Source organism: Diadema antillarum, unplaced genomic scaffold (genome assembly GCF_040938485.1).
Source record: "Diadema antillarum isolate AM-2024a unplaced genomic scaffold, OU_Dant_1.0 scf00000024, whole genome shotgun sequence".
In the NCBI taxonomy this organism is placed as follows: Eukaryota; Metazoa; Echinodermata; class Echinoidea; order Diadematoida; family Diadematidae; genus Diadema; species Diadema antillarum.
In genome coordinates this window covers 1,178,480-1,322,658 of record NW_027270913.1, presented here as the reverse complement: position 1 = coordinate 1,322,658, position 144,179 = coordinate 1,178,480, and the positions used below count along the sequence as shown (strand labels likewise).

The window sequence follows — 144,179 nt, the reverse complement described above, 5'->3', positions numbered from 1 at the left end:
GTACCTGAAGAAATTCTTGAGAATTGCACAATTTAAAAAGGTAATTTGCTAACTTACATAGGAAATTATATAATATGCTTCATATAGCCTGAAGTGCAACCTTTTTTCCCATGCTTTTTGACATAAAATACGTTTTTTTCACACCAATAATAACATCTGGTGGCAATGATATGCCATTCATGTTATGAGTAATGAAATTCCCTATCCATTACCGTTTGAATTATGAAAATCCGTAAAATACTTTTTGAGATACATCCAAAAATGTTAGGGGGGAACTTACTTTTTTTGCTGAGTGTATATATACAATATATATATATATATATATATATATATATATATATATATATACATATATCATATTTTCCACGTGTTGGACTTCGAATGCTATAAGAAGAATGAGTCTCAAATACGCCATCTGTAGATCGTAGATCCAACAAAAAAGTTTTTATTCACAAAATTCAGTGAATAAAAAAACCTTCTTGTTGGATCTACAGACGGCGTCGGAGACTCATTGTTCATATAATATATCTTACGAAGCCGTGGAGAATACAATGGATATGCCATCAATGCTGTATGGAATCTACATTGCATATGTGATGTGGAGGAATGTCACACTTGGTGGAAACTTTAGACACTCAATATTTCTAAATGTCCCCACGTCAATTCTATGCTGTCTAAGATTTTTCTTTTATTTTCAAATTCTTGAGTAAAATGATTATGACTCTGCGAGTAATGTACAAAGATGTTTTTCTTTTCACATTTTGTCCAACTGAGTCGTCTATGCTCCCAACGATGGTGAGAAATGTTTTGTTCTCTTTAATGCACTGGGACAGCAGCTGAAGGAAATTAATGCAATACTTTGATTCAAATTGTGATTTTACGTCTTTTTTTTTAATTTGCCTAATTTGCCTGATTTTTCACCAGCTGTGTGTCATTGCGCCTTCACCGCATCTAATGATTAAGTCAGGGGAACTTAGCTTTGAATCTGTACATCATGTCATGATCTGATATCACAGAAAGCTCATTCGAGATTTCCGTAATACACATGTATAATCATAATATCATGCCATCGATTGTTGTTCTTTCCTTTGCCTAACAAAACACAGGAAACGGTTCGTACTGACTTTGTTAGCAGACACGTTGCAGAAGAACCTAAGAGCTATAATTTGACACCACGTGAATGACTCTTCTTCTCTTTCAAAGTTTCAAAATACATTTCACTCACCCCGCGCAATAACCAGTCGTGGCTTCCTTCCGCGTTTGAGAACATGGCGTGCGTATACTCTTTTTCCTCCTTTCCTGGAGCGTTTCGTGGATAGAAATTGCACATCCTTATGACATTCATCAGTATTGTATTCATCAATATTGTATTTTTGATTGGTATATGTTGTATTCTTTATTTGGTATATATTTGTTTTTGTTTACCATTTTCTTCTTTGTTGAAATGTTTGAATATGTATATGCATGTAAATATAAAATATCTTTTCATTTTCTGAAAAGTGGACCTGTGCGCTATACAAGTAGCCACTATTATTGTTATTAGTATTATTTCTATTGCAAATGGATAATGGCAATACATTTATGCAAGTATAGAATTATGCATGCTTGCGGGTTTGTTTGTTTGTTTGATCCATTGTTTGTTCACCTATCTGAGGGAGAGATGCGAGAGAGGGGGAGAAGAGGTATTAGAGGTCAGTCCTTCGAGACATTTCGTTCAGTTCGAAAGCACTCTCGTATTCGTAATCAAGGACTAAAAGTTATCATAATCGCACTACAGTATAACTATTAATAAGATGTCTTGTCTGGGCATACATACTTTAAGCTACTCACACAACCACATATTTCATTTCGTGCATGCTACCTGGGGCTCATTATTGCGTCTCTATCTCAGACATACTAGATGCTCGCGTTACTTGTAGTAATCGCAGGGTCTTTTGTTGCTATTTTTTATTTCATTTAAGATGAGAATGCATACAAAGAAAGCAGTAGGGCCTACACATGTATCAGCTTGGCAAGAAGTAGCCTTCAGTCGTTGTCTGAAGCTGTGGTTGATGAAGGTGAATGTCGCTATAAATTGTACCTCATTTAGAGGCTGAATACAATTGACTTAGATTCAGAGGTATATGACATATAATATATTTCGGCGAAGATATGCCCCCCCCCCCCCCCCCCAAAAAAAAAAAAAAAATGTATGAGTAAGAAGGAAATCTTCATTAAGGACTTCTATGGGCGGGCTTCGAGCAGAAAATAAAATCTGGAACATTTTTTTTTTTTTTGTGGTAACACTGACGTACACATAATCACAAACAATGCATCAGAATGTGAAAACTCTAAACATTTTTAAATCACTGCGCCCAATGTAAAAAATAGCTTTGATAAATAAATTAAAAAAATCTTAGCAATGCTTATAGCGCCCTCTTGCCACCACTATGAGAAGAGGACATTTCTCAATACCGTTCTGAGCTGTTGTCAATAACATCCGATGTATTAAATCAATGTTCCAAACCTTAGTTGTTACTATAGTATACATTTAGTTTTAAACGTCCATATCATTGAATTTAGAAACAGTTTCCATGGACCTTGCAGATTTTCATATTTTCTATGTAGATAACAGTACATGCATAGCTCACCGTTAATGCTATATACACTTTTTATGGCGCTTTGAGAAAGAAAGTCCGCATTGATAACTGGCCATTAGCTGAAAGGCATTTTTTCTTTAATTGCGGCAGTAAAGGAGTATACAGTATTTGATTTTGCAACCTGCAAATATCATTGATAGCAGCCTGAGGACTATTGGAGTTCCTATCTTAATATGACTCTCTCATTGCTTAAAATGTAATTCATCAACTCTCGATATCGATACTGTTGTAGATTTGCTGAACTCTTTCTTTGACGATTTGAGCTAAGAGTTAGTTGCGCGTGTAAACGAATACAATTTATGTACAAAGCTTATTTGTAACTGGAACTTGTCCTTTCAATTTAGTACAGTGTATGATTAAACACTGGGTAGCTGTTTCAATTCTTTAAATTGTTTTGCAAAAAAAAACCCATCAAATTAACTAAATCTTATTCGTAAAGGAATTCTGTTGGCACTTTATGACCCTCAGAATCAGACTCAGACAAATACAGTATTCTCCGATTAAACTATGTATGACTTGTGATGTTTAACTGTGACAGAATTTAATCCGAGTCTCATCGTGCGTATTTCGTTACATGAGCTATGATAATCAAGTATATGATGTCTGTATTTAGCACTTTTCATCTAAAATTAATGGCCGCAGCCCCTCCAGGGAAATGATTGCGTCCCTATATCGTCCTTTATTCTGGACAAGCAACAGCGTCATGCATACTCTATAAGCGTGTAGAGATGAAGTAAATTTGGCCTTCATAATAGATCACTGGATGACTAATATACGAAGAATTGAGACTAGAAACAGAAAAAAATAACACTTGGAAACGTGTGCAAAACAATGCAAACAATGATGCAATACTGAACTACAAGGTCCTCGGCCCGGCTTTGATGAATTGTATTCACCCGTTACGTCATCTCCCAACGCTGTAAAGGATAAGTGCATCCTCCAAAACAGATTTCCTCTCAGATACGTTTCACAGGCGTAATATTCCCTGTCTCAGATATGATAAACCTGACCTTGGTTTAAAAAAAGAAAGTCATAGATTCAATCCGTTTTGATAGAAACGTTTATTGCAAAAGTCGGTATATTTGTTATTCATATAATGCGTCATAACACATAGATTCATTTTTTTAAATCATTATTTTTATGAGATACCGTTCTTTTCGTGAGAAAAGCAATAGCATTCTCTCTGCATTTCCTCTTTTTAATCTGCATAAACTCTCTACACGTTTGCACCGTGCTGCACCATTCGGCGTTCGTCTCCCCACTCGGAATCTGCTCGATGAGTGGCGGCTGGATTGTCTTTGATTGTAAAGTGTATACTCGAGGCCATTAGCCTCGTCGAGCATTTGATCATGATAATGATCTCCTGCATCTTATCACATATCACATAGTTTCATTTGTCTTTTGAACACCAGGTACGTCAAATATTATTTTCATTTAATGCGGAAAAGACACCTGCTCGTAATGATGTTGCAAAATAAAGAAAAATAGTGATATACATTAAAGTCAAGCACTAACTTTTTTCCATACTATTCAAGGTTAAAATGATTTACTCATTATTATCTTTGTTTAATTGACTTCTTGTTATTTTCTTGTATGAAAAGAGAATACAGAAATAGAATAAAATCAAATGAAATAAAAATTGACATATCAAAGGCCAATATCACAAAGAATACTAAATCACATGTATTTGTAAAATATTCCTTCACTTCAGAGACTAAAATTGTTCATGAGAATTTGGACACCCATTGAAATATTGACAGCTAATCCTGTAGCGAAGCAGAGCGCCCTCGACGGTTGAGGAATGGCGTTTAGGTAGACGATGGTGTGTAGCAGACGAGATACGGTGAAGATCCTGTAGTGCCACAACAGGGTGCTGATGGAGGCGCCTGAAAAGAGCGCGTAGAGGAGTCCCAGCCCGAAGAAGGGTACGATGTTCTCAAGGTCGTTCAGATGACACCTGTACACAGTGAATGAAGACATCAGCAGTAGTTGAGGCTGACAGATTTCAGAAACCTTAAGTTGGTCGGCTGTACTATTTGTGATTTGATCTAAAGGCACTTGTTATATTATTATTATTATTATTATTATTATTATTATTATTATCATTGTTTTTATCATCATTATTATTATTATTATTATCATTATTATAATTATTATTATTAGCATCATCATCATCATCATTATCATTACTAATAACCTCTTAGAAATGGGATGTACCCCTTGCAAGCAAACTAGACAGAGTCAAACAATATTAAAGGTATTGTTTACCCATTCTGAGCAGTGATTTTAGAATGTACGAGTTATTGCATTTAGTTTGATGCATATTGTGTATAAGTCAGCTGTATATTACGAAGGCATCCTACCCGTACGAAAATTTTGCAATAAAACATACAATCTGAGGAGATATTGCTAATTATCTCAGTAAACCATAACTGATTTGTAGACGGTTTATTCTAGAAACAATTTTATTATAAGTATTGTTCACATTTTGTATATCAAATGCTTAACATGCTTAACATTGGCTGTAGCTGATTAACATTTTTACATTTAAGAACTACTTTGAAACACTAAAGCTGGGTTTTTGTTTCATCTGCAAATGGTAAAAAAAATGCCTTTAACGAAAGGCCAGAATCAGAGCTCGAGATCTCTTGGGGATGACAACAGTGTATGGCTCTTTAAAGATAATAGCGAGCTTTAAATGTCATCTTCCAATTATTGAATCAGTGTGTTGTGTAACTTCCCCGTAACGATCAATTATGCCCTCGATCCTTATTAGATTAGTATTGTTTCCCAGTGGATGTACCACGTAAATGAACTCCTGTATTTTGCTTGATCCCATTGGGAAATATATACATCTTGAATATAAGTGTAATTCTTGCACATTTGCTTTTATCGTTAATGTAGGCTCCCTGCACTATAGTCCTACAGTATTAAAGAAAGCATAAGACCTGATTTAATCTGACGAAGTTGGGTGACTGCATCTTCAGGTTAACTATTAACGCTCTATTTTATGACCACGGATAATCGTGTAGTTAGTCACCTTGAAGGATACAAGCATACTTGTCCGCCGTGTATGAAGTTAATGTACCGATCAGATTTGCCACATGAGGGTAATAGTATACCGCTCCCGTATGAAGACTGTATGACCTTTAACCTACCTCCTAGCCCTCTCAACGTCGGGGTCATTCCTTATGACCTTCACATTTTGTCCCACGGTGTCCTCAGGGTTTGCGAAGACCTGCAGATAGGTAGGGGTCAAGTAAGGTCATGGATATGATAAAGAGCAAAAATGAAAAATGTACGTAATGAGCAAATTCTAAATGAAATGAATTGTTCTTTTTTACTCGTAAACGTCGAATCCATATGGGTAAGGGAGCAGCGGGATCTGCAGGGACATGTAGCAACCCATGTATAGAGAGGATGCCTTATAGCTGCATGAGTTCTAAACGGCCATCTTACGTATATAAGTACCCTTCTCTGTAAGTCAGGCGTATGTATAAATATGCCTCAAAAGACGGGTGTTGCTGGCGTAACGCGAAATAATGCGGGTACACACCAATGTGTGCCTTCGCATTGCTAGAGCCTGAACACTATATGGGCGTGATTGTCAATGTGCGTATATTGTTTAAATTTATGGGTACAATGTATCTACTCATCTACTTCCCATAAATTCCAATATCTTTACAAACAGAGTTTCAGCGCATACTTTGGCATAATTCTTTTGCAGAATTGATTCCAATTGCTATCAATGGAATACACTGACAAATTCAATGCAGATAGAGACCTGAAAGAATTGGCAGGAAGTGGTCACGAAAATAGCGAGTCTGCATGAAAATGCAAAGGATGAGGATACAGTAAACCGTGATTCAAAATGTTAAATAATAAGTTTTCAATTTGGGGAAAAAAGTAAAGGTAGGTATATCACGCACGCAGTCAAAATCTGATCGATGGCAGTCTGCCAAAAATCTCGTCTAGAAGTATGTTCGAACTTTACACATATTAATTATGTTAATAGCTTTTAATTATAATCCGTTTGCCTCTGGAGAAACAATTAAATGAAGCAAACGTCAGTTATTTTCAGATTTCGAGTTGACTCTATTTGAGGGCACTTTATAACATCAGGCATCAAACGTCTCCGGACAATTCTTATACTTTTGGAATTGTGTAAAAGGGTGCACTGTTGATTTGAATAGGTGGATACTCAGCTTTACCACTGGCGGACTATAATAGGAGGGAGACTTACCTTTCTGGTCACCCGCAAGAATCCAGTGATGGGAGACATTATGACCATTTTCAGGAGTACGATGCTGCCATAGGTCACAAAATAAGACAGCTCCTTACTTGCAAGGATATCAGACATGTTCGATTTTTGTCCGACCCCGTATATTGACGACGTGTTAACGTTGAAACTGGATCTGAAGCACCTGTACGGATTCTACCTGGTATGTTGGCTGCTGTATGAAATTCGCGACGTGCTCAGATGGTATAGGCTCACACTCTACAGGTACTATATAAGGCCTATTATGTGCAGCGTGATCCTGGGTCAGCCATACAAACAAAAACGGGTAAAGATCAATTACTTAAGCAAAGCTGGGAGCGAGAACCCGAAACGGGATGTGCTATACAATACACACTTTACTTGCCACTAACTTTAGGAGCTTCCGGACGCAGCAAAAACGATGGACAAACCTGGGCCATGCAGTTGACCACGCCCCTTCCCTCCCCCCCCCCCCCCCACTTTTCAGACAAACAAATTTGTAAACACATACACAAACACACACACACACATGCACGTACATCGTAAACAAACAACAAATCAAGCAAACAAAGGACAACAAAATAAAAGACGACCACAATAATCTACAAGAGTGCAATAATCCAGTAGAAGCTCAATTTTGTCTTTCGGTTCCTACACATTTTGTTTGACAAAGAAACAAAGTCCTCGTCAGTTTGTACAATTCAAACAAGTAAAGGCAAACAAAGTGTATGGTAGACTATCTTGGCAGTTGCTCTAGATGGGTGCATTATATTTGTATGCCACGGTGCATGAGACATATAGTATAACTGTCATAGACACGGTAATGCCGTATATTAAAGGACCGCTTATCATAAACTCCACACGTTCTCGATGATCACTTCCATTCTTCCTTCCGATGAATGGGAATGGGGAGTGAAGTAAATGAAAAATGAATGAAATGAAGTACTATGAGTTCAAGGTTGCGTGGGTATTTAGCGAGACAATCAAAGTGCAAATAGTTCAGGGGGCTCGAACCAGCCCCCCCCCCCCCCCACTTGAATAATAATAATAAAAAACTTCGTTATACAACATCACTTTGTCCTAATCTAAAAATGCGACGGATAATTCTTTTTTTTTTCCATTTTTGAAAGAAAAAACAACAACAAAAAAGAAACTCCGTACAAATAATTTTGATAGATTAAACCTACCTCCCCCCATCAAAAAAACAGAGAAAATTTCATAAACAAACTCCCGCTAGGTTGAGATTTAAAGCTGATCGCGACTCCGCGTGAATGGCGGAACTTGATATTTCGAGAGCAATTTTGACCATGTTATACAATGGCCGTACGCAAGGGGGAGGGGACCGCAGTGCAATAACAATTTGTTTGATGTGTTTGATTTGTTGATTTGATTAATTTCTGCAATCAATCAAATCCAAATTGAATACACATTTAAAAAATAAAAAAACAACCCAAAGGTTTAGCAAGTGCAGTGATTTCAAAATCATAATATAGCACTGCACAAATAGCTGCACATATACTGTAAGTATAATTGTGCTGTGCAGTACATAAACAGAAAATGCAATAGAATAATACAAGCAGTATTTTCCAGTATGATAAAGATAATTGAATGCCAGAGATCGCGATCGTATAAGCGATTAAGCTTGAAATTGATGCAGGGGCCTCATACTAACGCTGTCTTGAAATTGACCCAACATGGTAATTTGAATATGGACTCTTCAAGTCCATGTGAACTTGACCCAAACATGGTCAAAAGTCAATCAACAACGAGAGCAAGACAGAAAGTCACGCGATATGGCCAGGCTACACGAAGATATCAATATTCGTTACGAAGTTTACCCGAAGGACACACGAAGGAAACACAAAGAATACACGAAGAATTTTGCCACCACTCACGAAGTTGCTGCTGGAGCCTGAGAAACTCCTCAACCGCTGGTCATACAACTGCTCAAGATGATCTCACGTAGGCGACCCGATGTTTATACGATCAGAGCCGAATTCAAACATTTGTCTTTGCTCGATGACCACACCAGTTTAAAACATGGGTTACACTGTCCAGAAATCGAGCAAAGATAGACACCATTACCTATTCAGTCAGAGGGTGCTGGCTGGCAAGCATCTATTACTTCCTCAGTAGCAAAAATAACAAAACAAAACACAACTAATTAAACAAAACAAACAAGCGAACGAACGAACGAACGAACAAACAAACAAACAAACAAAACTAGCAAACAAATAGAAAGGGAAACAAGGAAAAGTAGAAATTACGCGGTGCGTAATATATGTCCCCGCCGGAAGTAGCATTTTGTAGTAATTTTGTAGAAATGTACGATATAGGTCAAAAAACAAGGTCAAAGGTCAAAGAAGTCAAAGGTCAAAATTCTGTGAAGAAGTTTTGAAGCCCTCACCTAGTGCCATCACATAAAGCAAACGGAATCAAAATCGGGTTAGAAATGGCGAAGGAGTAGCATTTTGTAGCAAAATGTACAATATAGGTCAGAAATCAAGGTCAAAGGTCAAAGAAGTCAAAAGGTCAAAATTCTGTGTAGAAGTTTTGAAGCCCTCACCTAGAGCCATCACATAAAGCAAATGGAATCGAAATCGGGTTAGAAATGGCGAAGGAGTAGCATTTTGTAGCCAATGTACAATATAGGTCAAAAATCAAGGTCAAAGGTCAAAGAAGTCAAAGGTCAAAATTCTGTGTAGAAGTTTTGAAGCCCTCACCTAGTGCCATCACATAAAGCAAACGGAATCAAAATCGGGTTAGAAATGGCGAAGGAGTAGCATTTTGTAGCAAAATGTACAATATAGGTCAGAAATCAAGGTCAAAGGTCAAAGAAGTCAAAAGGTCAAAATTCTGTGTAGAAGTTTTGAAGCCCTCACCTAGAGCCATCACATAAAGCAAACAGAATCGAAATCAGGTTAGAAATGGCGAAGGAGTAGCATTTTGTAGCAAAATGTACAATATAGGTCAAAAATCAAGGTCAAAGGTTAAAGAAGTCAAAGGTCAAAATTCTGTGTAGAAGTTTTGAAGCCCTCACCTAGTGCCATCACATAAAGCAAACGGAATCGAAATCGGGTTAGAAATGGCGAAGAAGTAGCATTTTGTAGCAAAATATACAATATAGGTCAAAAATTAAGGTCAATGGTCAAAGAAGTCAAAGGTCAAAATTCTGTGTAGAAGTTTTGAAGCCCTCACCTAGTGCTATCACATAAAGCAAACGGAATCGAAATCGGGTAAGAAATGGCGAAGGAGTAGCATTTTGTAGCAAAATGTACAAGATAGGTCAAAGGTCAAGGTCAAAGGTCACAACTGAAATTCTGTGGAGAAGTTTCAAAGCTCCCATGTAGTGCTATCATATAAAGCAAACAGAATCAAAATTGGCTCATAAATGACAGAGAAGTAGCAAATTGAAGATTTTGATCACACACGGACGCACAGACAGACACACAGACACACACACGTACGGAGCCCGTTTCATAGTCCCCTGCTCGAACTCGTTCGGCGGGGACAACAAACTGTAATTCGAAAATTATCGAAAAGCTACCATTAATCTCTCGTTTTATTACCTTCTTCTCCTGCATATACATCTTTCTTTTTCATACTCCGTTGCAGCATTAAGTCTTAAGTTTGAACTAATTTAACAATAATAATCACACTGATAATAACATTGCAGTATCAAACATTAGTGCAAGAATATTATGATATTGATATCAGCAAGTTAGTGATATAACACTTAACAATGAACATATTTTGCTCATGTATCATAAAATGTGTATCATATACATCACTATTATTTTTGCTGGGTAGATTTCATTAATTTCATGGTGTTTCTTTAATCTTTCATTATTTTATTGATATATTATATTTCACAGGGAACACCTTTTTAGAGTCATGTTTTTCTTTGAGATCCCTTCGTTGGGTGTAAACATGTAACAATTCCAGCATTTAAGCAGGCGATCATATTTTAACAATAAACATACCCAGCGATTGTTGATGCTTTTCACCAAAGCATCAGAGGATTTAGAGTGGATCTTCAGCCTTATCAAAACACGTTTTTTTTTCAGGAGTCCTATAGGTGGTTTCTAAAGCCGCCTGTCTACATTTTTATTAAACTAGTGATTATGTAATATTGATTATGATTCATAAGATTCAATAGGATCAGGCGCCTTTAGAGATTTAAAGCGTTGTTCATCAGCAGTTGATCAGTATATCTGCACCCTAGGATCAGGCGCCTTTAGAGGTAAAAGTTGTTCATCAGTATCTGTACGCCCATGGAGACATTAACTGCAAAGCCGGTAAAGAAACAGAGCGCACGAGCGGGCTGACGAATGGCGTTGAGGTAAACGATGGTGTGTAGCAGACGAGACACGGTGAAGATCCTGTAGTGCCACAACAGGGTGCTGGTGGAGGCGCCTGAAAAGAGTGCGTAGAGGAGTCCCAGCCCGAAGAAGGGCACGATGTTCTCAAGGTCGTTAAGATGACACCTGTGCAGATAACGGAGGAATCGGAAAAAGAAACAGATCGTCTATACGAGAATACATTGATTTGGTGAAGAGTCAGTGCTGCTCCAAGTAAGGCCCACGATTTTTATCACACTCATTGAGCATTGTAGTTTTGATACAGGCCGTACTGCCGTAACCACACAGCTACACTGGGGATGTCCCCCAAAAAAATTACAACGGGGCCCTCCGCAATGATATCTTTAAAGATAGTGAATCAATCTAAATACAAATTCAGGGTATGAAACTATAACTCATTGCCCACATCTTACAGAAAACCCCACTCGATTTGCTTCAGTGGTCAAAGAGAAATAAGGAATTTTGTAGAGGATGTCGGGAATCTCTTCTGTCCAAGTTCTGTCTATTATTCACACACAAGATCATCGAAATGCTAAACTCGGAAGAATCCGATTCATGACATGCTTTACAACAATCAACATTTCTCTGTGACCGCTTGACTGAATCGAATGGGGATTTCTGCAAAATAGAGCTAAAATGTTATATTTTAAGACCCTGAAGTATAGCATTTAAGAAATTTAATCTTATTGGGCGTTATAATGCGAAAATCTGATTGTAATTTTGGGAGGAAATACCGCAGTAAGTCGCCCCAAAAATTACAATCAGATTTTCGAATTGATAGCACCCAATGATCAACCTGTCAATGTGCTACTTCAGGGTTTTAAAATGTAACATCTTAGCTCTATTTTGCAGAAAACCCCATTCAATTTGGCTAAGCGGTCACAGAGAAATGTGGATTGTTGTAAAGCATGTCATGAGTCCCATTCTTCCAATTTTAGCAATTCAATGCTCATGTGTGTATACGATAGAGTAGACAGAACTTGGACAGAAGAGATTCCCGACATCCTCTAGAAAATGCCTCATTTCTCCTTGACCACTAAGCAAATCGAAAGGGGTTTTCTGTATGATGTGGGCAATGAGTTATAGTTTCATACCCTGAATTTGTCTTTAGATTGATTCACTATTTTTTGAAGATATCATTGCGGAGGGCCCCGTTGTATTTTTGGGGGGACATACTGTATATATTGATGTTTGACACTTTTTATACCATCTATATGGATTTAACATGTTCGCGTCTGAGATGAAAATATGCTTCTATGGGTTTTTAGGAGTCTAAGTTGTAACTCTAGTCACGAGGTCATCTCTTGTAACCTGTATCCCTTTGATATGTGGTGAACCGATTCAGACAGAATCATGAATACCAACGTATTTCATGAACTCGAAATCTTATACGGACAATATGGACTATCTAACGCAGATGTTGAATGATATACTTCTTTAAAGGGAATGGCTAGTAACTGATCAATGGGAATCAGTGAGAATGCTGGGGGATGATTGTTCCAATCCTTGTTTTATTTTATTCATTTATTCCACATCTTTGAAAAGGGTGGCCCAAGTCAGCACTGGCTGGTTTTCATCGGGGCCCTTTAAAACACAACACATAAAACATTCCAGAATTACAGTTACTAACAAACAATGAAAAAAGAAAAAAAATGTATATATACGTTCATTACAATAAAAAATCAGACACATAACGCTTATAGAACAATTTCAAAGACATGTAAATACTACAACGTTTCTAAATGAACAAAAATGAATTGGGAAAAACTATGAACAATGGCATTTACTGCACACTTTAAACAACCGATAAAACTGTGAAAGTATTATCTCCTGAACTTCCTTTGTACACATTTGGTATCTCTGCTATTGTGCACTGCATCTGACTTGCACCTCGCTCGGGTGATCACGCAACACTCAAGAAGTCTGTGCCGCGGACATTGTTTTCTTTGTTTTCTTTTTTCTTTTTCTTTTTACTTTTTGGCGTTTATATTTCTCCAATTCAGAAATTGTCATTCCTTTAATTACATACCCAAGTAAGAAATAATCTCACATCCGCATCTTGGAATCTACACCCTACAAGCAATGCTTCTATGTAGATTCCTCATATTTCACATGTTTTATTGTCTTATAAGCTGTACGTGACAATTCATCCAGGCTTTTGTATTGTGATGTTTATGTTTTATGTATTTGTTGAAATGTGGAATATGGAACAATAAAAAACAAAACAAAACAAAGTATTAGTCATTTAATAAAAAAAAAATCTCGATATTAAAACACACATATCATAATCTTCTTTTGAACAAAACTAAGTTGGGGGAACGTCGTGTCTCTACAGACTGACACATATCATAATCTGCTTTTGAACAAACCTAAGTTGGGGGAACATGTCTCCATTGGCAAATTATTCCAGTGAGATACCGCTGTGCACACTCAATGATCTCTTGTAAAATTCGGTATTACATCTCGGGATCTCAAGTTTGCACTGGTGCGAGTTGCGTGTAACGCGTTGGGCTACTGTATCATGCATAACAGACTAATTTACTAGTAAAGAGGGTGCAAGATGGTGCACACATTTAAATGTCATGCATGCCATTGCTTTTGAATACAATGCTTGTAACGTTGGCTAGTTGATTGAGCACTTGCTCGGATGGGGTTTCCCATTAGCAGCCAGCTATAATGTAAGCGGCTCGTTTGTGTAGTGCCAACCTGTTAATGGCTTCATAATTTTGTTGTGACCTGTTGGTCCATACATTGCAACAATACAAGGCATATGGGAGGATATAACCCCAGTATAATAGGCTGAGATAATGAGTGTTGAACGCTCCCTTGAGCCTTCTAAGAATACCTAATTTTTGCTTTACTTGCAGGGCGACTCTATCAACATGCTTAGTGAACTGTAAATTATCGTCTATCATGATTCCAAGACATTTATACTGAGAAACACATTTGATTGGAGTTGATCTTATCTGTACATAATCTGCTGACATTTAAGGTTTGGACTTTTTGTCTAGACCCAATTACCACTACTTTAGTTTTATTAATATTCAGAAGCAATTTGTTGTTGTTTTTTTGGTCCATGTGTAAACCTCCTCAGGAGGATGATTCAGTTTTGACTGAACTTCATCCATGCTTCTACCTTGCACAGATAAAGTCGCGTCGTCTGCGAAAAGAAACATTTCTCCATTGTGGATACTCATGGGTAAATCATTAATGAATATGGAGAAAAGTAATGGCGGTAACACTGAACCCTGTGGAACTCCATGTTGTATTGCTCTAATGGATGATTTTCCCTTTTAAAGATACAAATTGACTGCTACCTTTCAAACAAGAGGTAAACCATTGTACACATCTATTTGTGCAACCTACACACTTCAATTTCAGGAACAATATTTCGTGGTTCACTGCATCAAAGGCTTTTCTCATGTCAATAAATGCAACACCATTTGCGTATCCGTGATCTACATTCTGAGACCATTGATCAACCATACAAAGAGAGGCGGTTTCGCACGAATGATTAGGTCGGAAACCGAACTGTCTATCTGATAATACCTTGTTTTCGATTAAATAATCTTGGAATGATACATTAACCATTTTTTTTCTAATATCTTAGACAATATTGATAGTAATGAGACAGGTCGATAATTTTCAACACTTGATTTACTTCCGGCTTTGCGTATGGGTTGAACTCGTGCGGTTTTCTAATCTTCCAAAAATTCACCTCGGTCCAATGATAAATTAAGTATATGCGTTAAGCTTTGAATTACATTCGGGGAATTGCAAGCATATTTCAATAATTTTATAGAAACATCTTCAGGACCAGCGGCTTTTTTTAACTGGAATACGGATGATTTCATTAACAACAAATTCATCTGTCACATTAGGGAGATCAAATGAGATGTCAGGGGGAACATAACCAAACCATGTGGGATTTATTTGAGAGTACATTATATATCTATTGTTGTGTGAAAGTTATTTGCTTCAGAATGGTCTCATATTCAAGTAATGTGCAGTTCAATGTTTACAGGTTAGCATGCCTGGCTACAGTGTCGGGGCGGCCCGTTAATTGAGACTCTCTGACTCAATCAAGGGGGGAATTCACCTTAAACTCGTGCCGAAGTCACGGAAACACGATTAGTACCTACCTCCGAACTCTCTCGACAACGGGGTCATTTAGAGTGACCTTTTTATCCGGGACTTTCATGTGTGCTGCTGCATCCTCGGCATTGGCAAAGACCTGTTAAGAAGACGAGGGGTATTGTATCATACTCATATTTCCATACGGATCTGTGCGTCGGTGTGTTCCTCCAAAGATCAGTCGTGTACACAATCGCTCTCATGTCGTTTCAATGCCTTTAGACTGTACAGGACTCCGTTTTACAACGTAGACCTTACTATCAAGGAACTTCATTCTTTTTTTTTTGCATCTCCCTATGTAGTATCATTCACTGAGTTAGTGAGTACTTGGCAGGTATATTATAGTTAGCGACCCCCACTCACCACATTTTTTTTTTCATGGATTCACTTTTTTTTTTAATTCTTTATTCGAACTTCGTTCAATTTCATATCACAGAAACAGAAACGTTCACAGAAACAAAAAAAAACAACAAAACATTATACAAAGACAAACTGCATTATACCCACACATTGTACAAAATAACGTCAATCTTACACTATATAAAGACGAAATGCAGCAACCCAAACATTGTGCAAACTAATGTCAAACTTACATTGTAACTCTTTTAACCCAGAAACGAAATCCGCTTTTTGTTTTTTTAAACACATATTCTAGCAAAAAGCCCGCAAACGGGGACATAATAGATAATTTGCTGAAAGCAAACGGGGCATATTCCATTACTTCTCTAATGGAAAAAAAAGAAGAAAGAAATTGAGGCCATTTGCGAGAAAACACATACACATGCACACACACACACCAACACAAACGCCAACATGCACCCCCACCCCACATACCCCTATGTCTTCAGCCCTCAGGTTTCAGGTTTTATTCACACTTGAATAACTCTGACGTGTAAATTGCCATTTTTTTTTTTTTTACACAAGAAAATACATCCTAATTATGACGTGGAAATGGTATAAGCAATAGAGAGGAAAAAATGACAACGATGTGACAATAACTCGCAAATACGGCAAAATCAAGACAGAAAAAGAAAATCACATATCATCCTCGGTATACATCATAATATTCCCACTTTAACAAATGCATTCCAACTGTTCCTCTTTTAATCGCTATCTTATTTCTTCTTCTTTACACATCTTAAAATACTTCATAACATCATTAAACTTTGGTACCTCCCCTTCTGATCTCGCTAGATATAAAATACATTTAATCATCAATATAAGTGTATTCCACCCTTTGACTTTAAATGAGTTTCCAGATATACCTGTATACACAACTTCCCAATTCATATTTCCCAGTTCTTCTTTATTCAATTTCTGAATAATAATTTGACACAATTCCTGCACTTTAATACACTTCCAAAATAAATGTGAATACGTCTCAGTGCTCTTTTTGCAGAAAGAACAGAGATCATCCGAAACAAACCCAAATCTCAACAGATTAACTTTTGTATAAAATACACCATGAAGAAGTTTGAAATGAAATTCCCTAAGCTTTGGGATAAGAGTTGTGACTCTGGGTCGGAGAAAAATATCTTGGGTTACTTTTGGTGAGAAGGCGAAATTACTCTGTCGATCTCGTACTTCCAATGTATATAACTGCTGTAAATCAGTTTAAAAATACTTGTAAATCTTTCTCGAAGGTATGTCACCAATCCTGATTTCTTTTCCATATAATTTTAATCAAATATCATAAACCTGAAAAGGTTTAGTACTGACCCACGAAAAACTAAACCGTCTACTTTTCAAAATTACATCACAAATCCTCCAAACATATTCAATTTCCATAACCCTGCTTTTTGAAAATAAGTAATCGGCCGTATACCTTTTCCATCGAAATAATGACATAATCTATAAATATTTTTTTCTCAAAAGATTTTCATTATGTATAATTTCACCTTTAAATAAAAAAAAAAATATATTATCAAATACTATTTGATTCATAAGCCCCTCTTCTGAATTTCTCAAACTTCCCAAACCTTGCCACGCTTGTAAAATGTCTTTATAAAATTTCGGAACTTTCAAAAAAAGTTTATTTGTTTCAAAATTACACTGAAAAATTAAAACACCACCAACTGACCTAAAACATATTGAAAATACTTTTTCCAGGTCATACTCTTTTCCCCACAAAAAAAGTCTTTTCACCCACATTACTCTTTGAACTTTAACAAACAACTCTTTCACACACACGGCACATGCGCACACACACTCACGCACGCACACACACATACTTATGTATGTATGTAGGCACCAGAGTCCTTATAGATAATAAAAACGAAAGAACAATACGTTTCGAGTCATTCGGTTGTATCCAGTGATGGGCGACATCACAACCATCTTCAGCAGAACAATGGCAGCATACGTGACGAAGTATGCCAGCTCTTTAGTCTCCATGAACTCAGACATTTTGCGAGGATAACGTGCCTCTTGTGAGCCTCAAAAGAAATCCACTTTGAGAAGTATAGAGTTACGCGAGGCTGAGCAATATAGGGTTATAATACCTCTTCACTGAGCTAGTCCTATGACCTGTAGATATTCATATGGAAGCAGCAATATGGCAGCACAAGTTACCAGGTACGTGTTCGCGTTATGCACACTATACAGTGACACCTGCGAAGAACATCAAGGAAACCTTTCGAATAAGTCTAGGCCGGTTTACCCTCACCCGACGATGTTGCTAGAGAAATAAAAAGTACAGACTACCTTTGACCCCTGTACACTTGAATAGACTACACATTAAAAAAAAAAGAAAGTCATTGTTTGATTTCAGAGACAAGAGTACTGGAGTTAAGTTTGGATTTGCCTCGCTTTGTTCGCTCGAATGTCCTTTTGTGCTGTTTGTAGAACAAAGTCCATATTTTGCCTACGCGAGGATCAGTCTATACTGTGTTGCTTTTCATCGTGCAAAGTTCACTTCCGTCGATCTGCTCAAATCATATAATTATCCTTCGACATCGAGTATATATATTAAACAGCAAACTTAGATTACGACTTCCATCTGAAGATACTAATAGTCACTCAAGATAGAAAGCTTCCTGAACCCTCCCTCCTTTAAATGACATTGGAAATGCAATTTAAGTTCAGAGGAAGAATTCAGAATGTATGATAATAATATAATTGCATGATGTCATATCGAGTTCGCATGAATCGATTTCCATGTTACCCTGTAAATAATGTCATGTGGGCCTACTGGCAGACAAATTCAATTTAAAATCGGCAACTGGAAAGATCACATCGAATGTAAACCGACCTCAGAGGAACTGCTCAAAGAAATTGATGATGAAGTTCTTGGTAACATTTGCATTGTATTTTATGTGCGACTACTTTCCTTTTACAGATCTGAGTGTAAGTACGGGAGCCTCAGCCTCCTCTCTTTCCACCATTGTCTCTGCCATTAGGGGAAAAAACCCCGCACAAACCTATGAATTTCCGAGTATTCTACCACGTCATTGTTCCCATCGAAGGGGGAGGGGAGACCCTGACCAAATCATGAGTTCTATCCTTGCCCCCACCCCCACCCCTCTCCCACACACAAACAAACAAACAAACAAACAAACAAACAAATAAACAAACAAACAAATACACTAAAATGAGTAATATACCCAGTTCGAAAATATTAAGCAAACAAGACGCATTGCATTCACGGTACACGATTGACCTTTATTTTGAGGAAGGTAGCATGACTAGTGGGAGAGATGTGCAAGCGACCTTAACAGCTTCAGGGCCCTCTTGGGAATCTTATGACATGTTTTTGAATTCATAATCATGTACTATACAGCTGTGGGTCACAGAATTATTGTACCTTTAAAACCTGTTAAATGCAACGAAATTCATTTGCAGACGGAGAATACTTAGTATGACAAACTTGCTTTACATAGGGAGGGGACAGCCCTTCCCCTCTCCCCTCACACATAGTCTGCATGGCGTCTACGTAATAATGCTTGCGTTCCAGATAAAATTCTTCTTGCTTTTCTGGTGTATTAAATGAATCTTCCTTTGCCTTAAAGTAAGAAACTTTTTTCTCAGTTGTTATGATGGTTGATCACATGAAATGTTTACGTGTTCATGTAAACGAAAAAAAAAATCCCAGCAAAAGCTGAGCTTACTGCAGAACGCAGAACGTACGTATAAGCTGAAAAGAACAAGCAAAAATAATGGAATTCTGACACCGAAAACGTAACGTCACATAATAATTATGTTACTGGAAAAAGTGGTCAGGAATCAATCATAATAAAAAAAGAGAGTTTACCTTTGTTAATTGTCGATATAATTGTGATATATTCCTCTTTATACAAGTTTGTAAAACATGAAAAGAAAAGTGAGTTTTGTCATTTTCTAGTACATGTATTTTCAGCAACCATATACTTAAGTGTATGAAATATATTGATAAAACTTTCTTTAGTTAATCTATAAAGTCTTAGTCATCAGATTATATTACATGGGTTCGTCAAATACCGGTTAGTGATTGGCTAAACACAGTCACGTGATGGGGGCACATTCGTTATGTTCGCCCATGGGCGAACATTTTTGTAATGTTCTACCATGGGAAAACATTTTCACGTAACAAATGACAGAAGGCCTGTGACCACGCGCGCAGTGAATTTGGCTCGCGAGAGAGGGATCGAGTATGCTGGTGGTTGATGTTGACGTATTTGACGTATTTGACTAACTCATATAATATAAAAGATGATGACTTTTGTTGTCGGGAACATGTACCAAACGTTCCACCCTCAGGGTTTGAAATGCTATTGGAACATTCGGTATGTCCCTCCCCCGCCAGTCATCATCTATATAATGTTGTGTCATTTTCTACTGAATGATGTCGACGACAAAATACACGGTTTGGTAAGCTATGAACAATTTGCATGATTTTCCCTCCACATAGCATCCCCACAAAAAGAAAAGCAACAGCTACCCTGCATATCATTCCAAAGAGATTGCTTATCATCTTAAAGATTAAAGTTGTTCATCAAAATCTGAACGCCCATGGAAACATTAACACCGAATCCCGCCAAAAAACAAAGAAACCTCGCTGGCTGGGGAACTGCATAGAGATAGACGACGGTGTGTAGCAGACGAGACACGGTGAAGATTCTGTAGTGCCACAACAGGGTGCTGGTGGAGGCGCCTGAAAAGAGCGCGTAGAGGAGTCCCAGCCCGAAGAAGGGCACGATGTTCTCAAGGTCGTTCAGATGACACCTGTTAAGAAGGGCGGAGGAAGTTCAAATGAGACCTTTGAATGTTATCGGAGCGTGCGTTGAAAAAGAAATAAATAAATAAAACAAAGAAGAAGAAACATAAGAACAGAAACCTATTCCAGCAGTCTTAGAGTATGTTATTTCCAAAAGGTCCATTCGGTACCATGAATATATTTATATAGGACTGATACAACTCTGCGTCTCTTGATAGTAATAATGAAAAAAAAAAACCCTGATAGTGACAAATGAGAAGGTTTATTGAATTTTTCCATTGAGTGATCACGTACGTGGCTGTCATAATCCGTAATGAAGAATCAATTTTATTCTCAAGAAATGGCAACGAACGGTCCATTAATGCAGCTCAAACTCGTCAAGATGGTTTGCTCGGGACAAAAGGTTATAATCGCTTTATCTCTTGTTATCATTATTTTTTATCATAATTACCACGACTATATACCGCATCTGCTACAGCAGCTGTTCCTGCTACTACTACTGATGCTGCTGATGCTCCTGCGTAAGCTGCTGTTGCTATGCTGCCTATACTTCTTCCTCTTCATCATCATCTTCTTCATCTTCTTCTCCTCCTCCTCCTTTTCCTCCTCTTTTTCTTTCTTCTTCTTTTTCTTATATACCTGCCAGTACTTTTTCTTCCTGTTAAGTGAACTAAACGCCTTCGTGAACTTGGAGAAATAACCTGTGTTTTTTTCTCCATCTCGTCACCCCCCCCCAAAAAAAAAAATATATATATATATAATTATGAAGAGCTTGCTTCCAAAAGGCGCTATATCCATCCTTTTTAAATGGATTTAGCGCCTTCTGGTAGCTAGCTCTTCATATATATATATATATATATATATATATATATATATAGATATATATATATATATATGTATAAATAATCACGTAGGCAGGTTCAATATTAAAAGCTTCCTTCTCCAACATCATTGCGTCGACACCTCTCCATCTTGAACAAGGCACCCAAACGAATTTCACCAAATCGCTAATAAGCCTTTTACGGTCATACACTTATTAATGTAAGACAGCAAACTATTGAAGCAAGTGTGTGTTATTATATCAGAGATGAATATATCGCATCTCACCTTCTTACACGTTCGACCACCGAGTCGTTGGTGACGACTTTGTTGTCTTTCACGGTCGCCAGTGGCAAGTCTTCAGGATTGCTGAACACCTGCAGGATCGAGAGACATCATACACAATCTGAAATACATCCCGAGGAGACGTATAATCACGCCTAGGCTTATCATAGAGGCAAAGGCGCACACAAAAGATAAGAATTATTTTTAGTTTTATGCATCATTTTTTTATTGATACCACTAACATACACATTCTATTTCATGAAGTTGGTATCTAGTTGTCGGGTTGATATAACACATGTGACACCCTATTCTCAATAAACGTAACTCTGATAGAAACTCATCACCAGACTATTATAGGTGTGGGCAAATTTTGTTTACCTTTCCCCATACAAATGTACTTACTAAATGCGTTTTCTCACTGGTTGAACTTTTACAAGACTTCAAGTTTCCGATGTATTCACAATCGGTCTCAAGACATGACACATGTAACGGCATTCGTGAAATTTTAAACTCGCATCGAATCATGTCTAGGTATAATTTCATAGTGAATGATTTAATGCACAGTACTACAACGAAAATGAATTGCCCAGGTGTGTTGTCACTTTTTTTTCTTTGTTTCACAGAGACCGAATGCTACTAAGGCGTATAACAGTGCAGTCTAGAATCTTGCGTGAGAAAACATAATCATTTACTGTCTGCAGTAAAATGTACCGTATTTGTAGGACGGACTCCAAGTGTACGAATTTTGTAATAGTCATTTTATAGTCATATTACACGGATCAGTATGCACTTTACCAAAAACGTCATTGTCGTGAGGTGTCAATTCAAGTAAGGACAAGTCATATTGTTGATATATATATATTATGTATTACCATGCAGCTAGAAACTTATTCTTCATTTCACCTTACCCCTCTCCTGAGTCGAAAGAATGACGTAATTGGTGACATATCAACCATCTTCAGCAGGACGATACTTGAATACGTCACGAAATACGACATCTCTTTACTTGCAAGGACGTCCGACATTATGCTGGATTTAATCCGTTTTCCTCACTGTTCAACGTTCCTTGTCCAAGGTGTGAGAATGGGTATCATGCAGATCTCTATAACGTGTAACAGTGTCAGTTGTGTACGAGATGGTTGTACTCGCGTGCAGGAAGAGTTTTAAAAAGCTCCCTATATGTGCACGCATGCGATCCCCTCGGTGCAAATAGTCCTTCACAAACTGAATAATGAATTCAAATATTGCTGTGCACACCCAACCACCCTACAATAGGTCCATCGGAATTTTCGTTTCGTGCTCGACATTTCATAGTGGGAGCAAAGTTCAAACAAATATGAGATTTCGCCTGGAGTTTGAATATATGCAAGTACCTAGATATAGTTAGGGACCATAGGCCTTTATAGTACTGACCTTAAACTGCTGTGACATTGTGATTATCTGACAAATCAGTGTTTCAACAACGGAAGGATAAAATTGTGCTCTATGCTGCTAAAATGAACACAGATTATTGACACATGGGTGTCCAGCGTAAAAGCGAGACAATGTGAGCACATGCACTGCAGGCCTACGTCTGTAGCTGTGAGTTTATTTTGCACTTTATTGAGAAAGGATTTTCAATAATGCTGTGTCATCGTCAGTTCTATTAGAAAGAATCACAGTGAACACACCTCACATCACACCATCATGCACATTGCACGCACAGATTAATTGGAAAGCCTAATTGTAGTATAATAAGAGCAATGTATTGAACTACTATAAAGTACCTCGTGTGCAACCTTGAATGAGGTCGTTGTCACGGTTATAACAATATCGCTGTATAAAGGTCATTCTCTGTGCTGTAACACAAATGCCTGTGTCAGGTTGTGTTGTGACATTTTATATGAAATTTACTATCATACGATCAATCTCCTTTACAAATGAAGTGAATGGTGAGGGTAACGTTATCAATGGTTTCTGTTGATTGTGTTATACCAAAAACACGTGCGGTATGATAATATAAAACTAAGGATGTGGAACATCCCCCCCAAAAAAAAAAAAAAAAATGCTGGTTTTAAAGGGATGGTATAGTTTTGGTTGAGATGGGTCTTCAGGTTTTCAACACTATTTAACGGTATTTTTCTCTTTTTTGAGATATCGAGAAATTTTCATGAAAAATGAGAGAGGATATATTTTCAGGGGGAATTCAAAGTTTATTTTATGAAAATCGGTTTGAAATGGCTGAGATATCAAAAACAAAGCGATCCTTATAAGTGGTTGGACCCACCTTGGGATCGCTTTGATTTTAGTCGTGATTCTTTTTTTTTTTTTTTTTTTGGTCAAATAAACTTTGAATTCCTCTTAGAATTGTATGCTCTTTCACATTTCATAAAGTGAAGTATCTCGTTAAAAAAAAAAGGTTAAAACCTGAATCCTCACCTCAACCAATACTATACCATCCCTTTAATTTTGAGAAAGAAATGTTTCAATAATAATGATAATAATAATAATAACAATAATGATATGAATTTATATTGCGCGAAATCTACTCTATAGAGTGCTCAAAGCGCATACATACTATTATTAACCCGGTGTCTGGATACCTTTATTTCTTGCCAGCTCTGACACTACAATACAAGCACCCTGTTGGAGAAAGAGTAACATGACAGAAAGAGTTCGAGATACATAGACCGAGACAGACAGACAGACAGACAGATAGACAGACAGACAGACAAGCAGGCAGACAGACAGACAGACATAGCGATGAGACAGAGGGAGAGAGAGAATGAAAGAAAGGAAATGACAGATTCACTGGCACCAAATAATAAATTAAAAGATGACCGATCCTATTACAGCCCAAATTTATCAAAAGAAGTTGACATACCAGTTCACCTCACGTATCGCATAACCTAATGGCCAACGTAAGATGCATTGTTTTAAGCATAATAAGAGTTTGAATTCATGATGAGGCCTCTCATTTTGCCGTCAGATAGAAAAAAAAATGATTAGTTTTCTTCTGTTTGAACGCCAGATCCAATATACGCATTGAAAACTCATATAATTCAGGGAACCAGGATTGACAAAAATGAGATTTTCACAGTTCGTTGAAAAGACTGCCGCGGTATTTCGAGAAGCTTATTCTTGGACCAAAATTCACACTCTTGTACTAACAGACACTTTGACAGCTAACCAAGCATATTATCATACTGATTGGAAGAATATATACAGATGTTTATACTTATGTTTACGATGTGTATACGTATATACATATATATATATATATATATATATATATATATATATATATATATATATATATACATCTATACAGTTAAACTCGCATAAGTCAATCTTCTAGGGACTGAGCAAAACATCGACTTAGGCGAGTTTCGACTTGTGCGTAAGTCGAAAAAAAAAGTTACAGTTACACCACGCGTACATATGTATAATGTACATGTATGTTGTGTACTCTGGAGCCGAGAGCTGGAGCGGTGTGCCCGATATTTGCCCTTCAGCAAGACACTTTATCCACATTGATGCAGGCCAGGGCTCCACACCAAATTTTATTTTGGCGGCCCGATCGGGCCACCAAAATGATTGATTTTTATTTTTTGGTGGCCCGAAAAAAAAAAACAAGCAAAACTAAATAGGTCCTACTAAACATAGAAAAATGAATATGAAGTATTACTGAAGTGATACAGGACGGTATCCATGTCTAAAATAAATAAATAGAAAATTTAATCATCTTATACAGTGAAACCCCGTTATAACGAGGTCCGTGGGACCGGCGATATTACCTCGTTATAACTGGTACCTCGTTATATCCGTACGCATCAAAAACAAAGAAAAACATAAGCACGACATCATATACCCATTAATGAAACTTAAGAACATTCTTTGCGTTATTATTACACAATTATGGATCATTATGATTCAGAGAATGAAGGGAAATTATTTGTGAAATAGACGTAAAAGTAAGGGCTGAAATGAGTTAAATCTTTATTGTAATAATTCTTGTTTGTGAAGTTTTTCTAAACACCAGCGCAAATAGAGTAACATACAGGCCTTGTTTACCATAGCTTGCGAGGTATTTTTACGCTGTTGGTGCCCAGCGTGAATGCGATGATTTCATGAATCATTTCGGCTGTAACAAAGTTGTACAATGTATGATCGTTGCGCCCGAAGGGATTAAAAATGCGTTCTTTATTTTCTTACGAAACTCTCTTCGCGTTTCGTACATCCGTTCTAGAAGAATATGCGACAGGATTGAATGTGGAAGGCCGAGATCCTTTTTACGCAAAAATGTACCTGGTAGACCATTCTGAAAGAAAGAAAAATCTTCATTGTGAAATGCAGTGTTAAAATTGTTATAATGAACATACCCAGATCTATTCAAACTAAGAAGATGCATTGGTTTCTTTTTCTGATTTAGGTTAACATGCGTCATTCAACTTTTTTACGCTACTGTCACATGGCGACATCGCGATGATTTCAGAGTAACATGCATGCGTTGTTTACTGTTAACTTCGAGGTATTTTTACGCTGTTGGTGCCCAGCGGGAATTAGATAATTTCATGAATCATTTCGGCTGTAATTTTATACAATGTATGATCGTTGCGCCCGAAGGGATTAAAATGCGTTCTTTATTTTCTTCCGAAAATCTCTTCGCGTTTTGTACATCGATTCCGCTCTTGAACTGTTAAATGCGTTTGTTTCTATTTCCGAACACCGATTAAGTAGGTTAATATGCGTTATTCAACTATCTTTTACGCTACGGTCACCCGGCGAGATCGCAATGATTTCACTAATTATTATTTCGGCTTCAATCATACACACTCATTTAAATTATCATTTTGTTAAACGATAATGAACAAATCTGGATCTATTCAAACTAATAAATGCGTTTGTTTCTTTTTCTAAACACCGATTTAGGCTAACATGCGTTATTAAACTATTTTTACGCTACCGTCACCCGGCGGGATCGCGATGATTTCACTGATTATTTCGGCTTAAATCATACACACTCATATGAGTCAAATTATCATTTGTTAAATGATAATGAACAAATCCAGATCTATTCAAAGTAAATAAATACGAATGTTTCTTTTTCTGAACACCGATTAAGTAGGTAACATGCGTTATTCAACAATTTTTACACTACTGTCAACCGGCGGGATCGCGATGATTTCATTAATTCTTCGGCTTTAATCATCCACACTCATATTTGCTATTATAACCAGCAAAAGAACTGAAAGTCGGAACTAAAAATGGAAATGATATAATGATGAGTTGCACACGCATTCCAATTGTCTATTTTTGGCCACAAGTGTCGCTGCATGAAAAGTTTTTTAATGCGTTATCCTTTTTTTTTCCTCGTTGCGCTGTGGTCTGACCTAATATCACGCACACCTATCTTGTGAAAAAGAAAATTAAATGATTATGTTTAATAATTCAGAAGGAACATCGGAAGGCATTCCTGTGTCTTATCGCGTGGTTTAGAAGAAAATATGGACGGAACGGTTCTCTGCAAAACGGGAAAAAGACGCGGATAGCGTGAATTCTGTTTTCAATGTTTCGTTTGTCGCCTGTTTGAGAGTGACAATTTAGTAAGAAATGGAACCTCGTTATATCCGATCAAATTGCTTATGTTTTTCTTTATCATGATGCACCGAAATTGTCCTCGTTATAACCGGAATCTCGTTATAACCGAACTCGTTATAACCGATTCGTTCTGCCATAGGTTTACACGCAACGGAAAACGGGACCGACGCGATCACCTCGTTATAAGCGGTTCCTCGTTATAACCGAACTCGTTATAACGGGGTTTCACTGTACCGTTATTCTGAGTTCTAAGATTTAGCAAACAGGCTTATGGATTATTATAAAAGTTGATGCCTATTTAGGTGGTCAAAATTTACGTTTGAAATGAGAAAGTGGGAGCATTTGCAGACATTTTGTAAACATCCGACATTTGTTTTAGCATCGTAAAGAGCCGAATGTTGCCGTTAATTATTTTCAAATGTAAAAACAAGCAACCGACATTCATTCTAGGATCTTACGGAGCTGAATATCATTCTTATTCATTTCCGAACGTGAAAGCAAACATCCGCTTTTTATTTTATCATCTGAGCCGATTGATACCGTTAATCATTTCCAAATGTAAAAGAAACAATCTGTTAGCATCGTACGGAGCAGAATATTATCGTTATTCGATCTCCAAATTCAAAAGCAAACACCCGACATTTATTTTATGATCGTAAGGAGCTGAATGTTACTGCTGTCCACTTCCGAAAGTGAAATGAATCATCTGACAATTATTTCAGCATCGTAAGGAGCCGAATGTTATACTGTTTTTCATATTCGAACGTCAAGGCAGACTTCCGACATTTACTTTACCATCAAACGCAGCTGAATGTTATTGTTATTCATTTCGAAATGTTAAATAGCAAATGTCTGATATTTATTTTAGCATCTTAATTATGGAGCAGAATGTTACTGCTATTCACTTCCGAACGTAAAAGCAATCATCTGACATTTATTTTGGCATCTTTCGCAGCCGATTACATAATATGTCTAACATGCTATATTTACTTTCGAATGTAAAAAAAAGCCAACATTCGGCATTTATTTCATCATCGTACGGAGTTGAATGTTATTGTTATTCATTTCAGAACGTCAAAGGGATAATTCGACATATATTTTAGCATCTTCCGGAGCTGAATGTTATTGTTATTTACTTACGAACGTAAAAGTAAACATCCGGCATTTATTTTATCATCGTACGAAGTTGATCATTATTGTTATTCATTTCCGAACGTCAAAGGGATAATTCGACATTTACTTTAGCATCTTCCGGAGATTAATGTTATTGTTATTTACTTTCGAACGTAAAAGTAAACATGCGGCATTTATTTTATCATCGTATGGAGTTGAATATCATTATTATTCATATCCGAACGTCAAAGCAAACATTCGACATTTATTTCAGCATCTTCCGGAGCCGTATTTTATCCGTATTCATTTCCGAACGCAAAATCAAATATCTGACATTAATTTCAGCACCATACGGAACTGAATCTTACCATTATTCATTTCCAAAAGTGTAAGCAAACATCCGACATTTATTTTAGTATTATACGGAGTCGAATATTACCGCTATTCATTTCCAAGAGCAAACATCTGACATTTATTCTAGCATCTTATGGAGCCGATTGTTACCGCTGTTCATTTCCAAAACTGAAGGCAAACATCCGGCTTTTTTGGTGGCCCGGCGTGCGTTTTTGGTGACCCCGGTCGCAAATTAACCATTCGCGAAATCGTGATTGATTCGCGAAAAGACTCCGCTAAATATAAGGCATAGATTGCTACACTCGGCAGGGGCTACGTCGTCCTTTCACCAGGTCTCGGTAACGGAAACCAAAATCTCGCGTGAGTTCTTATTGCGTTACCTATATATCGTTAATGTCAACTAAACATGGTTAATTTGCGCTTGGGATCGTTACTCATCGTTACTACAAACATTCATTTTCCCGATCGTTAGTTTGCGTTACTAACGATTCAGGTGAAACCGCTTGCGTTAATGAAACGTTAATGTTTATCAACGCAAAGTTTCTTTTGGTATATATACTGTATGTAAACAAAAACTGGCGTCTCGTGATTTTGACAGTGATTTATTACACAATAAAATCTTATTCGACTTAGTCACAGTGAATTCAATGTTTTTTTCCGTGAAAGTGTTCATGGAATTTCATCGACTTAGGCGAGTATTCGACTTAAAAAATTCGACTTGTGAGTGAATTAATACACGTAAGTCATTGGGGAAAAATCGGGACTTTTTAAAATCATCGACTTGTGCGATTACTCGACATATGCGACGTCGACTTAGGCGAGTTTAACTGTATATATATATATATATATATATATAATGATAAATGTATATACAATGTTGTTTATAAATGTGTGTGTATGTAGTGAAAGTGAATATTCACTACTTTAGTAGTCCTCGGAGTCTACGATTTCTATATCATCTACTTATAATAGATAATGATGTCGATATTGCTCAATACTCAGTACTACACGGTACTGAGCGTTCACCAGGTAACTATTACACTTTTTGAGAATACTGATCACTGTACATAAAAGGGACGGAAAATGTAATTATTTATCACTAACAACTTTTATTCTGTTTCGAGGTGCATATTTCTTGAACTTTCCTCAACGGTGTAAAAATGAGGCTTCCTTCCTTGTTTATAAAGTCCTTTCAAAAAGAAATTTGCTACGGATATCATAATCACGTCATCACCACATTAGATGAAACTGATTAAATTCATTAAATCTGCACAAAATCAGAAAGGAATGTAAAAAAACATTGCCAAGTTGAGAGAGAAACAGGAACTTGGAGGTCATTCTATTGTGTTGCCAATTGACGAATCGGTTATCATTTTAGCAATCATTACAAGTTTTTAGCTTCTGCAACAGAAAATAAAGTTCATAGAATGTAACTATAATATTGTTCGAAATTTTAATGGATATGATATTTTTTCTTTATCTAATGAAGTATACTAGCAACGAATATCAAAACACAATAATGAAAAGATACAACACCAAACCAAAGAAATTTCGTTTTTGAGCGCTAGTCTGCAATGACCTCTGGAATCACAGGCTGTACAAAACATGGCACAATCTTTTTAGAGGAACAAATGAAAACATCTCAACAGAGGATAGTAATCTGCATGTAAGTGCTGTATGAAAGTTTTTCATTATATTATCAATTTGATTGAAAAGAATGCAAAATATTGACCTGTATATTTCAATGAAGATATGCACCTTGGTCATACATGGATATTTTATAATATCATAGTTTTCATGAAGACCTATCCAGTTACGAAATCAGCTTAAACTTCAGTCTGAAGAGAAGGTTTACAATAACATTTACCTGTACATGCTCAGATGGTAACTGTAAAAATGGTTTGTTAATGGTGGAGAAGGGCAACATTTCAAGTTCGGTTCCTAACTTTGCGCCTTTGGCAGAGAATCTTATCATAATGATGATAAACAGGGCAAACAGAAAAAAAAGAGGAAACAGTAAATCTATGATCAATACCTGTATTTCAGAAGAACTCCGCATTCGCGTATAAACATCTCAAATGAAATAAACGAAATAAACAAGATAAACAAGTAACCAAACTCATTGGTTTCTATTTGAAACCAATGTAAAACGATAAAAAGAAACTACCACAGCAATTTTATTGTGGTAGTTTTGTTTTGTTTTGCTTTGTTTTGTTTTATTTTGTTTTGTTTTGTTTTGTTAGCGAAAGCATTTGATATGCGATATGAAAACAAACATCACGCTATCATACACACCCTAATAGTCTGGTGGGATTTCTGAAAAAGGGCTCTCTAAAATGGTGTTAGAGGCATTTTTGAGTAAAAGTTGGGAACCAGTCTCTTTTACCTAATTTGAGTATGCTGAACCCGAAAAATCCGGTTCCCAAGCGAAATTCACCGATCTTGACCATCTAATTTGCATAAACAAAATGGCTGCCAAGCCACAGAAATGATCAGTTTCAGACACGCATTTTCAAGAAATTCTTTGCAAACGAGCTGGAAAAAAGTGATTTGAAATGTTTGTTCAGAGAATAGAATTACCAATTGAAGGGATAAACGTTTGTCGGGTGGTAAATAGTATATTTTATTCATAATTATGCAAATTAGGACTGAAATATGCAGATAAATACATATATATATATATATATATATATATATATATATATATATACATTAACACTGGAAGAGTATTTTTGACATTTTTTTTGAGAGGCAAATTAAATACGAAGCATGCAGACTTTAAGGCGAAATTTGTGCGAAATTCACCGATCTTGACCATCTAATTTGCATAAACAAAATGGCTGCCAAGCCACAGACATTATCACTTTCAGACACGCATTTTCTATAATTTTTCTTGCAAACGAGCTGGAAAAAAGTGATTTGACATGTTTGTACAGAGAACAGAATTACCAATTTAAGGGATAAACGTTTCTCAGGTGGTAAATAGTATATTTTATTCATAATTATGCAAATTAGTACTGAAATATGCAGACAAATATATATTAACACTGGAAGAGTAATCGTTAAAATCTTTTTCTTGAGAGGCAAGTTAAACACTAATTATGTAGACTTTAAGGTTTTGAGGGTTAGGAAAACTCCGGTTCCCAAGCAAAATTCATGGATCTTGACCATCTAATTTGCATAAACAAAATGGCTGCCAAGCCACAGAAATTGTGAGTTTCAGGCGGTAAGCACTATTTGGGCACCCGTCCCGCTTCATCATGAATATTCATCAGGCAGTAAGATACTGTACTAGTAAATGGCAGAACGCTGGATACGTGCCATAGAATGTAAAAACGTATTGCCGGGAAATATAAAAATCTCGAAAAATTGCATCAACGGGGAATGTGAAAACGTCTCGCCGGGAGATGGAAAAATGTTCGGTTTTGTCGGGAAATGTAAAAACGCTTCCGGGAAATGTAAAAATCCTGCATTTCCAAGGTATTACGGATACATGTAGATGATGAATATTCATGATGAAGCGGGACGGGTGCCCAAATAGTGCTTACCGTTTCAGACATGCATTTTCTAGATTTTTTTTGTTTTTGTTTTGTAAACAAGCTGGGAAAGTGATTTGAAATCTATGTACTTACACTGGTATTACCAACTTGAGGGATAAACGTTTCTCAGGTGGTAAATAGTATATATCTTTCATAATTATGCAAATGAGTACTGAAATATGCAAATAATCATATATTAACACTGGAAGATTTTTCATATTTTTTTTTCTTGAGAGGGAAGTTAAAAACACTAGATATGTAGACTTTAAGGTTTTGAGGGTTAGATAAAAACCAGAATCCCGTCTCAGTGGTATCAAAATAAATGCAAATATTTTAATTGGTATGCAAATTATATTTAGGCTTCATGAGGTTTGTGTGTATGCAGTTCATTCAGCCTCTTAAAAGGTCAAGTTAGGAACCCGATTCTTAACCAAAATTGATTGCGCTAGGAGAAAAAAATGTCTTTTTCAAGCAAATGCACTTTAACATCTAATTTGCATAATACATACAAAATAGCTGCAATATTGCCATGTAATTGTCAATTCCATGAAAAAAAAATTTAGTACATTGATAATCGCAAAACGAATTGATGAAAACTCTCTCTACGCGGATCATGACCCAACTTTTTATGGGATAAAGGAATGTCATCGATCAATGCCATTTTGTTCATATGCAACATCCATTATTGTATTGTTCCCAGTTAACCAGAGCATGGTAATCATATATATATATATATATATATATATATATATATATATATTCATATACAGTATACAGATTTAAATATATGATTACATATGATTTTATATATATAGCAAACATTCGTCTATAGATTGAAATGGGATAGGTGGTTTTATTCTATTTTCTCTTGAAGCGTGTTTTTTTCCTTGCAAATTGACGACAAATACCTTTAATGTCACAACAAACATTACTAATGCCCCAATGAATCATGTTGTAACAATTTGTGTTGTAAAGTCCCCAAAATTATGCTGTAAGTCCGTTATATATATATATATATATATAAAACTGGAGAAGGATCCATTGGAAAGTTATAGAATAGGCGCGATCACACACTGGCAAAAGATCAAGAAGTTTAAAATCGCGATCTCCAAGATCTCAAAAGGCGTGGCCAAATTGGCAAATTATCGGAAAGTTTAAGATCACAATTTATAAGATCTTGAAGTTTTTCAAGTGCGTGTGACTGCAAACTTTCCTCTAAACTTCCCACTACAGCTAGGTATATTTCATTTTATAATGCTGTCCCCGCTAAACTTCCCGATCTCTTGCCATTGTGACCGGACAACAAAAGATCATGAAGACTTCGCGATCTTAAATTTTGCGATCTTTTGCCACTCTGATCGCGCGTAATGATGATAAAATCAAATAACGATGTTAGAATAGCAGTGAGGGAGAAGAAACGGAAAAAAAGTGTGGCAAACATCTACCTATATTTTATCCTTCTACATCTGTATAAGAATGTAACTTAGTCAACTTCCAAGACAGTTCGAACTCTGAAATTGCCTCGGCCAGTGCAATCTGCGAAATAAGGGGCTTACACCTTCCTGTTCCTTTTTGTTTTTGTTTTCAATATGCGTGGATAACATGCCGCCAGTGATAACCACCATGCAGGTACGATGCATTTCAATTTATTCTTAACTGGACGACGCCACGCTCCCTTGTCTGTCTGACTTATGATATATCTCACCTGGTGTGATTCAGATCATAGAAATGACATTATTAGCAAACAGGCCTCTAGCTTTAAGGGCCAGTGGATTGTAAGAACCTAGGAATAATGAATACTCATTAGAAACCATGTTACATACAGAAGATTCCACTTCGTATCAGACGTAAATGGTCGCCATTTTGCCTCTCATTATAGGCTTTATCAAGTATAGGTTTGAATATCCATGTTGTCACTTGAATTTCTGCCCAAGAATTATATAGGAAATGGATCTTTTCATGGAGGCCAGGGTTTTCCACCACCTTGCGAACATGAAGTTACTTTTGTTCCCTTGAGAGATAACATCGATCCGATAGCTACCTTAAAGAGACCTTCTTCCGTAGATATTGGAGTTGTGCAATTTCTGCCAAATTGATACTGACAGTAGCAAGTGATCAATGACTCACAATCATCAAGGATGTTGCTTGTACGAGAAGAAAACTAAAGGGTTCCAAGAACATGGTTGTTATCAGTCGTTTTTATAAGAATAAACTTATATTCTATTCAAAAGATGCATCACACAAGCTCGTTTGATACAAAATATGTTCTGCCATTTTACCGACAGAAGTATACTGAACGCTCGCGGAAGCAGCTCAACGACAATACTCCTGTATCAAAAAGAAGAAGAAGAAGAAGAAGAATAAAAAAGAAAATCCTGCTCACTGTGCCAGACCTGATCTTTCTTCCCCATTCGACAATGAGTAGGGACGTTTTGATCTGGTCTACAGCTTGTACGTCTGATATATCTAGCTCCAATCCTGCAAAGTTGCATTGAGATGATTTCATGTGCATGCGAAAGCAATGCAGAACATTTCGATGCAAATGTCACAAATCAGGCCTACGATGTACAGCAGAGTGTGCATGTTAGCAACAATGTGATGGTGCAAACCTTGCAGGAACGTAGATCAATTTAACTCGATTGAGAAATAAACTTTTCGACTCAAACTCTGTTTCTTTTCAGCCAAAATATAAAAGCGTTGATGACTAGAATTACAAAGTTCATCTTTCGTTTCTGCTTCCGACACTGTCCGAGATACCAGGATTTTTCTTACAATTCTTTTTTTTTTTTTTTGCTTGAGCCTGCAGAGTGGGTAAAGAGATAGATAAAAAACCCACATAAATTGTGTTTGCAGATGAGATTTATGAAAGTTGCCACTTGATTTTAAATCTAATGTATATTGATGTGATTGCCCGATAACTTTGATGGCAAGGCCTTGTTTTGGTGGTAAATATGCATAGAAAATGGTGAATATTTGCATAATCTATTATGCAAATGAGATAATAGATGTGTGTTTGTTTAGTAGTTGCAGTTAATTTTTGCATTAATCACACCTGAAATCATTAACAGGTCATGATGTTATAACTGTTAAAATAAAATAAAAAAAACATTTTCATATATTGCTGCAGTGCGTTGTAGAATCTAGAAACCTGCCTGGTCCACGGCCTCTTGAATATCAATTTGCAAACATATTTCCTTTCAGTGTCATTCAGTTCTCCTTTAATGATTGATTCCAGTACTTGATTTACTTCGGACTCTGACGACATCATAATGTGCAACTTGTTTGCCCAATAACTTAGCTGTATTTTAGTACGTCAAGGTACATTTTGATAGCAAGACTTTGTTTTAGGGAATATATCCATAGAAATGGCCAACTATTTATAATAATAATAATAATAATAATAATACATACAATTTCTATAGCGCCGTTCTCCACTTTGATTAAATGCTCAAGGCGCTTTACAATTGTACATCAAAGCAGACAGATTGAAAATACAAGTACATCACAGTAATAGAAGGAAGGATGAAGAAGCAGAAAAAAAAGACATGAAAGTCTGTCTTCAAAAGACACTGGTCTTCAAAATGCACTGCTAAACAGGATTTTAAATTACTCCTGAAAGATGTTATAGAGCTCGAGTCTTTCAGCTCACGAGGAAGTGAATTCCACAGTGTTGGTCCAGCGTGAGCGAAAGCTCGTTCCCCCCAAGATTTCCTAGAAAACGGAATATGTAAGAGACCTGAAGTTGAGGATCGAAGAGTTCGTGAAGGTTGGTATTGACGAAACAAACAAACATTGTAATCAGGAGCTGTTCCCTCAATAACATGATAAACCAAAAGAAGTATCTTAAACCGAATACGCTCCTGTACAGGCAACCAATGAAGACTCTTCAGGATAGGTGTGATATGACTGCGTTTACTTGACAAAGAAACAATACGTGCAGCGGCATTTTGTAGCTTTTGTAATTGGGCAATTTGCGAGTTTGGTAGATTGAAAAACAAACCATTACCGAAATCAAGGCGTGAAGAAATAAGTGCATGAACAAGTTTTTCCGTGGCAGAGCGAGTCAAATACTTGCGAATAAAACCAATATTGCGCAATTGATAACGGACTGATTTAGAAATGTTGGTGATTTGATCGGACATAGCCATGTGAGAGTCAAGCATAACACCCAGATTGCGACATGACTTTGACAGAGGAATATCATTACCTACAATCGAAATACAATTAATATCCAACTTATTCAAGTGAGATTTAGAACGAAAAAGGATAAATTCACACTTGCTGTGGTTTAGAAACAATGAGTTAGACCTCATCCAAGCATCAATATCAATGATGCAATTTTCTAGACAGCGCAGTGCATGAGATGCTTGGATTTGATGTGGTGGAAAAGATACAAAAACTTGTATGTCGTCTGCATATAGATGATACCGAACAGAATGCCTTTGAAATATTTTCCGCAGACCGATCAAATAGATAGAAAAAAGGGTGGGCCCGCCAACAGAGCCTTGAGGTACACCACAGCCTAATGGCTTTGAAGACGATGTGACACCATTCAAAAGAACAGACTGTGAATGGTGTGATAGGTATGATTTAAACCATTCGAGAGCTTGTCCCTGGATACCCAAACTTCTAAGTGTATTGACAAGAATTCTGTGATCTACAGTGTCGAAGGCCGAAGACAGATCCAACAAAACCATTGCTGTGACGGATCCGGAATCCATTTCCCTTAAAATATAACTAGAAACATTTATCAAAAGGGTCTCCACACTATGGTGAGGGCGATAAGCCGACTGTAAAGGATCGAATAGACCATGTTCCAGCATATAGTCTGAGAGTCTCGAGAACACAACTCTCTCTAAAATCTTGAACAAAAATGAAAGATTGCATACAGGACGATAACTTGTCAATGATTCCTTATCCAATGAAGGTTTTTTCAGCAAAGGACGGATCAGAGCTTTCTTTAAAGATAAGGGTACGGTAGCTTGCTCGATACTGAGGTTAACAATTTGAGAAATAATCGGGGCAAACGTGGGTGCGCAGTCCTTTAAGAGAATGGTTGGAACCGGATCCAATGGACAGGATTTAGGAGGCAATTTACGAAGAAGGAGAAGTATTTCATCAGTAGTTGTATGTTGGAAGGTTTCCAGTGTGGAAGAGGTAACAGGTTCAGACTCAGATAGTACAACATTACAATTGAAATTATCTCGGATTTTTTCAACTTTCGAATGAAAAAACTGACTAAAAGTTTCAGCCATGGCACAGCCATCGACATGTTTAGGCAATGGAGATGACTGTTTGCGGTTCAAAAGTCGATTGGCGACGTTGAAAAGCTTCTTATGATCATCTCCGCAGTTTTCGATGAGTCTGGTGTGATAGATGCGTTTGGCTCTGGACACAAGGTAGTTTACTCGGTCTCTCTGATCACAGAACAACTTTCTGTCTGTCTGCAGCTTTCCATTGTTGCGCCATCTCCTCTCAAGTCGCCGCCGCTCTTTCTTTGCTTCAGAGATACCAGAGTCATACCAGGGACTGTACTGATGAGACTTCACTTTCCGAGTCTTGGCTGGTGCGTGAATGTCCAGTAACCTGCTAAGTTCTGAATTGTAGCGGTTCACAGCATCATCAACGTCGGCTGTTGACAAGGACGAAATGTTACTGTCAGACACGTCGTTGGCGAAATCAGTCCTGTCGATGCCTTTTATGTTGCGAGATGAGAACGTAGCATCATTCCTCTCTGGCTTGTTAAAACGAAACAAGCAGGTTACGGCGGAATGGTCGGAGATGCCGGGAATAACTCGTGTGTTGGAAAATAGCAGTCTGTCAGATTGCCGTATCAAGATGACGTCGAGAATATGGCCATGATCATGTGTAGGTGTAGTCACCAACTGGCGGAGTCCATGGCCATCGACGAGGTCGTTGAACTTCTGCGTGTACTGGGATGAGAGCTTATCTAAGTGTATATTAAGATCTCCTGTGATTACGAGAGAAGATAACTTATACAACTTTTCATCTAACAAATCCGAGAACTCATCAATAAAAGATGAAAAAGAACGATATCCTGGTGGTCTGTACATAACTACAATCTCAAGACTAGTAGTGCTGTTAGAGACCACGGCTGACATAGATTCAAAACTTAAATGGTGATCTGATGGATTGAGAACTACAGAGAGATTGTCCCTGTACAAGAACCCAACACCTCCACCACGCCTGGAGGCTCGGGGCTGGTGCAGAAATACAAAACCGGGTGGAGTGAGATCTGTGATGGCTGCATCATCTAATGGAGTCAGCCAAGTCTCAGTCACTGCAACTACATCAAACTTGTTATCAACAACAAAATCTTGAAAAATTGTTGACTTATTACAAAGGGATCGGGCATTGATTGTACAGAATCTAAGATGATCACTAAATTTGTCATAACCTCCTCTTTTCCCTCGATGTGTCTTCGACCTCCGACCGATACCCAGGGACAGAATACTCCTCCATACTTCCTTGTTTTCTTCACGCCATTTTGGGGATTTACTGCTACAGTTGTATGAGTGAAGAAGCTCACTAGAATATCGAACCCTAGAATTGCGTGTGCCAAAAGTTATAGAATCAGACACATCTTCAGAAGGGCCTGGATTCGGGTTAATGTCCCCACACATAAGCAACTTTACACGATAAGTTGATACAGTATTGGAGTAGTACAGTATGGGGCTCCCAATGTACTTGCCCTTTGGTTGTACAGCAGAGCCATGGGACATACCAGGCTGGGTAGCACACATACGACAATAGGTCTGTGATAGCTGAGTGCTATTACACAAAAGAAGGGCAACAAATACAAAAGAATGCAATGCCAATGGTAACATTGTGTCAGTGAGAGTGAACCACACAGAATCAAGTGCAGTGAAGCCTATGCTATAACAGGTATAAAATGGCTGTGGTTGTCTGCACTGTATACACTGTAGCTGTACTGAAAAATCAATCCACTGTAAATGCGCAAAAACAGTACAGAAATCACTACAATTTGTCCAGCAAGTGCTTGAAGACAAACATTCAAAGATAGAATACAATACACACTCAATGAAAAACTTACAACAGGAGAAATAAGCGAAGAATTAAGAGCTCTGCTGGCGGGCAGCCACCGGGCGCGCGCAACCACCACAAAAAAAAAAAAAAAAAATATATATATATATATATATATAATTCATTATGGAAATTAGATTATTAGGGTATGTCTAATAGCTGTTTTTTGTATCTCTTTATCACAAAAGAATCATCAACTTGATATTATAACTGTAATGATTCAGATTCATATATCGCGGCAATGTGTTGTAGAATCTCGAAGCCTGTCGTAGTATTACCAATTTGCATACGTTATTGCAAATATTGTTATTCTTTTTTTTCTGAATTGGTTGATGCCAGTACTTTTCTCGGACTCAGATGACACTATGTACACTTCATTTGACCGATAGCATATATATTTTTCAGTACGCCAATGTACATTTTGATAGCAAAACTTTGTTTTAGGGGAAAATAGCGATGTTGAGAAAATTGAAAAATATTTGTATAATTCATTATGCAAATGAGATGCATGTTTCATTTTAATACTAAAAATTGGTTCTTGTATCTCTTTATTACACTAGGAATCGTGAACAGGTCTTGATACAATGATATCTATCATCATATATTGCGGCAATGCATCGCAGAATCCAGAATCCTGCCAGTTATGTATCCTCTTGTATACCAATTTGCATAGATATTTGCATAAGTGTAATTCAATCATTTTGTATTGATTAATTTTTTATTCCACTCTTCCTACACCAAGTACTTTTTGATTGCCCGATAACTTGTTAAAATGATTAAAAACAGAAGTGAACACGTAGGTACTACATGTGCATACAGTGTACACTGTATATGCCTTAATGCATTGCTGTATCAGCGGCAACTGCTAATTTGCATATTTCACATCTTAATTTGCATATATATATATGAAAGTTATGAACAACTGATGACCTAGCTATTGTCTTTGCACCTTAATTTCTGAAATTATTACTATTTCTGCATGTCTAAGGAGATTTTATGAAAATTAGATCGTCGAAACACCTTTAAAAGCAATGAATTGGCAGCCATTTTGTTTATGCAAATTAGATGCTCTTAGACTCAAAATTCCGCTTGGGAACCGGAATTTTTGGATTCAGCGTACTTGAATTATACAAAATAGACCGGTTCCCAACTTTTACTAAAAAATGCCTCTAACAGTCATATTTTCCCCAAATCCCACTAGACTATAATAGTTACGTGTAAAGACACTAAAATCAACGACTAGAAATAATACCAAGGAATGACAGTTTATAATAACATCGATAATCACATGTAACCGTCACTGCAGTCGTCAAATGATGCAAACATGATTTATCTGCTGTTTCACTCTAAAGTGGTAACACATTATAGATTAAAATTGTTCATCAATATCTGAACACCCATTGAAATATTGACTGCTAATCCTGCAGCGAAGCACAGCGCCCTCGACGGTTGGGGAATGGCGTTGAGGTAGACGACGGTGTGTAGCAGACGAGAAACGGTGAAGATCCTGTAGTGCCACAACAGGGTGCTGATGGAGGCGCCTGAAAAGAGTGCGTAGAGGAGTCCCAGCCCGAAGAAAGGCACGATGTTCTCAAGGTCGTTCAGATGACACCTGTATGATAAAGGCATTCCACAAAAGAAAGTGTACAGTCATCCTGATAAAACATGTGACAGTCTTGTATGTTGCGAAGATTTCTTGATAGCAACAGATTGCCTCCAAAAGCTGTTGTATCCCAGAAGGCCCTACCTGATGCAGTTTGCGATTCAAGAAGCACTGAGTTCACGAGTGAGAAAGTTTAGTTTGTTTGTGTGTGTGTGTGCGTTTGTGTGTGTGTGTGTTTGTGTGTGTGTGTGTGTGTGTGTGTGTGTGTGTGTTTAGATGAGGTTTACAGTATGGATACCTTTACTACTGTATCATAATATCGCTTGATTTCTTTTGGACACCATTTCAAAATAGCGATTTTGTACTGGACCAGATGGACCACAATAAATCGGCTGCTTATACTGAATATAGAAATGCTGTAATTATATACATGTACTACTTGTTGTAAATTCATGCACTTTTTTATTGTTTCATTCGTCACGATACTCATAGTCGAATTCAAATGAATTTATTAGGAATTTTCTGCATCGAATAGGCTCCTACATATTACAAAAATGAAATACAGTCATTTCTTTTTGTTTACAAGACAAAGGAACCACAATGTGTGCATCCTAATATAAAACTGAAATATACGTGTACAGATTAAAGAAAAGAGTAAGAGAACACGTCGATTGGGAACCACTCGGGATAAAGAAAATCAAATGATCTGACTGAATAATGGCACATTTAGTGTATTGGGAGTGTAAATGCAGAAAACTGTCGTCAAATAAGCATAATTATAGCTTGAAGACACGACAGCCTTGAAAGACAAGGAAGAGAAAAAAATGGAAAAAAACATGCATCTTGTGTATACTTATCGAAAAGAAAAGAAAAAGCGTCATCAATCCCTTCTGTTTGACTTTCTATCACAGAAGTCATAAAAGAATTATTCTTTAAATTATTGTCTTGTATATCTTTTGTTTTTCTCTCAGAAAGCAGTAAGAAATACAATGCACACATTGAAAAACAAAGACTATCAACAGCCAACAGCACTGTCAAAGGAATTTTTTTTTGTTTTAATATGGAAGGCGCCATCCATGCAGGGTCACTATACTGATTATTGTCTACCTCCGAACTCTCTCCACTACAGGATCGTTCATAATGGTCTTGTTGTCTTTGACACCTTGTCCCACCGTATCTTCTTGGTTGGCATAGACCTGCATGAGACAGACGAAGAAAATTATTGCTCAGATGAAAAGCGTTTCACGCGTGCAGGTGCAGGTGCAGTAGAGTGTTTTACACAGTGATTTCAGTAGTGCTTCCGTTTGGTAAGATTTACGGTAAGGTTTTAAGTAAGGCTTTATAGGCTTACGGAAAGGTTTTAGGTAAACACTTGAAGTTAACCAGTTTCCAAAGGTATTGCAGAGATTAGGCCCACTAGAAAGTCAAAATGAAGATGATAACATAATTATTGTTTATGTGGCCAATAAATCATCAATAAATGAGACAGGGGGAGAAGGGTTTTAGCATAAATGATTATGACCTCATCAAAATACTCAAGAATTATAGTTTAAGTGAGGATGGAATACAATAGACAAAGAAGTATGAAATGTCCAATCACGTTCAAAGCATAATGTAAGACAATGAACATGGAATAATTTTGAAATCATAGTAAAAACATTTTATATTATCTTTCTTCTTCCATTTGGGGCATTTTTTTAAAACTGTATATTGCAGCGGAGGTATAAGTACATAATTCATGCGAGTGTGGGTGTGTACGCTGACTAGACTATAGATATCCTATACGAAATAAGCCCACGTCGTACCTTTCGTGTAACTCTGAAGAATCCAGTGACAGGCGACATGAAGACCATCTTCAGTAGTACGATCGTGACGTAAGTCACAAAATAGGAAAATCCTTCACTCCCAAGACCGTCGGACATTTTTCCTCTCCTATTAGGTCGTCAGTGGAAGTAAAATGAAACTTTAGCAATTGTCAATCGACAATCTGTGTATGATTACAACCACACTCCTGTATGGATAAGCTAAGACGGCAACGGTGGAAATGTAAGGTGGGTGGCCAAATCCAAACTACTCATCTTTTTATTTATACATAAATGGTGCTTCTTCGATAGAGCACGCGACTGCTACCTATCATTGAAGACAAAGTCCACACAGATAGGACCCTATTCTTGTAGCTTGAATTATATTGACATTTATTATTGTGGTGGATAATTTACAACTATACACTATCCTGTCTGTGAACCCTCCTCAAGAGGAAAGGCTCGAATTGAGAATATTATTTGCTCAGCCCAGGGTCTATCCTGTGTACATAGGTGAAGTGCAGGGTTATAGCACTGCAACTGAGGAGGTGAAAACATCATAAAGCATGAATCTAGCAGCGATTGTCAGTTAAAATGAATGTTTCGAGATCTCATAATTCGTCTCAATGTTCATAGTATGAGTGGTTTTTAAACACATCACAAGACTAGGCACGTGAGCAAAAAAAAAAATATCAGAATGGGACAATTTAAGATGTGTGTGTGTGTGTGTGTGTGCGTGTGTGTATGCATGTGTGTGTGTGTGTGTGTGTGTGTGTACTTCTGTGTATGCACTGTTTGTGTGCTCGGGTGTGTGTGTGTGCGTGTGTGTGTTTCTTGGGGTGGTGTCAGGTCCGATATTTGTTAAACGTTCACAATCATTTTGTATCTATGTCTGAGATGTACTTTTTTTTCTTTTAAAGCCAAATTGAATATGATGCAGAATCGCCATTTTGATTTCTTCCAACGCAGAGATAGCCTACAGTGGTATTGTGACAGTGGAGATTCTGCACTTAAGCATACACTCAAAATCATTTTTCATAATTCATATCTTTCTTCTATATTGCTGGGTTTTCTATGTGCATACTTTGCATTCCCTGCATGCAAGTATCTGATTCGCGTCTCAACCTGGTGATCACGCGACTCTCAGCAAACTCTGATTTCAGTAATCCCTGTTTCCTCTAGCGGACATTATTTTGTTCTCTCTCTCTCTCTCTCTCTCCCTCTCTTTTTCTCATACCCTTTACTGTTTGTATTTTCCATTTTCATGATTTGTCATTCTTTTCAGCTGTAAATTTCAAGTGAGAATTCACCTAATAAATCAGTTCTGAGAAAATAATCTACGTCCTGCAAGCAATGCTTCCACCGTAGATTCATCATAGTTCACATGTCTTTATTATAAATTTTTTTTATTCAACAATTTTTGATTACTCATTCAGGATTTTTTTTATATTTATGGTTTATTTGTTAAAACATGGAATATGGAGCAAAAAGAAATAAAACGAACAAACAAACAAACAACAAACATTGAAACAACCATTCTTTACAAAAAAAAATGCATAAAACATTGGGTTCAAGAAAAGATCACGAGGTTATCATCAATAAGGGAGTTCATGGTTAGGGCATGTCTCATTTGACCCCTACACCACAGACTTTGAAATAACATGGACATGACATGTGTTGTGATCAAGAATTCCTTTTTGAAGCATGTCATCTTGTATTAAATCAATGTTGAGAAAGTGCATGGAGAGATTTTGCTGAACAGTGTTGATGAATGACTTACACCTGTACGTTCTAATTTAGTCTGAAACACATTCATTGTACTGACATAATTCAGATTCTCATAGTTGCTCGAGACTTCTTTACGTTTTAAAGTCAGTGGCAAATACACAGACATTCTCATTTGACCTTTGTTCTGCACATGCGCAAATCACAACCGTGAACTCCCTTATATTAATTTTGATGGTTTCTTCATCAACGAATCTTGCCACCAAGACTGCTACTGACAAGTGATTAATCATGAAGAAACACAGTATTTAATTTCACTTTCTGATTCTACTATGGTGCTCGTGTCATAATATCTTTATGAATGGATAAATGTCATCGACCTTTGACAGGTTAAAACAGTTGTACAATGACATTGAATACATTTCGAAGAAATGATTGAGATCGCTTTCATGTCAATTTTTCTTTCTTTCGATCGAGCTGCACTCAATGCAATGATGATTTAACATAGTCACAATTACTAAATTAAGTGAGTTAAAATTCTCATTCTCAAAGATCTCTGTCAATTTCCTTAAACATGACATGATTGCTTGCATTGCATTCTGCATTTTCTTTGTGTGTGTGTGTGTGTGTGTGTGTGTGTGTGTGTGTGTGTGTGTGTGTGTGTGGAAATCTTAAAGGTTAATGTTGTTCATCAGTAACTGCACGCCCATGGATACATTAACACCGAATCCTGCTAAGAAACAGAGCGCCCTCGATGGTTGGGGAATGGCGTAGAGGGTTGATTCATCTATGACTTTATATCAGGCTTCCTATTCACTGAGAAAGAGAAAAATATCAAAATTGTATTATTACGAAAGGTAAGAAAATATGGTGGCGCAACAACATGTCACACATTTCCGACAACAAACGCCATCGTGTCCCAGTCTTGATCCAACAGGGACGAACAGGCCTCACCGATAAATTTATAATGCATGACATAATCGTTACACAAGATTTAAACTTACAGTGACCATTTTACTTTCTGTAAAATAATAAGGAATTAGTGGAACGTCCCTTATTCTAAATCTGTCACTAGTTGCTGAATTTTTGGCATTTTCTTTCCTCTCTAGATGATAGAGATTGACTGCAGTAGAGCAAAACAGGCATTTACGTCTTTTTCGCTTATATACTCATTCAAAAAGTAGTAAAAAAAAAGAAAACAGGTCATTCTCAGATGGAGTCATAAGATCAGTCGCGTTTTTATAATCTTCGTGTTCCTCAGAATGCAAGAAGTTTATGGGCAAGTAGTTAAAGGAAAAGACCATGGACACTGTAAAATCTGTAAGGAAGAACATATCCTTGACAGAACTGAGGAGTTTTTTTATTTTAGCTTACCTCCTCATTCTCTCAATAACCGGATCGTTGAATGTGAGTTTCTTCTCTTTGTAGTCTTTCCGAACTGCCATATCCTCTTCATTAGCAAAAGCCTGGAATGTAATACATGCAGAGACCAGAAAATTATGTGAATATGACGTGACTGAATTACTCTTTTTTACAACAAGTTGCTGTCGCAACTGAGGCTGGATGAAAGGTTCATAAGCTGGGCTTCCTGATTTTACTCTTTTCACTTCTCCTCATTTAATATGATTTCTTTTCATTTCTTACCATTAAATTATTTCAGGTCGTTTGATCAAGTTTGATTTTCTCACATCATATCATACTTCGTTTTTCGCTTCATATTGTATCATTCTGTTTACTCATTAACAGCATCATAAACAGCGTTGATTCTGTCCACTTTTCGTACATGATCAGTTATACATGGGGCTGGTATCTTTAAAATGAGGCTTGTGTGCCGTTAGGTCCATCAAGCATTTGGGATTATAGCAAGGAGGTACTAGGCGAGCTCCCTTACCTCCTTGGTTATAGATTGTGAATTGCCTTATAATTTCAGTCATTTTTTCCCTCAAAATACCTTTACATACATCCATCACATCACACCATCATGACCATGAGCTTCTGTATAACAGATACAGGCTGTACACACACCGTGCACACAACAATTGCAAACAGCTGAAACAAAACGTGTGCCATATCTAAGATACACTTTGTAAGTCCTTCTATAAACATCGGTCCCTAGTGGTTCGAGACTCGATCAGTGATACCAGTTGAACCAAAGGCAATACATGTATTCCCTAATAATATCACTCCTTCTTAATGTCAGTCCCTATAGTTTAGCAATATACTAACACAAAGTGCAGGCTCAGACTGTTGAAGAAGGAAAGAAAAGGACAGCTGAAGGATGAAGGAAACGGAAAGGAGGAGGAGAGGAGAAAGAAAGAGAAGCAGCAGCAGAAGAAGATTAATGCTGATAGTGACGATCTAGACAGCATGCTACGTTACCTTCCTCTTCACTCTCGTCAGCCCTGTCACGGGGGACAATAAAGCCATCTTCAGTAGTATGACGGTTCCATAGGTCGCGAAGTACGAAAGTTCCTTTTTCATAAGATAGTCAGACATTTCTGAAGTTTCTCTCTCGCTGTCTCTCTCGAAAAAAAAAAGAGAAGAAAGAATAAGCTAAGAAAAAAAAAGTTGTCGATGAATTTGCCCAAGGACACAGACTACAAAGTTTTAGGAAACGGGAGTTTCGTTATTCACCTGTTAAACAGTAAACATGATGAATCCAACAATGTGAGTGCAGACGTGAAACTGACATGGAGTCCTTCCAGAGACGAGATAAAATACGGCTAAACTATTCCTTCGTGCATTACATGAATGGCCTGGGTGGGAATCATGCATGTCTTGTCTGAAATTTCAGTGAGACTCTGTGGGTTACACAACGATTCACACACAGCATATCACGTTGCAGCTAGTTTGTCAATTTGTTGATAATAGGCCAAGTGACTGCCTGGATTGGACGCTCAAAGTCCAGAGTGATGCTTTTGTGGTTTTTAAAAGTCAAATCAAATTGCGCCTGCGCAAGGACTACACTCTATAGGACATTTGGCTGGCCTTCTCTGAGATGTAAATCTTTGTCAATTCTCTCCAAAAACCAACAAGGACAACAATGAATTACTCCAAATATGTCATCTAGATAGCACAAATTATTTGAAGTCATCATGACATACAGATATAAGATAGGGCCTTATCCACGTCAAGATCTGCTTATATTAAATGACGGTCCCCTGTATTTGTTTCTCCTTTGTTCATAAATACAGTATGCCTTAATATGTTGTTTTGATTCATATGTTATTACAGACTGATGTTGTTATGAAATTGACATTTCTTATATATTAATCTGTATGTTGTACCCTCCTCTTTTTTGGCATACTCTGTATCACTTTGTTTTCATTTGTTATTGATTTGGAGAAAGAAAATGCAGATATAAACCAAACCAAACCAAACCAGTCAGAGTATAATCAAAGGAATATTCGGGCATTTCGCTGGATAAAAGAGTGCTCATAATCAGATTTTTCCCCTATCATTATAATAGAGGCAAAAGTGAAGTGGAAGTCAAATAAAAGAGATGGCCTAGCTTATTTGATACCATATTAAAATATGTCATGAATATAAAACGTGTTAATGTAGGCCTAAATGTTGATGAGTCAAGTGTGGTGGATTCATGATTAATAGTTGCTGAGCAGGTCCCTCAATATCGAATAACGGGTGATATCTGGTATGTTTTTATTTTGTTTTGATTATTTTTTTAAAGACGTATTAATTGATTATCAACGACAGTCGCGACAACAATTATCGCTACTATCGTTGACGCTATCACAATAACCATCTTTCCTTGTAATTGATGTGTTATTTTATCACCTTATTTATAATATTTTTTCAATGGATTAACAATAACATTTCAGTATTTTTTACGGTGTTACACTCCTTAGTGCCCTTCAGGGCCGGCGCAGCGTGGGGGCCGTGGGGGCTCGGGCCCCCACACTTTTTGTGCACCATACAAAGGAATACATAAGGTGTCATCACTTTGGGCCCCCACACTTTTTTCAACCCGGAAGTACGTAAGTGGCACTAAAAAAGAAATAGATCGAGATCTAAGTATGGCGGCGGTAAGGTTATGTATTTTGTCTAAATTTTTATAACAACAGGAAATGGGAGGTGAGAGAATGAGCTGAGGACCTTTTTTTTTTTTTTTTTTTTTTTTTTTTTGCTTGTCAGTTGAAGTTGGACGGGGAGAGATGAGCTGAGGACCTTTTTTTTTTTTTTTGCTTTTTAGCTCATGAAACCCGAAAGTGGGCCCCCACACTTTTGAAAACACTGCGCCGGCCCTGCTGTACCCTCCCGAATTCTATCCTCACTTCGATATACATAGGCCTACATAGAAAGTTTAGTCTTTGTTAATTTCATTTATTGGTATAATTTTGTTTATTTCATAATAGACCTGATAATACCTGTCAATTTCTATTGGTATGTTTACATGTTTACATTGTTTAGCAATGGTAATATCAAACTTATTGCGCCTCAACTGAATTTTAAAAGAAAAGATATGTAATTTATGAATGATAAAATTCCCGTTATCGTAACAGTATTTTCAGCATTTTCCGTTTCGTCACGTGTATCCTTTGCTGGGTTAGTGTTTTTGTGTTTGGGGGGGGGGGGGGGGGGGGGAGGGGTATCGTTGGGTTGCTTACACTCGACGCCATACCCAGAGATCAGAATGCAATGAATTTGACTCGACACTAACGGAAGAAGAAGATATGGGGGGGGGGGGGGGGCGCACCGCCCCCTTTAATTTAGTAAAGCCCCCCCCCCCCACCCCCCCCCCCCCCACCCCTTTACGGAATTCCTGGCGATCGGCCCCTGATCATCTATGGTCATTGCTTTACAGTTCTTTTTGTTGTTTTTGTTTCTTTTAATTAGGAATCGGGTGGTGGTGTGTCATGGCGTTGGATGCAAACTCGTTCGCGTGGAGCTTGCAGTTTATCACATCATGAGACCTTCCCCCTTTCCACTTCACCATGACGTCATCACTCACGGAGGAAAAAGAAAAAGAAAAGGACCACTCCAGCTGCGCGACAAACAATGACAGTCAAAATGACGAAATTGGCACTCTTTTTGTATATTTCCTTCAGTGTTTTCCCGTTATTTCTCTGCAGAAATCACACTCTTGTGCTGAAGGTAAGTGACCATACACTATTCGTGAGATATTGGTGTCATAAATTCCGTTTTTCGACCTCTTTGCACTGTACTTTGTTCGAGTGCAGTTTAATTTTCTGTAGTCCCATATATCCATACGTGTGTTAGTGCGAAAGATGCATCTTGTTTCTCGTTAAAATTTACAACAAAAGGGTTTTTGCTGTGGTCTTGCCCCAAAGCAAACAGATATCCATCCTTTTTAAGCCTAGAAAATTCCTTTAGTAATACAGGGTCTTATACTTCATAGGGATCGTGCACAGATTGGACTTAAATGCTTGAAGTAGCAGTTGTTGAGTGTATTTGTGACCTGTGCTGTGTATTGACAGAATATTAATATTCTGAGTGATGATCATGATCGACGCGATGATGGTGACTTACAATATGTAGATTGTTGCATTGTCCATTGAACTAAGTAAAACTTGTAGAATAGTCCATACAGACTACTTGTCTGAAAGCTTTTATAGAAACTATACGATTACACATCAGTTCGGGAAACCCACTCACAAGGGGGGCCCCTCCTTATAAGTAACCCGTCCCCCTTATAAGTAACCCCGTCCCCCTTATAAGTAACCCCCGGGGCACCCCTTATAAGGAGTCTCCACGCTTTTTTGCAATGCAACGCGAAAATGAAAGGACTGCGGCAATTCGCTTGATTATGTCCATAAAGCTTCACAAGTTTCCTAGTTACTCACGAAATTTGAGCAAAATCGGTTTGAGGCATCATATCTAAAATCATGGATTTAAATGCGATGTCCAACGACCCATGCGAATGCTGAAATGCGAGCGATTACTGGCGTGAGTGTCGCCAGGCGCGGCGGCGCGGCAATGCTTGAGTGCAGACGTGGCGACTGAGTACGGAGACTCTCTCGTACTCAGTCGCCACGTCTGCACTCAAGCATTGCCGCGCCGCCGCGCCTGGCGACACTCGCGCCAGTAATCGCTCGCATTTCAGCATTCGCATGGGTCGTTTGACATCGCATTTAAATCCATGATTTTAGATATGATGCTTCAAACCGATTTTGCTCAAATTTCGTGAGTAACTAGGAAACTTGTGAAGCTTTATGGACATAATCAAGCGAATTGCCGCAGTCCTTTCATTTTCGCGTTGCATTGCAAAAAAGCGTGGAGACTCCTTATAAGGGGTGCCCCGGGGGTTACTTATAAGGGGGACGGGGTTACTTATAAGGGGGACGGGTTACTTATAAGGAGGGGCCCCCCTTGTGAGTGGGTTTCCCGAACTGACATCTACACAATCCAGGTTATCCACATAGAAAGTAAATTAGTCTAAATTACCTACTAAATTTACTAAACAAAAAATGTGCATTTTACATGTGTAGGCCTAGGGCCCTATGTCATTTGTACCAGCTGATTACTTACCAGTACTGACTTTTGTTGTTGGCCACAGATAATGCAAATAGAATTCTATATTTGCTATTGCCAGTATTTATTGTCATTATTTAAACTAACATTTCTGGATTCATACACTAAGTTAGTGACTAACAGTCTTAGAACAGATACTGTAAATCACAGTGTACTGTACTTTTCAGCATCTTGCAAGCCTTTCATGCAAATAATACCCTACCTTAGCAATCTTGCTTGCTCTGTAACCTATTTTTAAATGGTTTGGCAATTGCATGTCAATGTATGAGTATCTTCACCTTTTAAACACCCTCAATTAATTTCCACAACAGGAGGAGAAGAGACAGGACATAGAAATTACCAGCTTTGGGTTCCTCAAAGGTGGGACCTTGACTGTAAATATCTCAGAACTTGGAATTCCCAAACCTAAGGATCCAAGCATCAAGCTCCCAATGGTTGGATTCACCCTCGATGTGTCTCGAAGCTTTGAAAGTGCCAACTATGCAGTGAGTGAAGTCCCATGAACCAACATATTAAGTTAAAAGTGTGTCTTAGACCCCATTTACAGTGTACGTGTAGGGCTGGGCCGAGCCCAGGCTGAGGCCAGCTTCAATCGCGGTACTCATCCTCGCAGTTCTGTCCATTTACAGTGGAGGGCTTTGCCCTGGCTTTTAATTCAAACCTTTCAATTTTTTGTCATAGTGGCGCTCTGCTTGTAAACAAACGATTTATGTTGGGAGCATGCCTTTCGCAGTTTGGTACCGCATTTGGCCCAGTTTGCCTTTACAGTGAGAAAAGGCCAGGCTGAGCACGGGCTGAGCCCTGGCCAAGATTACCTCCAGAGCTTGGCCAAATGCACGGCCGTTTTTGGTACCGCAATTTGGCCTTTTGAGTGTTTACAGTGAAAGGAAGGCCGGCTTAGCCCGGCGTTTTCACTCACTGTAAATTTGGTTTTAGTTCCTTTACACTGTTAATTACAATTATTATCTAAGACATATTCAATAAAAAAAAAAAAAAAAAAAAACATTTGTAGGAAAATTACAATGTATCTGGTGTACAGAAACAGTATATGGACTGTTTAATTTATATAGTGCAACATCTGAAAATCAGGAATGCATCTACGCTTAAATTTAGCACATTGAATTTCTGTGAGAAGAAGCTTTATAATAGTCTTCTATCTACCGTACCACATTAAAGAGATTGTATAGTTTTGGTTGAGACCTAACTTCAAGTTTCTAACAGTTTTGGATGAGATAATGAGAAACCTCGTATGAAATATGAAAGATCATTAATTCCAAGAGGCATTCAACGTTTATTTGATGAAAATTTGTTTTGATATGGCTGGGATACCCAAAACAGAGTAATCCTAATAAAATGTGGGACCCAGCTTTTCTTACTGTACGATCGCTTTATTTTACTTTGTTTTTAGATGTCTCAGCCATTCCAAAACCGTTTTTCATCAAATAAGCTTTGAACTTTTCTTTAATGGTGTGCTCTGCACTATTTCATAGGTGATTTCTTGGTATCTCGCAAAAAGTTAAAAGCCCAATCCTCGCCTCCACCAATACTGTACCATCCCTTTAATACTATCCACACTTTAAAGATTAAGTAAATTTTCTCTTTTAGCATGCATACTTTGCTAGGAGACTTACATGTATCAAAGCATACATATTTGGTCTTTTAACCGTCTTTAATTTGTTGAATCAAAACATTGTTTTTTAGTGATGCAGTGTCAAATGATAATATTGCTCAAGTTATTTTTGTTTTGTGTGTGTGTGTGTGCTTGTGCATAAAACCAGGAGGACCATGCTAACAGCCACTGTGTCTTGAAGCCAGGAAGTGTAGGAAAGAATGATTCCGTGGCTACAGTTTATCTCACATTCAATTTCACAGATCCCCACAATATCAAGTAAGTATGCTAACCAATTTATTGAAGACTATGCTACAATACATGCACATGTTTATAGCAGGTACTTGCAGTTAAGCTACAAAAAGGGAGAGCAAATTTTATCAAATAAATTGAATTAATTAAACAGATATATTGTCTCAAGAATGAGTCTCATAGGTATAAATGACAGTGCTATTATTTTCCCCTTTTTTACAGTTTAGTGGCAAACCTATTTACATAATGAGTAGCTGTGATGGGTTGTCTACAATTTTGTACATTTGGATGAACTGCCAGATATATTCAAGTGATATGAAAGAAATCTTCAGGGGCTATTAATTTAGAGGAAAACTTGTAACCATAAATGTCAGAAGATATGAATAAAAATACTTAGGTGTAAGGATTCCAACCTGTTATGTGCGTATGAACTGTGTAGAATTCATGTTTTGAGTTTTAGGGCATGCAATGTATGGCTGCCATTGAGTCTGAAAATTTCTGACAATTTTGAGTTTGTCCTATTTTGTTACTTCTCATTTTCATACAACAGGCTAGATGTGAATAGGTGGGGTAGGAGACTCGAGAACCTGAGGATTGTGCCGATGCATGAGGGAAAAGATGTGTGTGCATCAAAAGCCAAGGATGCAAGTGAGACCAGTCCGGTCAAACTAGATGAGCAGACCCTTATTTCCACCAGACGTAGGCGGGCAGAGCTGGGGGAAGAATCACAGAATGAAAACATTCCAGGCAGCAAAGGTTTGCAAAAATTTCTGTGTCTATGTGTGTGTGGGGTGGGGGTGGGGGTGGGGGATGGGGGTCTGTAAATGATTGAGCTGTGGAATCACAGTGTGAGAAGTGTTCAATTTTCCCTCTGTCTGTCTTTTACTTTTCAGTTATATCTTTCTTGTTCCAAAATTATCTGCTATACTGTGGTGGAGAGTACAGATGCAGATTTATGTGGCTTCATGCAATGTTATGATGCTCATTAAAGCTATTTCTTGATTGTTACCATTTTCAGGTAAAAAGGGGGAGATTGAAAATAAAAAGAAGCACATGCCTGAGCTACATTCAAACTAAAATGCATTCATGGTTTCCATACAACTGGAGGAATATTAAACGACACGTTGTAAATACTTTATAAAGCTGTTATTTTCGTGTACAGATATTTTCACAAGATCTTTTTTTTGTGTGTGTAAATTGACACTGGGGCTGTTGTAAGCACACTACTACCCTAGCGCGTGCCCTCATTTTCATGTGTTGTTGAATTTGTGGTCGAACAGGAATTCACAAAATTTGTGAAAATTAAACCCTCGGGAAAATAACAGCTTATGCAGTACCAGTAGCCAAAATTATTGCCAGACGAGTACACTGTATTACTATAGGCACTGACAAGGATGCTAAAGTATTTTTCCCAACCTTTGAAACACATGAATGAATGTCCTTGTGCTGTAGACAAAGAAGAACCAAATGGCAAACTCCAGACAGAGGAACAGAAGGATAGTGCCAAGCCAGAGGATAGTCCTGGAGGTAATGGGGATGGCGAGTCACCAAATGCACCAGCAGCAGTGAACAGCGACGCCGATGTGGACCCACAGAATCAAGCTCCAGCTGCCCCCAACCAGGAAGCAGCCCCCAACCCAGAAGCAGCCCCCAACCCGGAAGCTGCCCCCAACCCGGAAGCAGCTCCCAATCAAACCCCTGCTGCCAAGACCAAGCAACCGATAAGACTGCCAGTGACTTCGCAGGCAAAAGGAGACGTCATGTTCTTCAACACAAGTGTAAGGACACTAAATTTACCCATATGACCTGAGTTGTCACGAGCAGGTGCCAAAATGTCATTAAGGGTCATTATGTTGTGTGGTAATGGAATCATTCTCACAGAAGTTGTCTGAAATCTATTTTGAATGACTAAATACAGTATGCAATAGATACAAATAATCGTTTGGTATAGGCGATGTTGTGCCGGCCACAAGCTAAAATCATCTACATACAAAATACACTTGCTCAGTACTGTATGCATTATACTCTGTAAGACTAGAATTGACCATCATAATAGAAGGTGTGCTGCTGGCAAAACATACATAGCATTAATGCCAAAGTCTGTGAGTACTGTGTCTATGAGATAATTAAGAGGAATATTTAATATTTAAGTTAAATCAAGTTAAATCAATTTTAATTCAGGGAAGGATAAGCTTTAAGATGAATCATTTGGCTATGTTTAGTGTTTGTCTCAGGGATAAGTGGTCAAGGGTGTGAATGAAACATGTGACAGACTTTGTCATCATTATCAACCAACTTCGATTTGATGTCAGATATATCAGGGTGAAAATAACACATTTAGACAATCTAGGCCATGCAAAAGTGCTAGAAGTGCTCGATTACATGAGATAAAGTAAACTGATATTCACTCATACAGTCACTTTTGATGTGTCTGAGCATTTCAAAATGAACATGTACAATGTATGTGTTGACTTTCCCTCCCCATATCTTGCCTCTTTCTCCATTTGTGTCTGTAATTTTCTTTGCTTCAAGCTCTTCTTTTTTTTTCTCTGTCCTCCAGCTCTGTTCTCAAATGACTTCATACCATGTTTTTTTTTATCTATTCTAAAGTAGTTTTGTTGGAATATGATGGCTTTTCAGCTGCAATTTGATCATATATTATCTTTGGTTCTCTGTTTCCTCTCTTTGTCTCCCTGTCTGTCTCTTCTTTTCGTCCTGTCTGTGTGTGATGCCATTGGGGAAGACAGTTTGTGGTGTGTGTCACTGATACACAGGAGGAGGGTCTGTACAGCTTCTTTTTCCATCACTGTGCCACAGACGAGAAGGCTCACGTACAGCCAGTCAACCTGTCTGTGAGTATCACAATCTCATCAGTATTCTCTCTTGGTCCACTCATGAATTCTCTAGTGCTCTTTTGAAGGGCATTGGCGGCCAAGTTGGCAGATTAAATAAAGATTTGCTGCTAAGATGGGCCATTGTAAATGCTAGCTACAGTATGCTAAGCCACCTGTGTACACCTGTTTCATGGTAACACTTTGCTGCCATAAAACCTCATATAATCCATCTCTCTAATAACATTTTACAGGTGACTCTTGTGGCAAGGAAATCCTTGGGACCAGTAGATGAAGATGTTGGGACATAAATTTTTACTTTATTGCAACAACATTTTTATTTAACTCTCCTATCACAGGAGTGTGCTGTATACATACATTGTAGGGGAATTCAAATGCTTCTGGAGTAAGCATTTGCAGTGCACTGCAAAGCTCATAAATACTAATCAAATATACTATGCACTTAGATGTTCCAGTTGATATTAAGAATCCTGAGGTGACTGGCATACAGTGTAGCACTATTTTCTGAGGGGTGCAGCACTGAAGAAAAGAGTAACCATGCCAGTCATGGAAGAACCCATAATTTCAGCTGGTACCTCAAAAAGTGTGTGGCGTGTTTGATTTATATCCTACAAGAGAAAATTCTAGACCGAGGTAAGAGATAATGATAATATAATGACGATAAACACTAAATTGTATCAGCTTCTCACGTCTGCTCATTTTGCGTAGTTACATAACCTAGTGCAGCACAGTGCATCGGCAGCGCACTCTGGAAGATGCAGTTGTGTAGCGCAGCGCATGCAGTAGTGGAGAACAGTGCTGTGCAGTGCTAGTGCAGTGCAGGCGTTGCACTCGCTGCTGGCTCGAGTACTAGTTATGCAGCCTCATCCCGATTATGATTCAACTTGTTTAGATATCAATATAAATCTTAATAAAAAAGCAATATCAATATCTTGATCAAAATTGATGTCAGAATCTTGGTGTGGCGGAAAATATACCAAGGCTGACGTCACGCCACTTCTACTTTTCATGGTGAAATTATTATAGGTCACATAAGAAGTTCTCAGCCAATCTTAGTTTGACAGTATTATGATGTAGGACATAATTATTATAACCAATGTCATCAATGATTGTTGTTATTATCTGTTTCTCCGTTTTGCTCCTCACCCCAGCTTAACATCGTTGAGCAGAACCTGGGTCCCAACTACCTGTCGGCAGGGGATATCCCTCTCCCGACCCTCTACAGTGCCATGTCTGTCCTGTTCTTCTGTTCCGCTATTTACTGGATCTACTACCTGTGCCACCAGCCGGTGGTCTTCAAGATACACTACCTCATGTTCTTCCTGGCCCTGCTCAAGTCACTCTCGCTGGTTTTCCATGCTGTAAGTATCCCAAGGTTGTCACTCACGAGGTAGTAGTGATGATAGATTTAGTGGAGGAGGAGGAGGAGGATGTTCATATTGATGTTGATGGTTGTGATAGTTGTGATGATTGTGTTGATGATTATAACACAGAGTGGAAAATATGAGAGTTGATAATGTTGGTAAAGATCATGATGTTGGTGGCATTTGTGATGATTGTAATGATGATATTGATTTTATGCCTCCGCCACGAAGTGTTGCTGGAGGCATTATGTTTTCGGGTTGTCCATACATCCTGTCTGTTCGTCCTTCCATCCATAATCAATTTTATGGACAGTATCTAAAAAACCATTAGAGGAGGTATCCTAATGAAACTTGGCATATATATGTATGAGTGGGTGAAGTTGTGCCTATCAACTGTAGGGGGCACATGCTCAAGGTCAAAGATCAAAAGGTCAAGGTCAAATGCTCAAAATTTCACTATTTCCCCCATATCTATGCAATGCAAGAAGATATTTTCTTGAAACTTAGTGTATACATGAACTACCAAATAAAGATTCTGCAAAGCGAGTTTATGGTCGTGAGGTCAAAGGTCAAGGTCAGGTAAAAATGTCAGAATTTCACGTTTTTCTCCATATCTCACAAATGGTTCAAGGTATCTTCATGGAACTTAGTACATATGCATGTACTGACTGACAGTAATTATCTAGGGAATTTAGGGGTATTGGGTCAAAGGTCAGGGTCAACTCCTCAAAATGTTACTATTTCCCTCTTATCTGTGGAATGCCAGCAGGATTTTTCTTGAAACTTAGTGTATGTGTATGTGTATGCATGTATTACCCAATAGAAATTCTCATGGAAGTTTTTGCCAAAAGGTCAAATGTCAAGTGAAAGTGGTAAATTTCACTTCTTCCTTAAACTTATAAAAGGGTCAAGAGTCAAGTAAAAATCCTCAAATCCCCAAGTACCTGCAATCTTGGACAACATAGCCATTTATCCAATTCAACCTAGTTCAGTGAAAGTGAACATGCAATACACTGGTGACAAACCTGTTATCTTAATAATTTGTTAATTATATGAAACTTTCATCACACATTGTCAAGACATTGTACTATAGACCTATTACTGTAAAAGTGGTTTCTTTCGCGTACAGATACTTTCACGGTTTCCATCGGTGCCGACTTTTTCGCGTGTGTTTAAATTCGTGGTCGGCAAAATCTGTGAATTCACAATCGGCAAAACCTGTTTTATTTTTACATGAAAACCCAAACTATTATCCAATTATTCTTTTATTTATTAAATAGAAATTAAAATTAAATGCAGGCTTACCTGAAATCCCGTCTCTCGAGTACTTTATAACATGCTTGTACCTACATTGCATGGTATCGCTGTATGTGTGTGTTAACCATCAATACACTCAATGCACGGAATCTTCGTGTGTGCATGTGCGCGATAGTGTTGTAACAATTTCGTGCGACTTTTCAAAACATTTTCGCGTGATGTTAAATTCGCTGTTCAACCTCAAAGCGCGAAAAGCATGAAAATAAAACCACTGCGAAAGAAACCACTTTTACAGTAGGGGAACCATGCATTACGATGGAGGCATACCAGTCGCCATAGCGACATATCTAGTTAATGATGTGATCATGATGATGTCATTCCATACTGGATGGAATCATTTTCTCAGCTATTAACAGTTTCTTGGAAACACCATGGTAGGTTGCTATTTTGCACCTATTTGTACGTATGTATTTATAGTATAAACTTGTCATGACCTTGAATAGGGAAGCAGGACATATAATAGGTATGAAAGCTTACATGCACTGCTTTTCCTGGTTTCCAAATTACTGGTTGGCATACAACATGCCACAAGTGGGGACAAATTGGTTTTGAATGGGCAGATATACCCAAAAAACAAACTGGTCCAAATAAAAGGTCGGATCAAACTTTTAGTAGGATCTCTATGTTTGGATATCTCAGCCATATTTTAGAACCAATTTCCATCAAATGAATTTTTAATTCTTGTTAGCATTGTGTGCTCCTAATATTTTGTAATAAGTGGCTTCTAATTATCTTGCAAATAGTTTAAATCTGACTCTCTCATCTCAACCAAGACTAACATCCCTTTAAGAGTTTTATTCTTCATTATCAGAGCTCTGTGATTCCTATGTAAATCCAATTCTCTTTCCTTCTGTCTTAGGTTGATTACCACTTCATTGCTCAAGATGGATCACCAATGCAGGCCTTTGAAATTCTATTCTACATCACATATTTGTAAGTTTTGACAGTTTCTGCTCCTAGAAATTACATTTCAATATTCATGTGGAAGATTTGTGCTAAACGTAGATGGGGAATTCCTTTCAAGTATATCATTTTGTAGTAGAAGATTGACTTGAAGATGTTATGTGAACAGGATTGGCAAAAATTCCTACTTATCACCATGCATGTAGGAAAGTATTGTGCTAATATTTTGCTTGCAAATGGAGTATTGAAAGGCAAAATAGTGAGAGAATAGAAAAGCAAAATTATTTTAGCTTTGAATGTAACAAAACGTGATAAAATTGGTAATACGCTGTGCAAAGTTTCTAAGTTCAGTATGTCTTAATGTAATTGATATCTGAGAGCATACACTGTGAGTGTTATAGTCTAGTTTTTGAAAACTGAAACTTTTATGATTGCAGTCTCCATGTTGTCAGTTTTTGCTAAAACCAATTGACCATAAGCACGTAAGTTAGTAGTGTTACAACTGTAATTATCTTAAGTTGCAATTATTACAAAGTGTGGTTGAAACTGGCCAAATGTGTAAATGAGTGTAAAATCAGATTAATATGAAGGTTACTAGCAGGTTTACATAATTACACATATTGCTTCAACTCTGCAGGACAAAAGGAGCGCTTATGTTTGGTACAATCGTTCTGATTGGCTCCGGCTGGGCCTTCATCAAGCCAATCCTGTCAGACAATGACAAAACTCTCTTCTGGGTTGTCATTCCTCTTCAGGTAAGCCTAGATTCTTTTCACCTCGCACACATGGCCTCACTGGGATTTCATCTTACAAGTAACCTCAGTGGCCTGTACATCTTTTCTCATCCCAGTCCCTTCACTCTACCATCATTACACTTGTTAACATTTGCTGCTTCCTACTGGATATCATCAGCTAATTTGATATGACAAGTTGGAGTTTTAACTGAATGCAGGGAAAGTAAATGCTGAATGTTTTATGTCACTCACCCTCCTCCTTTGCCTCTCTATGTCAGAGATGCCAACTGTATCCTGTTCTTTGTTAAAAAAAACTTCATATATCATGGGAAGTGCTGGACTTTCCCAGTTGTATTACTACAATTCAAATGGTTGTTACAGGAAAGGTGAAAATACTGTTTTTCCATCAAACATACACGCATACGTAAGCAAGCAAGAGAGAGAGAGGGAAGTAACAAAGAAAGGCCTCAAAATGAGAGCATAGTGGCATGGGGCTAATACGAGAGCATTATTTACTAATGGTTCCAAAATATTTAAAACCCTTGTGCCAACCACATAGTGATTTCACGATGTATTTATTGTGACCTGCACACAAGTGGCTGTTTTTGTCTCCTTTGATAGATTCTGGCCAATGTGGCATACATCATTACTGACACATCGGAGGAGGGTGATTCACAGTACTACATGTGGAAGGTCATGTTTGTGACAGTCGACATAATTTGCTGCGGAGCCATTCTCTATCCAGTCATCTGGTCAATACGACATCTGCAGGAGGCTGCCCACACTGACGGCAAAGGTAAGGAGTGGGACTGAAAGTATTTGGGCACACACATTTTCCCTTCTTGTTTATATGTGCGGTTTATCTTACTTCCCCTTTGCTGCCCTACAATTTTTCTTCCATACTCCCTGCTATTGCTTGCAAAGTTCAGAAGAGCAAATATCTTTTGGTATGAGTTTTCTTCAATTTGTCTCCCTCTGTACAAATAAAATTTGTAAGATCACAACTGCAGATCTATCATTTTGACAAACATGTCAGAAAAAAGGAACCAGCAGTAATTGAACCTGTCTTCTACTGCTTTCTGGGCAGCGGCACTACTGCCAGGCTGTCCCTGGTTGCAGGCAGTGACATGATGAACTTGGAACAAATACCCAAGCTCCAAAATCTGGCATTGTCATAGCGTTAAAGTGATAATAATAATAATAATAATAATAATACATACAATTTCTATAGCGCCGTTCTCCACTTTGATTAAATGCTCAAGGCGCTTTACAATAGGTACATCAAAGCAAACAGATTGAAAATACAAGTACATCACAGTAATAGAAGAAGATGAAGAAGCAGAAAAAAAAAAGACATGAAAGTCTGTCTTCAAAGGACACTGGTCTTCAAAATGCACTGCTAAACAGATAGGATTTTAAATTACTCCTGAAAGATGTTATAGAGCTTGAGTCTTTCAGCTCACGAGGAAGTGAATTCCACAGTGTTGGTCCAGCGTGAGCGAATGCACGTTCCCCCCAAGATTTCCTAGAAAACGGAATATGTAAGAGACTTGAAGTTGAGGATCGAAGAGTTCGTGAAGGTTGGTATTGACGAAACAAACAAACATTGTAATCAGGAGCTGTTCCCTCAATAACATGATAAACCAAAAGAAGTATCTTAAACCGAATACGCTCCTGTACAGGCAACCAATGAAGACTCTTCAGGATAGGTGTGATATGACTGCGTTTACTTGACAAAGACATATTAAACAGATGCATGAGATTATTAAGCAGATCAGTGTACATGTCTCATCAAGCAATCGTCTTGACTAAGGCACAGGGGAGTTGTATGTACAGATGTCTGTTTGTGTTAATCTTCTCTGCTCTGTAAAAAGATGCTCCACTTTGTCTGATATTTGTTGCCTGAAATTTGGCACACAAGAAATTCGAAATTTGCTTCCAAAGTATGTGTGCTGTGCAAGGTGCCATAAAGTTAAAATCAATGGAAACCACAATCTACTTTCTTTGAAGATTACATTGAAGTTAATGATGGTACCTTTCAGTAAGTTTGTATCCAGAAACATTCAGCTTCTCTCTATAAACTATGGGTGCGTTCGAGCGCTCTAAAGCGAACCAAAGCGAACTGAACTAAAGCGTACCGTACCGTACTGTGCCAGTTTGGGAGCGTTCGAAAGCTCTGTGGAGAAAGCGTACCTCTCGAGTTATTTTTAGAAAAGGTCACGCTTGTTTGTAGCGAGAAGGTCATTCACCTTGCGCTTGACCTACTTACAGCTGCCCCGAACAAAGAGAATGATGTTTTTGCATTGTGACGTATGCACACGATACGCGCATGCTTTACAACGAACTTATGGTACGCTTTGGTACGCTTTTGGAGCACATCGGGAAGTGATCCACTTTTGGCTCGGTACAGTACGGTACGGTACACTTTAGGAGCGTTCGAACGCTCCTCTAGCGCGGTACGGTACGGTACAGTTCACTTTAGGAGAGCGCTCGAACGCGCCCTATGGTCAATGGTAATGGTCAATACTAGAACTATCACTCCTGCTCTATGTATCTTTTGTCTTCACAGCCGCAATAAGCCTTATCAAGCTAAAGCTCTTCAGGTCCTACTATGTGTTGGTAAGTCATGTAATGCTTTGGTCAAAACACCAAAAATGCTACTATCTGGTCAACAAAGAGTGTTAAATGAAATACTGTAGTATGGTGATTATTTTATACACACACTATGATTATATTGCGCATGTAGTACAGTATCATAGTATAAAGGTGAAGATTGAAAACATGCCTTGTCTTTCTTTGACATTATATCTCTTGGATTGTTGTATGGTTTCAGGAGCTTAAATTGATGAAGATACAAATGGTGTGTGAGTAAAAATGGATTGTCCCTACAGTGTATCTGCTCCATCTTTGTTCCATCTAGTCATTTAATGTATATGTCTGAGTATTTCATATATCTGTTCACAAATTCATTCATTGTCCCCGCCGAACGAGTTCGAGCAGGGGACTATGAAACGGGCTCCGTACGTGTGTGTGTCCGTGTCCGTGTGTGTGTGTCCGTGTGTATGTGTGTGCGTCCGTATGTGATCAAAATGTTCAATTTGCTACTTCTCTGTCATTTATGAGCCAATTTTGGTTCTGTTTGCTTTATATGATAGCACTTCATGGAAGCTTTGAAACTTCTACGCAGAATTTCAGTTGTGACCTTTGACCTTGACCTTTGACCTATATTGTAGATTTTGCTACAAAATGCTACTCCTTCGCCATTTCTAACCCGATTTCGATTCCGTTTGCTTTATGTGATGGCACTAGGTGAGGGCTTCAAAACTTCTACACAGAATTTTGACCTTTGACTTCTTTGACCTTTGACCTTGATTTTTGACCTGTATTGTACATTTTGCTACAAAATGCTACTCCTTCGCCATTTCTATCCCGATTTCGATTACATTTGCTTTATGTGATGGTACTAGGTGAGGGCTTCAAAACTTCTACACAGAATTTTGACCTTTGCCTTCTTTGACCTTTGACCTTGATTTTTGACCTATATTTTACGTTGGCTACAAAATGCTACTCCTTCGCCATTTCTAACCCGATTTCGATTCCGTTTGCTTTATGTGATGGCACTAGGTGAGGGCTTCAAAACTTCTACACAGAATTTTGACCTTTGACTTCTTTGACCTTTGACCTTGATTTTTGACCTGTATTGTACATTTTGCTACAAAATGCTACTCCTTCGCCATTTCTATCCCGATTTCGATTACATTTGCTTTATGTGATGGTACTAGGTGAGGGCTTCAAAACTTCTACACAGAATTTTGACCTTTGACTTCTTTGACCTTTGACCTTGATTTTTGACCTGTATTGTACATTTTGCTACAAAATGCTACTCCTTCGCCATTTCTATCCCGATTTCGATTACATTTGCTTTATGTGATGGTACTAGGTGAGGGCTTCAAAACTTCTACACAGAATTTTGACCTTTGCCTTCTTTGACCTTTGACCTTGATTTTTGACCTATATTTTACGTTGGCTACAAAATGCTACTCCTTCGCCATTTCTAACCCGATTTCGATTCCGTTTGCTTTATGTGATGGCACTAGGTGAGGGCTTCAAAACTTCTACACAGAATTTTGACCTTTGACTTCTTTGACCTTTGACCTTGATTTTTGACCTATATTGTACATTTTGCTACAAAATGCTACTTCCGGCAGGGACATATATTACGCACCGCGTAATTTCAACTTTTCCTTGTTTATATATGTAGTTACTTGAATTAATTTTTAATTCTCGACTCCTTGAAATGATTGCCATTTCAGCCATAGCTGAGGCTTATTCTCAAAGAGGTCCTTACTTTTCACTTTTGCATCTCAACTTTTCCAGTGGGACATTGATTATTATTGAAACTAAAGGATGTTTTAGAATTGATTTTTATGTCTGTTCTATAATTGATTCCCCCACATGCATACATCTAAAAAAACATGCTTCAAAATATGATTATGCCATGGAGAAGCAAGAGGCTGAAATGATACTTTAATGATTTGGAAAATTATTTTTCTCACTATGAATTGTTATTCACAGTTGTGTCTAACTTTCTGATACCATACACAAAGTCTCCAGCAAGTTTCAGTGATTTTGTGAAGTCATGTTTAGGATCTCCATATCCCCGCACCATGTAGGGATTTGTATTATGATCCAGTTTTGGGAAGAAGTTAAGACAATGTCTGCCTGAACATGTTTGTGCAACCGAATGTAAAGCTGGGATTATTGAATGGCGTGAAGAGGCTCATTACAGATTCATATATGTCTGAATTGTTTCCTTCTCTCATAGGTCGTATGCTATATCTACTTCTCCAGAATTGTGGTGTATCTCCTAAAGGTGAGAATATGCTCTTTCATTCAGCATTCAGTCATTCAGTGGAACTGTCAAGTCTGCACTTTGTCATGAGAATTTATGCAGGAACGTATTCACTGCTCTGTATTTATTTTTTAGATCATGATAATGAGCAACAATGGTACAATTGTTAGTCTCCTGTAGTGTAGAAATAACATTTTATTTTTTAAAAATGCATGACTTGAGCAATTCCTCTCTTGTAATTAAACAGTGTGCAGTTTCAAATTTACTGTATATGCCATATATTCAATAGTGAGTCAAATTTTTCGCGAATTGGGACTTCCCGACAATTTCGCGGATGGTCAACTTCACGATTGTGGAGTGAAAGACTAAACAGAGAACATATGCGTGCACGTCACATTCATGTCAGGATCAAAGTTAATATTTGCGCATTTTTGAATTCCCAAATAGCACCCAACTCGCGAAATTTGCAAATTGAAATAAATACCTTGAGAGATATTCGGCACATACAGTAGACCCTACATCTTGTGCTGAAATAGTGGCAGTGCGTAGTACCTTTGACAGAAACTGCCAACAGCACTGACTTGTAAAATGTAGCGATTATAGGGGTTCGGAATCTTCTTATAAAGATAGTGTAGATTTATACAGTTGACAGCTACCAATCTGTTAAAGAATAATGAGGCAAATATTTGTAGTTTATTTCCTTTCTATCAGTAAGTTTCGTTTGTGGTATTATTCAGTTTAAACAAGAAAAACCTTTCAGGTATTCTTACTCTGTGTCTGCTCTGCATGATATCAAGGAATTGATTTGATCTCCCTTAAACCAGTTGAAGACTAGTGCCAAGTATACTCGGGCAGATGTCTATGGGAAATGTGTGTTGCAGCAAAATCAGATCGTCCTCAACGGGCTAACACCCCCATCACTTTCCTCTTTGACTGTCTAGGTTACCATGCCATTCCAGTTCATGTGGTTGGACGAGTTCTTCTTTGAGTTGGCAACGTATGTCTTCTATGTGGTCACAGCCTACAAGTTCCGCCCAGGAACAGACAACCCGTACCTCCAACTTCCCTCAGACGATGAAGATGATGAAGACTTGGAAATGGAGGAAGTGTAAGATTTTTTGTCAAAATTTGATATAGAAAGAACCCAATTCTCCATCTCCACACACACATAGTTGTGGCATGTTGGTGGTTTTATCTTTAATGTGTCCTGTTGGCCTATACACCCATTTTATTTATTTATTTATTTTTTTGCTAACTGATGATATCAGTGAGATGATATAAACATGCTTCAAATGATTTTACTATTTGACTCATTCCAAATGTATTTGGATGTACACCTCACAGATTTATTGTGTCTTTGTGTGTATTTTTACTTACATAACATGCCATGAAGCATATGTCTCTATTTCTGCCTGTACAAATTCTCTTATTATGGCCTTTCTGTAATTCCCTTCCTTTTTGTAATCTATGTATATTTTTCCCAGTAATTACCAAGGTTGTTGTATGTATTCATGTTAATAGACATTATTATCATCATCATCATCATCATTGTCATTATGATCATGCTTTTGTCCTGTGTAATAAACACTAAACATTTCCTCTAAGCTGGACTAACAGTTTGTATTCCTAAACATAATGATTAGCAGTTAGATTATATCTAAATGGTAAAGCCACAGATATCCAAAAGAGACCAACACACAAGTGAAATGAATGCTTAGAGAAGTGGAGGGGATTTCAAAGCTTTTGTATGTAAAGAGGTCATAGGAAATGAGTGAACATATATTTCTTATGAATTCTGAGGAAAATGACCTTGCATGTACTGTTGTGAAATTTGCAGTGTCACCGAGACGGGCCTGTCGGAGGGCATGAAGAGGTTACAGGTCAACGGAACTCGTGCCGTCCAGCGCGAAGCCAACCACAGTGCGTAGACCGGACAGTGCCTGGTATCCCCTGATCCACACCCACTACCTGGTACCATCATCCCTTGTCTGCAAAGCATCCTGACGTGTTGTCACGGCAACTCGGGATTCACACCGTGGGTCACAGGATTTCCAAAGGACATGTGAATTAGTGTGATGAAGCGTGAAGTGGAGCAGCACTATTAAAAGCAAGTTGTTGTTCATGCAGATGCAGCAGAAATGGCAAAGGGTATTGTTGGTACCACATTGGCTCTATTACTTTGGAGGAGAGTGGTAGGCAGGTGTTGTAATTGATTGTCTTCTTTACAGATGTTCTAGCATACAAGCCAGAGGCACTTCAAATTATCAAGTGACTTTTGAATCAAATTCATGTAACTACTCATGTCTTTTCCAAATCCTCCACAGGGTCCTGTGTGCTCTCGGTGGTTTGTGATTTTATGTGGATATGAAGTCATTATAAAAAGCAGTTTGTGTTGATGTTGCATGGTGCTGTCTAATTTGTTTCCTTTGCTGATACAGTATGTTTGCAGTGTGTGTAAAAGGAAGGAAGAATTCATCTCAGCTTTCATAATAAGCTATTGAAGTGTGTTGCGCCTAAAATTTAAAAAGGCAGGTTTGGTTATGAAGGGAAAGATTGTTCATCAACTCCAAACAGCTTGCATTACATGTACATTATACCCTATCTTTCATTTGATTGTAGTTTGTGTGTGTACTGTAAAACGAGGAATGTTCGCGTGCATTTTAATTTCGCGAATTTCGCGAGAGCCAAGATTCGCGAAAATAAAATGCACATGAAAGTTCTTGTCTACACTATACACATTGAATGTTAGAGGCAACTCACAAAAATTTCATGCCGCGAAAAAGGCCGTCTGCTCCAATTTGCAAAAATTTCATGCAGCGAAAATATCGTGTTTTACAGTAAATCCTTGTGTGTTCACCCCCATTATGTTCACCTGCTTAGAAACTTTGGTAATAAGTGCTGTATAAATGATGTTTTTTTTTTATTAATAAAAAAAGTAGTGAAAATAAGACAATAGTGCTATCTCCAAACAATTTTGTGTGCAATCTCAATGGAGATGTCTAAGGTGTATATTATTGTTTTTAATCGCTAATGCATGAATCTGCTTTGCAGTAATTGAATTTTAAGTTAGTTTTGAATGTTGTGTGGTTTTGTTTGGTGAGTTGGCTTGTCTTGATACAGTATTGATTCGTGTATTGACAGACTCTTGCCTTTTTTTGTCACAGGGCCTGCTATTGATGATTGTTAGCTAAACAAGTACAACAAAATGATGTTATCACATGTACTTTATGTAAATATTGCTGCTTCTTGTCACACGTTTTCACCAAGACATCTTCATGTCATGTTTGGATGTGTGCAAAAGTACATATGCACACCATACGATAGATGCATACAGGTCGCATCTAAGAAGAATATTTTATGGTCATTTGCAATCATGGTCTCCATCATGTTAGAACAGAAAGATGTGCCAAGCGAAATGTTAGCCCTTTGATTTTGTTTTTATGTTAGTATCATGCAGTTTTTCTTCACCATGTCATATACAAAATTGTATTAAGTTTATTTACATGTAATAGCTTGTTAACTCATTCATGATTGGTTTATTGGAAGAACTCGTCTCTGCTTTGAATTGGATATGTGCATTTGAATAAGAACAGCAGGTTCGTGTTGTGTTGACTGTATAACAGACAGCAGAAATATTATTAAAAGAGACAGATGTGTTTTATTTGCAGATGCTATCATTGCTTTACAGATTCACTTTCAGTCTTTTTCAGAACTTGCCATACAATACAATGTAGGTAGGATGAGCAGTTTTGAAAGGGGAAATCCAGTCCAAATATAAGTTAGTCTGATAACACAATATTACAAGTTCAACGGTAAGATTTTTATTTTTGTGAAAAATAAGGAAGTTATGACATTCTGAAGTTCCGTTAATTTTTCCAGGAAACAGTTCTTGAATGGTCAATATAAATATGCAAATGGCAAAGTGAGCATGTCATCCCCTCATAATTTGCCATATACTGTAGTTTGTACATAAAATTTTGAAATATCCAGTTTTTCATTCAAATGCAATTATGCCCAAGCCTCAAATCCTAGTACATGTATATCTGACCGATCACTATTCTGAAGTTAATCAACCAGGAATATCATCATGTTTCAGACTTCAATGACAGAAACGATGAATTTTTGTTATTTTTTTTTTTTTTGTACACGATCAATAAAAAATTGTGAGGTTATGACATGGTTAGTTCACTCATATTCATATCCACTGTACAAGAACTGTTTTGCAGAAATTACCAAAAGTTCAAAATGTCATGGCTTCCTTATTTTTCATCGGATTTCAGTCAAATTTTTTACTGTTGAAGTAGTAAGATTTTACTCTTTTTTGATCAGACTAACTTGTATTTAGACTGGCATGGGGAGAAGTGGGTGGCCTGAATGAATTAATCTCCAGAAGGGTATATTCGAAACCTGCTAGCGCTTGTCGGAGAATATAACATGCACTGATGTGTACTCTCCTCAGTAACGGTCAACTCTAGTCAAGATTCTTTGGCTTTGTGTGTACATGTACTTGCATTGGAGTTCAGTGATACAGCTGTACACAGTTTGTTAGGGGGATTTTCAAATAAATATCTGAGCCTGTCAGCCTTTGCACTACATGGTATCCCCACCTTACTGTGTCTCAAGATATGTAATTACTATGTTTGACAGTATTACACAATTAGTGACACTGCTTATTTTCAAGTTCATAAAATTCTTTCTTCCATTTTTCTTGTTTGATCTACATGTATAACATGGCAGGTTAAAGATTACTAGGAGATATGAAAGCAGCAAGAATAATGCAGAATTCCTCTTGCAGTTTTAGAAATATATTGCTTTGCCTATTTATGGTCTAATTATAAATAAATATATAGTATTTACTTAAGAGCTTTTAGTGGCACCCGAGCAAATAGTGTAGTTATTTATTGTTTTGTGAAATATGAAACTGTCAAGATATCACGACCCTCCTGGTAGATTTTTGCAGAAATAATGACCCTATATTATTTAACCAGGGAGATGTTTCCCTTTTATGAAACTTGAGCCAAAAATGCATGTGAAAGTGCTGCCTGTGTAATAGTGTTCTAAGCTTTCTGGACAGAAACAAGATTTTACATATCATGGCTCACTTTGTAATATTATGTTGCAATGACTATATTCTTAATCGTCGTTTTCTCCAATCTGGATTTTTATTGTCCTCCTTTTGGTGGCCAGAATGATGTTGCATGCTGCAAGAATGTAAAAAAAAAAGAGAGAAATATGCAGAAATTTTCAGGGTTGCCCTCTCTCGTTGCCAAATGTAGAACCAGCTACGTAGATCTCAGGTTGCTACATGCAGAATGCCTTACAAAGGTGTACTACTTGCCATAGTGACATATCAAAAAGGGTAAAGAAACAAAACGAAAAGAGAAGTGAATTATCCCGATTGTTGGAGGTAAATGTGAAAACAGTTGGAGAATTTTTGGCCAGCGTTTCTCTACTGCCAGGTAATGTGTAACCGTAATTCTGTGAATGCTACTTATGCATATTTGCAGTCTGGCAAAATGTTACAATCAGGGGAGCATTTTATGAAGCATTTTGTGTTTGACCAATTTGTTGGACAGATTTGCTCTCAGCCAATCAGATGCAAGGATTCCAGTAGCTTTTAACAGTTTGTCAGAAAAAATATCTCATAATCATACATCGTAGTCCTTCTATGTGGTGCATTTCCAGAGATTTAACTTTGTGCAGAATTCTTGACAGTCAAGTAGACAGCATGCATGTCAAGCAGAAACGCCTTGTTTTTTTGAAGGCACACTGTCATGTTAATGGGAAAGCTCCATGTGAACACTCCTGCTAGTTTCCTGTTGCAGTCTTAGAGAAGCACCTTGTGTACTGTACACATTGTATAATGAGATTGTTAGGCAATTTGCTGGTAAGCAAGCAGTTTCTCCTCACAGTTTGGAACATTGAAACAAAAAAGAAAAATAGTATCTTGTGTTTCTATCTTTGAATGTGTCGACAAATATCTGTGTAGCAGCATGTAAAGTGTAGTTTCTAGTGTGCACTATGACTCTCGTAGGGATGTTCTTCAGCACGTGAAATTATATTTATGACAATGTATATTGCACAACAAGACAGACGATTTCTGTAAATACATTTCTGGGTAAGAGAAAAATAAAATGTCTATTGACAATGAATTGTTTTTTGTTTGTGGTGACACAACTAAACTTCTTTTGGTGTGAAGGATAGTTCATCTTTCAAGTTCATTCTTCAATAAAGCAGGAACAAAAAAGGACATTTGATAAAAATTGTGTGTTATTAGCATGTGAGGCAATTTGCATATTTGAAGATTGCGACATGTTATTTACATGCAAAATTTAAAGAAGTCATCACACAAAAATTAGCTTGATAATAGACAACAATCGATCGATCATTTTGCAGCGGTAGCATGTGTGAAGTGCTAAAGTGCTATACTTAATAGGCCTCCACAGACCGCTTCTTAAATTATATTCACAGCGCTACCATGATTGGCTGTATGAGCTGCAGCATGTAAACAACCAAAATGGCAGTCTCCCAACTTCATTTTTGTTTCATAAGATTTGTTGGAGGGATATAAAGCAATAAAACAAATAACGAACTGTTTTCAGACCCACATGAAATTATGGATGTCTCAGTGACAGAAAAAGCACTATTCCTGCCACCTCAGAACCCATTTAGTCCACTTGAGCCTGCCATTGTATGTTACATTTTTTGTTCAGTATTTTGTTTCCAAAATTACAATATCAACAGCACCCCCCACCTCGTTTACAGAAGCAGTGTAAGGTCACACTGTTCCAACTCTAAATGATTGGTACCATCAGGCTAGACCTGTTAGACCTTTAAAAATGGTCACTTTTATGGAGGAGCTGTTTGGGTGTAAACAGGTTTATGCCTTTCAAAGACATTGTTTCAAGTTGTAGTGACTCAGTGTAGGATCTTGTCAAGCTTTGCTCACTGAGCTCTCTTGACATTCAAGTGTATGGGGGAAAAAAAAGCATCCTCAGCATCAAAACGTTTTGGAAATCATGCTGTCACTACCAAGACATCTATGAACTCTACTGACACTGTAAAGGGAAGTACAATAGTTTTATCACAGGAAGTATCAAGTACATGTAGTCACTTTACAGATTTTCACTTTTTTGATGTACAAGTATTTGGCATTTATTTTTGACTGTCATTTCTGCATAGGTTCATACACAATATCAAAGACTTTGGTAGCTTGTAGGATAATGGAGCTCAGGTGCTTCACATTGGAATCATAAAAGAGTGCCTTCAACATTTGGTCAGATGGACGAGAACATGCTGGTTTGGAAAAAAATGTAACACAACAGTACAAATTACATAAACTTTGGAATTACAATGCCTTGTTCATGTTTTCATTGGAAACTAAAAGTAAACAGAAACACAAAACAGAAAAAATAACAGTATCTGTGATTAAAGGAAATACAGACTTCAAAAATGCAACGCCTTCAACAGAAAAATACATACTGCTCGCTTGAACAGAGAAAGGAATAACCTTGCACATAATTAGTACTCTGAAATTACCCCAGGTGATGCGAAAATGTACACATACATTTTATTTATTGATCTATCCATTCATACCAATTATAAACATACAGCTGTACGTGTACAGGAGGTCATATCTAAGGACTGTAGGGGAATGTAAGCTATGTGGTGACTGGGATAGGAACACAGGAGTTTGTAGGAAGTGGTGGGAAGGGTGGGAAGGATCAAGTGGAAAAATCAAAGTTTATGCAGAGGATACATTGTGGTTTTAATAGGTCAGTGGATAGGGATTGTAGTAAGTTCAGGTATAGGCACATACAGTAAGTGATGGGACAGTACAGTATTTGGAGGGGGGGGGGGGAGTAGAGAAACATTGTGGAGTATCACACAGTAGAGAAGTTAGACTGTGCAGAGCATGTATGTAAGCAAATATTCAGTTCTAGATGAATATGTGACCTTACACCACATATTAACAAAAAGTCGTCAGACATGGATTTCTAAACTCCTCAAAAAAAGTCCTGCAAGTCCAATTTGACGTATCATATTCCTCTCAAATCTATATCATTTCATTCAAATGTGACATCATAAGAAAGTCTGATTACTTATATTTCAAATGACACCTTACTTGCTGTGATTAGGCATTCTTGGAATGTACAAGACAGCTGAGTATGGGGACAGATCAGAAGTGAAAAGTCGCAACAATTCTGCTATTGATAATGTACAGTTTTGATGAAAAAGGCCACTGGAACAAGCAATGCTGAAATGACAGTACTTTCAAAAACTCCCAATCCTTAGACATTAGATGACTGTTTGGTCAACCTTTATGTTTAATTTTAATCTGCAGATACTACTGCAGTTTTTAATTCATGGATGAAGCCTGGAATCTAATGATAATCTCACAATGCATTCTTTTCAAGCACATTCCTTCCCCGAAACGACAAAACAAATGAGAATTACACTGTTTGACATAACAGGTTTGCTCTATTTTGTAACATTTCACATTTGGTCTTTCCTCATACTCAGTCATACTGCGCATTCCAGGAATACCCAATCATAGCAAGTGAGATGTCATTTTAAAGATAAGTAATCAGGCTTTATTATGATGTCACATTTGAATGAAATGACATAGTTTTGAGAAAAATATGTTACATCAAATTGGACTTGCAGAACTTTTTTTGAGGAGTTTAGTTTAGGACTGAATCTGAAAGAGCTGACTTTAAGCTTTAAAGTGATGTATAGCTCAAAACAAATTGACTTTTCTAACCTATCAAAATATTGAACAGAAAACACTTACTCTGGAAATGTGTAAATCAACTGGCAAAAGAGGCTCTAAACTATAGGGTCTATTCATGCGCTTAATCTTACCAAGCCTTGCTAGCTGTGCAATAAATGGGGGGGGGGGGGGGGGGACATGAAACTCTGTGCCATAAATAATGAAGGGATCATCAGATTCAGCTGAAATTGATCATGCTGCATCAACACATTCTATCCATGACTAACACCAACTGTCATAGCACAGTAGCATTTTCCTTTAAAAAGTTATCAGAGTTGAAAGTAAAGAGTGTGTAAAGGGTTTTTCACCCGTTAAGGACGAGTCCCAAGTATACTCGAGGAGGTGTCTATGGGAAATGCGTGTTGTAGCAAAATCAGTCTGTCCTCAACTGGTTAAGAAATAAAAAGGGGACTCAATGAGACACCTAATCACACTATTCTACCAAAAAAGGGAGAAAAAGATAATTAGGGAGATATAAGATTGGGAGGACCACAGGGAAAGGGAAGATGGCTACGGACAGGGTTCAAAAAGGGTAAATGAGGCAGGTTCGTCAGTTATACAATGCAGAAGAGTAGGCTCAGAGGGCATTCTGAGAATTCACTCAATCAATTACTTACCTGTGCAAAGTTCAGATTTTGTTCTCTGGCCAATATGAATACACTTGTAAATATGCTACAACTAAGTTCTTCCTGTTACATAGACTCATTACAGACACAGTGCCTATGAATAGAATTTCTCATTTTTGACTTCCAGTAGTACATGTACATACTTTCTCATAGTATTTACAATTAAGTCCAATTTCAATTTTCTTACTAATTGTTTTCATTTGACCCAGTTTCAATTTAGATTATAGTCTGTGCAGTAGCACCAGCTATTACACTACCATGTCCAGCACTCACATTCAGTAGGTGACCAGTGGTCAAATGGACTCTACGCTGTCGCTGGCAACCCAGTCTCAGTAGATTAGAATAGTAGAATAGATCAGTAAATTTGTTTGCTCATTTGTGTTTTAGTTATGTAGTATAATGTAGTTTTATGAATTTCAATGATTTACATAATTTAGAATATTTATCTGTATATATTGCAAATGTAGAAAACCAGTTTCAAAGATGTCTTTACTCCAGCTGCAGGCTGGCACACTTGAAGTGAAATGTTTTGTGAGTGGCTGCGAGTATTTTCCTCATAAATCTAATTAACACCAACAAAAGTTGTTGATATGTGACATGTAATCGATGTAAAGCGAATAGGATGAAAATAGTATAAATTTCAGATATTAACAGTCAAATAAGTTGACTTCTGTGTGCTGCTGGTCATTGGAATATGACGATAATGATGGGGAGATTGCATGTATTGTACCTGAATTCTGACCTCTTTTTATTTCCATTGTTACCTCAAAATCTTGTTATTCAATTATTTTGGTTACACGATCAAATGATAGACCTACAATTCTTGTCAGATTGACTTGACAGTTGGAATGAATCATATTGAAATGTTGCTGAATGGGGTATCTGAATGTTTTCCTGGTCATTTTTATAGAAGATTTAATAATCACATGAATACATAATTGGCTGATCTTGTGTGTGATTGGCCAACTTAAATAATCATTCAAAATAAAATGAATGTTATGTAACACAATGATAAATCATAAACAATGGACTGATTTGAAATCCGAGTTTAACTCAAGCTTTCAAGTAGTATTACATGTATATACCTTATTTTCTTTGTATGAAAATCAGGTCGTGTAGTGTCAGATTATGTAATTATACATTCAAAACCTACAGTTTGTATATGACAGTATGCCTTGTTCGTCAACATTTAAAAATGTAAAGCACGCATACAGGGCTCTACGCTCACCTCCTACAACATATTTGTCACAATACTGTAGTGAGTGCCAAATTTTAAAAAAGTACATGCAGTATAAGAGATAGAAGTCATGTGATCAAAACTGCCACCTGATTTGCCCAAGAGATAGTCTACATACACATAAGTAGTTAGATTTCACATGAACTATCTGATTTCTTTCACAGATTTCCTCTTTCTTTCCTGCTCAGTTGCTGTGATGTCCTTGCACTTCCAAACATCCATCTGGTCCCTTTCTCCTAGGTGATGACAATCTGTGTCACAACAGGTTCATTGCACTGATGGGTTTTTGTCACTCCAAGGTGGTTTCACCACAAGAACTATTATCTCGAAGTCACAGTGTCTCCCATCAATTCATCCAGATGCTGTCTCGCGTCAGACAAATCTGCCCTCACCCAATCTGGGCAGTCTGTGGAGGCATCCTTCCTCAGTTCGCTCAGTCTCCTCAAAGCCTCCCTCAAGTTGGCACATGCCTCCGTGTAGGCTTCTGCTGCATCACCGCGACGGCGCTTGGATTGCGGGGTGGTCTGGAGAGAGCAAATGACAGCAGGTTGGTCAACTGACAAGGTATAAGAATTTAGTGACATCTGGTTGTTTGCACAAGTACTTTGCCTTAACCAACATCATTGACAGAATGACGAAATGATTTTCTCATGGCAATTGCATCACAGACGTCTAGTGAAATCACTCATACTACCCAATCACTGTAACGGCTTGATTTCATTCACATGTACAATGTAAAAGAGCAATCATCAGTGTTGGGATATCGTGCATTATGTTGACAAACATTGGCTGAGTGTCTTAGGAGTGCTACATTCTGAACAAAACTTTGATGAGCAGTCTTAAATTGACTACATAACTGTATCTTCGTAGTATATAGACTTTAAGATATCTTGAAGTGAAGATTATTTGGGAGCAATCTAATGTGTACCTCATCAACGTCCATAGCATTCTCTCCCGGTGCACATGTCTGCTCTGTTCTGTTTGTAGCTTGGTCCTCAGTTAATGTCTGCCCTGTGAGCCTCTCGCAGACCTCTCCGAGGTGTTTCCCCTGAGCTGACAGCAAGTCGACCTCTGACCTCTCCAACAGGAGGTCAGCGTGTGCCGGAATCTTAGTAAACCAAAGGAAAAAGGTTTTACTGATGATAATGATTGGGAACCTTTTTGACAGAGATCTGAAGTTTTATGTTTTTTCCTCAAACATTGTTAGGGTACAGAGCTATGTTTACTTGAAAGAGCATTTGTCCCTTGAACTTAGTTTCTCTTTGCATTACTTGGTAAATACCTGGTATCAGACAATTGTGTCTATACACCCACATATACCAAGCCAAGACAGAAAAAAAATAAATAAAAGGCAGATAACAAACTTAGGGTCTTTTGTAGCTGATTTAGCACTTGCTGTCAAGAGTCATAAGTCACAAAGAACACATCAATGCATCACTTTTGTACAGAGAAAACATGCAAATGCAACTGAAAGATTCAAGCCTGTGCATTACTACGGAATAAAGTCCATCATGAATTTCAACACTGATACACACCTAAAACATCCTCCACAATTACTTTAACTTCTGAAGCTATCAGCACATTTAAGATGACTGAAGTGATTACCAAATCTATGACAATTTCTCCTCTAGAATATTTGACACTGTTCCCACAGCTATCATTTCTAGAGAGCGAAAGACTCTGTCCTCACCTGATTGAGGTAATCCACCACTTTGGTCTGCACCTCTTCCTCTCTGATGCATTCTGGGACGACGGCCTCATGACAAGTTTCCTTTCAAACATTAAAAGCAGCAACACAACAAAAGAAAGAACAGCCATCAATTACACATACACAGGAGTCACTTATTAATATACACAATTCACATCATTCTAAACCTGCTGTTATCCAAAGAATATCACTATTTCATTGCTCATAAAGTCATCACAGATTGATAAACTGGAAAGAATGATATCATTCAACATATCATCCTTCTTTTATTTATTTATTTTATTATTTTGTGTGCGTGTGTGTGTGTGTGTGTGTGGCTAAAGCCACTTCTTTTATCTTTTGCAGCTACAGCACACCATTTTACCAATCACAGCATCATTGCCATCCAGTATCTGTTTTGTTCTGGTTCTACAGTTGTATATTTCATTTCACAAATGTTGGGACTGCACACAAGACAGAAGGTCCTGCCATAGGAGACTTCAGCTGAACTGTTTATCTTTGCTGTCATTAATACATGTAGCAGAATTACGAATATGGAACAGTGTAATTAAGCACTGCAGATGGATGATGGCAGGAAAGTTGAGAAAGTATTAATGAATCCAAGCCATTACATAATAGGCATGTACAGATATACACTGTGGAGATGGGGTAGCCTGTAAGCCTGAATTCCAATTGAAAGTATGATTTTTATTCCCTGCTAATGCCTTCAACATTTAAAGGGATGGTATAGTTTTGGATGAGATGGGAGATGCAGATTTTAACTTTTTGCAAGATAATTAGAAACAACTAATGAATTACTAAAGAGCATACACATCTAAGAGGAAGTCAGTTATTTGATGGAAATCAGTTTTGAAATGGCTGAGATATCAAAAACAAAGTAAAACAAAGTGGTCCTCATAAACAGTGGGTCCCTTTTGCTACAACACGCATTTCCCATAGACACCTGCCCGAGCATACTCGGGGACTCATCCTCAACGGGTTAAGGAAATTCTTGTCTGACAACAATCTAAACAGTGCATTATTATGAATATCAGTACTATTGTAGTTTTCATTGCTATGAAGTTGTATTAGTACTAAGTAACAGCAGTAGTATCATTAATACTAATTCTGCTGCTGCTACTTCTACAATGACTACTACTGTGGTTGTAGGCATTTGCCAGATCACAAGTGCCCAGGAGTGTCTGGAACCCACACTAGGATTAATTGTCACTCCACTCTTCTCACCTCAGCAAAGAGACTGAAGGCTTCCAGTGCTTGCTGGTGGATAACGAAGCAGGGATCGGAGAGGACCTTTGCAAACAGGACTGGAATATTAGCCAGGATTGCTGCTTGCTGCAAGGAAGAGGAAGAGAGAAAAGAAAAGAAATGTGAAAAGAAACATTTCTGGGAATTGATGGGTGCAGAATGGGTGTCAGAAAGTGGAATCAATTAAGTGCTACTGGAAATTCTGTTGAGTAAAAAACAGACTGCCGTCACTTGGAGGAAACAAATTGCAATTTCCATGACTTTAACATTACACCATGTTTAAATCACATACACTGTAGTGTAGGCATGTGTCATAATTAAAATGTCAATAAATCATAAAGCATAAAGGTAAAATACAGATTGATCAGCTTTTAAGCTTGACACACCTGGGAGGCATTTCATGAAGGAACTTGTCGGATAAAATGTCCGACAAGTCAATTATATCCAACAAGTGCAGAGAAATCAGCCAATCAGACTAAAGAATTTCTCAAAACTTGTCGGATATAATTGACTTGTCGGACATTTTATCCGACAAGTTCCTTCATGAAATGCCCCCCTGAACTATTATCAGACATGCACTTGCATTTAATAAATCTGACCATGAGCAACTTGGTTTCTGTCTCATATACGTTGTACACCACTTAAATTTTACAGTATAACACACATTAAAGCAAGAAAAGACACAAAATATATATCTATGATATAATACATAAAACTATCTATGAGATGTTCATAACATATACATCTATGCCATGTTAGATGAAATTAAAATCTACAGGAAATTCTAAATGGAAACTATTCATGAGACAAAATTTGTGCAACCTCTGGACATGCTGAAGGTGTCCCTTTCCCAAGTTTACGCAGGAAGTTGATGCATGCCAATCGTAGAGTCAAAGGTGAATCTTTTCCCACGGCAGCACAAGCTGTATGTAGGAGCTGGCAATCCAAACAAAAAGCAAAACATGATTTTAAATACTTAATCTCTTTTAAACACAAAAAGCTTGCTTTGAGCAAATGCAACACAAATTTCTTATTGTGAGAATGATTCTATAAATGCAATCAAGAATTGCACTGACATCAAACATTTGCAAAAAAGACAACGCACAAGTTGCAGTAAAGATTCAAGCAAGCTATTGGGATCATTTTGTTACAATGTAGCTGTATGAGACATGAGATAGGCCTCCCTGTGTTTGGCAGGGGTTGATCGATAAATCTTTCAGTCAATGTCCAGCCACAGCCTCCTGTGACAAAGTGACTTTGAGTCAGTGCGTATTGCAGGTCATTGTACTATGTTGGCATTAATGGATCATTACATCAAACACTGAATGCACTGGCCTACAATGTACCTCTGCGATGTGGCCTGATTTAAGGTGCTGTAAGAGGTGTGCTGAGACCTCCAGGAGACTACCAAGGACCGCCTGGGACAGCTTGTCCAATGACAGGACAGAATAGAGCCTCGAGAGGGCTTCAGCTAACCGCTGTGAAAGACCGGCTGCAATTGGATGATTTGTAGCAAAAAATGTGCGCAAACACCAAATGCTTTCAATCTACGAGAATGAGGGGGAAAGAAAGATGTCAAAATTACAATCATTACTTGTTGTAGGTGTAAACGGCATTACAGAGAGAGTGAGTCTTATATCAATAAAGTGAGTGCTTTTATTGCCCCTTTGAATAACTTGTTTTGAGCATCAAATTAATACAGAATCAAGTACCAGTGAGTAATCAAAAAGACAATGTCTTCAGTGAATATATTTAGGAACTCATCACAGGGTGGCAGAAGGATTAGTGCTGCTCATAGTTCTGCAAATAAATCAGTTTTCAAGACAAGCAAATCTGGGCTACAAATAAAGCAGAAAAGGGCAAGAAACACCTGCTCATTGAAATATATTGGTCATACAAGTCCTCTAAAAATATGGGAGGAGATGAGCACATACCAAATGTTCAGCAGAAGCAGCTTCCTTTCTCTTGCTAGAATCTTCCCAGTCACTTAGAGCCTTAACGCAGGTTGTGATGACTTTGTCACACAACAGATCCCTTGATGAGTCTGGTAAAGAGGCTGGTGGAAGGCTCGCCCACAAAGCCAGGTGCTTCTCGATAGCAAAGGCTGAAATCAGCTCCAACTTGAAAGATGGAATGAGAAAAAAGTCAAACTTCAATGATAATTATTGCACTAGGTTTATTTCATTCACAGAAGGAGAATTTGTTTGATCACTTGGCTGAACAAGGACCACAGACAGCAAAGTCAGGTGAGCTTTGAAAATGCAATGGAACCAACTGTTTGCATGCAAGTGGATCACTAGATTTATCAGTAGACTAGATAATTCACAAAGGCCTGTGGATCTGTCAGTTCTGGTGTGAAAGGATGTAGTACAGAAATGATCCACTTATGATGTGCTTTCTGTATGAGCTGGGTTTAACAAATTGAACTTGTCAACGAGGTTTTGGACTTAATGCTCCACTTTAACTATCATGACACTTCCACTAGAACCAAGTCATCCACAGTGCCACTTGTACATGCTTTGTCTCAATACCTGCTGATCAAAATCTCTCGACAGTAACGACAAACAAGTGAGGTATTATCCTGAACACAAGACGTTGACGTCATAAAGCTATATATGAACAGCTTTACAGATTGCTGGCAATTTAAGAGTACCACAACACAGCTCTTGGCAGTACCTGGTGCTCACTGGCCATGAGTGGAATCAATCTACGAAGCAGCAAACTGACATGAAGGTACGCTGGACTTTGATTGCTTGGTATGGAGGTCAGAAGGTCGAAAAGAAATCTCACATGCTGGTAACAGAGCTCTGCTGAACTATACCTGCAGCACAAAGAGGGCAGAGTTTGCAGTAAGAAAAGATGGACAATTGCTGAAAATAGTCGATTTTCATTTTCCCTCTGGCTAAACATGTCTTTAAAACAGCTCCTTTTCTCATCCTAGAGTTTACAGCTGCATGGGACAACATTAAGAAAATATTAATCCCAACAATTGCTATAAGTGCAAAATCCTCTATGTCGTTAGTTTGCTTACCCTGTTCTACATTAGCTCTTTATGTGGTGCCCAGGTACTTAGCTTAAATTGCCAAGATTTTTTTTATCAGCATCCAGTAATCCCTCCAAATTTGACTACATAGATTTAGCATGCCCACTGCAATAGGGACAGCACTGTGCCTTAGTCCAACATGAAGGCCACAATTTTGGGTCTACTATGGGTCATAGGGGGATTAAGTAATTTCCATTCATTAACAATTAGATTCCATACATCTGTGCCAATCAGCAAAGAAAGTACTCTAGTATGAATGCCAATCAGTGAGCGAAGCACAGTAGGGGTTTTAAAAATCTATACATCCTCATCACAAGAAATCTATTGTATGTTTTGTTCGAAGTTAAAATACAGTCACTACACCCATTCAAACAGTATGCCAAACACTAGCCTTTAATACAGTTTCATAATCCAGTGGCTTTGTTGCCTCTTCCAGGGGAGGAGATTATGCTTTTATTGGCATTTGTTTCATTGTTTGTTTGTTTGTCTGTGCGCGCAAAACAGCTCAAAAAGTTGTAAATGGATTTCGATGAAACTTACAAAAAGGGTTGAAAATAACACACGGAACAGACAATTAAATTTTGGTAGTGATCCAGGAATTTTTATGGATTGTATAAAGGATTTTCAATATTTTGACAGGTAGGGTCAATGAACTTGGGAGTTCAAGCTGCACATTTCTTGAGGTTTGCATATGTGCACTAAAGTGCTCTAGTGTCTGCTATGGCAAGGCGTCCCACACAGCTGTAAGTTGAAGACATAAGAAAAGCCTTCTATATTGGAATATCGGGCGATTTTCAACATGCACACATACTTGTTGAAATCGGTGATCTCTATGAAAGAAAAAGATCAGTGGTGGAAATGAGTTGCTTAGCGGAAGTCTGCACTCTCAGAGTGCTTCTCTAGTTAATACTGCTTTCATTCACGTGACTCAAACAAAATTAGATCTGAGACTTATTTAAGAATGATGCATTGGAATCAAATCTTGGGTGTTTGCTGAATCCCACAAACCTTGCTAGGAAGCACCAGACATCTGCAGCAATCATCACACAGGACCAGCAGCTACCCAGGGTGTTCTTCAAGAGGCACTCCTCAAAGGCGTGGAAATATTTGGCTGGTAGGGCAGCCAGGAAGCCACAGAGGTGTGTGACAACGTGCTCGTGGAGACTGACATCAACCAATGGCTTGCCTTGACACATGACCCCTGGCAGGGTCACAGGGAGGTGGAGTTCTACATAGCCTGGGGAGAAACACAATGAGTTTTATACAGTTTGAAATACATGCAGCATGTACTAAACTTAACTGAGCAAAATGTCAGGATCTCTCCAGTGCCATCCAAGAGCTCAGGTTTCAGGGACAAAACATTAATGACAAGAGTCCATTACATCGGGGAATACACACATCATTTGATAGTGAAGAATCTTACAAAAATAACCAGGGTCAGGATGAAATTACATATTACCGTGAAGTCTTCTTGACTGCTACTTAATCCATAATATGCAAACTTTCTGTGAAGTTTTGTCAATATCTGGTGAAAACTTTAGGTCATGCTTACTGACAAACCAATCAACAGTACTCTGGTAAATTCCATCTCTGTATAGCAACCAAAAGTCAACAAACAAGTTTCTTTATACTGCAGTGCACATATTCAGCTGCCAATTGAATTCATTAGCTGTCTCTGACCAGCTTATAAGGTCTAATACTTCACTTTTTGTCTGAAGAAGAAGTGTGCTGCAAAGGGAATCCCAAGGAAATAAACTTATTTAACTTTTCTAGTTGCAAAAGGTCTACTATCAAATCTGTACAGTGCACTCCTGTTAAAACAAACACGGTTATAGCGAAATTCCAGTTAAAACAAAGTAAAAATTAAGGCCGCAAAATTATCCGCTCTTTGTTCTTTACCTCTTGTTTGTAAGGTTATTAAAAAATTTGATGTAACAAAAGAAAATTGCCGGTCCAGAGGACTTCATTATAACAGGTGTCTACCGTATAGTGTCTGCAAAATCTTTAATAAAAGCTCAATCGGGAGAGAAGTAATACAAAGGAAACACAAGTACAGAGTCATTTCACACTACAAGCAAAACATGCATTAAAAAAAACCCCAAAAAAACATAAAGTCATCTTGATCTGCATTTACGCACATTTTGTGACAGCAGAGAATACACCCGATATTACATCCTCGTGTGGCTCATCCTCCGGAAACAAAACCGGATCCAGCCATGCTGCCTGGGCATCTTCGGTTGCCAATGGCAACAGCTTCAAGATGAGGAGGACGGTGAGTAGTCTAGGTAGGTTCTGGTGTGATGGGTGTTCTTAATGAAATGAACAAATCAAAATACAAACAGTTCTAGCGACTGGATGAAATACAACAACTTGTTCAATTCAAGAGGAATATACATGTATGCATGCAAAGAATGGTTCTGTGATTCTTGGGGGAAGTATCAAGTCTGCAAAGACATAAATACATAGCCAGGCAATAGACATAGTTTCAAAACAATACTAAGGACAACTCTATACTTTAACTCAATTTATTTTTTTCCTAATAGTAACGAATTGACAAAAAAGATATATTTAGAATTAATTACATACCACCAGTATCCTCTCTCAGTTTGAGAAAAAATAGAATTCAATTTGCAGCTGTACCAAATGGCATTCATAAGTTCTGTTTTTTTTTTTTTCTGATGATGTCACTGCATAATGACCTTCACAGATTCTGTATGCTTCATAACCCAGTTCAGTGGGATGTTGAAGTGAAAATTGTGAAAAATGATCTAAAGGCACTGTGCCTGCCTATACAAATACCTTTATTGGTTGCCAGCAAAGATGCACACAAGTCCCTGCTGGGAAGGAAAAGTTGCAAAAGTGGCTCAATCCCAACCAACACAGATCTCTGGACATCTGAGAGGGCTCCCTCGTTGATGGGTTGTGCCCCAGGGTTTGGCGGAATGAGGCTGAGGAGGGGCAAAAAAAAACAGGTTTGAAACTCAATGAGATAATGTCACACTCTGCACTTACAATGATAGACAGCAGGGGAATTTCAAAGCATGTAAATACATTATGTCCGATCTAGATTGTATTCAGAGTGAGTTTCCTTTGTTTTCAGTCCGGCATAACTTTTACTGACGAAGAGACCTAAGACTTTCTTGTTTTTTAACCAGCTATGAGGTCTTCTCTTCAGTAACATCTTTACTTCAATTATGATTATGATCGTCTTCACCATCATGATAATCATAGCCACAATCACTCTTATCATCATCATTACAATCTTGTAATTGATATAAAAAATGGAATGTAAACACCAACCCATTATTCATTGAACTATTACAATCATATCATTTCTACCTCCGCCAAAGGAGGAGGTTATGTTTTCATTACTGTTGGTTTATTTTCTGTGTGCAAAATAACTCAAAAAGTCATGAACAGATTTGGATGAAACTTGCAGGAAAGGTTGAAAATGACACAAGGAACAGATGATTAAATTTTGGTAGTGATCCAGGAATTTCTATGGATTCTATGAAGGATTTTCAATATTTTGGCAGGTAGGGTCAACAAACTTCATGAACTTGGGAGTTCAAGCTGCGCATTTTTTAGGTTTTCATATGTGCACTTTAAGTGTTTCTGCAGGGCGAGGTGCGCGTTGCCCAGGTGGAAATTGATGACATAACAAAGGGCTTCTATAGTGGGAAATCGGGTGATTTCCAGCATGCATAATCTGGGTGGAAATCACTGATCTCTATGGAAGAACAAGATCATTGGTGGAAATTAGCTGCTTAGTGGAGGTTTAGGCTCTCAGAGTGCTCCTCTAGTTTACACATTGATTTTATCATAAGAAATACACACAACATATCATCAAGCAGTCACATGTTGCCTAGTACCTCTGGAGAAGGAGGAGAAGCTCCAAGACCTTGGGGGCGCTTTGCTCCAAGCACTCGTCAACAAACTCCTTCAGGACATGATTCAGCATCTTGAAGCACAGACTGCACACCTTCAGGGTGCGGGCAAAGGCCTTCTCATCCCCGCCTTGGGATCCACCGCCCTGGGATCCACCACCCTCTGGGGGAGGGCGGGGCGCCAGCTGGAGGGCATGTCTGTAGTGTGATTCCACTTCCGAACACAGCGAGGTAACCAGTGGGGCAGCCTACAAGGGTATAGAATGATTTTATTCCTCCATAGAAACACTTTTCTCTATCATGCACTATTGGTACGTTACAATTTTAGCTTACAAGTGTCGTCATGTGACGTAATAGCGTCACGTCATTATTGGTTTATTTACTTTCCATTTGACTTCTCAATTATTTCCTCTTGAAATGAAATCTTACTAGTCATGGTCAATCAATCTGTCCAGAATAATGCTGCATGTGGAAATTTGGCTCTGGTGCAATTTGAACACACCTTTACAAATGAATTGCCTCATAGTCCTTCTCAGGATTCTCACACGGTCTTCAACAAACCATCTACATCTAGAAACTGCTTTCTTGAAGAGGAGTTACATGCTATAAACCTGTCAGATCAAATAAGCACTGTAGGTGAAGGGAAAACAGACCCAAGATTCTTCAAGAGGGTGCTTTTGCATAGACCATGCTTTCGCATCTACCATGTTCCTAATGTCTGAATAAAACCCATTTCTATGGTAAGCAAATGAAAAATGGTTGAAATAATATAAATCTCTGTTCGTCTCGTGATTTAGCTGTTGTTCTTGACTGGTTCTGCCTTGACATACAGATCCTTCAAAGGCCAAGTTTGCTTGCTAGCTAGCCACGGAAACTTATGTGTATTAACTATGTGTGGTACATCATAGTCGACAGATTACTGTGTATGTGTTATTGACTAGATTTGGATGTACACAAGATTGACATGATCGAACCAGCCCAACTTGCACATTGTTGTACCATTAGGGTATGTACAGCCAATCTGAAAGACAATTGAATCTGTGCAAAAGAGAGCACATACATAATGCACCAAAGATCTACTGTGCTTGACAGTTAACTAGCTTTACATTGTTATTCTTTATAATCAAGATGGTGGCAATCACAACACTATCTAAAAGCAACCTCTTGAATCCTGGCTTGTGTACCAGTTAAGAAAATAAATTTCTGTTAAACACCAAGGTTCCAAAGAAACCTCAATTGCAGCCATGTGCATTCAAACAATAACGTGAATGACAAAAAAAAAAGAGAGGAAAACTTGGTGTTGTAGGACTGCGGATGTGGAGCACTGGTGATTAAGAAAAGGACATTACTGCGTTCAAATTGACAAAAAGGTGATCGTTCCTGGAAAGGCATGACATACCTGGAATGAGGAGTGGATCGTGTCTCTGTGCCTACTGACCAGCTTGACCAGAAACCTCCAAGTACTGACCAGGAGAGTGGTGTCCATTCCACTTATGATGCTGCACAGGTCATGAAAGCCACTGCACACTGTGGAAGGTTTATAAGTAAGAAACAGAAGATGCCTCACAGTTTAAAAGAACATATCAATGAACACGACCAGGTTCCTTAGCTTCCATCATCTTTTCACAAGAGGTTTAAAGTTACAACAACAGAAACTTTTAAGATTACACATCATAAAGTAAAGAGCAGGTTACAAATGAAATGGATTTTACAGATAATGAAATGATATTAACATCATACCTAAGTCTGTCTTGAATATATTGCTACCATATTCTGGGGTCTCTATTCATGCTCAATCTAACTCTCTCATCAGCTAAGATAATTATTTTGTCTCATAGTAGAACATTACACATTTTGGAAATTGTCATCAACAGAAAACCATCAACACAAAAAACATGAGATACATGTATTTGATTGGTATTGCAATCCAGCAATATCATTAAAATGTAATGCTGTATCCATTGTAGGTGAGACATTACTTGAAAATATTCTTGCCAAGTAAGCATTTACATGTATTCTATACAAATAAGATAGGAAAATCGATTGCTGTTTAATACGTAGCTTGCTCCTTAGCATGTGATCATTGCTCAAAAGATCCAGGGAAGATGGCTATAAGTACATTTTACAAACAATCATCAAAGAAGGACTGGGAAATTCATTCTTATCTCTCAAGCAACTTCTCTGACAGAATTCTTGAGTGTTGCAAATCCTGCCATGATTATTGAGGAGCTCAACACTTACATACCTTGTGAAAGATGGTCACCATGGCAACCAGAGTCTGAGATGGATTCTAGAAGAGCCATTAACGCTTTCTGCAAACTGTAAGCACGCTTGAAGAGAGTTGAAAGCTGCTCTGCAGCGGCTGAAAAGTGCTCGCCATACACACTGTGGCTTTCCTGCAGAGGGGTTTAGGGGAGATAAAATGCAGTGTCCTATAGATACATGTGGAGAATGTTCTGTTAAAAATTCAACACCTCTTAGAGTTCTTGCTTGAATATCAATTTATCCCATCCCATGATGCCCCAAAGAAGCAATATGTGGCTGATGAATGACAACCACTTTTTGTGACAAAACACTTACTGCAGTTTTACACAAAGATTCACTTCCTGCATATACAAGCTGTATGAAAACATAGTCAATCATCAGTACAGAAAAACCAATGTGAATCTTTTGGTTCCGTAACATTTGCTCCTGCGTCAACTGCTCCCATCAAATATCTGCATGCCAAACCAAACATAAATTCTACCCACAAACATAACCCCAACACTAATCCTAATCAAAATCCTCACATCAAATTAAACCTAAAAACCCTATCACAACCCTAACCATAACCTTAAAGGGATGCTACAGTATTGGTGGAGATGAAAAATTGAGCATTTAACTTTTTTGCGAGATACCAAGAAAAACACTGATGAAATAGTACAAAGCATATCATTTTAAGAGGAATACAAAAATTTAATTGATAAAAGAATCGGGTTTGGAATGACTGAAACATCCAAAAAACAAAGTAAAAACAAAGCGATAGCAATAAAAGTGTGGGTCCCCACACTTATTAGAATTGCTCTGTTTTGGATATCTCAGCCATTTCAAAAACCAATTTTCATCAAATAAACGTTAAACTCCTCATGGAATTACGAGCTCTTTCACATTTCATAAGAGGTTTTCTCATTATCTCACCAAAAATTTTTAGAAACCTGAAATTACAATAGGTCTCAACCAAAAAACAATATGATTCCTTCAAGTCATTGGAGAAATTAACACTGGAGCAATATTCTCACAGGAGCAAATGTCATGTCATGGAATCACAAGATACATGTATGTGTGTGTAAACGTTTAAATCCACGCATGATCACTGAAAAAGTTTTCATATCACCTTGCAGTGACTGAATGACTGCTTGATCACTGCCAGTATGTTGCAGGGAAGTGAGTCTATGGTATCCATGTTAACCATTTGACCTCTAGGGGGCATCAGTTGCTGAATGCAGGACTCCAGGACTGTTGATGATCTCCACTAGAAGCTGTCAGATTAATAGATAGAAATGAAATATAATGAATATACTGTGCTCATCTGAGCTTTATCCCGGGCTATTTTCCCAGAGCTAAAAAAAGAGAAGAAAAAATTGAACAATTCTGTTTTTTGTAGGGCTCTCCAATGTTCTAGAAAATCTTAAGACCAATGAAAATTCAGATTACATTATGGTTGCTCAATTGTCAATATATTGCAGACCTCATATTCTAGTATTTTTAAATCAAATATATAATACGCCTCTTATTTCCAGTGTATCTGCTGCAATTTCATACATGCACATATGTTTTCATGCAATGCAAGTACACAGTATCAAGAATATTTTTGGAAAGCTCAGTGACGAGCAGGGTACGCTTGAACAAATTAATATCTTTTGTTTTTTTAAAGGAAATCATATTTGTCATTGTTTTCTTTTTGTTGCAATTTTAATGAATTTTAGTTTGGAAAGCCGGCTTGGCTGACTTACAGCAAGATTCTGGTTCAGTGAGTGGTGAAGATCTTGAGAAGAGGATGACTGCTGCAGTGCATCCAGGATGGCGCTGCAAACATTTTCAAACAACCCCTTGGTCTGCGGGGAAAACAGGGATGCCGATGATAAGGTTTTTTTAGGAAAAAAAAAATGGAAATCAGAATTTTCAGATAATTTTAATACACGGAAACAGCAAAATGTGTACAGACTTGGGGAGAGAGAGAGAGAAAAAAAAAAATCAGATGTAAATCTGCAGAATATCATACCTGGGAAAAAAAGAAAATTGTAAAGACATAAAGGGACAAAAGCTTGGAATTTGTTACAGGGTTAGGAAAAATCAAAATTTGAATATTGTCCCTCCCTATAAGGTGCTGTATAAAATTGGGTAAAGCGCACAGACTACAATACACTGTAGGTAAACATTGTGCTTGCCTCCCCACAAAAACCAAACCATAAAAAGCAATGTTTACAAATCAAAAAACCGCTACCTGGCAGCAATGCATTGCAACACTTTAACACAATACACTCACAGAAAAACAATTTTCACTTATATTTTTCTTTTGAAGATACACTTTGACAGCTCCTCAGACCTTTTTTTTTAAGCTACATTTTTATCAGTGAGCTTACAAAAATGTGCACTTTAAGCCATTACAATTCAGTCGCAATTCTGTAAGGGACATGCAGTTACTGTGGGACTGCTTGAATGATCACATAAAGAACGAACTCCCCTGAAAACTGTGTGCACCAACTATTGGGTCAGTTAGCATGACCTCCATTACCCCAGAATGAGATGATGTGAGCTTCAAATTAACACTTCACCATTTACTCATCTCTTGTTAGCTTTGTGGACTCACTGGATCATGTACATGTACATGTATCATTTTACCTATTTGGGTCTTCTGTTTTTAAGTTTGTTTTGATTTCTCTGACCATGTACCCTGTTGTTGTGTCGTTTCTACAAGCCTTCTAATCTATCTCTGATTTACCTGCGGCATGACAGGACACAGGAAGTCTACCTCCCTACGGTCAACTTCAATGATGGGAAGTAGTGACTCCACCATTGTCCTCAGAATGTCCACTTTCACTGCCGACGAGGTCCCATTACAATACTGAGCTTAAGAGCATTCAGTCAAGGATATTTAACAAATGTATCATGCACAAAAGAGCTGTCATGAATTGTTTGATATGCACACACACAAACACACACACAAACACATTTCAAATGAATTAGACATACATCATGTTTACTATTCGAATTCATTTACTGTACAATCAGCGAATACTTGTCTAAACACTTTTTTTTTAAAGTCTCCCTTTTTTCTTTTATTTCTTTTAAATGCACATCTTCCCCAAGCATATTATGGGTCACAGTAGCCCGACCCAGACGCTGTGCAGAGGACTGCGTTTTTACAGCGACTGGGCATGTGTATAGTTAGGGTCACAGTCACTTTTTAGTTACTTGTTGCAAAAGGAAGCTAAACAAAAGGATATCAATAGCTTAGGAAGGGTTTCATCCAGCTTTTGCTTGCGGGTTTCTCGGCTCCATGTGGAGACATCATTGATGAGTGATTCCTGTGACATCTTGATGAGTCTTTAGTGATCAACCTACAATTTCAAAGCTGTAGAATCTTCATCTTTCTGAGGCAGCACCCAATCCGCCATGGCATCAGTTTTATCTTCCACTGTATAAGGAAAGTGTTACAATTTGATAATTGTGCAATGCTGTTACGTTGACAATAAAAATGTCGTTTAATAGTCATGGATGGTTCCATTCAGTACTGAAGAGTGTGTGTACTTGCCAAAACTAATCACTAATCATGATCACTTGTGCGAGATACTTTCTACTAGTACTAGTAGTACGATATAGCCTAGGCTCTAAATACACTGTGATCTGTCATCTTCACCTCGACATTAAAGGACATGTTCACCTTCATCAAAATACTTTTTTTTTTCTTCTTTTCATTTTTTTTTCTTTTTTATCCTTTTTTTTTCCTTTTTCTTTCTTTTCTTTTTCTTTTTCCTTTCTTTTCTTTCTTCTTCTTTGTTACTGTTAACGCTGATTTTGTCAATGTTATTGTGTATGAGTAGCAAAGTGCGCTTAGAAACGTCAGTATGAAGCGCCGTATAAATGCAATTATTATTATAATTATTATGTGGATTGATCGAGTGAAGGCAAATAGTACTATTAATATTAGTAGAACATCAGTGAAAGTTTGGGGAAAATCCGACAATCCGTTCAAAAGTTATGAATTTTTTAAATATCTGTGCAATCACTGCTGGAGGAGAAGACGACCACAGTGTATACTATGATGTCACATGCGTACAACGATATTAGGAAAATAAAAAGAGAATTTCACAAAACCTGACTTTTTGAAGTGCACATTTCCTCGACTTGTTACTGACTTATATTAGGGGTAATATTATCCCCTCTAACTTCTGAAAGAGAGAAGTCAATCAAGTGTTCTTTTATTATGTGAGAAAATTAAGTGAGGATACCAGAGAGGCCGTGCGAATACAGAGTCAGAGACTGAGCTGGGCTGTGTATGAACATGATGAATATATCGGTCCAGACTAACTTTCTACAATCAATGCAATGCAAGGTTAGCCAGCAGCGTAGAAATTGGCTGTCATCCATAGTCCCTCATGACACCATGTATGATGTAATAGTAAATACTTTGTTGTTTGTAGGCTGACCCTGAATTGATGCCTGACGGTAGATTTTCGGTTTCAGCCGGCCACACAGACTAATTCTTTAACGTTAACGTAAGAGTACTAAGACATGTAAATTTACAGTTGTATTTCAACGTCAACTTAAAAACTGATCACCTTCTAAATGTTGAATCTGTGTCTGCGCCTGCGGTTGTCATTAGTCGTCCATCATCGCGTCGTGGTCACGCACGACACGTCCAGCCAGTCATGACTACGACTACACCGCGTACCGTACCATCGTCAAATTTCGCGCTGTGTGTGCAATGTGTATGTAGTACAGTGCGCATCAGCAGCTGTAGCTAGCTGTGGCAGGAGCCACACGCACCACCGTGCTTGGGTTTTGGTGGTCTGTATTTTACAGACCTTGATTACAAGTAGAAGAGAAAGTCCAGAACAGGGAAGCTGTCAGACGTTTTACGTTTTCGTTAACAGTTATTGTATGATTCCCATTAAAGCAAATATTTATATGATGTCCATGGGTCTGACTTTTAAATAAAGTGGTTTTATGTATTTTTTGTGTTCTCGTTGCTCTGGTGGAAATAAGCAGGTTTAGAAATAAGAATAAGATTATTTGAACTTTTTTGTTTAGGCCTATTACAAGCAGAGGCAATAAATTATTGGAAACTATCATTAAAAAGTACTTGATATTTTTAATTTTTGAAACAAAATTTTTCATGAAGACCTATACTAACTATGTTTTCCTAGTAACAATCTGGTAGACCAAAGCTTAATTTCATGAATAAAAAGTCCGATGGATTCTCCAAGCCCCTATTTGATAATGCACTAGTCCATTTCGCGCCAAAAATACCGCGCGACTTTCATTATGATTGCTGATCGTAAACACCACACACTGCATTCGCATTTGTGCGTGTACACTATAACTATTCCATTGACAGCTGCACCTGTACCGAGATCGAGACGTGTATACCAATACTGTACATACAGTACCGTACCGTCGCGTAACAACTACTGTACATCGACACACGTGTGTGATGCGCTGTTATAATTAACATTTCTGTCATAATTCTGCCACCTGTGTCCTTGGCTCCATTGAAGAGATGCCGTCGAGGGTCATATCTATCATTCCAGTAGATGTGAAAGCCAGGTAAGACTGAAAAATCTGAAGACTGAACATCTGATTCATTTTGTTGTGGTTGTACTTGTAATTAGTGTAGTAACATTTACCAACAGTGCATATGCAGCAGTGCAGTAGTTATCCGATTGCCGATCTCTTCTAGACTAGATGATGAACAATTAACGTTACAAGTACAAATTACAAGTTGTACATTGTGCGTCATGTTGATGTTGATGTTTGTGATGTTACGATGAAAATTGAAATCAAAGTTTACTTTCTAGAATGGTCAAGCTAAGCTTGTGCTTTCGAATAACAAGTTGTAGCCAGTGCAGTGCATGAGTGGCAAATGGCAGTAATAACCGTATGTTAATCAAACCTGTTTGCATGCAGCAGAATGCCTACGGAATGTATTATATAACGCCTGAAGAGATCCTTGTCATTTGATTCGTTGTTTGACATTGATCATTTGGCCCATTTCACTATGACGTCATCATGGTGCAATTGTAGATCCATTTCAGTTCGGGAAACCCACTCACAAGGGGGGCCCCTCCTTATAAGTAACCCGTCCCCCTTATAAGTAACCCCCGGGGCACCCCTTATAAGGAGTCTCCACGCTTTTTTGCAATGCAGCGCGAAAATGAAAGGACTGCGGCAATTCGCTTGATTATGTCCATAAAGGCATTAAAGCTTCACAAGTTTCCTAGTTACTCACGAAATTTGAGCAAAATCGGTTTGAGGCATCATATCTAAAATCATGGATTTAAATGCGATGTCAAACGACCCATGCGAATGCTGAAATGCGAGCGATTACTGGCGTGAGTGTCGCCAGGCGCGGCGGCGCGGCAATGCTTGAGTGCAGACGTGGCGAGTTCGCGTTGCATTGCAAAAAAGCGTGGAGACTCCTTATAAGGGGTGCCCCGGGGGTTACTTATAAGGGGGACGGGGTTACTTATAAGGGGGACGGGTTACTTATAAGGAGGGGCCCCCCTTGTGAGTGGGTTTCCTGAACTGATTTACCGTGCAATTTTGGATCCATACGATTTGGTCCATTGCACGCTCGCTGAGAGCCTGACACACACGGGTGTAAAACGCTCGCTTTTGTAGTGTGTGTATGCGACAGCGCGCTAGCGTAAAGTGCTCAGGGAGCACTCTCGCGATCTCAGATTCTCTCTTTGTTTCTAAATTAATAAAACATCAAATGACAAGGATCTGTGATAGGCGTTGGCATACAACAAATAATAAATGTTTTCATTCGTGCGATGGACAGAATATTTCATTCGGTAAAAGTAAAAGATGAAATATGATCCATTCAACTCGGCTGCGCCTCGTTGAATGGATCATTTCATCTTTCACCTCATGAAATATTCTGTCCATGGCGTTGCACTCATAAACATTCATTATGCACTTGTCAATGTAATGACTCACCCCACTACCCCCGGACATGGGTGCGTCATTTCCTCGTTTGGTCCGTCAAATTTGGGACCCAGGTGTGCATCATTTTACCAGCTATGTCCGTCAAATTTTTGACCGAGAGGTGCGTCAAAATCCCATCATTGTCGTCAAATTTTTGACCGAGGGGTGCGTCATGGTACATCACTTGGCTATGGAAAATAACACGCATTTATTCTGAACCGAGGGGTGCGTCATGGTATGCACTTGGCTATGGAAAACTGCACGCATTTTTGCACGCTACCAGTACCGGATACACGTACGTACCGCGAGTGAATTTACAGTGAGCGCTTTCCCGCGGCAAGTGAAAATCAAAGTCGGGAAGTGTTTTGGAGTAGGCCTAAGAGGGAAAAATGCTTGCCCGAATCTGGCAAGCAAATGATTTAAAAGCCACCCTTTCTCCTCACATTTTCTTTCCAACAAACTCATGAAATCACGCATACTCAATCTCAAGCCAGACGGACTGTTTAGCGATATAACGATTTCAACCTCACAGTACTATAGTAAAATTAAAGATCGTATACGGAATTCCGTATACGATCTTTGGTATACCGTTGCGTGGTGGTGCGTACTGCGCGTACCTGCAGTATAGTAGCAGGCAAGTCGAGTGTTAGTGGTGCGCGACTCGCTCGCTAACGCTGAGCAGCGTGCTCGTTATTCCTCATCGAACGTACATCGTCCATGTGTTGCATTCAACCGGACTAGAAATGGCCGCGCACATACAGCGCATCTGCAGACAAGTCATGGCCAGGTGACTATGGATTGCATGCACATACACTGTACATTCGGAATATCGTAGCAGCAGAGTGATGTACGGTGAATGACGGTACGGTGCTTACAGGGCTAGGGTAAGGGAAACTTGCCGAAACTTTGACAAATTGTGTTTACGAACCGAAAGAAAATGAAATTGCGTGAATAAAGTGTATGCAAAAATCCTTTCAGTATTTACGGGGTGCGTCAAATGTACCGAGGATGTCCGTCAAGAAAGTGACCTAGGTGTTCGTCAAAAACCCCGTGTTGTCCGTCAAAAAAGTGACTGTGGTGTTCGTCAAAAACCCCGTGTGGTCCGTCAAAAAGTGACTGTGGGGGTGCGTCAAAAACCCCATGTGGTCAGTCAAAAAATGACCATGACGCACCCATGTCCAGGGGTAGTGGGGTGCGTCATTACATTGACAAGTGCATTATTTGTAGTCTATAATGTATTTCGGTGTGGCAGGTGTAGTTTCAGATTTATTGACAGTGGTAAAAGTGAAACAGCCACTGTAGTAAAATTGTCAGGTCTTGGCTGTAAATCTAAAAAAAGAGCATGAACCTCAAGTGTGCTTAATCCAAATTTAAAGTTACAGTACTCATTAACCCTGGGACGCTGTGACCAGTAACTAAACAGTGCCCTTGCTACTCAAAGTTGTGTACTGTGATGCATGCATATTCCATCAGTCACTCATCGTTCAAAACAAGACTTGGACTTGCAACAAAAAGCAGCATGTTGTGATACCATATTGTTGAAGATTTTACATGTAAATGGATGTGTGTCCCTCACCATTACTGCTCCGAAAACAAGATTAATTGCCATCATCTTTGAGACCATCTCTCGACAACCACCACTCGAGCTGCGGTTTGTCATTTTGGCCATCTCATGAGTCACGGAAGTGCAGTAAACTGTGCATGCACAAATGAATTACGTCATCAGCCACAAACATGTACAATGTTGCTCATAGTCCTCATGGACAAGATGAGTTAGTGTTTTGCATTGTATTGTATACGGCATATATTTCGCGAGTCTAAATTGCATACGTCACATCCACATCGGGATCAGAGTCAATATTTTTGTGTGTCTTTAATTTCGTGAATAGCATGTACCTGACTCGCGAAATTCGCGGAAATAAAAACCTTGCAAAATATTTGGCGTATACAGTATCATGAAGTTACAAGGGAGATAGAGGAGGAGGCATGAATTTCTTGTAAAGTAGAAATTGGATAAGAATTAAGGAAGTTATGACATTTTGAAATTTCGTTCAAAAAAAATTGCAAATATGGCGAGGAGTCACAACTTGCTATTTAAGTAAAATGCAAGCTAAAGTTTTTAGCTCACCTGAGCCGAAGGCTCAAGTGAGCTAATGCGATCGCCCTTTGTGCGTCATCCGTCGTGCGTCGTCCGTCGTGCGTAAACTTATTACATTTTCATCTTCTCAATAACCCCAAGACTGATTTTCCCCAAACTTGGCAGGTAGCATCCCTAGGGGGTTAGAAACTCAATTTGCTAAAATGGGCACCATGCCCCACCCAGGGGGCCCCCAGGGGGCCCAAACTTCCCAAAATTAAGGAATCTTTAAAAATCTTCTTCTCTAGAACCAGAAGTGATAGAGCTAAGTTAATACTATGAGCTAGTACATTGATGACTGTAGTTTCAAGTTTGTTCATGGTGGAATCAGGGGTGCCCCCCTTGGGACCCAGGGGAGGGGGGTGGGGAGGGGTCCTAATGGGGCCTACATGTAAATTGTACATTTCCATCTTCTTCTTGAGAACCCCATGACCGATTTTCACCAAACTTGGTAGGTAGCATCCCTAGGGGGTTAGGAACTCAATTTGACAAAATGAGTACCATGCCCCACCCGGGGGGCCCCAGGGGGCCCAAACCTCCCAATATGAAGGAATCTTTTAAATTCTTCTTCTTTAGAACCAGAAGTGATAGAGCTAAGTTTGATAATACTATGAGTTAGTACATTGATGACTGTAGTTTCAAGTTTGTTCATGGCAGAATCAGGGGTGCCCCCCTTGGGATCCAGGGGAGGGGGGTGGGGAGGGGTTCTAATGGGGCCTTAATTGTACATTTTCATCTTCTTGAGAACCCTATGACCGATTTTCACCAAACTTGGCAGGTACACTGTAGTATCCTTTATGGGAATCAAAATGAAGGAATCTTTAAAAATCTTCCCTGGAATCAGGAGTGATAGAGCTAAGTTAATACTATTTATGACTGTAGTATCAAGTTTGTTCATAGCAGATCCAGGGGTGCCCCTCTTGGGGGCGGGGGGGGGGGGGGGGGGGGGGGGGAGTGATGGGGAGGTCCAAATGGGGGCCTAAATTGTACATTTTTATCTTCTTCCTGAAAACCTCATGATGGATTTATCAAATTTGGCAGGTAGTATCCGTAGGGGGTTAGGATCTCAATTTATCAACATGGGCACCATGCCCTACCTAGAGGGCTCCAGGGGGCCCCCAATCCCCTCAAAATTAAGGAATCTTTAAAAATTTGGGCCCTTATTGTACATTTTCATCTTCTATAAGAATGCCTGGTCAAATTTTGGTAGAGCTGTGAATAATTTAGATTAGTGACTGCGTGAAAGGTGAACTTGCGATATTCAGGTGAGCGCTAGACCCGCGGGTCTCTTGTTGTCCTACCCAGTGAATTTTAAAAATTTTCTCACTTTCTCAGATCAGTTATCTCATTAATTTGTTGACTACTAAATTTTCTTCAATGTCCTGTAGAGAACATATTGAAAACCGTGACAAGCAAATTTATCTGCATTGATCACCAGATTTTGTATGTACACATCAGAAGAGTTGTACAGTACCGATACAAGGTGTGTCATGTTTTTAATCCTTTTTAGGGTTGAGGAGCTGGATGTTGATCTTCAAGATGGCCTGCTCACAGAAAAGGTAAACCCTTGTCTAAATCATCTCCTGCATTTAAATTTTTGTGTTTTTTTTTGTTGTTGAAAATCACAAGGATCATTTTTTTTTTTTCAATAACAAGTCATATTGTGTACTAGTACAAAATGTATACTAATATTAACTTCGGTATCAGGGCAAGTACCCCCCCCCCCCCCCAGGATAATTAACCCCAGGTGGCTAAATGCTGGTTAGTGATAGGGTGAGAGTAAAAAGATTAGGGTTAGGATTAGGATTAGATTTAGGATTAGGGTTGGGGTCAGTGTTAATTGTCCAGGGGGTACCTGCCCTATAACCATTAACTTCTGGTTCCAACTTGAATTTTTTTAAATTTTTGAGTAGCTGTTGCTACATTATAATATGTTACATTGGGGTAATATACGTATGATATTCCAACTTCTGATGCAGGTGGCTAGCACAAAAAAAAAAAAAAGAAGAAGAAGAAACCTCTTCATACATACAATGTTTTTAAGTGTGTCTGTGTACACAGTACATGTACTGTAGGTCATTGACTGATTCTTTTATAAAGAGCCAGTCAAATGGAAGCCAGTGGAAAGCATGCTTGAAATAGATCATTTCATGTGAAATTTCATCAAATGATGATAACCTCATCATCTCATCCATTGAGTGAGTAAAGAAGAGTAACAAAAAGTTACACTTTTTTCATGTTTTTGGATTGTCGTCTAGCTGTCAGTGCTAGCTGTTACAATGTACAGTTGTAATGCAAAAATTGTGCAAGATATCATACACATTTGGCCTTGGTTACTGTAAACACCATATATTTAGTGAGTCTAAATTTTTGTGAATCAGGACTTTCCGATGATTTCGCGAGTGGTTAAATTTGCGCTCGTGAAGTAGGGCCTACTGTACTGACTGGATCCGACAAATGTGTAGGCCTACGTGTGGGTCACATTCATATCGGGATCAGAGTCAATATTTCCGTGTGTCTTTAATTTTGCGAATACCACCTGACTCGCAAAATTCGCAAAAATAAAAACCTTGCAAAATATATAATGATTTGGCATTTGATATTTGATATCTGGCTTGATATTTTGTGACCAACAGCTTAGGAATGATTTAATATGTTTGATAGTCATTTCTAGTCGTTCTGAATGCTTGACTGTCAGCCTACATAAAATGTCAGGTAGAAATGAAGAGGGCTCAAGACCTCACTGAATTTTAGATAATGGGTGTGTGGCATTTAAAAGCCTTATAATTCTTTTTACATTGTTTCAGGCCTTGTTCTATTTCCTGCATTTCCTGCAAGCAGTTTGCCTGTACTGACATCATTGTCTGTGTCTTACTTTTTGATGTGATTATATATTCAGGATTTGATGCTTCCTTGATAATATGCATGATATATCATCTTTATTATGAACTTTAGTTTCAGTCATTAGTGTAAACTCTGTTTTACCTGAGATCTCCTTTATTTTTCTGGATTATTTTGACGTTTGCAGGGCTATCTCAAGAAGAAGAGTAAACTCCTGTTTGAACACATGCCAGATGGCATGCAAAAAAGGTAAGTCCAACCTATCAAATCAAAAGCACAACAACATTTTTGTAAGTTGCAATGAGAAACCTTACTTTGCCACTCAAAATTCATAGGGCTTGTACATAGGAGGAAGATGTCTGAATTTTTACTGCTGCAGTTAGCTTTTTGTAATCAAGTGCAGAGAATGATTTTCCTGTTATCACATAGCAATTGGCTGCAGTTGTGAGTTCATTTTGGATATGACTGCTCTACAAGATGTCATTTGTGTAGCAAGTGCTTAAAGTTCCTATTCAGTTGCAAGAAAGGAATTATTCTCTGAAGTGCTGTTCTGCAAAATATGTTGCTAAATATCTATCAAAAGATATGTCAAACAGACATAGTAATAGTAATTTGCCTGTTAAAGTTAACAGCCTCAATTTCTCTGTTATTGGCAGTGTTGCAACGACAATTATGATGTGTTTTCACAAGATGGCAGCGGAGATGTGCTACTCAGTACAGCAGGTCTTTCTCCCGACATCATCAAACCAAGAGGATTCTGATAGTAACATGCTTGCAAAAAAAAAAATGAATGTGAAAAGCTGCATATTTCAGATGAAAGTATTTCTATACCACGTACATATTAACAATAAGGAGGATAATGATGGAACTTCAATTTGATTCCTTTTTTTTTTTTCAAATTTACTCTTCTTTTTTTTTTTCAATGTCCATTACCAGGTTGAAGTCCTTTGAGGATGAACTGAAAGATGAAGTACTCACAGAGGTAAGTCTGCATTGCTGATGCATGGTCATGAGTAATTTACAAGAAAAGGTGTTTTCCTTTGAGGCCTTCAGGTGAAATGACATAATTATCTTTACATATCTTAACATATCTTTAATCTTTATCATAACATATCTTTTTACATATCTTTACATTACATAAAGTATCTATAGTTTGTATGCCTCCGCCACAAATACAGAAAATATAACATGGAGTGACAAAAATGTATTACTCCTTGGAAGATTACTTGTATAAAAACATTTTTGTGCTGTGTGTCATTTGCAGAAGGGCTACTTTGCTAGAGTGACAACTCTCCTCGCCAAGTTTCTGGACTCCTCCCCTCAGAGTAATGGAAGTGCCCAAGATCATTCTGGTCCACCAGGCATGGGTAATGGAGTTGCCAAGAATGGTATATCCACTCAATCATCCAATGGGGAAGGGAATCATCATCCTGAGTCTGGTAAGGCGAATGGGCACTCCAATGGTGAGAGCAGTGTATCACCCACCAGAGATGAAACAACCAGCCAATCAGAGGAAGACATGGATGCAGACTCTTCCACTTCGGAAAAGGAGGGGTCCAAAATGAGAAAGAAGAAGCAGAAGAGGGACAGTGGCGGTAGCGATGAGGGGAAGGGGCGGAAGAGGAAAGTTCTAGGAGATGATGATGAAAAAGATGAAGAGAAGAGAGAGAAAGGGGAGGAGAACAAAGAAGAAAAGACCACGCCCGATTCAAACTCTACCAGGTCTGCCAAGAGGAAGCGGTCTCCGAAAGTTGATGCCAAACAGCCCAGCATTCTCTCCATGTTTTCCAAAGTGTATGTACACAGATATCACAACAAAGCACTTGAATTGTAGATTTATGCAAGGATTTCACGTACAAAAAGCTAGTTCTGTGTTCATGCCCGTGTGGTTAATCTTTGAACTTGGTGTGTAGTCCTGACTTACAAATGTATAGGGTGGGACTTTGCATGTGTAAACATGTGGTGTTAGAACACAAATCAAAGCTATGATAAGGCACATTTTACTCAAAAATAAAATTTGGTGCTGCAGAATTATTAAAAAGTCAACTTCCTCTTCATTGCATCCATTCCAGACCTGTCAAAAAAGAAGAAGACAAGGAAGCTTGTGCCAAGACCTTGAAAGAAGAACCTGAAGACGTTGAGGAGGGCAGTAAAAAGGATGATGATGCTCAGATGAAGGAAGATGAAGAATCAGAACTCAGTGGACCAGGTGGAAAGAGAATCAAGAAGGAAGAAGATGAAGAGAGCAAAGATGCTGAACCTCTCTCGCCCACGTGAGTAAAGTAATTTTTTTTTTTTGTAAGTGTTTGTTTGTTTGTTTGTTTTTTGCACACACCACCATTCAATTTTGTTTCCTTTTGTTGTTGTTTTTTGTGAATCATCTACCAGAAATTTGGAATATTAACCATCACTGCAATGTAGAATGTGCCATCAATACCTTTGTGCTGTTTGCAGTATTTGTAGCATGATTTGTTTCTCTGAACTTATTAATCAGGGCAGATAATGTGTATCAGTGTGCATCTGCAGGGCTTCTTTCAAGTGTTAATAGTGGATCACAAGATGGCATTCTTTGATATATAGGCCTATCTTTTTATAGAAGTCTAGTCTTATGTTGTTTTCCAACCTTGATACTATACAGGAGGGATTTGAGGCAGAAACCCAAGACGGCTGCTCCAAGTTCAGAACCTGTGGCAAAGGTAAGGCATGCCATGTATCAGTTTCAGATTACCAAACTTGATTATCCATTTTGTATAGTAAAGAGGAAGAGAAATCAATCAGCATTTTTTTTTTTTTTTTTTTTTTTTGCCTGTGAGGCAAACAATACAGTCTAGCCTTGTGGCATGACTTTCATTTAATAGATGAACCATCTTGATGAATATTATGATAGGTGAAGGTGGGTATGCACATGAACACATAACTTACAAAGTATAATTTTGCTCGTGATGGTGGGGGATTCAATTAAAAAGTTTTTTTTTCTCTGTTTTTGCAACTGAATTAGTGATACCCTGATTTACTGTTATCCTGAACACTTAGGCTTTGTCTTTGTGACATGCGTAATCAAAGATACATTTTGAAATTTAGGAGGCAGAGTTCCTCTCAGTATTGAATTTGAAGACCACTTAGTTTTTTATTTCTCACAGTGATGTCATGATATCATCCTTGACTTGTTTGTGCAGTTCTATAAAAATGAATAGATATTCAGAATACATTTTAAACTTAATAGCGCAATTCATTGGACGTCGAAAAAATATGCATGTTGTAACTCTGTTTCCATAGCAACCTCCTCTTCGCTGTAAGGAGTGTAGACAGCTGCTTGATGACCCAGACTTGAAGCTCTTCCCTGGAGATCCAGATGATGCTGTGAGTATCAACATTTTTTTTCTTCATATGTTGTCATGTGTGTGTGTGTGTCTTTGTGTGTGCACACAGGATGTGGCCTTTCAGATCAATGTCCAGAAACAAACCATGCATTGATTTTATTCATTTGATTGTCATGATACCTTGGTTTCATTGACATTTAGAATCTGTGTCAGTTACAGGTGAACTCTATTCATTCATATCTATTTGGGTAGGATAACAACTTAGCCATTTGAAAAGATAATCACATTCCCGAAGAGTGTGTACACTACTTACTACGGTGTACTAGTATTTCTGTGTACAAGTTCATAGTCAATTGTATAGACCATCACTTTCTGATTTTGCTGAAACTTGCTGGAATTTCAAAGACTGTGTTATGCAAATAGGCATTATCAATATTTAGAGTGACATCTATTTTTCAATTTACATTTTCATTATTCCTTACATCACTACCCCACCATCCCCCCCCCCCACCCCAGCGTGAGGAGTACATCACCCTTACTGACCCTCGACTGTCTCTTCTGACGGGAGATGAGGAGGAGACAATGAGTTACGACGAGAGGCTGCAGTACAAGATCACCAATTTCAGGTACTGTAGGTGTTACCTCTTCCTCTAGAGAAATGTCGGTCAGCTTGTACCCAACAGTTACAACGGCTGAGGACGAATGGTTGGGATATATGCCCTTATGGCCTAAAGGAAATATTCAGACAGCATGGGTTTGTTCTTTGAGGGTAAATGAATTTAATTTCTACTTGAATTCCTATGCAAGCATCTATTTTCTGCATCAAACAGTTTGTGAAGAAATAACTGGATTTTTTAACAGAAAAAAAAAAGCTTTGTATTTATTTGATCATACCCCATGTACAAGAAAAAATAAACAGGAATAAGTAAACACCTAGTTATTTCCCATATTTATCTATCTATCTGGATATCTACTATATAGTCTCCAGCTCTCTGTCTATCTCTCTGTTTATCTATCTATCTTTTTGTGCGTTATGTAGATTAAGGGAGAGAAAGCTTTGAATTAGCTGTTTAATTATTTTGTGTGCTATATGAATCAACCAGTGTGCATTCATAATATTCGTACGATACCAAATTTCTGATACAGTGTCTATGACAAGAGCACCCATCTGTGTGCGTTCGACGGAGGCTTGATTGAGAAGAACAAGGAGCTCTACTTCAGTGGCTACGTGAAGCCAATCTACGATGAGAACCCGAGCAACGAAGGAGGCATTCCCACCAAGAAGATGGGGCCCATCAATGAGTGGTATACAACGGGATTTGATGGAGGAGAGAAGGCCCTCATTGGCTTCAGCACAGGTCAGTTGCGTGGAGATGCTTACAGTAGGTAGTTACAGGAGAGTAGAACTTAAACGAATTTGAAAACTCAGTGTTGTGTATCATCTATTTGATAAAATTTGTGGAATTCTTATAATGCAAAGGTACAAAAAAAAAAATCTTACAATGTGTAATCATCAGATGCATATAGAAATCCAGTAAAATAGAAGTTTTGCCAAGTGTGGCATTTTTTTTTTTGTATTTAACAATTGACTTTTGATGTAGAATTAACTGTTGAATGGATTTTTTTCCTTTTTTTGAAAGGGGGTAATGGGTATTCAGAAACTCCAACCTTAAACATCCCATACACTGGGGATCCTCCTGGCTGAACCCCATAGTAAAAGGGAGACTCTGACCACGCAAACATGCACACAATATTATGTGCACAGTATGCGCGCAAAGTGTAACTGGTGAAAAAAAAAATGCAGGAAGTACATAATAAGCTAGAGACACACAGCTATAGTGGAAGAAATTCGAACTCAAGGGGAATAGCGAGACATTTTGTTGAAATGGCCTCAATGTTGGAGATCTCCCGCCCAAAAAACAAGAGAATTGGAGTCTCTTAGTAATCAACAAATTGAGAATATGCTGAAGATTTAACCCTAAAAAGACTGGGCTATTTTGGTAGCTCGAAAGACTGGGGGGGCCTAAAGGGCCCCCCCTTAAGATCTCGGCCGTGGATCGTGCGATCGCCGCGGAAATTTGCACAATGGTAGTGTGCGATGTAATCTACAAGATCGTATATTTAAATTTTCCAAAATAGTCTTCTTTTATTTTATTTTGATTAATTATGCTAATTTATGCGAGAAATCAGACTTTTTTATCTAAATCAGTAAATAAAACTCCAAAAGTGCTCATTTTTGGTCTAGATATTCTTTGTAGCATTCTTAGCAAATGTGCTTGAAAAAAAATTCGGTATCAAAATTAATTTCTTATTTATTTTATTGTTTTATGAATTTCTTATGTATTTCTTTGTTTTTTCGACCTTTTGTTTTTGTTGTTTTTTTCAGCAAAATTTGTGGCAGACCCTTTTTGAAGCATAATACCACTAAAACAAATTGATTTTAGCCATTGAGAGTAAAAATAAGCATATTTATATGAACCATGTGATAAAACTCAATTTGTATTGACTTTGTACACAAAATGACATTTTTGAGCCATTTTCGGTCTCACGTGCATGTATAAAAAGTTATGTAACTTCAGAACCATACCCCCGGGCGTCACAAATTTGGTGTCAAAATGTGCGGGAAACTCGAAAGAAAAAAGTCATAGAGCATCGCGGCGAGAGCATTGCGTGTTGCTGAGTAATCGCGCGAAATGTCGAGGGGGGGCCTTTTAGGCCCCCCCCCCCGTCTTTTTAGGGTTAAGGATAGCATGATTACTACTGCCAAATAATACAATGTCATATAATCATCCCCAGCCTTTGCCGAGTACATCGTGATGAGCCCCAGTGAGGAATACAAACCATTCTGGACAGCTGTACAGGAGAAGATCTACATGAGCAAGATAATGATTGAATTTCTCCAGAACAACCCAGAGTCTGTGTACGAGGACCTTCTGAACAAGATTCAGGTAAAAGACTGATCCTAAATGTCTATGATGTTTTGATCTCAACTTGCATTCATGCAGTCTTTGCTGTAGGGTTTCACTTTGCCCTTATATAGGAGCTCAGGTGTGCCTATGCTGCTATTGAATGATGCAGAGTTACATACATCTGGTATCCAGTGGATTGAATTATGACTTGTCGCACTAGGGTGCTAAAAAGCCTGTGAATGTTGATGTTCGATATAGCTCAGTTCACCTAAGAGTGATTACTGAAAAGCAATAATCTGGTCATAATTTGTTCATTTAAAGATAATAAAAAGTTTTGGTACCTCAAAAGCTTCCCTGAATTTCCTTGTCTTGGTTTGTGTTTCGGGTTAAAGTACGTTGTCTGTGAGAATTACTCGCCCCAAAGTGCTCTCATGTCTTAGTAATCGTGCAATAATGGTTTCGTACCAGAGCAGACGCTGTACAGCATCGATAAATATTGTACGAAACCACTGACTGCGACCAGCAGCGTGCAGCCCATTGTACGCATAGCTAACTGCGACCAGCAGCCCCATACGCAGAGCGTAATGGGGCTTCGCATTGTAGCATTCAGGATCATGACAGAATTAGTATCGCGGGTAAATGTCAACTTAAAATCCAAAAATTTCTTCGATTTGAAGACTTACCAATTAAGTTGAAGTATTGAAAACAGGCTTCGAACAACGTTTGGTTCTGCCGATAGTCCCTTTCTGTTCGAATTGATGACTGAATGTGACTCGGTCGAGAGGACCTTGGGAGAGCTACATACACTGGATACTATGGCCAGCACATGCGCACACAAACATCTTATCCGTTCTGGATTTGAAATTTGTGCGCATGTGATGACAGTGTTCGCAGGCACTGGCTGTAGTATTCAGTGTACATTGTACTGTATGTAGCTCTCCTAAGGTCCTGTCGACCGAGTCACATTCAGTCATCAATTCGAACAGAAAGGGACTATAGGCAGAACCAAACGTTGCCCGAAGCCTGTTTTCAATACTTCAAGTTAATTGGTAAGTCTTCAAATTGAAGAATTTATGGGATTTTAAGTAGACATTTACCCTGCGATACTAAATCTGTCATGATCCTGAATGCTACAATGCGAAGCCCGATTACGCTATGCGTATGGGACTGCTGGTCGCTATGCGTATGGGGCTGCTGGTCGCAGTTAATTGCATGATTACTAAGACATGAGAGCACTTTGGGGCGAGTAAGTCTCACAGTGTTAGTTATATGAAAGGTACTTTAACCTGAAACACAAACTAAGACAAGGAAATTCAAGGACACTTTTGAGGTACCAAAACTTTTTATTATCTTTAAAAGCATTGCATGTATCTGAATTTTGTCACACTGTTGAGCTGCTGTAAAGATGATTAGATCATCTTAAAGTAGATCGTACAAGCTACATTGCCTGCTTGCTAAGAGTCCCATTTCATGCAAACTTTGGTCATGGCTTTACACTTGTCAATCAATAGATCCTAGTGATATGTTTGGCCCTGGACAAATGGCTGAGTTACAAGTTAGATTAGATCCACAAAATTTTGGCATTATCTGCATCTTAGGAAGTCTTTTACATAACCTATCTTTCTACAGTTTTGACCAACTACACATGTACACGTCTCTTCACAGGAAGTATATGTTAATGTTTATTGATTAACCACCAGACCACCGTGCCTCCAGATGACTGTGGGCGCTTCACGGAGGACTCCCTCCTCCGCCACGCCCAGTTTGTTGTGGAACAGGTGGAGAGCTACGACGAAGCGGCCGACTCAGACGAGGTATTACTCATCACCACTCCCTGCATGCGTGACCTCATCAAGCTGGCTGGAGTGACCCTAGGCAAGAGGTCAGTCAAGTGTCCATTGTGTCAGCAAACACAGTAACTGTTGTTAAGAGTGTGAAGTTTACCATGTGCATGTCTTATGGAAGGTTTTGTTGGTTAATCTCCCTTGATGGACTGTGTGTAGAGAGTGCAGGAATTTCAGGGTCCCACAGAGAATGGGTTAAAGGAACTGAACTCTGCACTTGTATGTTTCATGTGTTGGACAGGTTGATTGGCCATCATCACAAGTGAAGATTGACAGGTGGAAAGTGACAGGTGGTTTGCGGTGTTATGGAAGAGAGGTCAAAAGGGCCTTGTTGTTCTGAAAGTCATGTGGGAAGAGAATGGGATTCTTCGCAGAATGTTGAGCAGATTGCAGTCCTCGCTGTTAAAAGGAATGTCTTATTTTTTTTTTAAGGTTTCAGAGTATTTTAGATTCATGTCAGTCAAATATCTCTCTTTATTTAATCTTTTGAGCTTTGTTCCACAATATGAAGAAAATGAGAATTACAATAATATGATGTGAGCAAATGTCACTTGATGAAATGTACACTCATGTACATGAATGAAGGTGAGATTAGATTATTTTTACACAACAATGTCAATTATTTTCATATGTATCTGGGATACTAAAGTGAATGATCATGTTAATTGCCACTTGAGGTAGCATTAGATGATATTAGCTTTGGGAATATTGAGAAGTTTTGCTTCTTACCTGTTGATCTGTTGTTTCTGCAGCATTATTTCTGTTATTATATTGGAACCCTCTTTGATGTGTCCGACTGTACATTTGCTCAGTAAACTTGATATGCAGTAACTATCTTACTGACTACATTTGCTCAGGAAATGTAAAATAATTCATTGATTATAACCTTGAAATGTTTGTCACAGACGTGCAGTTCGCAAGGCAGCCACCGTCAAGAAGGAGAAGAAGCCTACCCACACCATGGCAACCGTGACCCCCCTGGTCAGTCACATCTTCGATGCCATTTTCCAGGACCAGATCGCTGATGAGATGAAGGCATCGATGGGGAGAAAGCAGCGATGTGGGGTCTGTGAAGTAAGTGGTTATTAACATATAAACCTGCAGGGTAGGCAAATGGATTTTGCCACACTTCTACAAAAATACTCCCATTGTAGGTGTTTATCCAGCAAGAAAGAACTCAAATCACATGCCCATACTCATTACCTCTGTCAAGGAAGGAGTAGGTAATTTTATCAGCGTAGGTGTGTCTGTTTACAGAATAACTCAAAAAGTTGTCAACTGATTGGAATGAAACTTGAAAGAAAAGTTGATGATAACATACAGTCAAACTCGGATACCTCGAATTCGTCGGGACTGAAGAAAATGGTTCGACGTACGCGAATTTCGAGGTACGCGTACGTCGAATTTTCTTCGACTTATCCGATGTTTATCGATGTTCGACGTTTATCGATGTTCAACATGGTGTCTGTTATAGTGCCTACTGATTGTTTGCATGCTTGTCAATTTGAATTGAATCAACTTTTATATGAATGAATTGAGTGAAAATCGGAAATGAAATCAAAATTTCAGAAATAAAGATTTTGGTGGCCCGATCGCGCCACCAAAAAAAAAAAAAAAAAAAAAAAGTCGGATGTTTGCCTTTACTTTTGAAAATGAACAGCGGTAACAATTGGCTCCGTATAAGATGCTAAAATAAATGTCAGAGGTTTGCGTTTAATTGTGGAAATAAATGACGGTAATATTCGACTGGGTATGATACTAAAATAAATGTCGGATGTTTGCTCATACTTTTGGAAATGAATAACGATAAGACTCAGCTCCGTATGGTGCTAAAACTAATGTTAGATATCTGATTTTGCGTTCGGAAATGAATAAGGATAACATTCGGCTCCGGAAGACGCTGAAATAAATATTCTGCTCCATCGTGTCCATATGATGCTAAAATAACTGTCTGATGTTTGCTTTTAAATTTTCAAAATGAATAACAGTAACATTCAGCTGCGTTTAATGGTAAAATTAATGTTTGATGTTTGCTTTGACGTTCGGAAAAGAGTAACAATAATATTCAACTCCTTACGATGATAAAATAAATGCTGGATGTTTGCTTTTACGTTCGAAAGTAAATTGCAATAACATTTAGCTCCGGAAGATGCTAAAATAAATGTCGAATGTTTGCTCTGATTTTCTGAAACGAATAACAATAATATTCAACTCCGTACGCTGATGAAATAAATGCCGGATGTGTGCTTTTACGTTCGAAAGTAAATGTCAATAGCATTCAGTTCCGGAAGTTGCTAAAATACATGTCGAATGATTGCTTTTACGTTTAGCATGTTTGGAAGTGAACAGCAGTAACATTCTGCCCCATACGATGATAAACAAAAATATTGGATATTTGCTATGGTACATTTCGAAATAAATATCAGTAACATTCAGCTATACGTTTGATGGTCCAAAATGTCTGATGTCTGCCTTGACGTTCAAAAATGAAAAACAGTAACATTCGGCTCCGTGCGATGATAAAATAATTGTCAGATGATTCATTTCACTTTCGGAAGTGGACAGCAGTAACATTCGGCTCCGTTCGATAATGAAATAAATGTCGGATGTTTGAAATGAATAACGGTAATATTCTGCTCCGTACGATGCAAAAATAAATAACAGATTGTTGCTTTAACATTTGGAAATGATTAATGGTATTAATCCGCTCAGTTAGATGCTAAAACAAATAGCGGATGTTTGCTTTCACGTTTGGAAATGGATTAGGATAGCATTCAGCTCCGTAAGATTCTAAAATGAATGTCGGTTGTTTGCTTTTACATTTAAAAATGAATAACGGTAACTTTCGGCTTTTTACAATGCTAAAACAAATGTCGGATGCTAACAAATGTCAGCAAATGCTCCCATTTTCTCATTTCAAACGTAAGTTTTGACCTCCTAAATATATGGGCATCAACTTTTATAATAATCTCTACGCCTATTTGTCAAATCTTAAAACACAGAGTAAGATGATTGAATTTTCTATTCATTTGTTTTAGACATGGGCATCTGTATCACTTCAATAATGCTTAATATTAATTTTTCTATGTTTAGTAGGACCGATTTACTTTTTCTAATGTTTTTCCTGATTTTTTTTTTTTTTTTGGGGGGGGGGGGTTCACCAGATTTTACTTTCGACCACCAGAAAATAAAAATCAATGATATTGGTGGCCCGATAACAGTTAGTGCGGAGCCCTGTGTATTCTATTCTTCATTGTGATCGGCCTATACTTCCAGATTTTCATAATCGCATTGCTGGAAAAAAAAAAAGTTTCAGTGCTTGCGTTCTCGGGGAAGTAAACTTCGTGAAAGGCAAAAAAAAATAGTTTTAAAAAAAGGCACTACGCAGGAGATTGATGTTTTGACAGTGGAGCGTGATTAATGGCAAAGATATAACTGTCAACGTAAGCAGGTGCGCCCCGACGGTTGAGAAATCTACGCGCACGGTATGACTGTCTCCGTCAAAAATCAAAACACAGTGGTTAAAGGGAAGCAGTCCCGAGATTTTCACTGTACTGATAATTAAGAAGAGTAAAAAATATAAACTTTCACCAATTTATACGCTTGGACATCAAAAATTGTCTCCGTACGCGATTTTTGAAAAATAATTCCTGCAAGCGATCGTGAAAGAGCCGGCAAAAAGATGCTACGTAGTGCATGCCCTACTCACCAAGTTGACAGCCGTGCCTCTAAAAACCAATTTAAGTGTTCAAATGATTAGTTGCAATTTTATCATATAATGTGAAAGTTTGTGGTTTTATAATTTCAAACAAAATATTTCAAGCTTAGATATATATAATTTACGAAAAATTAATATTGTAAACATAAATTTATAACCAAATATACCATGAACATGACATCAAATAGGCACGGTCGTTTTCTAGCTTCCGTCCGTGTTGCATACTTCTTAGCGTAGAAACCACTCTCGCGCGCAAATCCTTACCATACCAATGTATACATACACAGTACACTCGACTCCGTCCAGTCGATTTTGGCATTCAAACCGAAGATAACCTGTGCATGAGAGAGTCGAATTCTTCAAAGAAAATATTGTTTGTATCTCAATATTTCTGTAAGTAGTCAGATAATCGCCTTTCCTCGAAAAAAAAATATGACGTGAGCCGGGAAGGGTAAACACAGGGGGTCGTAGGGATATGATTTCGCTCCACTTTGCCGTGCATGTCCAGTCGGCACTGGCAGCAGCTAGCTCAGTGGCACTGTACTGCAGTCCAACCCCGGCTGCAGGCCCACGGTAAATTAAACATAGCTAGCCACTTTCCTTACCTCTCTACGCTTTTTTCCCTCGGTTCTCTTCGAAGTCGATGCTCGAGGTGTTTCTGTTTTATAACTCATGTGAGCAAATGGTCAGGATTGCATCTGGTTTCAGGAGTTTTCTCGGTTTATAACCGAGGGCCACAGCCTGCCAGTCCACGTAAAAACATCGCTTCACAAATTGTCCACGCACAGGTAGGTCACAACACGATTTCGAGATTTTGTAGGCCCTAAGTTTCTTATGTTCGGCATCGTTGTACCGATATTTTCCAGCCATACAGCTCACCTTTCACGATACTTTTGTTGGTCTGGGACGGACAAAAGGATTTTCCTGGGAAATTTTCTGCACGATTCGAGCAAAACTACTGATGTAAGATAGCCTGACCAGACGACGCTGAATGCGGTCGCCCCTGTAGTGTACTAGCAGGCCTGTGTAGAATCGTTTCTACCTACAAATATGTACACTCTGTACGTACTATAGAACGTGCATGAGCGGCGACAGGTAGGGCTGCAGCTGCGCTTGAGACTGGAAAAGTGCGAAGGGCAAACCGCGTACGGGGTGCGTACGCGTATCTACAGTAGATCTATCATCTAGTTGTACCGTCCACACGTGCGAATATAATACACAATACATACACACACACACACACACACACACAACGTAGAAACAATGTCAAATACGAGTCGGAGTAGCCACCGACGTCTTCATGCATCCGGGTAAACTAGGGAGCGTACGGATAACGAGCAGAACACGGCTGGGAAGAGTTGTGCATCGACGACGTATGACTCTCCGCCAAGACTTGCTCATTAGCATATTCACCATGCAGATTCACACTTTTTCAACCAAAATGTACGAGCTTATTTGGTGATTTTAAAGTTTGTTTTTGGTGAAAGTAGTTCATTGGAGGTACCAACAACAACATATTTTTTTAAATTTCGTGAGGACTGTGTCCCTTTAAAGAAAAGCACCCGATGGGGCAGCGCGTAGTGCTATCGTAAGCACTCCATTGGCACGGGTGCTATGTGCATACCATGTACATGTGTTGGTAGGTGTTGGGGATTTTCCTTGTCAGCTGTGTATCGGGTATTTCTTAATTGGGCACGCGATTGTTCTGGTCTCAGAATATTTACAATCGAATGTGAAAACATTTGTGACATGTCTTCGCTGTCCACGCGCGCTTAATCGGAGATGCTGAGTGATGTTTGCAATTTCAATTCGAGCAACATGCTGGGAAAAACAATAAGTTAATAGAGATCGGGACATTAGATTTCCCTTCGAGGTAACCGAACTTCGAGTTATCTTTTTCGAGCTACGCGAATTTTAATACACGGAAACTCCATAGGAACAATCGGGACTTTCATTTTGCCCCCGAGGTAAGTGATATTCGGCTTATCCGACGTCGAGGTATCCGAGTTTGACTGTATTAGAAACAGATGATACAATTTTGGTAGAGATCAAGGGATTTTTATGAATTTTTGAAGGATTTCTTATTATATTAGCAGATAGGGTCAATGAACTTGGGAGGGTAAGCTGCGCATATTTAAATGGTTTGCATACTTTAAAGTGCATGTTCTGCTCAGGTGAGGCACCGCGTAGCTGGAAGCTGATGACGTAAACAAAAGGCTTCTACGTTCTATACTGGGATGTTGGTTGATCTTTCAGCATGCGTGTATAATGGGTGGAAATGAGCTGCTTGGCAGAGTTCTGCGCTCTACGAGTGCTTTCCTCTCTTTTACTATGTTTTGTTTTGTTTGACTCAAACATTTGATTCTGGTTTGTTTGATGTTACCATTTGCCTCTTCTTAGGTAGTCATTGTGGCATATTTATAGTAGTAGTTTAAATGGCTGAATGCTAGAATGTTCAAGATGGTTAGAATGATAGTGCATGGGTCATTGATAGATAAACTGAAAACTCATTCTTGAATTTTCAGTTTGATTTAACAATTCTCGACATTTCTCTTTGTTTATTCGCTTGGTTTTGTTTTCCTATGTTTATTTTATTTTTTTCAACTCTTCAGATTTGTCAAGCCCCTGATTGTGGGAAGTGTGTGGCATGTAAGGACATGGTGAAGTTTGGTGGGTCAGGGAAAGCCAAGCAAGCCTGCAGCCAGAGAAGGTATGTAAGCAAAATTTGGATGAGCTCCAGTGGGTCATGAGGAAAATATGGGAGTAAAAATATTGATATGCCTATGATTAACATCTTCTTGCCAAGTAATTCAAAATTCTACAAGAACACAATGCATTTGCATTTTAAACAAATGCTTCAAAAAAGATATCCTCAATTTTGTGCCATGTTTCATTACGGTTACAGGAGCACAGCTGCAAATGTTACAACATGTACTGTAATCTGCATGCTTTAGTATTAAAAAGGCGAAATCAAAATAAATCTCAGATTTTGTCTGAGGAATATGTGCTGTGTTTAAATAAATGATAGAATTAGATATGAAACCTGTATTAATCCAACAGAGAGCTCCATGAGACGATCCAGACTTAGGGTGTATTCTCAGAAAAATAAAACGTTAACCCAAAGATTCCTATCTTGCTATGCAATCTCCCTTGCTGTCTTTCACACAGGTGTCCCAACATGGCAGTAAAGGAGGCAGATGAGAATGATCTGGATGATTTGGAAGACTCAGACAACAAGGAAAACATTGATGAGAGGAAATCTAAGAAAGGCAGAAAGTTGGGCTCACCTCTCAAAAAGAAGAAAAGGGTAAGGAATATACACATACTTTAAGTAGCTGATAACTAGACTTTCTGACCTCTACCCATGCCTTTGTAAGTTTTGTTATTGTTTTTTTTTGTCATGGAAATAGAGGAAGTGACCATGCTAATGCTCTTTTTCTTGCAGTACGTAAGAGGCACTTCAGTACATTGTTCTTGTAAGAAGCAATAATACGGATTTGCAGTTCAGAAGGAACATGTTTAGTTCTGAGAAGAGTATGTGATATGGAGTGAGTAATTTTCTAATACATACCACCTTCCCCATCCCCAGGCAAAGGTGACATGGATTGGAGAGCCATCAGAAGTGACAGAGACCAGAGCGTACTACACAGCAGCAATGATTGGAGATGAAAGGGTAGGTTGCAGCATTAATATCTATTGCATTCGGGACGACAGACAAACTATTAACCCTAACCAGTCGGCTTTTTTGGGTGTTCTGTGGCCGGGGAGGGGTTGATTCAACCCTCCCCCCCCCCCCCCCCCCCCCCCCCCCCCGAGATCTCAGCCGTCGATCGCGCAATCGCCATGAAATTTGGCACGTGCATTAACTGTGGCGTAATCTACCAAGCTATACAAAAAGAAATGGAAATTTTCGTCATAATAATCAATTATGCTAATATATGCATAAAATCATACATTTTGCTCTAAAAATCTGAAATTAAAGCTCCTAGAATCCTAATTTTTGGTGAAAACATTCCTTGTAGCATTCCTAACAATGTACTTGAAAAAAAAAATTGGTATCGAAATCAATTTCTTATGTATTTTATTGTTTTATGAATTTCTCTGTTTTTTGGACCTTTTTGTTTTGTCATTTTTTTCCACAAATTTATGACAGGACCTATTTCAAGCATAATTATGCTAAAATTAATTAGTTTCAGCCTATGAAAGTGAAAATAATTATATCTTTATGAATAAGAAGAGAAAACTCCATTTGCATAGACTTTATACACAAAATCACGTTTTTAAGCCATTTTCAGTCTGACAGGCATGTATAAAACATTATGCAGTGTCGTAGCGGTATGCACAATTTTCGCGAAAATGGTATCAAAAGATGCGCGAGACTTGAAAGTAAAAAGTCGGTGAACGGCGCCGTCAAAAAATTTCGCGCGGAGGAGTAGTCGCGAAAAATGTCGGGGGGGGGGGGGGGGGTTGATTCAACCCCCTCCCGGCCTTTTTAGGGTTATGGTTTATGTTGGGGTGTGTTCGAGCGCTCTCCTAAAGCAAACTGAACTATACTGTACCCGCAGCAGAGGAGTGCTGGAAGGCTCCTAAAGTCTACCATACTGAACTGAACCTAAGCAAAAGTGGACCACTTTCCAATGTGCTCCGAAAATGTTGAGAATACCAAAAGTCTGCATGTGAAAATGTGCGTAACATGCACATACGTACATCATAATGCAAAGAGTTCATTCTCTTCGTTATGGACATCTGTAAGTACTGTAATTTAAGCAAGCCAGGTGAATGACCCTCTTGCTACAAAATGCGTGACCCCGTCTACAAATAACTTATTAGGTACACTTTCTCGACAGAGCTCTCGGATGCTCCAGATCTGGCACAGGTGTTCTTGTGGTCTGGTACACACCACTTTCAGTAGCTTGAGTGAAAACAAACAGCTGTGAATTGCCTGTACATGTGCTGAGCTTGAGCATGAATGCAGTGCACACAAGCAGTGTACGAATCTATATGATGAAACAGACGACACGGTAGTGTGTTCACAAACTTGGACTGTTGGCATGCAGAATTCTTGATCCACTGTTCTTTTTCATAAATCGTAAAATTTCTTGCAGCTATCAGAAATGTTAAGATGGACCATATCTGATAATTTGATGGAATTTTGAAGGCAATTTCGGAAGAAAAGTAGGTAATTGTGTGATGCTGATCATAGGTTTGTTTTCACTCCAGTCACTTGTCTCATAAATGCCTGGATGTCCGACTGTATGAATACTGAAATGATCTGAATCCAATATGTAATATGGCCATATCCCTGAAGACAGAAAACAGCTGTAGGAACACAATGAATCTCTGGAAATTTATGCAGTTCAGAATAATTATCAATTTCAGCAGTGTCTAGTGACTCCTGTTATGAGCATTTTGATTTGGTTTGATTTTATCTCGGTGTTCAAGATGTTCTGGATGAATTCACAGTAGATAGATCCCAACCAGGGTCCAATTTTGATTGACGACTGACATATGCTCTGTGCAATGTAAAGATATTCTCTTTGACTGACAAAGCGGTAAGGCAATTTAGGGATAATCAACTCAAAAGCATTTTCATACACGTACCTTTACTTTAGAAGAATAATCTCTCTGCAGTAATGATTCATATAATCTCAGCTGCTTTCAGCATTTGGATGAGGTAGATGGAAGACTTCGCTTTGAAGGAGGAGCCAGGGCTTTTGGTCTTTGTCTTATTTATATGTTGTTGTTTTTTTCATTATAGTGAGAGTAGCACTCGCACTTTTGTAAGAACTTTTCAACACTTTTTACACTGCATGGTACATCTTTTCTGGTGTCTGTCCCAATCTGCCAGGTTGAAAATGGTGACTGCGTTCACATCCATCCAGATGATCCGACCAAGCCTCTTTTCATTGCCAAGGTGGTCTACATGTGGGAGGAGAAGGAAGGGGAGATGATGTTCCACGCTCGCTGGTTTGTGTGAGTTAACCACAATCTTTTTGTTACCCCCTCCCCCCACTCACTCACTCACACAAACACACACCCCATTATTATCACCCCCAATCCTTGTGTTTGACATGATCTGTCAATATAATAAGCGTAAAACTCAGCTTTTGTGCAGTTAATGCTGATAACAGATCGAAACACTGCATCTTCTAATTCAATGAAAGCTGTTCTTGATGTGTTGGTAGGGTTCAAGAGTGTATTTTGAATGTCTAATCATTAAATATGGAAGTCAGAAACTGACTTTACTGTAGAAGGAGAAACATATTCTCAGAACTTGAGAGCAAGAGGCTTCTCTGTAAATTTTCTAGATCTTGTTTAATGAGAGTATACCGAAAATTGTTCAGTATTTTGGTCTTCTATTTATATTTGGGGACAGCCAGGACTGCAAGCCTATAGCCCGTGTCATGAAGGATTTGTGTTTATAAATCATGACTTTGGTTACTCCCCAGATATGGTTCTGAGACTGTGCTTGGGGAGACGTCTGACCACCTGGAGGTCTTCCTTGTTGACGAGTGCCAAGACACGTACCTCGCCTCTGTCAATTCAAAGTGCACTGTCATCTACAAAGCGCCCTCGCCCGACTGGCACATGCTTGGTGGCATCGATGACCCGGAGTCGGACCGCGTGGTCAAGGAGGATGATGGAAAGACGTTCTTCTACCAGAAATGGTATGATCCCGATCTGGCTCGCTTTGAGGACGAGGAGGTGCTGGAACGGCCGGACTCTATTCCACCGCATCGTTTCTGCAAATGTTGCCTGAAGCTAGAAAAGATAGAAAAGGTTTGTGGGTCAACAGTAGCTTGAACTTTTGTGTGTCCCTGCTCATAGCTTTTACCTGCCATTAGCTATTTTCTGTGATTTGATTTTTTTTTCAGGTGATTTTTTTTTTCAGGTGCATTTCGCGCAACCAGAAACTAGCACGAAAATAAAAGTACATGAACATTTTTGCATGCCATATGTTCTGGTACTTACTGCCTTGACTCCGCGGAATTAAAAACACACGAAACTCTTCTTACCGGGCTCAGCGCGAAAAATTAGTAGCGCGAAAATATCAATTTTTACAGTATAATCAAAACATCTGTGGCAGGCAGGACATGTCAGCTAGTTTTCCAGCTGGTAAATATACTGCAATGAGGGATAATAAAACAAAGTTATTAAACATAAATGATATGGTGACTGAAACACCAGCTTCACTGTATCCATGCCAGAGGACTTGTCACTCTGTGCAGACAGGTCACCTTCCCATTAAGGCCACAGGTATGCTTCTATTTAAGTGGCCGTCTTATACAGATTTGACTGTATTTTCACTGTAAGAGAGTAATTATGTATTCTTTTTTGCAATCAGGATGAATCTCCAAGACCAGGCACGAAGGCAGAAGTGCAAGACTCAAAGACACTGTACAGGTAAAGGATCACACCAAAGTTTTGTGTTTCGTAGAGTCTGCCATCTTTGAAACCTCTGTGTACCATCATCAAATGACAGAACAAGCATGCAAGCAAAGCTGCCAAGTCCCCCTGATTCTCTGGGAACCTCTTGATAAAATGACATATATTTTCTTCATATCTCAATAGGAGAATATGAAAATATTTCTGATTGAATTATTTTTGCCTGTTGATGTTCATTTAAAACCCAAGTATATCCCAGAATTCTCTTTGGAATTCCCCTGATGTTTTGATGTGTGAATATTGATAACCCTTATGCAGGTAGCTAGTGAATTGCCATGTAAATGTGTTGGTACCAGTTGGTCAAATAGCCTCTGTCTCCTAATGTGTATAGGAATGATGTGGGATTGTGTGTTGGTATTTTTCACATTTTATGTTTGTTGAGTTTCATTGTCAAGTGAAGTAATTTGTGTGGAGGAGCAGCCTCATATGGATATGACCACAGACTATCTGCAGGGTCCTGGTTCAAACCCATTGGTAGCAGCATTTGTGCCAAAATGCCAAAGTCCTTTTTAAGGGGCTTGGAGTACTTGGCTCCTTGCTCAATTGAGAATTAAGTGTTGACTGCAGCTTAAGTTGAGATCAACTATTTTGTATTACATCTCATTAAGAGTGTGATTCCAGGACTTTGTTGTTTAATTTGTAGACAGTGGAGAGAGTTTGTTGATAAACTAAAGAGATGTTGAAACCTGCCCTGACAATGTCTAACATGTAGAAGCTATGTTCACACCAATCATGTCATCAAAGCTCTGTCAAACTAGAGGGTAAAAAAAAGATTATAGCCAAAAAGAGAGACAATCAATGACAGAGGTTAACAAGTGTCCTCAAAGCAGAAAAAAGATGAATACATGGTGGTTTAGAGAATATCGGATAAAGACCAAAAAACAGCGCTTCTTAACAGTTCCCAGCAAACCATTCTCACTGAAACTTGACCTCAGCCTTTTCATATGCTCTTTGCAGTACCTGTCACTTCAAAGGAGTGGAATACCAAATAGGAGATGGTGTTTACCTCCTACCAGAGGCCTACTCCTTCAACATCAAGCAGAAGGCTCCACCCAAGAAATCTGTCTCCAAAAAAGATCTGGTAAGTCTTTGCAAGAGCCATTTCTGTGTGATCATAGTATTCCTCCCCATCTTGTGTAACTCAGTGTCATTCTATAATGGATTGGCCATCAGTTTATTGTGTGGTTTTATTCCTGTCTTGATTTGTTTAATGTCATGTTGTGTTCTGTTGTGAGGTAGGTGTGTTTGCAGATTCTGTTGTCTTTACACACTGAAAAACTGAATGAGCTTCTGGATGAATTCAGTGGGAGGGATTCTAATGGATGGGTCTGTCATAGAATTTAATGCTAATGTCAACCATTTTAGACCATGTTAGACCATTTTAATGCATTGCTTCTTATATTTTCCACTTGAAGTAAGATAGATAGAGGGACAGTTATCCTCCTTGGGGTCAAAGGGTTAATCCTTCCATCTCTGTCTCTTCAAGGATGAGGATCTGTACCCTGAAAACTACCGCAAGAGCTCAGAGTATGTGAAGGGCAGCAACCTGGAGTGCCCGGAGCCCTTCCGGATCGGTCAGATCACATCCATCTACACCACCAAGTCAAACTCGGTGGTCAAGCTCAGGGTCAATAAGATGTACAGACCAGAGGACACTCACAAAGGGCGTGGCGCTGCTCATCAGTCTGATCTCAATGTCCTTTACTGGAGTGAAGAAGGTTAGCTCTTCCAACTTGATATGTCTGTTTGTTTTTGCCATACTTGAAGTCTTCAATCTTTTTTGTTCAAACTTCAAAACTCATCACTTTCTTAACCTGTAAACCATGCTGTGCTTTTTTTGTTTTCATGTCTTTTTTTTTTAAATAGGTTCTAGTCAGTCTGACTTGCAGTTTAGAAATACCTCCCCATTGACATAACTCAGTAATATGACTTAATCATGAAAGATCAAATATTAAAGTTAATTCAACAAAACAACTTGCTGCAATAAAAGTTCAGAATTTAAAGATTAAGTATTTTGTCCTTTTGATAGTTTGCACTATTTCTAACAATCATAAAAGTACATATGTAGGTAATGTGTCAACAACTGACATTTTGACAATCTGAATCAAATGATTTATTTGATTTAGGTTTTGGAAAGTCTAATGCTTATTAAGATATGTAGAATACTGTATGTCAACTTAGACTGTGCATGGGTAAGAAATTGTCATGTTTGCAACTTCTCTTTAACCTTTTTTGATGTGTTTAGATGCTGTGGTGGAGCTAGCCTGTGTTCAAGGAAAATGTTCTGTTGTCTATGCTGAAGACCTGAATGAGAGTGTGGAGGAATACAGTATGGGTGGTGCCCACAGGTTTTACTTCAGAGAGGTGAGAGGTCATTCCCCTCGTAGAATGACAGTGGTGACAGAAGCCTAGTGGTTGATATTCTTGCCACAAAGCTACCAGTTGTGATATAATATGCTCATTTCACATGTGTGTATTTATGATGTTGCCTGTGTTTGCTGTGTACTTGGTATATATCACAGTGCTTTTATTTTTTGCAAGTCAACTAATACGTGTGAAAAGAAGAACTCCTGTAATAAAATATTGCCTTCCAATACAAATAGGTTGTTTATTTTCTCCAAGATGGGAAATTGCTAATTTTGATTTTGAAAATTAATAGTATTTCTGTGTCATTCCTTCAATGAGGGTCAGGCTTGCAAATTCTGCCACTTTTAAAATTGTCTTTACTAACGTGTACTTTGTGAAATTCATGGCATATACAGCAGCTATGTTTATTTATGGCTAACCGTATGCTATGAGTTTTGTAGATCATCGTGTTTGTTTGCACTTTAATCCTATAAAGGGAAGAAAAATATGAAGTAAAGAGCATAGAAATATTATGCACCATAAATCTGCACGCTGTGCTGTAGCCATTTCAGTTACTATTTCTCATTCGGAATGAAATGATCTATTCATGAAGACATGTTGGGATGCTGAAATAATTATTGTGCAGTTTAAGATGTTTCTTTCAATGTTTCCCCTCCTCTCCTCTCCCATAGGCCTATGACAGTGAGAGGAAGACGTTTGAAGATCCACCTAGTAAGGCACGAAACACAAAGATGAAGGGGAAGGTGTGTTTCACACGTCCTTGCATTCAATTTGTAGTTATGTAATCTTTGTCTCTATCTCCTGATTTTATTTTCATGGAAGGAGATCCAGATTTGAAAAAAAAAAAAAGAAAAAGAAAAAAGAGGACCTAAATGCCTGTACGACTCAATCATAATTTTGATTCTGACTGAAGAACCAGTAAATGTTCATCAGCCAGTACAACGATCAATATTTCAGTCAACATTTCAAACACATACAAACACAAGTCTATAGCCTTGGCCAGCTTTGAAGACACCTATTGGCCTTTGTCAGACTCACTTGCTATTAACAAAAAAGTTCTTACTTTACCTTTCCAGGCTTTTTATGCTGGGAAAGTATAAATGGAAAGAAAATATATCATGTCCGTTTACTGAAAGAAAATTTTGAAAGTTTTTGCTGCACAGTAAATTACATTGAATCACATTAGATTCCATCAGAATTGTTAAATTGTCTGATCGTTATTCACTTCCTCTACTATGATTCCTTGCCCAACAGTGCCAAGCTTCCAAAGTACAATGTAGCAGCATGGCAATGGATGCCTTCATGTGTTCATATGTTACATGTGTCATTCTTTGTCTGTTTCATCCAGGGCAAGGGGAAAGGAAAAGGCAAAGGAAAAGGGAAGTCTAGCAGCGAGAAGGCAGAGGAGAAACCTTCTGAGGACGTCTCCTTCAACAAGTTGCGCTGTCTTGACGTCTTTGCCGGCTGTGGAGGTATGTGTGATGTCGGGATGCATGCCTAACAGCTGTAATATCTAGGGTGTCTAATCATCTCTCGTACCACATTATCAATAGTTATATCCCTTTCTCTCTTTGCCCAGGCTCATTTTTCTATTTTTGTTGGATGACTGTTATGTGCAACATACATCAGTTAGGGATAAAGAAATGAGTGGGGTTCTCTCTGTGGCATATGACCTGTGTGAATCTTTGGCTATCTTCCCTGAGTGGACAATGTAATACTGGTTGTAGTTTTTACCCCTGTAGATAAGTGATTGCTATTACAGTGAGTGTAAGTGAAAGTATTACCAGTAAATGCAGTGTGACCTTGTGCTGGAAAAGTAACCAGAATACTGCACACTTGAAGAAATAGGATATCTTGTCTGTAACATTGCAACAACATGTTTTGTTTATTGCATATTTGGACAATAGCATCTTTGTTTTGATAGAAGAAACACACAAGTACTTCACTTGTTTTTAATGTCAGGTTATTCCAAAGGCTTGGTTCAATCCTGGGTAAATAGATTGTAAACTCATGATTTTAGTAGTCCTCCTTGAAATGATATTCACACCTCTCTTCCTCTGCAAACTCCTTTACCTCTTGTCCTGTAGGTCTGTCAGAAGGTTTTCACCAGGCTGGTATCTGTGAGAGCAGCTGGGCCATCGAGAAGGAGGAGCCCGCGGCGCAGGCCTTCCGACTCAACAATCCAGGCTCCATCGTCTTCAGTGACGACTGCAACGAACTTCTACGTCTAGTCATGCAGGTGTGGGTTAGATCAGAACATTCCTGCCAGCTCGTAACATGCCATCCAGATCATGAGGGAGTAATTCCCAGTTGGAAATAAGAATTATGTGACCTTAAAGTCATAATTTCTGTGAACAGCTATTTATGTTCAGAGTATGGGAGATGTCTGATTTTTTTTCCCCATGTATTCATATTTATTTCTGTTTGGGTAGGATGCTATATTAGGAGGTATACATTTATCGTTCGGGAGATCAGAACTTTAAGCAGTAGCTGGTACTTAAAGCAGTAGCTCGTACATTGAACCTCACCTAAGTCAACCTCACACAGGTTGAAAAATTGGCTAAGTGGAAGAGAAATTTTACCATTGATGGATATGAATATGTGCTAATTCTTTTGTATAAAGTAACATTTCACAGAAGTCAAAAGTTTTTCTCTGATCCCATTGGATTCAACTTGCATTGGCCCTGATTATGAAAACTTTTTTTTTTTTGTGATCTTGATATCCAGGGTGAGAAGACGAATGCTACTGGCCAGAAGCTACCTCAGAAGGGAGATGTTGAGCTGCTGTGTGGAGGACCGCCATGCCAAGGGTTCAGCGGGATGAACCGCTTCAACTCCAGAGAATATTCCAAGTTCAAGGTGAGCTCAACAACTCATTTTTCGCGAAAAGTCTGACCTAGCAACAGCCTGGAAGACTTCTCTACATGGTGAACTAATCAGTCATTGTGAAAAGTGATCAATTTTCTTCCAACACTCTGCAGAATGGACTAGACATAAATATCGACAGACTCTTTCATGTTGATCACAAGGGTGAATGAAAAAATTGAACTTGAACTGTGCCCATGATTATTTAATACCAGTCCCTTGTGTGTGCAACCTGTTCACAAGACCTGTTCTACAGGATACAGACTGTTAACCAGACTATCTGGTTGTCCTGCAAACATTAGATAATCATTTGTTTTTGTTGTTGTTGTTTTGTCAAAAACTAATGACAGGATTTACAATCACCTGTCTTTTATTGTTTAATGGAATGTTAGGGTAATTGACTAAATTCCCAATATGAAAGTTGTCTTTTCCATTTCTACTCTTAAGATGAACATTCGCTGTTTCTTCCACCTTTGCAGAATTCACTGATTTCGTCATACCTGAGCTACTGTGACTACTACCGACCACGATTCTTCCTCCTCGAGAACGTTCGTAATTTTGTGTCGTACAAGAAGAACATGGTGCTGAAGCTTGCACTGAGATGTCTCATCAGAATGGGTTATCAGGTTTGAAATCAGGTTTTGTTTTGTTTTTTTAGTCTGAATCATTAACTTGTCACTGCTTGTACCATTTACTTACTATACCAGTTGATAGTCTTCTTCTTTATCGGTGGTAGGAAAAGGCTGTCATAATCACACGCATGTGGTGCATTCTGTAAATGCAGCTAGATAAAGACAACTGAAAGTACCATATATATTTATACCCTCACAAGTTTTCATGTATGTTATATATGAAACTCAGAAAATTGTTGTTTTTAGCTAATACAAGAAAATGCATGTTCCCATTCCAAGATATATCAGAGTTAACAACATTTGGTTTTTAAGACAAGTTTCATTTTTATACTGCTGAAATATGAGATGTTTGTCATTTTTGTACATGAAATTATGTGAAATTAAGAAATTATGAGAGCATGATATCATCAACTTGCTGATTTTAATATTCAAAAGAACTGGTCAAGAAATGTCTTCCAAAAATATGTGAAATTTCAAAATGTCATATTTTCCTTATTTCTTATCTGATTTTTGTATCATTCTGTAAGGAATATTTTTCTCTTTGTTTTGAACTTTTTTGGGGGTGGATTTCCTCTTTAAGTCATGGACAAGTGACGTGACCTTCTGTTTTTTACCATAGTCACTTTCATCATGTCTCTCTCTGTTATCACGATTTTTGTTTTGGGGGTTTAGTGCACCTTTGGCATTCTTCAAGCTGGCCAGTACGGAGTACCCCAGACTCGTCGTAGAGCTATCATCCTAGCTGCGGCTCCAGGCGAGAAGCTTCCAAAGTACCCAGAGCCCCTGCATGTGTTCGCACCAAGGGCCTGTCAGCTGAGCGTCATGATCGGCGATCGCAAGATCGAGTCCAACAACCTTTGGTCCCAGTCTGCACCCTTCCGTACCATCACCGTCCGGGATGCCATGTCCGACCTCCCGTCCATCAGTAACGGCGCCAACAAACTGGAGATCTCGTATGACGGCGAGCCGCAGTCTGCTTTCCAACGCTCGGTGAGACAGAGGTTCAGTAACTCAGCAATGTAGATCAGTCCTCGTTTATCACCAGTGCCACGTATATGTATTTACAGATTTACCTAATCTGTACACCACCTGTTCATGCGAACTCATTAAATATTTAGTTTATGTTATACACTGGCAGAAAAGTAGTGGCTACTATGACATATATACACTGGACAGCAAAAGAAAGTACCCACTTCTGTCAAAAGGCTGCACACAAAAATTCACCCCCTAGAAATATACAATTTTTGTACAGAGGTGTGCTACAATGCCCCTTTACTTATCACATGCACATAAGCAAGTGAATGTCTTCATAACAAAGAAGAACTTGACATGCACAGCATCTTGGTCATTGAATCAAAAGTCCCACACAATAGCACTTTCCACCATGCAAAAATGGCCACTGAATGGATGACATTTTTAAACAGCCAATATGTCAAAGTGAACACCTGTTTTGTCAATATTATGTTAATGAGTGTTTTCTGTATTTAGGGATGCTATCCTTCCTGATTATGCTTATTCTCAGAATAAAATCAGTTAGCTCTTTGGACTGGACATTACTTTACTCTGGTCTAAGCGAGCTTCCATCAGGAAAATTATGCCACATCTTGTAAGGCTTGTAAGGCTCATTCTGTTGCATTTTGTGACTTTTGATTCAGTGACCAAGATGCTGTGCATGCCATTTTTTTCTTTGTAATAAAGATAATCACTTGCTATTGGGTATGTGATTACTAATGGATATTGCAGCATACCTGTGTACAAAAATTGTTTATTTCTAGGTGGTGAATTTTTGTGTGCAGCCTTTGACAGAAGTGGGTACTTTCTTTTGCTGTCCAGTGTAGATGTGAAATGTTTCCTTGCATTATTCTAGCTTGTTTGGTTTGTGATAATCGGTCATTGAGGTAATCTATGTCTAATTACAAATCAAATCATGAAGCTTGGACAAAAGTTGTGATTGAACTTCCAGATATCAGATTTGCTCTTATATGACAAAAATGTTACCATTTGCCTTGCAAATTCCTGAACGCCAAAACTGGTACCTGTACTTATCTGTCCTACTTAAGCTTGGGATGATTTAGTTCTCTCTATGTTTTCCTGAGTCTGTTGTTTGTTAGTAGTATAAAGAGGATGCATGGGTTTCTCCAAATAAGGAAATGAGTACCTCTGAATTATATTTTGGTCGACAAAAGATTTGCTGAAAAACATGTGCTGACCCACCTGTCTTAGATCCGAGGTAACCAGTACCAGCCAATCTTGAGGGACCACATCTGCAAGGACATGAGCGCCCTTGTCGCTGCCCGCATGAAGCACATCCCGCTGGCACCGGGATCAGATTGGCGTGACCTTCCCAACATTCCAGTGACACTTCGCGATGGCACCATCTGCAGAAAACTGTGAGTATTCAATAGTCAGTGATTTTCTGTGTCTTGCTCAAATACCCAGTAAAGGCAACTCCCCTTAGACAACTTCCCTTTATGCAGTATCGACAGGGAAATCAGAGAAGGGAAAAGATGCATGTCTTTAACAGTATCTTATTGATAGTCTGTGAAATATTAGTGTCATTATGGTGTCAATGATTCTAGATCATAAAATTTCCCTAACTTTTGGATGAAATGAATGGAGATTCCATTGGCATATATCCAGCAAAGAAACAAAAACGACCCTTTGTGATATATCTTGCAAAGAAGTTGACTTTTCTTGAAATATATGAATGTTGAAGAGATTACACTTAGACTGCAGCCCCCCCCCCCCCAAAAAAAAAAAAGATGCAAGAAAAAAAAAGATGCATCATGCAAGAATATCTTTGTAATTATTTGAAGGCGATACACCCACCGTGACAAGAAGAGCGGCAAATCTTCGACTGGTGCCCTGAGGGGTGTGTGTTCCTGTGCTGAGGGAGATGCATGCGACCCATCGGATCGCCAGTTCAACACCCTGATTCCATGGTGCCTGCCCCATACGGGGAACCGCCACAACAACTGGGCAGGGCTGTACGGGAGACTGGAGTGGAATGGCTTCTTCAGTACCACAGTAACCAACCCTGAGCCAATGGGGAAACAGGTGAGGAAGACACTTCAGATGTTAAGATGAAGAATACATAGAGTAAGGCGCAGGTAAGAGTTTACTCAGAGGGACTAAAATCTGAAGACTTTGGTGAATGTGTCCATTCCTGTCGATGCCACGCTTGTGACAGGACAGCTTCCACTCTTTGTATGTGTAGACTGATTTTAAGAAAATGAATCAGTTTAGCACATTCTGTCATATGGTGAAGGACATGCCATGTACATACAGCAATTTCAATCCTTTATAAAGATAAAGCACTAACGAAGCTCTGGTGAAAAGGATTAATCAGTGGGTGGTGACTTTCAAACATTGCCTGTCATATTTTGTGGTTTTAGTGTACAAGTAGTATATGTGTGCTTCAGATTGAAACTGATATCAGATGTTTCAAGTGAGAAGAAATGCCTGATTTTGTGTCCAGAGAATTGCTTGCATTGTACAGAGTCAGCAAAGACATGTAACTAGCTGCATGATAATATCTAAATAAAGATTATTTCTGTATTTCCTTGACCAGACTGAAGGGCAAACTTGTTTACCTATTTTTTTTTTTCCTGCTGAATTTTTATAGGGGCGAGTTCTACACCCAGAGCAGCACCGTGTGGTCAGTGTCCGAGAGTGCGCCAGGTCCCAGGGGTTCCCAGACACCTACCGCTTCTTTGGCACCATCCTGGACAAGCACAGACAGGTGAGAAAGCAGTGCTGGCCTAGATAAAGGGAAACAACATCCTTATCAGTGTATAAGACGTAATTATGTGTATCATCTAACCCTACATGATTGATTCATAGCGCAGTCACTGCATGAGACACTGCTCATGTGTGTAGGGATGTGAGAGTTCAGAGTTTAATCTGATTGCAGTCTTTTTTTTATGCCTCCGCAACGAAGTGGCCGGAGGCATTATGTTTTCGGGTCGTCCGTCCGTCCGTCCGTCCGTCCGTCCGTCAGTCCGTCCCGTTTTGTTTTTGTCGATATCTCAAGAACCGTGTGGTGGTTTTACATCAAACTTGGTATGAGGGTATATCCTTGGGGGATAATACTTTGTGTGGATTATAGGGTCACAGGGTCAAAGGTCAAAGGTCAGATGTTATTTTTGTGAAAAAAAATTGAAATTTCATGTTTTTCTCCATATCTCGCAAATGGTTCAAGGTATCTTCATGGAACTTAGTATATATGCTTGTACTGATGGGCAGTGATTATCTAGGGAAGTTGGGGGTCATGGGTCAAAGGTCAGGGGGTCAAAGGTCAAGGTCAACTCCTCAAAATATCACTACTTTCCTTAAAATGCAATATATGCCTGAAGGTTTTTTTTTTTAAACTTGATGTATGGCATATATTACCCAATATATATATTTTTGGGGAAGTTTCTTGCCAAAAGGTCAAAGGTCAAAAGGTAAAAGGTCAAGTGAAAGTGCTAAATTGCACTTTTTCCTCCATATCTCGAAAGTAACTCAAGGCATCATCATGAAACTTACATATTTATGCATGTTCAACCTAACAGTGATTCTCTTTGGAACTGTGAGGTCAAAGGTCAAAGGCCAGGTTTAGATAATGCTATTTTCCCATTTGATACTGAAATTATACTTTTTCTCAATACCTTGAAAATTACTCAATGCATAAACTTATAAAAGGGTCAAAAGTCAAGTAAAAATCATCAGTTCCCCAAATACCTGCACTCTGACATTTTAATCATTCATCCAATTGAACCTAGTTCTAGGAAAGTGAACATTCAGCACATTTGTGTCAAACCTGTCATTTTAATATTTTGCCAATTGTGTGAAACTGTCATCACACATTGTCAAGACATTGTACTATAGACCTTTTAGGAGAACCATGCATTATGGCGGAGGCATATCAGTAGCCGTAGCGATATATCTAGTTTTCCTCTGCACAGAGCCCACTTTTCAGACTTTTTTTCTCTTTTTTGCAGTTCAAATGCATTGAAATGTTCATGGTTTAATGCTCTTCAGACGTTTCTTTATAAGTTTTTGATTTTTCAGACTTTGTTGTAACTGGTATCTCACTATATAAGACCCTGTTATGATAAAGCTCCATTGTACTCTTAATTTTGGTAAAATAAATGACTGCCTTGTGTGATGGTCTCCTGTGGATACTATCGTGCTCCTTGATTCTTGTATGTGACAACTTGAAATGATTTTGTGGTGAAACAGTTTCACCATGCAGGTGAAGAGTAACCAGCCTTTCATGGTGTCTTGTTCATTTTGGAAATATTCCGCAAATCTTCCTCTGTCTCCAACTTTATGTCCTCTACCTGTATTTGTACTCTGAACAGAGATTTTGATCTGTATAATCCACTTGTGCCTTAGACTGTCTTTAATTCACATTTTTCTGCGATTTTTTCACAAGGTTGGCAATGCCGTGCCACCCCCGATGGCTGCCGCCATTGGACAGGAGATCAAGATCTGTCTGCAGGAGAAGACCAGGAGGGAGCAGAAAGTGAAATTGGAGACTTTGAAGGAGGAAAATGGGGACTGCATGGATTGACTTACCTTCTCACACTGCGGAGTGTAGCCTCCACCTTAATCCTCTCAGCACTTGTGATTTAAAGTGTTGTTAGGATTGTCTGAGGTTGGTCTCGAGTGGAGGAGGAGTAGATATAATGAATGGACTCTCACGCTCAGACTTTTGTGGCGGGGGGGGGGGGGGGGGGGGGGGGGTGGGGGGGGGGGAGTGGCTGTAAAAAGTCTGACAACCAATTTTAAAACTTATATTAAAACAAAAGATGACTGTGGTTTCTATACCTACTACTCTCTTGATGGTTTTTCTCACCTCAAAACTTTTGTATGTTTGAAAGTTGTGCAAGGACTTTCCCCTTTCCCTGGAAATTTTACCATTTTGCTTGTGGGTAGTCTTGCAACAAGCTCAGAGAAAGTATTTAGTGTGTCAACTCAAAATGTAAGAGCATTTTGTGTGCTGCTTTGTAAAAAGTCTGACGACCAATTTTAAAACTTATACAAAAACAGAAGATGACTGTGGTTTCTATACCTACTACTCTCTTGATGGTTTTTCTCACCTCAAAACTTTTGTATGTTTGAAAGACGTGCAAGGACTCTCCCTGGAAATTTTACCATTTTGCCTGTGGGTAGTCTTGCAACAAGCTAAGAGAAAGTATTCAGTGTGTCAACTAAAAATGTAAGGGCATTTTGTGTGCTGCTTTGTACTCAATCATAGTCTCTCTTGCTTTACCATGCAGTTGTAGAAATTAAGCTTTACGAATTTTGCGACCAAATGCATGCTACGGAGAGGCAAAGAAATACATAAGATTTCATTCCAATGTTTCTGCAGCTGTCTCCTCAGAAGATTGGCTATATTCGTGACCATTTTGATAAAAAATCTTTTATTGATGTGATGGTTAGGCAAGAGTATTTACAATCCATGTAATTTTATTTTGTTATGTTGCTCAGTATGTACAGATGTGACACATTGACATTGCAAATCTTTGATTTCAATGTATAGCATTAAATATTTCTTGTAGCCACCTAAATTTAAGGCAGATATTACAAGAAAATACTAAAAGATAGATATATCATGTAGTGAACACATATTAAAAAGAATAAATGAAAGGGTCAGGATAGGTTTTTATATTGTTGGGGGTTTTTTTGTCTTGAGATTGACTCTTGTACTGCAAATGTTGATTACTTCAGGTGGATATTTTCTGTGGTAAAGGAAAACATTTTCATTGAAATTTGCATTTTAAGAGTTACAGAGAAAATTTTAGGAAAAAGCAGGATGTTGGTCTATACTGTGAATATTTGGCATACATACCTGGGGGGGGGGGGGATGTCAGAAATTCATAGTTTGGTTTTGATAGCCCTTATCAAAAGGAGGGTATTACACTTAGTCTTTAATGTACCTTAAGAATACACTGCTGCCTTCAAACTGTTAGTAGTGTACTTGACTGATTTGTTGCATCCTCATACACCCCTCCCAACCTGGATAAGTAAATATTACATCAAATCATTTTACCAAAGTGTGTACAGTGCTAACATTAAAGATGACCATGGAAAACTCACTGAATAAAATCTTGAATGTTATATATCCTATGTTTGTTTCTGAAAGAAATTAATTGTACTACAGGGTAGCAATTTGTACTACATTGAGGCAGTGGCATCTTGACTTGTGATTTCAGTGCCAAATTTCAAGCTCATATCTGTGTGTTTTTGTCATTCATGTTGGAAAGAGTTATGTTTTTTGGCTCTCATGTTTGGTGTGTCTATATTGCTGCACTGTCTTTGTCGCACACATGAGGAGAAGTAGAGCGTGGATGGTCTGGTTTTTAATCCTTGTCCACCGTCACAGAAATAGTTTTTTACACCTCCCTCAGTCTCCTTACACCTTTTATTTTTACACTTCCTCATTACATTTCTCCTGGCCTAATGATGTATTCGAAGTTTGTAATAAAAAGTTCCATGCATGTGGCATAATTGATATAATGCACCTTCTTTTGCACAAAGCACCATTATATTAAAATGTCCAATTCATTCGCTGATTCTGTGTTTGGATACATGAATGAATTCATGTCATGGTATTTTTGTCTTCCAAATGTTTTCATGTCATTTTAGATTGTTCTAGGCAGCAGACTGGATTGATATGAATTGTTTGTAATTTCATATTGTGTCAATTAAAAGATGGATTAGTGAATGTATTATTATTCATGTAAACAGGTGTTGGTTCTTGTGATCTTTTTGTTCTACACTCTGTCAAGTCATTTCCTCTGAATGATAACTATAAGTCATGCAACCGAATGAGGTACTGTAATGTGAAGCCGAGAAAAACAAACACTTTATCTGACATACTGCCTAGTAAACAGCTGTGACTTGATGGACTACAGGGGCGGATCCAGGAATTCTGTAAAGGGGGGGTGTGACTAATATTTCTAGTGCCACTTCGGGTTTCATTTCATTGTTTTTCTTTTTATTTCTTTTGTTTTTTACGAAAATTAAAGGGGGGGCGTGCGCCGGTTGTTAGAACAAAGTAAAACTTAATTCAGGTCCCAAAATTATCATCTAAATGTATTATATCTTCATATACTTTACAGTATTGCTATAATGAAATTTTGATATAAGAAAAGAAACCTGCGGGTCCCAAGGATTTGGTTACAATGGGAGTGCACTGTACCTAAACCTGCTGGAATACTGCCCTGATTATTTACATGAAAATTAATTTATGGTAGAGAAGAGAAGCAGACACATTGATTTTGGAAACATTCCAAGTTTAGAAAGGATTACACCAAAAGATTTGTCTGAAAATTGTGCGTACAAAATCTCGCAGGTTTCTCTGCGTCTGACTTCCTGTTATGTCACAATGTGGAATGTCACAGGTTAATACAGTTGTGATCTAAAAGCAAATACATGTAGAGTGTACATGCTGTATGCAAATTTGGTTCTGGTTAGAACTGATCAATTTTTATTCAAGTTGACTTGATACCTACAAAAATTATGTCACACCCCTTCAGTGTTACAAAAATCTTTTTGTTTCTTTATTCTATGGGTGTGAGTTTGTGTGAGCATTTTTTTTTTTTTTTTTGGACGGATAGGGATGATTATTACCTTAGTTACCAACATATGGTGTTACTTGTACAAAACATATGCAAAGTCGTGCTAACAAAACATGATGTGCTGGATAAATCATAATTGTGTGTGGATTTTGAAACATTTGCACCTTATAGCACAACAGATATTGGAAAAATACATCACTGTATTGTTTGTTACACAAATTTGCAAAATCAAAATCGAACCATATTATCCAATGAATACACTATACAGTATTGCCTTGACATACATCCAGTACTTAAGCCAAGGATTATCTTCTCAACTAATTGACTTATGAACATAAAATCATTTAGGATTGTGAACATACGGTGTATTCACACAACAAGTACGCCCACACGTGCACACGCCCACAGGTTGTTACAATAATGCGTTTGTCCCAAATTTGCCACGAGACGTTCATTACATCCGCAGCCATAAGTGAAAACCTAAATGTTCCGGTTGTTTTATTTGTTTGTTGTTTGTTTGTTTGTTTGTTTGTTTGTTTGTTTGCATCTTTTGCTTTCAGAAACAAAGGCATCCGTAATCTCGATCTATAAGCTTTAATACAAAATGTCTGTGCCATTATTTTTTCACCCACGGGAATGAGTAGAGTGAGTTTTCCTCATACACAGATATTCAAATTGAAGGTTTGCGTTCATACCTCTATATTATAACACAATTACTCAAGTTATCTTCGGAACAGTGTTAACACGCCCGAGGCGATAGCCCGGTGCGTTTTGACCCGTTTCGAAGATATCGAGTGTGGGTAATTATGCCAATACCAGAGCAATTTGTGCATTGTTTGTTTTATAAAAATGATGAGACGGATCCTTTTCGTTCGATTAGGGTCTGTTTCATCATTTCATCATTTAATTTCTTCTGCTGTCTTGCGGCAAAGGCTCATTTAAGGCAGTGTCACACCTTTCCGGGCAAGCCTTGCGTGCGACTTGCAAAGAACAATTTTGACCACCGGGAGGCCTGTCCCCGTAGATGATCCGCACATGACAGTACCTAGCATGTATCTCAACCGTAGTCGCCCGGAGGTGCGCACGCATATTTTTTTACCCGCAACCATGTTTAGGCCCTGTCACACCTTTCCGGGCAAGCTACTCGGGCTTGTTACGTGTAGGGATTTTCTTGCATACCGGACATTCCTGAGGGCGGAAAATGATTTGAGCGAGTGTCTTACTTGCTGGACGCGTTCTACGTAAATTATACTTGCGAGTATACTGTGTGACCTTTGTACCAGTCGCGTGGGGGCTGACAACTCAGTGAAGGAATTCCTCTAATCGAATGGCTGAAATCCCACAGAATTTCATTATCTTGGCTGCATACGGGACTGCGAAGCACCTGCGTGGGAGTTGCCTGGGAAGTGCTGCCAAGGGCCTCCTACTGGCGTTCTGCGTGGACCTCTACGGGCATTCCCGCGACTCACCCGGAAAAAGTTTTGGTCATGCTCAAAATTTGGCTGCGGTTAGATCGGACTTGCGTGAGCACCTCCGGGCAACTACGCGCTATAGATACTGTCAGTTGCGGACCAACTGCTGAGAGCTCCGGGGAGTAAATTTGTTTCCCCGCAAGTCAAGTCGCAAAACTTCCCCCGTACGGTATGACAAGGCATGAATGAAAATTGCAAACATTCTTGTTCGCCCGCTGAAAATCTTCTACGGGCTGGAAACTACCTCCTCGCCACAAGCCCGCATAGCTTGCCCGGAAAGGTGTGACACGGCCTTTAGACCTCTTGCGATTGACATTCATCATGCGTCGTTCGTCGTGCGATGTGCTTCGTACGTATATGTAGTATAATCATTGTCACATTTTCAAGCCTCTTGAAAAAAACTTATTGGCAGGTAGGCCAATAACCTGCCCAAATGTGATAGCATCTCGGGTTTGATCATGGTAGATCCAGGGATATACTCCTCGCAGACTGAAGGGGGGGGGGGGGAGATTTGGGTGAAATTATTTTCCAAATTCCTATCTTTGTCTTTGAAACCCATGGTCAAATTTGTAACAAACTGGTTATAGAAGCTATCATCGCCAGTGTGATAAAATATGCAAATGGACACTGTACCCGTGCCCCAACAACCCCCCCCCCCCATCTCTCAGGTAGGTTACGATAGTCTGCAAGAACGTGTGAAAGGTAGCCTAATTGCGATACTCGGGTGAGCGCCACTGGGTCTCTTGTTTAACACAGAGCCTATTTTCATAAACTGGAGAACCAGTCCAGTAGCTCTTCGTATGGATAAGAGAACGTGCGTCAATTAATTAATGTACCGACGAAAAGTTATTACATCATCGAAATACCGTCAATTTAATTACTAGGCCCTATATACCTGCAGATAAAAGTACATGACATAGTATTCCAATGTTTCTACGTTTAATGCAGACAACTCAATCTGACAGCCATTGAGCCGACCCACATATAATGATATAGCCAACATTTGATTGTTTGACATTGTCGGAAAGATAGAACATGGATTCTACACGGGGTACAAGGACACGAGTAATCCCACAAAAAGCGGACAATTTAAACCGAACTCAGCATCGGGTTTTATTCTCTCCCCGTTCCCATTTTTCCTATGTTACCAATTTTTCCCTTAATGTTAAGTATGGATATGGAATGTTTTATAGACTGATTTGTGTATGTTAATTGATCGAAAGTAGATTATCCTTGGCTGCTGTTAATTCAATTTGTCTGAAAACACTTAATTTCGTTATAGGACTATACTCTCCAGTGTCTACTTTAGGCATCATTAAATTAATCTGCTTATCAAATTGTGTCCGTATGTTATCCACTTTTTCCATCCCATGTTTCCCCACTACTCTGGCTGCCTTTGTATATATACGTATATACAACACGAAGAATCAAGAAATAAACTAGTAATGCATCATTTCGCCAATAAAGAATGAGTTTATTGTACTCAAATTTTCGGTGTCCTCCACCTTCTTCATTCCCACTTTGGATCCATAATAGCTAGTTCAAATACTAGATATCATTGTAACATTAACATTGATATGAGCGATAGCTATATAGTGTACAATTTTGTCGGAGGTAATTCAAAAATGAAAGAATAATTTCCTTTCATTAAATTCAAGATCTCTTTTTAAGTTACGGTTCAGATATTAACTCAATTTTCAACCCTCTGTACAAACTTTAACATTTCAGAGGGGTCAAATGTGCATAGGAGTGTGTGGTTAACACCCAGAAAATGGTCCTGAACAATGACCAGGGTTTGAATGCTCTGTTACATGTTCATTAGAAATTCCACTATCACCGCTAGTCTTTATTCATCCTGAAATGCAGTGTATGCAAGCACATGAAAACATATCGCGATGTGCTTACTTTGCATGCATGCTTTTTACCCTTTACAATGAATTCAGACTAACAGTGCCCAGGGCAATCCACATGAATTATTGATAAAGCATTCATGTGCCTGGGAGCAAGACATCAGAACCTAGTCAGCAGAGCTCTGAATAGGTGGTAGTCGTGATATTTATGTATATCGTTCATTGTCATTGTAAGCACACACTCACTTGCACATCATTGTATCCTGTGTAAAGTTCATACAGAGGGTTCAAATTTGACCAAAATCTGGAACTTAAATCTAAAATTAATCATGGATTTAATGAAACTGGTTCATGCATGCTTTCATATTCAATTCACCTCCAACCAAATTGTACACTATGGGATTCAGCTGTTACTCATATCAATGACAGTATTGTCTGATACCTAGTTTTCGAACTATCAAGCAGACTGTCAAGGATCAAAAGTGGGATTTTTTTTTTCTTTGTAACCTGATCATCGAAAGATGGGGAGGGGAGGGAGGGAGGTTCAGTATTTGTTGCACTAACTGATTAGTTTCCAGTGGATGCAAACTGATTTTTTGTGTAATATACTGATGGAAATTTCATTAAAACACTTATCAGCGAAACTCATATACACCTTCATAAGGATTGAGAAAATGCAACAATATTAGTAGAACACATCAGTGAAAGTTTGAGGAAAATTGCACAATCGATGCAAAAGTAATGAATTTTTTAAATTTTTGTGTTGGAACCGCTGGATGAGGAGACTACTACAGCTTGTGAGTCATATGCGTACAACAGTATAAAGAAAATGTAAAAGAAAATTCAACATATTTTCACTTTTTTGGCATGATAAAAGTGCACTTGACTTGCCTCTTTCTAAAGGCAGGGTGAATAATATTACCCATAACATTTGTCGGTAACGAGTCAGGGGAATGTGTACTTTTTTCAAAAGATGGAATTTTGTGAAATTCTCTTTATATTTTCCTTATATTGTTGTACGCATGTGACATCTAAGTTATTCATACACTGCAGTAGTCTTCTCATCCAGCGGATACTGCACAAAAACGTCAAAAATTCATAACTTTTGAACGGATTGTCCAATTTTCCTCAAACTTTCAATGATGTGTTCTACTAATATTGCTACATTCTCTCAATCCTTATGTTTATGAAGGTGAACTTGTCCTTTAAGCATGAAACCCAGGCCCGTAGCCAGGGGGGGGGGGGGGGGGGTGCGTCGGGTGCGTACGCACCCCCCCCCCCCCCCCCAAAAAAAAAAAAAAAAATTCTGAAAGGTCCACTTTTTCATAGTAACGGTTTTTAGCAATTCTCAAGATAACAATCCAAATAAATATAAAGACACATTATATGCTACGTAAATGTGGAAGAGTACGTTTAACAATGTTAAAAAATAATTGTACGAAACCCTTTTATTGTATGAACCATCGGATCGTCCCCATGCACAGAAACACAAATGTTATGTATCAATTTGGGCGAGCTATTATTATATTGGCACTGCATGCCATGGCCCTTGGCGCGTGTGACCGGTGTTTTTTTTTTTTTTTTTTTTTTTTTTTTTCCACTGGCCGCCCGAGTACGTGCGATTCGTGGATGACATTGAGGTTGACACTTGCATTTTTTCACAGGAACAGAGGTAAGTGGATGAAATTCTAATAGCCTCAAGTTTACATATATGATAAAAATTAAAGAAATTTCCTCGAAATTACTATAATCGAAAACCTGAGACATTTTATATCTACGTCTCACAAAGATATAGTACATGTATATATAAGTACATGTTGGCATGATAATGCCTGGGGATAGATTATTATGTCAACTATTTTCCATTATGAATGCATGCTCCAATCAAATTGTGAAAAGGTGGTCACGAATTAGCATTTCTTACTAACGATCAGGAGAGACAAAACAAAATGAAAGGCCTGTCTTACTCCAGTTCTCTATTAGTTATACATTTTCTCATGTTGTGACAGTTCGATTGGTTCTCATTTTGAAGTGAGCCAAAACCTAAGAACATTCTCACTTATAATTTCCAAAGAGTATTATGCAGGCACGCAAACTCAATTTAGTTGTATTTCATTTAAATGTAATGGGTAAGAGGGTATGAGAGAGAATGCTGAGCTATGAAGTAAAATGGTAAAGTAAAAAGTTTGTCAGATAGTATTACAAAAGCCTGAATATTGCAAGAGCTCCGGAGTAAAAGGAAAAACCCTATGTATGATAACACTGTGAGAGCGTTAGACTGCATTGTGACGCGTCGTTATTTAATTTACATTCTTTATTCATATTTTTCATAAAAAACACAGGTAATGAGCCGGATTGGGTTAAAATTCTCACTTACAGCTTTGTAGAAGTCTGAGTCAACAGTATCACACAGTACTTCAAGACGTATTAGTACGAACGATTTCTTGAGCCTGCACCGTTTCAGGCTCTGTTCTGGATACGGCGGTAGAAACTCATTCTTTTTTGTTGTTTATTTTATCATTATTTACTAATCTCTTTTCTAACTTACAGGTAGCGGATTTCTTTGCAGGCCAAATTCGGAAATGTACTGTTGATTATTACTTATACATTTTCTCATGTTGTGACAGTTCTATTGGTTCTCATTTTAAAGTGAGCCAAAACCTAAGAACATTCTCACTTATAATTTCCAAAGAGTATTATGCAGGCACGCAAACTCATTTTAGTTGTATTTCATTTAAATGTAATGGGTAAGAGGGTATGGGAGAGAATGGAAAGTGCTGAGCTATGAAGTAAAATGGTAAAGTAAAAAGTTTGTCAGATAGTATTACAAAAGAAACTCATTCTTTTTTGTTTTTTATTTTATCATTATTTACTTATCTCTCTTCTAACTTAAAGGTAGTGGATCTCTTTGCAGCCCAAATTCGAAAATGCCTAGAGACAGCTAGTAACCAAATATGCTACTATAATTTAATGAATAAGAAATAACCATTCCAGTATGTATCTTAGTGTGCACAGTAAGACAGATCAAATCAAATAGGAAAACATCTGAGCACTAAGCCTGAGGTCTGAATTTGCACTCAACTTCTTCCAATGGCTAACGGATGTTTAATTTTTGAATTTCACTGACCTCCAAATTTCACAAAGAAAACCTTCTTAGCATGATGGTTAATATGACATTTGACTGATATTGGAGATGTTTGCGAATCGGATCTACTACCTTTAATATTATTAAATCTAAAATGATTATTTGAAAGTTCGGAAATGCTGGAAATATCCTACCACAAGGAGGCAAAATATAAATGGTTCACATTTACAATTCCTTTTGTTTTAAAAATTTTCTTATTTATTTTCGTTTTTGACAGACTCGCATATCAACGGCTGATATACTGTATAGTAAAGTGAATGTTTCATCTTCCAAACAGCATCCAATGGGATGGAAAACTCCAACTGAAAGGTGGACACCGTGACCATACTCGCTAAAGAAAACGCGTAATAGGGGTCGTTTTTTCTCACGGATTAGATGGAAAGTGTGATGTACGAGCGTATATAATCAAAGGGTATCAAAAAGGCCGAAATTTGGGAAAATGGTATATTGTTCAATCATAATGAAGTACTTCTTTAGGGTGCAGGAAACATTTAAGGAATACTTGTTTTTAAGGCCCGAAAAAATCATATGATCATTACTCGTTTAGGGGCCATTTTGAAAGTCCATGTATGAGCATGGTGTCCACCTTTTAATTGTCGCTACCCCTCCCGGGACAGTATCAAAGGACCGTTTTGTTAATACGAAACGCAATCCCCCCTTCCTTTAAAAATCCTGGCTTCAGGCCTGCTAACGCGGGTATACAATAGAAAAAATAAAAGTTAAAACAACACCAGGAAAATCACTATTCTCAATTTTGCGGCGCGCTACGCGCGCAGAGTCTCGAACACAATTAAACTTTGCAACTTCCTGGCAAATTGAGTTTTTACTATTTCCTAGATGAAATACCGTAACGCGATTGCATGCAACAGACAAAAATACAAATTTCCTCGAGACTTTAAAACGTCATTAAAACAGTCAAAATTCACAATTTGCGGCGCGCTTCGCGCGCAAATTCTTATACAACTTTTGTAGTTCGGTCGTCCAAAGAATATATATATAATTGTGTGTGTGTGTGTGTGTGTGTGTGTGTGTGTGTGTGTGTGTGTGTCATCATTGGTATTGGTACCGAAGGTCCGTTTTTTTAGTGACCGCACCCCCCCCCCCCCCTTGAAAAATCCTTGCTACGGGCCTGAAACCTGTAGCAGCAAGATTAGTATAATAGTTAATTTGTGTTATTGTTTTTGTTGTTTTGTTGTTGTTGTTGTTGTTGTTGTTGTTGCTATTGTTTTTAAAGCGGGATTTGGGCTTTTGTTATTCAAATAATTAACACATCAACCACATGCAGTGATGAGATGGACAAACGCCAAACTTGTGTCTGGCGGTGAGTTGGCTCAGTCGGTAGCGCGTCTGCCTCACGATCACGCGCGCCGCCGGGTTCGAACCCGAGTCTGGACTGAGCGATGAAGAAAGAAAGAAAGAAAGAAAGAAAGAAAGAAAGAAAAAGAAGGTTTAATTTGGGGGGGGGGGGTCAAGCAGGTTTTGAAAGAAAGCCGACTATCAAGTCACAAGTTTCGCTTTACATCTTTTAACACATGAGAACAACAGTATGAACTTCAAGAATTATGAGATCATAAGCCATGTAACTGGTGTCAAAAAGACAGCATTAAGCAAAAGATCAGAGAGATCCCTGCCAATCTACATCATATACACCAACTAAAATCTTACGTTCATTGCCATTTACTCAGCACCTGTTTCTGATTTCTTTTTTTAATCATCACACCCTTCACTCAGAGGCTGATTTTGGTGAATGTTGACTTGATTTCATTTTTATCACTCGCGGCTGGATCAAAGGTAAAAATATTCATACTCCAGGCCAATAAGCCAGTTCGTAATTAGCTCATGTACATATTGGTACAAATGACTTTTCTTTTTTCTCAGTTGGTTAGGCACTTCACTCGTTTTCAAAGCGACATAATGCATAAGCTTGCCCGACGTAACAATTTATGGAATACAAACAAAGAATGAACTTGCGTTTAGACCAGGTGACCCGAATGGCCAATTGACATTTCTGGAGGCATCCATTTGTTCATTGTTTTGTATTGAATGCATGGTCATCACTTTCTTTTGATATTGCCAACTACCAAGTGCAGGCTTGTTATTAGGTGAATGTGCTGGCAAGCACCATCCAATATATCAATATAAGGGTATATGAATAATCATCACATCACAGATGCTTATCTCAGTTAATCTACAAACCAAAATGCCTGCTGTCACAAATTACCTTTTTCTGCTCATGCGCAAAGTGGATTACTACGAACTGGTCTATTGACGTCATGCATTTTTTGATGCTCGACGATGCTGTGCTTTGCTTTGCATTATGTTGCAAATAAATAGCAATAGTTTGATACTTTGATAATTCAGTATATCTCAAATATTCCTCTCCCTCTCTCCTTGCTCCATATCGTTTCATATGAGTCGATCCATAGATTCTGTGTCTCTTAGCTCTCCTACATCATTTTATCCGTGACAGTCATCGTACGGATCTGTCAATCGGAAACCCAGCTATTGATTGATTGTGGAGTGGCCAACTGATGAAAATAACCGTCGTACATTCTGAATTTGTTCACGGCTGTCAGTCTCTCCTTCGTGATTTTTTTTTTCACATTTGAATGCCTTGCTGTGGTTATAACTTCAACATGGGTACTCACGGAAAATCCTTGGCCTGTCTCGAGTTATTGTTCTTCTCGATGCTGATATCCTGTGGAGGTGAGTTTTGATTATCTATTTACCTAAAATTTGATATTACAAGTGTACTCACAAACCAAATACATAAAGAGAACAAAACACATGGCGTGTGTGCAACAGTTTTCATAGACATCAAATAGCATGATGAATGCACAAAAAGAAAATATAGAAAAGGGTTTACCCGATTGGCATTTTTTATTCTTTTAACCGTATTTCTTTATGAAAAAAGTTGTGCACTTGAAGTTTCAGCCACGATGTCAATTTAAATTGCTAATTGCAAATGACTGCATAATGCCATAACTCTCTTTTTTCCATTTCTTAGCGGGTATCTCAGTAGCTTAAAGACTAGATGGCGACCTGGAGACTCGAGTCTCAATGGTCGCAGAGTGGTCGCCGAGTGGTAAACGGAAATGTCTCTGTCACGTCTTCGCGACGTCTGCTGGAAACTAGCCTGGTCTCCGGAGAGTGAATCGAACATGTTCGATTTTTTTTTTCGTAGACTTTTCCCGGTCTCCAGCTGTATGGTCTCGGGGACCTCTGCGCAACGTCTCCGCGATTTCCTCTCAGTCACAGCCAAGTCGTGGAGGCTAATTTTGTCTACGAGGTCTCCCACATGTCTCTGCGACCTTGTGGAGACCCATTGGTCACCTATCCGAGACGTCGCGGAGACGTAATCGCGGTTTCCGAGTGAATAAGTTGTCACCTTGCTTGGAGACGTCTCGGGCGTCGCCTTATAAGAGTCGCCTTCTTGGTGAGAATTTAAGGCAAACCTTCTCACAAATCACCGCGATTGCTGTGACTCTGAATAAAAAAATGGCTTGCCTTCTCACAACTCAGAGTCGTCTCCACACAAGCTAGATGACGACGACTTATCCTTCGTCTTTAAGTCGTAGAGACTTCTCCGAGCTCATGGAGTTGGAGCGACAGTCACGGCGAAGTCTCCTCCAGTGAGACAGGCCCTCGTCTCACTGGGGGAGACGTTGCGGCGACTGCCTTGACTCATGCTACTTGAAAGACCTCCAAAATGACTTGGTATGCCCTCTCACTACCAAGTCAACTCCAGGGATATTTCCGATTTGTCTCCAAACAACTAAGGTGATAACGTCGCATCAGTTGCGGAGACGTCTAACGCGACGTTTCCGTTAGGTTGCCAATGAGTCTCGGCAAGGTTGCGGAGACGTCGTGTCGGAGACTTTGCGGACAAAATTTGACTCCGCGACCACTCCACGACTAGCAAGACTCGAGTCACCACCAGGTTGCCAGCTAGTCCCCAAGCAAATGAGATATACCCACTTAGCTACGTTCCCACTCAATAGCCGAGTGGTAGTCTCGAACTAGCGCAAGCTTTAACTTTTTTGAAGGAAAACATCTTACACACTGTCATATCTAAAACCTTGTTTCATTGAAAGAACTGACAATACATGGAAGGAAAATTAATGTTATTTCAGGAACACGTCCGTTGCTCATGAACAAACACGAGAGCACTGAAGCAGCCCTGAATTCAACCTGTTTTGGCAAGAATTGAAAGTATTTCAATGGAGAGTCTCTGAGCAAAGACTGCACTATAAGTTGCTTAGCATGCAACCACTCGAAGTGTGATAATGACGCTGTTTTGGTGTTTACATACTTTTACCACTTAATCAAATGATAATTATCATATTATTGTTGGTTCCTCGAACAACATTTGCTTATTCAGATATTTAAAGTGATATTCAGCTATTTCGTAATCGGGGTATAGCTGGGGTTATATCAGTGAGTTAAACAACAACAAAAACTGATAAAGGGTCTATTTCGGGATTGAGAATG

General features: G+C 38.4%; 7 protein-coding genes across 9 annotated transcripts; 2 read left to right on the top strand and 5 right to left on the bottom strand.

Annotated features, from left to right (window-relative positions):
- Nucleotides 1-4,298: 4,298 nt before the first annotated feature.
- LOC139732959 (microsomal glutathione S-transferase 1-like) lies at nucleotides 4,299-7,234 on the bottom strand. Its single transcript, XM_071643797.1, has 3 exons — nucleotides 6,883-7,234; nucleotides 5,798-5,877; nucleotides 4,299-4,596 (listed from the first exon to the last, which is right to left on the bottom strand). The coding sequence occupies exons 1-3, from the start codon at nucleotides 6,997-6,999 to the stop codon at nucleotides 4,347-4,349; spliced, it is 447 nt and encodes a 148-aa protein (XP_071499898.1). The 5' UTR covers nucleotides 7,000-7,234; the 3' UTR covers nucleotides 4,299-4,346.
- Nucleotides 7,235-10,445: 3,211 nt separating this feature from the next.
- On the bottom strand, nucleotides 10,446-18,004 carry LOC139732948 (microsomal glutathione S-transferase 1-like). Its single transcript, XM_071643787.1, has 3 exons — nucleotides 17,682-18,004; nucleotides 15,401-15,492; nucleotides 10,446-11,384 (listed from the first exon to the last, which is right to left on the bottom strand). Exons 1-3 carry the CDS (start codon nucleotides 17,796-17,798, stop codon nucleotides 11,135-11,137), a joined length of 459 nt encoding a protein of 152 aa, XP_071499888.1. The 5' UTR covers nucleotides 17,799-18,004; the 3' UTR covers nucleotides 10,446-11,134.
- Nucleotides 18,005-20,073: 2,069 nt separating this feature from the next.
- On the bottom strand, nucleotides 20,074-22,897 carry LOC139732937 (microsomal glutathione S-transferase 1-like). The gene is made up of 3 exons (XM_071643777.1): nucleotides 22,596-22,897; nucleotides 21,691-21,779; nucleotides 20,074-20,591 (listed from the first exon to the last, which is right to left on the bottom strand). Exons 1-3 carry the CDS (start codon nucleotides 22,710-22,712, stop codon nucleotides 20,342-20,344), a joined length of 456 nt encoding a protein of 151 aa, XP_071499878.1. The 5' UTR covers nucleotides 22,713-22,897; the 3' UTR covers nucleotides 20,074-20,341.
- Nucleotides 22,898-40,677: 17,780 nt separating this feature from the next.
- LOC139732914 (microsomal glutathione S-transferase 1-like) lies at nucleotides 40,678-47,256 on the bottom strand. 3 transcript variants are annotated; one of them, XM_071643761.1, is made up of 4 exons: nucleotides 47,103-47,256; nucleotides 46,848-46,983; nucleotides 45,843-45,934; nucleotides 40,678-40,950 (listed from the first exon to the last, which is right to left on the bottom strand). In XM_071643761.1, exons 2-4 carry the CDS (start codon nucleotides 46,962-46,964, stop codon nucleotides 40,701-40,703), a joined length of 459 nt encoding a protein of 152 aa, XP_071499862.1. In that variant the 5' UTR covers nucleotides 46,965-46,983; nucleotides 47,103-47,256; the 3' UTR covers nucleotides 40,678-40,700. The 3 variants fall into 3 exon arrangements, with proteins under 3 accessions (XP_071499862.1, XP_071499855.1, XP_071499867.1); XM_071643754.1 differs by having other exon boundaries at nucleotides 46,848-47,256; XM_071643766.1 differs by lacking the exons at nucleotides 45,843-45,934; nucleotides 46,848-46,983; nucleotides 47,103-47,256 and adding exons at nucleotides 42,049-42,137; nucleotides 42,747-42,964.
- A 2,190-nt stretch (nucleotides 47,257-49,446) lies between these two features.
- LOC139732905 (protein GPR107-like) lies at nucleotides 49,447-66,816 on the top strand. The gene is made up of 14 exons (XM_071643745.1): nucleotides 49,447-49,580; nucleotides 51,290-51,463; nucleotides 52,757-52,866; nucleotides 53,390-53,595; nucleotides 54,292-54,617; nucleotides 55,587-55,691; nucleotides 56,843-57,052; nucleotides 59,232-59,305; nucleotides 59,913-60,030; nucleotides 60,631-60,805; nucleotides 62,579-62,628; nucleotides 64,835-64,882; nucleotides 65,803-65,969; nucleotides 66,699-66,816. The coding sequence occupies exons 1-14, from the start codon at nucleotides 49,485-49,487 to the stop codon at nucleotides 66,787-66,789; spliced, it is 1,950 nt and encodes a 649-aa protein (XP_071499846.1). The 5' UTR covers nucleotides 49,447-49,484; the 3' UTR covers nucleotides 66,790-66,816.
- A 9,001-nt stretch (nucleotides 66,817-75,817) lies between these two features.
- LOC139732392 (FIGNL1-interacting regulator of recombination and mitosis-like) lies at nucleotides 75,818-91,050 on the bottom strand. The gene is given in 19 exon segments (XM_071643260.1): nucleotides 75,818-76,021; nucleotides 76,426-76,605; nucleotides 77,188-77,268; nucleotides 78,430-78,537; nucleotides 79,273-79,386; nucleotides 79,797-79,997; nucleotides 80,385-80,570; nucleotides 81,127-81,271; nucleotides 82,502-82,730; nucleotides 83,632-83,802; nucleotides 84,293-84,441; nucleotides 85,366-85,628; nucleotides 86,780-86,907; nucleotides 87,626-87,776; nucleotides 88,754-88,879; nucleotides 88,881-88,898; nucleotides 89,373-89,474; nucleotides 90,362-90,489; nucleotides 90,857-91,050. Coding segments are annotated over 19 exon segments (2,784 nt in total). The 5' UTR covers nucleotides 90,957-91,050.
- A 2,092-nt stretch (nucleotides 91,051-93,142) lies between these two features.
- On the top strand, nucleotides 93,143-130,208 carry LOC139732382 (DNA (cytosine-5)-methyltransferase PliMCI-like). The gene is made up of 32 exons (XM_071643251.1): nucleotides 93,143-93,189; nucleotides 98,220-98,268; nucleotides 99,738-99,799; nucleotides 100,487-100,532; nucleotides 100,815-101,344; nucleotides 101,623-101,823; nucleotides 102,189-102,246; nucleotides 102,827-102,910; nucleotides 103,387-103,496; nucleotides 104,017-104,228; nucleotides 105,667-105,818; nucleotides 107,480-107,661; nucleotides 108,529-108,697; nucleotides 113,954-114,051; nucleotides 114,510-114,648; nucleotides 114,931-115,014; nucleotides 117,190-117,314; nucleotides 117,791-118,121; nucleotides 118,687-118,745; nucleotides 119,745-119,868; nucleotides 120,274-120,505; nucleotides 121,033-121,151; nucleotides 121,826-121,897; nucleotides 122,503-122,626; nucleotides 123,242-123,393; nucleotides 123,882-124,013; nucleotides 124,499-124,645; nucleotides 125,324-125,641; nucleotides 126,875-127,041; nucleotides 127,468-127,708; nucleotides 128,277-128,393; nucleotides 130,071-130,208. The coding sequence occupies exons 1-32, from the start codon at nucleotides 93,143-93,145 to the stop codon at nucleotides 130,206-130,208; spliced, it is 4,821 nt and encodes a 1,606-aa protein (XP_071499352.1).
- Nucleotides 130,209-144,179: the final 13,971 nt, after the last annotated feature.

Coding starts and splice junctions, on each gene's coding strand:
- LOC139732937 (XM_071643777.1), bottom strand. CDS start 22,712: ATGTCGGACGTCCTTGCAAGTAAAGAGATGTCGTATTTCGTGACGTAT. Junction 21,780..22,595: donor TCTTTCGACTCAGGAGAGGG/GTAAGGTGAAAT, acceptor TCGATCCTGCAG/GTGTTCAGCAATCCTGAAGA. Junction 20,592..21,690: donor GTGGTCGAACGTGTAAGAAG/GTGAGATGCGAT, acceptor CCTTCTTAACAG/GTGTCATCTGAACGACCTTG.
- LOC139732959 (XM_071643797.1), bottom strand. CDS start 6,999: ATGTCTGATATCCTTGCAAGTAAGGAGCTGTCTTATTTTGTGACCTAT. Junction 5,878..6,882: donor TCTTGCGGGTGACCAGAAAG/GTAAGTCTCCCT, acceptor ACCTATCTGCAG/GTCTTCGCAAACCCTGAGGA. Junction 4,597..5,797: donor GACGTTGAGAGGGCTAGGAG/GTAGGTTAAAGG, acceptor CACTGTGTACAG/GTGTCATCTGAACGACCTTG.
- LOC139732382 (XM_071643251.1), top strand. CDS start 93,143: ATGCCGTCGAGGGTCATATCTATCATTCCAGTAGATGTGAAAGCCAG. Junction 99,800..100,486: donor CCAGATGGCATGCAAAAAAG/GTAAGTCCAACC, acceptor GTCCATTACCAG/GTTGAAGTCCTTTGAGGATG. Junction 102,911..103,386: donor CTGGAGATCCAGATGATGCT/GTGAGTATCAAC, acceptor CCCCCACCCCAG/CGTGAGGAGTACATCACCCT.
- LOC139732905 (XM_071643745.1), top strand. CDS start 49,485: ATGACAGTCAAAATGACGAAATTGGCACTCTTTTTGTATATTTCCTTC. Junction 59,306..59,912: donor CTATTCTACATCACATATTT/GTAAGTTTTGAC, acceptor TCAACTCTGCAG/GACAAAAGGAGCGCTTATGT. Junction 60,806..62,578: donor TGCCCACACTGACGGCAAAG/GTAAGGAGTGGG, acceptor TTGTCTTCACAG/CCGCAATAAGCCTTATCAAG.
- LOC139732948 (XM_071643787.1), bottom strand. CDS start 17,798: ATGTCTGAGTTCATGGAGACTAAAGAGCTGGCATACTTCGTCACGTAT. Junction 15,493..17,681: donor ACAACCGAATGACTCGAAAC/GTATTGTTCTTT, acceptor TCTTCTTAACAG/GTCTTTGCCAATGCCGAGGA. Junction 11,385..15,400: donor GTTGTCGAGAGAGTTCGGAG/GTAGGTACTAAT, acceptor TTATCTGCACAG/GTGTCATCTTAACGACCTTG.
- LOC139732914 (XM_071643754.1), bottom strand. CDS start 46,964: ATGTCTGACTATCTTATGAAAAAGGAACTTTCGTACTTCGCGACCTAT. Junction 45,935..46,847: donor TGACGAGAGTGAAGAGGAAG/GTAACGTAGCAT, acceptor ATTACATTCCAG/GCTTTTGCTAATGAAGAGGA. Junction 40,951..45,842: donor GTTATTGAGAGAATGAGGAG/GTAAGCTAAAAT, acceptor TTTATCATACAG/GTGTCATCTGAACGACCTTG.